Source organism: Ranitomeya variabilis, chromosome 1, assembly GCF_051348905.1.
Source record: "Ranitomeya variabilis isolate aRanVar5 chromosome 1, aRanVar5.hap1, whole genome shotgun sequence".
Taxonomy (NCBI): Eukaryota; Metazoa; Chordata; class Amphibia; order Anura; family Dendrobatidae; genus Ranitomeya; species Ranitomeya variabilis.
In genome coordinates, this window is record NC_135232.1 from 502,214,310 (window position 1) to 502,358,488 (window position 144,179).

Sequence of the window (144,179 nt, forward strand, 5' to 3'; positions counted from 1 at the left end):
GAAATTGTCCAACAAATTTAAGGATACATTTTATCCTGTTGTCCATGTCAAAATGAAAAAATTGAGGCTAAAATAATTTTTTTGTGAAAAAAAAAGTACTGTTTCATTTTTACGGATCAATTTGTGAAGCACCTGGGGGTTTAAAGTGCTCACTATGCTTCTAGATAAGTTCCTTGGGGGGTCTAGTTTCCAAAATGGGGTCACTTGTGGGGGAGCTCCAATGTTTAGGCACACGGGGGCTCTCCAAACGCGACATGGTGTCCGCTAAAGATTGGAGCCAATTTTTAATTCAAAAAGTCAAATGGCGCTCCTTCCCTTCCGAGCCCTGCCGTGCGCCCAAACAGTGGTTTACCCCCACATATGAGGTATCAGCGTACTAAGGACAAAAAGGACAACAACGTTCGTGGTCTAGTTTCTCCTTTTACCCTTGGGAAAATAAAAAAATTGTTGCTAAAAGATCATTTTTGTGACTAAAAAGTTAAATGTTCATTTTTTACTTCCATGTTGCTTCTGCTGCTGTGAAACACCTGAAGGGTTAATAAACTTCTTGAATGTGGTTTTGAGCACCTTGAGGGGTGCAGTTTTTAGAATGGTGTCACTTTTGGGTATTTTCAGCCATATAGAACCCTCAAACTGACTTCAAATGTGAGGTGGTCCCTAAAAAAATGGTTTTGTAAATTTTGTTGTAAAAATGAGAAATCACTGGTCAAACTTTAACCCTTATAACTTCCTAGCAAAAAAAAAATTTGTTTCCAAAATTGTGCTGATGTAAAGTAGACATGTGGGAAATGTTATTTATTAACTATTTTGTGTCACATAACTCTCTGGTTTAACAGAATAAAAATTCAAAATGTGAAAATTGCGAAATTTTCAAAATTTTTGCCAAATTTCCATTTTTTTCACAAATAAACTCAGAAATTATCGACCTAAATTTACCACTAACATGAAGCCCAATATGTCACGAAAAAACAATCTCAGAATCGCTAGGATCCGTTGAAGCGTTCCTGAGTTATTACCTCATAAAGGGACACTGGTCAGAATTGCAAAAAAACGGCAAGGTCATTAAGGCCAAAATAGGCTGGGTCATGAAGGGGTTAAAAAATAATAACATTGTTTAGGCAGCAAATAGTTTGATCACTAATATCGTCACAATGGAGAGGTGAAATTTAAAAACAAAACAAAAAGGTTTTCTTCTGTTCTGCAGTGTATTACATTATATGTCCAGTTCAGCATGAAAAATTAGGTGAAATGTCCTCTTTAATGTGTACATTGCTGGTCATGAAAGCAGTTGGACAATGGCATGCGTTGGCAGGAAAACGTTATCGTGGGGGGGAAAAAACTTTGGGTGTCCAACCTAGATGGCAGGTGATTCTTCAATTCACAGCCTACTGTCCTTCTGATTTTGTTCGGTTTCATATCTTAATAAATACTTACCTTGTAATGTCTTCAAATCCTTTTCCGTCCAGATGTGTCCGGATCCCAGAATTCCAAGCGGCGGAAATTCACCGATCGCCATATTGGGACACCCAAGTGATGGGTGTCTAAATATGGAATCTGCTGGTGGCATCGGCCTCTTGCGCTGTACCACCAGCGGAGCAAGGTCGCAACACACACACACACACACACACACACACACAGTATATGCCGTGCGCAGCCTCTTGCACGGTACCACAAGCGGAACACCGTCACGAACATACCGCCACCGGGATCATCCGAATTATTCACTGACCGCTGCCATCTTTGTACAGGAGGAGCGCATGCACAGTTTTAATGTAATCGCCGTTATCTGTCTGCACAAAGATGGCGGTGTTCTGATTTACTGACCTGCGCGAATTCAGCGCAGGCGAAGTGAATCGTTTAGCTGATCCCGGCGGCAGATGCGTGACATGTTTACAGGCAGAGGAAGCCGGTCACATTAAAGGGGTTTTCCCATGAACGAAAGTACATTTTAAAAATTGTCTGTATGTGACCGTGTACGAGAGCACATGGGGTACACAGGTCAAAGAGATGACATGAGAAGACAGCAGATGGGGAGAAAGCGCACAGGGGGGAGAGACAGCTCAAATGGGGACAGCACATGAGGGGGGAACACAGCACAGGAAGGAGAGCGACAAGGGGGATAGAACATGGGGTAGACAGGTCAAAGAAGAGAGCACAGATGGGAGAAGTCAGCACATGGGGAAAGAGAGAGTGGATAGGTGGGTGAGCACATGGGGGGAGAGATTCTCAACGGTGCAAAGCCTGCCCCCATCGTGACATTACCGCCCTCCTGATGCGATAACATTGGGCCTCCATCTAGTTGCAATATAAACAGATTTTTTTTTTCTACCAGCTCACAATTCTTATACTACTTTCACATTTGCGTTGTTTTGGAGAAAAAAACGCATCCTGCAAAGTTGCCCGCAGGATGCATGTTTTCTCAATAGACTTGTATTACCGACGCATCACGACGTATGGACACACGTTCCATACGTTGTGCACTGGATGCGTCGGTATTTGGCGGACCGTCGTAGTGAAAAAACGTTCAAGGGAACGTTTTTTCGTACGTCGGGTCCTGCATTTTGAACTGCGCAGTCGCGGCCATAACTCCGCCCCCTCCTCCCTGGAACTTCACAGTGGGTAGCGGACGCGTTGAAACACTGCATCCACTGCCCACGTTGTGCTAAAAAATCACCACTGTCCGTCGGTACGTTGTGCCGACTTTTTGTGACGGCCCCGTACCGACGGAAGTGTGAAAGAAGCCTTAAATGCACAAGGGACCTTTCCCAACTGCTACCATGAACAATAAGCCATTTATACTAAAATGGTATGTTCTTTATCTCACCACCCAGTCTGAGAGCTGGTGTGGGGAAATGCTGCAACACGGAGTGGACCTGGCAAGTATCATGCATGCATGCATCATATTTTTTTTTTTTTTTTTTTAAAGGGGTTGATCAGCATTTACTTTATTTATAGGGGTTTCCCTACTTTAAATGTTATTCTGGATGAAGTATTGGAGTATTTAAAATAATAAAAATAAAATGCTGTACTCGCCTCCTCACCCAGCCTCGAGGCATCATATGATTGCTGCAGCCATTACATTTTCTTCCAGTTGGCTTCTTTCACTCACAATGTGAAGGCTGCAGCGGTCCCATGACACCCCTGCTGAGTGTTGTTGCCCTGAGAGCCTCGGGGAACCCAGTGGCTAGTGTAGTACAGTAGCAGCAGTAGTCCGGGAAAGTACTGTCTTCCAAGTCTTGGATGAGACTCACCCATTCAAGTGAATGGGTGCAGAGAAAAAAACATCTCACATGGAACATCTGAGTGGCATCCTAACATTTCTATTATAAACCTAGGAAGCTATTTGACACTGAATATTATTTCTTGTAGTTGTATGAAAACTGATGTCACACAGACATAAAAAGATGGACGTGATTGTAAATGAAAAGCAAGTTGTCATTGTTTTGGATGACTTTGCTGTATTCTCTACAGTATATAAACTTAGAGAAAATAGACTCCCTTGCTTTAATAGCTGAGGCAGATTATTTCTAAAGAATTGTACAGTTTGAATAAGGAGTTTCTGGATATAAAACAATAATTCACAAGATGCCAAATAAAGTCTTTATTACTTCCCTTTAGAATCTTTAAGTTGCCACTCTTCAATCCCGTATCACAACTTTATGCTATTGCAGAAGGAAGTATTTACATTTGTCACAAGGGCATTGTTCTTGGTAGCAAGGTAGCTCTTAGGGTAGGTGCACACGTTGCGGATTTGCTGCGGATCCGCAGCGTTTTTTGAGGTGCAGAAACGCTGCAGATCCGCAATTGATTTACAGTACAATGTAAATCAATGAGAAAAAAAAAATGCTGTGCACACTTTGCGGAAAATCCGCTGCGGAAACGCTGCGGTTTAAAAGAAATAGCATGTCAATTATTTTTTGCGAATCTGCAGCGTTTTTGAACCCACTCCATTATAGATATCCGCAGGCGTAAAAACCACAGCAAATCCGCAAGAAAACCGCAGCAAAAACGCACAAAAAACCACAGGTGCGTTTTCTGCCAGGAGAGACAGAATCCGCACCAGAAATTCCTAAGCCGAATCTGCAACGTGTGCACATAACTTTAATAGGGCTTCTACAGACAGACTTGGTTCTAGTTGCACTCAGCCTTCACCCTTTAAACCCCATATAACTATCTTTATTTACATATGGCCCCCTGGGTTGTGGCCACAGAGTAGTAGTAGAGCAAGCTTCACAGTGTTGAGGTGAAATAGCCTGAACTGCAGTATCAGGTACATCCACACTCGTATGTGAGGCGTTGTACCTATGCAAACAATGAAACGATGACACTTATTGAAGCATTGCAGCCATAGAAGTGATTTGGGTCCCCTCCCTCATATTGAATACAGATGTTCTATTGGCTTTAATATAGCCCGGTAAAAAAAAAAAAAAAAATTGTGGCAAACTCCGTCAGATTCTGGATGCTCTGAGCTTTTCTTCCATACTAGAATTTCCCTGTACAAGGAGCTGCACGAGACTCCGGTTGTCACAGCACAGTGTGTGATGCGCACAGTGCCATAGGGTGTGCTCGCACAGTGCCATAAGGTGTGCTTGCACGTTTGCAGTGGTTTTTTCCTGCAGCCAATACCCTGACTCTGGGCAGCAAAAATGCTGCATATAACACTCAGCTTTTTTCTGGATCTTTTATGTGTGGCCTGCATGTGTAATTTGTCTGTTTACATCTTAATAACATTAGTTTTATTCACCAAAAAAGCAAGGCAAATGTTACTGTGTTTTATCAGCATTTTTGCAGGTTTTCGTTACTTTCAATGGGTACAAAAAGGCTGCATAAATGTTGAAAGTACTGAAATGCTGCAGGTCTTCAAAAACACTCAAGAAAAAAAAAAAAAAAAAAGCTTGTGCATGAGATATCTGAAATTCTCCCCTTTGCTGGTACTGTCAAACGCAACTTTTTTTCTCTGTCTCATAGGGATCCAAAAAGTATTGTTTCTCCTTGCGGAGAGTGACATGTTAAGCATATCGAGGTGAGGAGACATAGAGCCGCAATTCTCCTCTGGGAAATATGCAAATTGTCTCTTCAGAGAGGAAGAGGACTAGAACTCTAGTGCCACCTATTGGAAGGTAGCAATCCTACAAGTCAATGTTGACTCTTTAACGATCCTTGCTCTCTGTCTGATAAAAACGCTGCAAGAACTCTTTCATATAACAAAGATCCGGCTCTGGAACCTGGAGCACTGATCTGTAGCTAAGGAAGGGGTTGCGTAATTTAAAAAAAATAAAAAAAATATTCGTATACAATTTCTATTATTTTGGACAAAAATGAAACTTCATGGCAGAATCTGGGTCAGGTCAGGAGTCCTGTGTATGTCTGCAGGGTAGGAGATAAGAACGGGCAGAGTCCAGGCACAACTCCCCAGCATTGTGACACTGTGCCATTCAGTAGCCACGGGGCTAAAGTCCGTAACAAGGAAAGCTTTCCACACGGAATCTGACGTGGCTTTTTATTGCCAGAGGGATGACCTCATCCATAACCAGTTACTAAGCTGATGATAAAACCTTTATTCTAGCTTTGTTATGTGATTATCTTGGTTGAGTCCGTAAATGGGAGACTCTCACAATTTGGATTCTTTTAAAAAAAAATTTTTTAAAAATTCACAACTTTCGAATGAAGCACAAACTGCAGCACTAGGGGGTCCTGGCATAGTGACCTCTGGTGGTCACTGCAAGATGCAACTCACAGGGTTTTAAACTGGCATTTGTTTGGAAACGTTCTGCACTTCTGTCAATGGCTGAATCGGATGTCCATTTTTTCCCTGCAGACAAACTATCTGAATCGTTCATTATGGCATATATGCTACCAACATATTTGCCGCACTATACAATAATTGTCATCAGTGGCTGCTGTGTTGCCCTGATCCAACATTGTCAGATTGTAGAACATGTCCACGTTTGCAGTACGTGGGGTTATCTGTTTTGTTTTTTTTAATGGTGGCTACAAACATAGTGTGGACCTTCCCTTACTCCCTTATTCCTGAGCATACAAGTGTTTGGCTGACGGCTGCTGAAGATGTCTGGACATTTGTACTTCTAGAGACCAACAGAGACTTGGAGGTGCAGACATGCTGTCACTTGAGGCTCGTCCAGACGTTCAGAATTCTCATAATGTTTCATCTGTGACTTTTCCCATTGAGAGTTTGTCCCCATTACAGTCCATGAAAAACAAAAAGGTACAGAGGTTTTTCAAAGCTTCTATCAACAGCTCAGAGAAAAAGTGGCACTCAGGTGGCATCCAAATGCTATCCATACTGTTCATGGACATATTCACTAGAATGGTCGGGTTCAACGTGCAAATCAGATAAATGGACATTTCTCCTTGTTTTTCATGCAGTTTGCAAAAAAACCCATATTAAATAGGGATACATTTGGTATCGGAAAGAGCCGACTGATTTTGGTGAGCATAGCCAAATGATCAAGCTTGCCGAAAACAGCCGGACTCCCATCATTAGCACATACCATAGACGCATGACTTCTGCTAGATAAAATGGGAAAGACTTGGGGCAATCTGTATATGGGTATGGCGGGGTCACATTACAGTTTTGCCCGTCAGTGGCTCTGTTGGACCTTCTATCTGAAAGCCCTGAATCCACGGGTGTCCACTGACTGCACCATTGACTTCAATGAAGCAGTTGGAGTCACTGTCTAACCTCATTTCTGGCCATGGCTGCCATTTTGAGACGGGAGTAAAAGCGTTGTCAACTACTTTTGTGCCTGCCTCCAAAAGATGGCCACTGCCAAAAATTAGGTCAGATGTAGCACAAAATAACTCCCGTCTGCCTCCTTTCAGTCAATGGCCCTGTTAGGGCTTCTGCCTGGATCCTGGATTTCATGGTTGCAGACTGATGCCCAAGGCCCTGTTCACACTGCGGTTCCTACAGTGCGGTCCGGAGATCCGCCATAGGCCTCATTCACACATCAGTGTTTTTCACAATGGTTCCAGTGAGTCTCACATCTGAAGAAGTCACAAAGCTTCTCCTATCTATTACGATGGCACCGGCTGGGGGCTGCGTTGTTTATGCACCCATAGATTTGAAGTCACTATTCCTTCTTGATACTGTAAAAACTAATGTCTCTGTGGGTTTTCAAGGACACGCTGTGTGGGAAAACACGGGCATGTGCACAGCGACATAGGCTATAATGGGTACGTGCTGTAGCAGTGGGCAACACGAAATCCTCCTAAGAATGGGATTTCGCCGGACCCCTAATGGGGCCAGAGACTGCAGTGACGGGTTCAGTTTCTGACTGTGCCCATCCGAATAAGCGCATGTGTTCAGAAACATACAACTGCGGTTTGTCTGCACCTGCTTGTGTCATTGCAGTCTATGGCTTCTTCAGGGGATTCAGGCAGATTCTCCTGCCGCACTCCGCAAATGCAGTGTGAACAGGACCTGAAGCTGAGCCCATATGTCTGCCATAAGAAATGGATGATGGGCTCTTCCCTATAATGTCCTCTCACCAGAATCCCCTCCATCCCTCTCACAAGGCGCTGTTATCAGAGGCTGCTAATCAGGGCCGGTTTTAGACAAAGTGGGGCCCCAAATTCTGAAACATTGCACTAACCACACTACAGTCAATTCAGTGCATTGAAGTGAGTTTTTAACTAGTAGCAACATCTTTAACCCCCAAGAAGCCACTAAATAGCAAAGACAAAATTTCTGTCCAAGGAGTAAAACATGGTGCGGGCCCGAACAGCGATAGAGTAACTGAACCTGCGTCTCAGAGGCAGGTTCAGTTACTGCACAGGCAGAAACCTGCCACTGGGGCCGGGAGCAGAAGAGATGGGGCCCAATATGGTGTCATTAGGATAATCATCGCAATTATCTTGCATGAGAGAATATACACTAGTGTGAGCGACCCCTATAAGGATACGTGCACACGTTGTGGATTTGGCTGCGGATCTGCAGCAGACTTGGCCCTGCGGATTCGCAGCAGTTTTCCATGTGATGTACAGTACTATGTAAACCTATGGAAAACCAAATCCGCTGTGCCCATGCTGTGGAAAATTCCACACGGAAACGCTGCGGTTTATTTTCCGCAGCATGTCAATTCTTTGTGCGGATTCTGCAGCGTTTTACATGTATTCCATAATAGGAATACAAAGGTGTAAAAACGCAGGTGGAATCCAAACAAAATCTGCATAAAATCCGCAGATAATCCGCGGTGAATCTGCAGATAAAACGCAGGGGTTTTACCTGCTGATTCTTCAGAATCCACGCGGAAAAATCCGCAATGGAATCCGCAAAGTGTGCACATATAGCCTCACAGAACAAAGTGGTCCCGTGGCTAGCGATCAGTGACATCATCACTCCTGGTGCCAGCGCACACTGCAGAGCGGCCTGTGCAGGATGCTGACAAGTGACAGTAGGTATCATTCATTTTTTTTATATCACTTTTTTTTTTCATTTCTTTTTTACGTTAATTACATTGTAGTTTTGGTTGTGTTGCTGACTGCGCAGACTGTGTGACTGGTGTGGTAGTGCAGACAGTTGAAAAAAACTCACCAGTAAGCAGTGAAGTGTCTTCTGATATGGGAACACTTGTCTTCTGGGTGGCAGCACAGCTCCTGCATTTTTGTGTCCCTGACAGGGGCTGCTGAATGCTGTGCAGCCTCAGGACAACGTCAGTGGTCAGGTTACCGTGTCACATAGGAAGGTCCTGCCGCTGAACAGCAGCTGCAGTGCCAGCCCAGGACACAGTATAAAGTATAACCTGAAGCCTGCTGCACAGTGAGGATGGACGGCCACAGAGGAAGAACAGGAGAACATGCAGAGCGCAGGTCAGGTCAGTATAACACGCCTGACTGCTCCTGCCTCAGGGATTGCAGCCACTGAGCCGACATAGATAACACAGACAAGGCAGTGCAGCGCCGCCGCCCGCCAGGAAACAACTCACAATTGCAGAACAGATAAGAGACAGATGCACTTATGTCTGCCTCTTCTGCAAAGCAAAGCACTGCCTTGTGCTATTTTAATTGTAAGCAAGCTCCATTGTGGTCATGGAACCAGCAGGGGGCCCTTGGAGGAGCGGGGGCCCCAGGCAGCTGCCTGGTCTGCCTGTGCTAAACGCCGGCCCTGCTGCTAATGTCGCAATATCTGAGCAGAGACCTGTGAACTTTGTCTATCCAGGAACTAGACCAGACGAGCTGCCGCCCTCCGCCCGCAGCAGTCACTCCTGTCCCGGGCTGCGCCTCCTGTATGCCGGGAAGCACCCGCAGCACAGCACACTGGCAGCCATGGCTGCTCTCCCGGAGCCCAGCGGGCCCTTGGTGCTCTCCCTCACCGCTATCCCCGTCTCCTACATGGTGAACTCCATGGCCGCCGTGTCAGAGTGAGTACACCGCACACAGTGCGCCGGGCCGAGGCCAGTCTCCTAGCCTGGGTCATATACGGCAGTAGCTGTGTGTCAGTCGGGGGTCCCCAGCCCCCTGCTGCTCGAAGTCCTTTCTATCCATGCCCCTCCTAGAATGTACCGAACCCCAGTGCTACTCTAGGCTGACTTCACACGGTATTTGCGTTTTTTCCTGTTATTTATTGTATTTATAAATATTATTGTTTTACTACTTTGAGGATATTTGCCAATTTTTCAGCAACAGAGTTTTTGTAGATCAGCTGTGAATTAGCTCTTCATCTCATACGTTTGCATTGGAGCTGCACTATAAATTGTGGTGTGGTGGATTGCAAAGTCGCGCAGCAATTTACGCTGTAGAACGAGGAGGGGCTTTTGTGGAATCTCATATGCCACCACCACTACTAGGGTATGTGTCCACGTTCAGGTTTGCTTCAGGCTTTGGTCAGGATTTTATGCAAGTAAAATCCTGACCAAAACTGCACCTGAGGTCACTGGCAGGTCACCTGCGGTGTGCCTGCGTGTTTTGCTCATAGTAGCAACATGCTGCGTTTTGGAAAAACGCACAACGCATGCGTTTTCGCGGCAAAAACGCATGCGTTTTTAAACGCATAGTGGAGTCTGGATTTCATAAAATCCCATCCACTATGCTGTAACATCTGGACGCTGCGTTTTTGACGCAGCAGAAAAACGCAGCGTCAAAAACGCAGCGTTTCCTGAACGTGGAAACATACCCTTACTGTGCCACTACTACTGCTGTGCCACCACCACTACTGTGCCGCCACCAATACTGTGCCACCACTACTATTACTGTGCCACCACTACTATTACTGTGCCACTACCACTACTGTGCCACCACTACTATTACTGTGCCACTACTGCTACTGTGCCACCACTACTATTACTGTGCCACTACTGCTGCTGTGCCACCACCAATACTGTGCCACCACTACTATTACTGTGCCACTACTGCTACTGTGCCACCACTACTATTACTGTGCCACCACCACTACTGTGCCACTACCACTACTGTGCCACCACTACTATTACTGTGCCACTACTGCTACTGTGCCACCACTACTATTACTGTGCCACTACTGCTGCTGTGCCACCACCAATACTGTGCCACCACTACTATTACTGTGCCACCACTACTATTACTGTGCCACTACTGCTGCTGTGCCACTACCAATACTGTGCCACCACTGCTATTACTGTGCCACTACTACTATTACTGTGAATAGCTTAATGGCTTGTGAAATCTATGAAAAAACACATGAGATGCTTAGCACAAGATTTGGCCAAAAAATGTGAGCCCATCCACCAAATGTCAAGGTAATCTCAGATCGGATGGGTACCTGACCTGACTGCCTAGTGTGAACACTTACCTATGGCTAATAACGTGGTAAAGCCTGCATTTATAGGAAGGTCAGAACCAACTGTGTTTGGATGTAATTAAAATCACAGCATGGTGAAGGGCAGTCAGTTGGTTCTGACCTTCCTATAAATGCAGACTTTACCATGTTATTAGCCATAGGTAAGTGTTCACACTAGGCTGACAGGTCAGGTACCCATCCGTTCTGAGATTACCTTGACGTTTGGTGGATGGGCTCACATTTTTTGGCCAAATCTTGTGCTAAGCATCTTGTGTTTTTTCATAGATTTCACAAGCCATTAAGCTATTCACATTTCATGTATTCCACATTTCCTTGCTTTAGTACAGTTGAGTGCAGCCATTGATCTATTTGCTATGTTAGACTTTTTTGGTTATGCACCAGTTCAGACTAGATTGCTGTTCAGTCAGTTTACTTATATTTACTACTATAACTGTGCCACCACTACTATTAGTGTGCCACTACCAATACTGTGCCACCACTACTATTACTGTGCCACCACTACTGCTGTGCCGCCACCACTACTATTACTGTGCCACTACTGATGCCACCACCACTACTGTGCCACTACCAATACTGTGCCACCACTACTATTACTGTGCCACTACTACTGCTGTGCCACTACCACTACTGTGCCACCACTACTATTACTGTGCCACTACTGCTGTGCCACCACCACTACTGTGCCACCACTACTATTACTGTGCCACTACTACTGCTGTGCCACCACCACTACTGTGCCACCACTACTATTACTGTGCCACTACCAATACTGTGCCACCACTACTATTACTGTGCCACTACTACTGCTGTGCCACCACCACTACTGTGCCACCACCACTATTACTGTGTCACTACTACTGCTGTGCCACCAATACTGTGCCACCACTACTATTACTGTGCTCCCACTACTATTACTGTGCCACTACTACTGCTGTGCCACCACTACTATTACTGTGCCACTACTACTGCTGTGCCACCACTACTATTACTGTGCCACCACTACTATTACTGTGCCATTACTACTGATGTGCCACTACCAATACTGTGCCATCACTACTACTGCTGTGCCACCACTACTATTACCATGCCACTACTACTGCTGTGCCACCACAACTGTGCCACTACCAATACTGTGCTACCACTACTATTACTTTGCAACTGCTACTGCTGTGCCACCACTACTATTACTGTGCACCTAGTACTGTGTCACTGCTAATAGTACTGTACCACTACTACTAGTACTGTGCCACTGCTACTGCTGTTCCACCACCACTACTATTACTGTGCACCTAGTACTGTGCCACTGCTACTAGTACTGTGCCACCACTGCTATTACTGTGCCACTACTAAAAAAAAAAAAACCTGAAATATCACACGGTCATAAGTATTCAGGAAGAATGGCAGGGAATCCCCAAATCCAGGTGTGAAAAACTTGTTGCATCATTCCCAAGAAAACTCATGACTGTACTAGCTCAAAAGGGTGCTTCTACTCAATACTGAGCAAAGGGTCTGAATACATATGACCCTGTCATATTTCAGATTTTCTTTTTTAATAAATTAGCAAAAATTCCTACATTTCTGGGGGGGCGGGGGGTTTCAGTCAAGTTGGGGTGGAGAATGAACATTAATAAGAAAAAAATTAACTTTTTTGAATTTACCAAATGGCTGCAATGAGACAATGAGTGAAAAAGTAACCCGACCCAAAGAATAAAGTCATCTAATCACTTATATCGCACGAGGAACGATGTGAAAAATAAATAGAACCAATTCTTCACCTGCTGTTGATTTGTTCATTCTGCCTCTCAAAGATTGCAGTAAGGCTCGGCTCACATTTATCCTGCGCTGAGCATTTACATTGGGTTTCTGTGTAAATCTCTGAAATACGTGATTCAGACAGAACCACTGGGGGAAGATTCTCTATAATGAGGCAGATGGATACACTGTGGATGCCTTCTGACCTGTGATCCGGCGGTGTCCTTGTTAGGCGTGCATAAAATCATGGTCTTCCACAATTTTATGCACTTCTGAAAAGAAGGATAATGCTGAACAGAAGCCAGACGAAGTCCAGAATAACTCTTCTGCCCCCCCATCACCCCCCATTTACATGGGTCAATTAAGACTGAGTAGTCACTGAGTGATATTGTTAAAGGGGTTGTCCGGTCTCAGGGTACAAGTCACTTGTGAATCCTTACATTGCTGTGAGGATTCGCTGGTGCCAGAGTGGGAACAGCGGGCGCGTGACTGCAAGTATGTGATTGGCATACATGTGGTCATGTGCCGACTAGCTGTGCGGCCTCACTCAAAGCAAGTGTATTGAGCGAGAATAGACAAGTTTAGTCGGAATGTGGCTGAAGTATGTAAATAGCATACTTGCGGTCACATGTTGTGCAATTTTCCATAAGTACGCCAATACCCCATATGTGGTGAAAAAACACTGGTTGTGCTCATGACAGGGATCGGAAGCGAAGGAGAGACTTTTTGGAGTGCAGACTTTGATGGAATGGTCTGCTCGCACCATGTCGTGTTTGGAGAGCCCCTGATATGCCTAAACAGTGGAAACCCCCCACAAGTGACCCTATTTTGGAAACTAGACCCCTGAAGGAATTTATCTAGAGACATAGTTTTATAATAATGATAATAATGCTTTTGGTTTTACTGGTGTATGAATTTATAACGTGATGGTATGTATAAATTGTGCGGAGGACATCAGATTATAAAAGTGTGTTGTGTCAATAGGGTATTAACAAATGTTATTAATTTGTGGATGAGTGGTACTCTTTGAAGCAATCCTTAATGCAAAGGCCAGGTTTCACAATGGTAAATTGTGTCTTTTCAAGCATACTCTGCAACTTTTTTGTGATCTTCCATTGTTCGCTGTTTGGGGAACTTCTGCCTGAAAGTATTGACCAGGTACGATACAGGCACCATAAGTTTCATAAGTCCTCTTCCTGAGTGACAAACATTAGGGGCTTGATGACTACCTATTGAAACTGAAGGAAGGTTCCTGTATTGCCTGCAAATTGAACATTGTATAGTGCCATCTGTACATTGCGCGCGGCCAATTTTTTTGTACCATACTTTAGCTTTTCACATGGCACGGTATGGTTTCAGGACCTGATATGAGAGATCCACCCATGTATTTATTATAATCCAAGATACAATCTGGCTTTGGGACTTGTGTTGTGGTACCTCGGACAGTTACATGGGAATTGTTGTCACAGTGTATGGTGGTCAAGATAAGTTTTGTCCTTATACTTGACCACCAGCATGTTGTCGCTGCATTGGGCTCTGATTTCGCCTTTTCTCAGCATTGTCCAATTAACCCCTTCACCCCCAAGGGTGGTTTGCACGTTAATGACCGGGCCAATTTTTACAATTCTGACCACTGTCCCTTTATGAGGTTATAACTCTGGAACGCTTCAACGGATCTTGGCGATTCTGACATTGTTTTCTCGTGACATATTGTACTTCATGATAGTGGTAAAATTTCTTCGATATAAGTTGCGTTTATTTGTGAAAAAAACAAATATTTGGCGAAAATTTTGAAAATTTCGCAATTTTCCAACTTTTAATTTTTATGCCTTTAAATCACAGACATATGTCACGCAAAATACTTAATAAGTAACATTTCCCACATGTCTACTTTACATCAGCACAATTTTGGAACCAAAATTTTTTTTTGTGACGGAGTTATAAGGGTTAAAAGTTGACCAGCAATTTCTCATTTTTACAACATCATTTTTTTTTAGGGACCACATCTCATTTGAAGTCATTTTGAGGGGTCTATATGATAGAAAATACCCAAGTGTGACACCATTCTAAAAACTGCACCCCTCAAGGTACTCAAAACCACTTTCAAGAAGTTTATTAACCCTTCAGGTGTTTCACAGGAATTTTTGGAATGTTTAAATAAAAATGAACAGTTAACTTTTTTTCACACAAAATTTATTTCAGATCCAATTTGTTTTATTTTACCAAGGGTAACAGGAGAAAATAGACCCCAAAATTTGTTGTACAATTTGTCCTGAGTATGCTGATACCCCATATGTGGGGGTAATCCACTGTTTGGGCGCATGGCAGAGCTCGGAAGGAAAGGAGCGCCATTTGACTTTTCAATGCAAAATTGACTGGAATTGAGATGGGACGCCATGTTGCATTTGGAGAGCCCCTGATGTGCCTAAACATTGAAACCCCCCACAAGTGACACCATTTTGGAAAGTAGACCCCCTAAGGAACTTATCTAGATGTGTGGTGAGCACTTTGACCCAACAAGTGCTTCACAGAAGTTTATAATGCAGAGCGGTAAAAATAAAAAATCATATTTTTTCACAAAAATGATCTTTTCGCCCCCAATTTTTTATTTTCCCAAGGGTAAGAGAAGAAATTGGACCCCATAAATTGTTGTGCAATTTGTCCTGAGTACGCTGATACCCCATATGTGGGTGTAAACCATTGTTTGGGCGCAGGGCAGAGCTCGGAAGGGAAGGAGCGCCATTTGACTTTTCAATGCAAAATTGACTGGAATTGAGATGGGACGCCATGTTGCATTTGGAGAGCCCCTGATGTGCCTAAACATTGAAACCCCCCACAAGTGACACCATTTTGGAAAGTAGACCCCCTAAGGAACTTATCTAGATGTGTGGTGAGCACTTTGACCCAACAAGTGCTTCACAGAAGTTTATAATGCAGAGCCGTAAAAATAAAAAATCATATTTTTTCACAAAAATGATCTTTTCGCCCCCAATTTTTTATTTTCCCAAGGGTAAGAGAAGAAATTGGACCCCAAAAATTGTTGTGCAATTTGTCCTGAGTACGCTGATACCCCATATGTGGGTGTAAACCATTGTTTGGGCGCAGGGCAGAGCTCGGAAGGGAAGGAGCGCCATTTCACTTTTCAATGCAAAATTGACTGGAATTAAGATGGGATTGCATGTTGCGTTTGCAGAGCCCCTGATGTGCCTAAACATTAAAAACCCCCACAAGTGACACCATTTTGGAAAGTAGACCCCCTAAGGAACTTATCTAGATGTGTTTTGAGAGCTTTGAACCCCCAAGTGTTTCACTACAGTTTATAACGCAGAGCCGTGAAAATAAATTCTTTTTTTTTTTTCACAAAAATGATTTTTTAGCCCCGAGTTTTGTATTTTCACAAGGGTAACAGGATAAATTGGACCCCAAAATTTGTTGTCCAATTTGTCCTGAGTATGCTGATACCCGATATGTGGGGGGGAACCACTGTTTGGGCGCATGACAGAGCTCGGAAGGGAAGGAGCGCCATTTGGAATGCAGACTTAAATGGATTGGTCTGCAGGCGTCACGTTGCATTTGCAGAGCCCCTGATGTACCCAAACAGTACAAACCCCCCACAAGTGACCCCATATCGGAAATTAGACCCCCCAAGGAACTTATCTAGATGTGTTGTGAGAACTTTGAACCCCCAAGTGTTTCACTACAGTTTACAACGCAGAGCCGTGAAAATAAAAAATCTTTTTTTTCCCACAAAACTTATTTTTTGGCCCCCAGTTTTGTATTTTCCCAAGGGTAGCAGGAGAAATTGGACCCCAAAAGATGATGTCCAATTTGTCCTGAGTACGCTGATACCCCATATGTTGGGGTAAACCCCTGTTTGGGCACACGGGAGAGCTCGGAAGGGAAGGAGCACTGTTTTCCTTTTTCAACGCAGAATTGGCTGGAATTCAGATCGGATGCCATATCCCGTTTGGAAAGCCCCTGATGTGCCCGAACAGTGGAAACCCCCCAATTATAACTGAAACCCTAATCCAAACACACCCCTTACCCTAATCCCAACAGTAACCCTAACCACTCCTCTAACCCAGACACACCCAACCCTATTCCCAACCGTAAATGTAATCCAAACCCTAACCCTATCTTTAGCCCCAACCCTAACTGTAGCCCCAACCCTAGCCCCAACCCTAGCCCTAACCCTAGCAATAACCCTAGCCCTAACTCTAGTCCTAACTCTAGCCCTAACCCTAACCCTAATGGGAAAATGGAAATAAATACATTTTTTAATTTTTTTATTTTTCCCTAACTAAGGGGGTGATGAAGGGGGGTTTGATTTACTTTTATAGCGGGTTTTTTAGCTGATTTTTATGATTGGCAGCCGTCACACACTGAAAGACGCTTTTCATTGCAAAAAATATTTTTTGCGTTACCACATTTTGAGAGCTGTAATTTTTCCATATTTGAGTCCACAGAGTCATGTGAGATCTTGTTTTTTGCGGGATGCGTTGACGTTTTTATTGGTAACATTTTCGGACACGTGACATTTTTTGATCGCTTTTTATTCCGATTTTTGTGAGGCAGAGTGATAAAAAACCAGCTATTCATGAATTTCTTTTTGGGGAGGCGTTTATACCGTTCCGCGTTTGGTAAAATTGATAAAGCAGTTTTATTCGTCGGGTCAGTACGATTACAGCGATATCTCATTTATATCATTTTTTTTATGTTTTGGCGCTTTTATACGATAAAAACTATTTTATAGAAAAAATAATTATTTTGGTATCGCTTTATTCTCAGGACTATAACTTTTTTATTTTTTTGCTGATGATGCTGTATGGCGGCTCGTTTTTTGCGGGACAAGATGACGTTTTCAGCGGTACCATGGTTATTTATATCAGTCTTTTTGATCGCGTGTTATTCCACTTTTTGTTCGGCGGTATGATAATAAAGCGTTGTTTTTTGCCTCGTTTTTTTTTTTTTTTCTTACGGTGTTTACTGAAAGGGTTAACTAGTGGGCCAGTTTTATAGGTCGGGTCGTTACGGACGCGGCGATACTAAATATGTGTACTTTTATTGTTTTTTTTATTTTATTTAGATAAAGAAATGTATTTATGGGAATAATATATTTTTATTTTTTTCATTATTTTGGAATATTTTTTTTTTTTTTTTTTTTTTTTTTACACATTTGGAAAAAATTTTTTTTACTTTGCCCCAGGGGGGGACAGTACAGATCGGTGATCTGTCAGTTTGCATAGCACTCTGACAGATCACCGATCTGCGAGAAGTGCAGGCTGCTTCACAGTGCCTGCTCTGAGCAGGCTTCTGTGAAGCCACCTCCCTCCCTGCAGGACCCGGATCCGCGGCCATCTTGGATCCGGGTCTGGAGCAGGCAGGGAGGGAGGTAAGACCCTCGCAGCAACGCGATCACATCGCGTTGCTGCGGGGGGCTCAGGGAAGCCCGCAGGGAGCCCCCTCCCTGCGCGATGCTTCCCTGCACCGCCGGCACATCGCGATCATGTTTGATCGCGGTGTGCCGGGGGTTAATGTGCCGGGGGCGGTCCGTGACCGCTCCTGGCACATAGTGCCGGATGTCAGCTGCGATATGCAGCTGACACCCGGCCGCGATCGGCCGCGCTCCCCCCGTGAGCGCGGCCGATCGCGTATGACGTACTATTCCGTCCTTGGGAAGTAGGGCCCACCCCACATGGACGGAATAGTACGTCTAATGACAGAAAGGGGTTAAAGGCTTAGGGAGGCCTCTCTGTTTTATTTCACAGGGTGCTGCATGCAACTGTTCCTCTGACAGATAAGGTCTTGAAGAGTGGGATGCTGGTTTAAAAGTTTTCTATTTAGAGGTGATAACCCTTATCCGGCAGTGGGTGCAGCAGTTCCCACACAATTTCCCTACTCACCCCCAGGATTCGTTGACCCTAAATCTATGGGTGTACCCTGAGGTACTCTCGCACAGTTTGTACAGTTTAATTCTGTATCTGGCCCTCTTACTGGGCAGGTATTGTCGGAATTTAGCCTCCCTTTGGAATGAACCAGAGATTCATCTATAGCGATGTCCTTTTGGGGTGTGTACGCCTCAGCAAATTTTCAGCTGAAGTGGTCAACTACTAGCCGAATTTTATATAGACGATCAAAGTTAGGATTGTCTCGGGAAGGACACTGCACATTATCACTATAATGCAAACATTTTTTTGGATTGATTAAAATCGTGTCCTTGTCATAGCCAAAAGGAGTATCATTGTGCTGTAGAGTATATCAGTACTCCAGTATTGCCAAATCTCTGGTTTTCTGACGATTCCTATATGCAGCACAATTCCCCAAAATGTCATAATCTCTGCTGCATTTACAGGAGTCCATCTGATGACGTGGGATTTTCTGTGAAAAATTGATGTTCATACAAATTTGTCTGGGCCACCATAAAATTTATTTCCTTGCCGTAAAAGAATTTGAAAAAGTCAATTTCAGTGAGGCCTGTAACATCAAATTGGATTCCTGAACTGCCCATAAAATCCAGAATAACAGGCTGATAATTTTCGCTGGGTGAAATCCATATATGATATGCTGAAGGGGTTTCCTGGTTCCTAGGGTGCCTTGATATGGGTCCCTCCTCACTAGATGAGGAGGAGGAAGAGAAATAGAGTAATATGGGATCTTCCTCGCTGTCGGAATCCGTGTCGGAGGCAAGGAAAGTGTAATAGCATCTTGTTGACGAATGGGCCGTTTTTATTTTCTTCTTAAAAACACTGGGGATGTGTGTGAAAGTGGTGCTTTTACAGGTTTATTGTGTGGGGTTTGTGTAAAGGGTACTATTTATTATAAAAAAAGAGATAAAAAAAAGTAAAAATAAAAAATTTAAGAAACACTAAGAAGATCAAAATAAAAAGAAAAATCAGTAGATGAAAAGAAAAAAGTTTGTATAAAAAAATTACAGTGACGTTCACTACACTAATGCACTACCTATAAAGTTACTCAATGATAACTCTTCTTTTTTTTGCAAAAGAAAAATGGATGTCACTAACTCTGGGACATACTCTCCCCTAACTTACTACTTATAAATTTACTCTGAGCTAACTATTCTTTTTTTTTTTTTTGCAAAAGAAAAATGGACAACACTAACACTGCAACGTACTCTCCTCTAATGCACTAGCTAAGAAGTTACCCTGCGATAACTAACAATTCTTTTTATGTCGATCACCCATGACTGCATCACGAGAGAGGCAATCCGCCCACCAAGGACAGGAAGCCTACTGGCTAAAAAGGCGGCACCTCTCCCTCGCATCAGTTGGTTTCCTGTCCTTAATGAGGAACCTGTGCAGGCTTACCTGTGAAGATATCGAGGATAAAAGTTCCCTTCCCAGACAGGAGCCAAGCGTCCCGTAAATGCCGGGGGGTACCAGTGAATGCAGGTGCCAGTATAAAGGTAAGCTGGCACCTTTGCCTTCGGCTTCCTAGCTCACCAGTTTTAATTAGCATGTAGACTGATTTTGAGCAGCAGCAAGGGAAACCCCTGAGCAACTGGAACATCGTCGTCCCCGTCACAGTAGAGGGGGAAGCCGGACCACGGAGAAACCGTATCGGCTAGAGAGAGCAGATCCAGTCAGTGAAGCTCCAGCAAGGTGGACAAATCTGCAGTCTCCAGGAATGATCTCCCACCTAACACGTGTCCGTTTTTTAAACCGCTACTACTTGATTGCGACCAGGTGGTAAGTGATCTTTGTGAAAGTTTCACTTTGTAATGTGGTTCCCCTTCTTTCTTGTCATTTATTGCCAGGGAAAGAAGTGTGCAGTGTGAAGGTGGACAGGCTGGTGATATCGGTCATATCCACCATGGGCATTATGGACACTAGGTCTGAGAAGTCACCTCAGCATATAATGTTCTGAGGCCTAGACCAGAGGAAGTGAAGGTCCTTTCCATTAAATGAAAAAATCAGGGCCTTAGTGCAAAAAGAATGGAAGAAGCCGGTAAATACCCCTCTGACGAGCCGTCTTCATCTTTATGAGACAAAGCCCCTAAGGATACGTGCCCTCGAACTGGAACTAGCAGCGCTTTGGACGCAGTGTATGTTCACTGTGTCCAAAAAGCTTCCTTTTATTGAGTGCAGGTAAATCCACATGTGTTCACTTGAAAGACGTGCCGCATGTCCGTGGGTGTTCCGCAGGCGACTATGCACGCAAAGTGAACATAGGATTTCTAGAAATCCTATCCACTATTCTGTCACAGCTGGCTTCTGCATGTTTGACGCTGCAAAAATACGCAGTGTCAAACCCGCAGCAGTTATTGACTGCTCCCATTTGGCACTAGAAACGGAGGTCCTGGACTTGGTTCAGAAAGCTGTCATCTTGGCGGTCCCGGGGTCTTAAAGATGGGGAAGAGGTTCTATTCCCTCTCTTTATAGTATCCAAGCCAGACAACTACTTTAGAACTATAGTTAATCTCAAGGCTCTAAACAAGTTTCTGAAGGTCCAGTCCTTCGAAATGGAATCCGTTAAGTCAGCAATAAAGTTGCTTTTTCCCGGTTGTTTCATAGCAGTCTTGGATTTGAAGGATGTGTGTTATCATGTGCTCATACATATGGAACAACAGAGATACCTTAGAGTTGCATTTACCATTGACTGGGTGGTTAGGCGTTTTCAGTTTAGGCTCTTCCCATTTTGGCTGGCGGCAGCCCCTAATGTCTTCACAAAGGTGGTCGCGGAGGTACTGGCTCTTATCCGGGAGAAAGATGTCTTAATCATGCCATATCTAAATGATTTCCTGCTGCTAGGTAAATCAGTCCACCAGTGTATTAAAGGGTTAGATGTGGTGATGGCTACCTTAGGAGGCTTGGGCTGGTTACTGATTTAAAAAAAATCTAGATTAGTCCCACTGAAGACTGAAGAGTATCTTGGGGCTCATATTGAACACGGAAATGCAGGAGTGTCACCTCCCAGTGTCCAAGATAAAAAAAGATCCAGTGCTAGGTGGAGAAAGCCATAGAAGTCCCTTAGGAGGGCAATGTCCCTCTTGGGTACTTTGACCTCATGATTTCCGGCAGTTCTGTGGGCCTAATTCCATTCCAGAATTCTGCTGTGGGTTGTGTTACATAGCGAATCTTCCCTTAGGGGGCACCTGGAAGGCAGGATGACACTATCCCTGCATACAGTACAATCCCTTCGGTGGCAACCAAAGCCCTCATTACGGGTATAATGATAACCAAAGCTTTTCTACACAAATCACCCCGTAGCAGTATACCAAGATCCAGGGGTTCCCACCACACCCCACCACATTCAGCATTCTACCATCACGCACTTCAAACACAGTCACATCCATCTTCAAGCACCTCCTCTGAACGGTAGTATCATCCTGTCTCTAGCGTACCATACTTAACCCCTTTACCCCCAAGGGTGGTTTGCACGTTAAAGGGACTCTGTCACCTGAATTTGGAGGGAACAATTTTCAGCCATAGGGGCGGGGTTTTCGGGTGTTTGATTCACCCTTTCCTTACCCGCTGGCTGCATGCTGGCTGCAATATTGGATTGAAGTTCACTCTCTGTCCTCCATAGTACACGCCTGCGTAAGGCAAGATTGCCTTGTGCAGGCATGTACTACGGAGGACAGAGAATGAACTTCAATCCAATATTGCAGCCAGCATGCAGCCAGCGGGTAAGGAAAGGGTGAATCAAACACCCGAAAACCCCGCCCCTATGGCTGAAAATTGTTCCCTCCAAATTCAGGTGACAGAGTCCCTTTAATAACCGGGCCAATTTTTACAATTCTGACCACTGTCCCTTTATGAGGTTATAACTCTGGAACGCTTCAACGGATCCCAGTGATTCTGACAATGTTTTCTCGTGACATATTGTACTTCATGATAGTGGTAAAATTTCTTTGATATTACCTGCGTTTATTTGTGAGAAAAACGGTAATTTGGCAAAAATTTTGCAATTTTCCAACTTTAAATTTTTATACAATTAAATCACAGAGATATGTCGCACAAAATACTTAATAAGTAACGTTTCCCATATGTCTACTTTACATCAGCACAATTTTGGAACCAATTTTTTTTTTTGTTAGGGAGTTATAAGGGTTAAAAGTTGACCAGCAATTTCTCATTTTTACAACACCATTTTTTTTTAGGGACCACATCTCATTTGAAGTCATTTTGAGGGGTCTATATGATAGAAAATAACCAAGTGTGACACCATTCTAAAAACTGCACCCCTCAAGGTGCTCAAAACCACATTCAAGAAGTTTATTAACCCTTCAGGTGTTTCACAGGAATATTTAAGTAAAAATAAACATTTAACTTTTTTACACAAAAAATTTACTTCAGCTCCAATTTGTTTTATTTTACCAAGGGTAACTGGAGAAAATGGACCCCAAAAGTTGTTGTACAATTTGTCCTGAGTACGCCAATACCCCATATGTGGGGATAAACCACTGTTTGGGCGCATGGCAGAGCTCGGAAGCGAAGGAGCGCCATTTGACTTTTCAATGCAAAATTGACTGGAATTCAGATGGGACGCCATGTTGCGTTTGGTGAGCCCCTGATGTGCCTAAACATTGAAACCCCCCACAAGTGACACCATTTTGAAAAGTAGACCCCCTATGGAACTTATCTAGATGGGTGGTAAGCACTTTGATCCATTAAGTGATTCACAGAAGTTTATAATGCAGAGCCGTAAAAATAAAAAATCATATTTTTTCACAAAAATGATATTTTCGCCCCCAATTTTTTTATTTTCCCAAGGGTAAGAGAAGAAATTGGACCCCAAAGGTTGTTGTCAAATTTGTCCTGAGTACGCTGATACCTCATATGTGGGGGTAAACCACTGTTTGGACGCATGGCAGAGCTTGGAAGGGAAGGAGCGCCATTTGACTTTTCAATGCAAAATTGACTGGAATTGAGATGGAACGCCATGTTGCGTTTGGAGAGCCACTGGTGTGCCTAAACATTGAAACCCCCCACAAGTGACACCATTTTGGAAAGTAGACCCCCTAAGGAACTCATCTAGATGTGTTGTGAGAGCTTTGAACCCCCAAGTGTTTCACTACAGTTTATAACGCAGAGCCATGAAAATAAAAATTATTTTTTTCCCACAAATATTATTTTTTAGCCCCCAGTTTTGTATTTTCCCAAGGGTAACAGGAGAAATTGGACCCAAAAGTTGTTGTCCAATTTTTCCTGAGTACGCTGATACCCCATATGTGGGGGGGAACCACCGTTTGGGCTCATGGGAGAGCTCGGAAGGGAAGGAGCGCCATTTGGAATGCAGACTTAGATGGAATGGTCTGCAGGCGTCACGTTGCATTTGCAGAGCCCCTAATGTATCTAAACCGTAGAAACCCCCCACGAGTGACCCCATATTGGAAACTAGACCCCCCAAGGAACTTATCTAGATGTGTTGTGAGAACTTTGAACCCCCAAGTGTTTCACTACAGTTTATAACGCAGAGCCGTGAAAATAAAAAATATTTTTTTTTACACAAAAATTATTTTTAAGCCCCCAGTTTTGTATTTTCCCAAGGGTAACAGGAAAAATTGGACCCCAAAACTTGTTGTCCAATGTGTCCTGAGTATGCTGATACCCCATATGTTGGGGTAAACCCCTGTTTGTGCGCACGGGAGAGCTCGGAAGGGAAGGAGCACTGTTTTACTTTTTCAACGCAGAATTGGCTGGAATTGAGATCGGACCCAATGTTGCGTTTGGAGAGCCCCTGATGTGCCTAAACAGTGGAAACCCCCAATTATAACTGAAACCCTAATCTAAACACAACCCTAACCCTAATCTCAACTGTAACCCTAACCACACCTCTAACCCTAATCCCAACCCTATTCCCAACCGTAAATGTTAGCCAAACCCTAACCCTAACTTTAGCCCCAACCCTAACTTTAGACCCTAACTGTAGCCCTAACCCTAGCCCCAACCCTAACCCTAGCCCTAACCCTAATGGGAAAATGGAAATACATTTTTTTAATTTTTTGTAACTAAGGGGGTGATGAAGGGGGGTTTGATTTACTATTTATAGCGAGTTTTCTAGCGGATTTTTGATTGGCAGCTGTCACACACTAAAAGACGCTTTTTATTGCAAAAAATGTTTTTTGCGTTACCACATTTTGAGTGCTATAATTTTTCCATATTTTAGTCCACCATGTTTTGAGTCATGTGAGGTCTTGTTTTTTGCGGGACGAGTTGACGTTTTTATTGGTAACATTTTCGGGCACGTGACATTTTTTGATCGCTTTTTATTCCGATTTTTGTGAGGCAGAATGACCAAAAACCAGCTATTCATGAATTTCTTTTTTGGGGGGCGTTTATACCATTCCGCGTTTGGTAAAATAGATAAAGCAGTTTTATTCTTCGGGTCAGTACGATTACAGCGATATCTCATTTATATCATTTTTTTATGTTTTGGCGCTTTTATACGATAAAAACTATTTTATAGAAAAAATAATTATTTTTGCATTGCTTTATTCTGAGGACTATAACTTTTTTTATTTTTTCGCTGATGATGCTGAATGGCGGCTCGTTTTTTGCGGGACAAGATGACGTTTTCAGCGGTACCATGGTTATTTATTTCTGTCTTTTTGATCGCATGTTATTCCACTTTTTGTTCGGCGGTATGATAATAAAGCGTTGTTTTTTTGCCTCGTTTTTTTTTTTTTTCTTTTTTATGGTGTTCACTGAAGGGGTTAACTAATGGGACAGTTTTATAGGTCGGGTCGTTACGGACGCGGTGATACTAAATATGTGTACTTTTATTGTTTTTTTTTTATTTAGCTAAAGGAATGTATTTATTGGAACAATATTTTTTTTATTATTATTTATTTAGGAATTTTTTTTTTTATTTTTTTTTTACACATGTAATTTTTTTTCTACATTTTTACTTTGCCCCGGGGGGGGGCATCACAGTAAAGTGATAGATTGCCGATCTGACACTTTGCTGTGCACTGTGTCAGATCGGCGATCTGACGTGCACAGCTCCAGGCTTCCCAGCACCTGCTCTGCGCAGGCGCTGTGAAGCCACCTCCCTGCAGGACCCAGATGCAGCCCCGTGGCCATTTTGGATCCGGGGCCTGCAAGGAGGAGACGCTCGGTACAAGGTGAGCAACATCGCCTTGTACCGATCGTCTGAGGGAAGCACGCAGGGAGCCCCCTCCCTGCGCGATGCTTCCCTATACCGCCGGAACACTGCGATCATGTTTGATCGCAGTGTGCCGGGGGTTAATGTGCGGGGGCCGGTCCGTGACCGCTCCTGGCACATAGTGCCGGATGTCAGCTGTGATAGTCAGCTGACACCTGGCCGCGATCCGCCGCGCTCCCACTGTGAGCGCGTCCGATCTCGCTGGACGTTCTATTCCGTCCTTTGGGAAGTAGGGCCCACCCCACATGGACGGAATAGTACGTCCAATGACAGAAAGGGGTTAAATTATCTCTTAACCCCCAAGACCAGTAGAAGTGTACCCAAATCTGCTCTTCTGTGCAGGGCTACTCACAAAGTTCACCATTTTGAAATGTGCTCTTCATACCAGTTTACTAAATCTGGAGCTAATGCACCAAGCTGGCAGACAGCCACGAGCCACCATTCATGGGACTGCGAGCCACATGTGGCTCCCGAGCTACAGGTTGGGAACCCCTGCTTTAAGGCAAGGAGAATGGGAGCTAAATCAGGACATCTTCAGTCAGACAGTTCGAATGTGGGGTCTTCTGGTCATAGACCTATTTGCAAGCAGGCTAAACAGAACAGTAAAGGTGTTTTGTTCCCTGGACTCCATGGAGGATCCCCTAGTAGTAGATGCATTCCTGGCCTGGCCTTCCCTCCAATAGCCCTGATTCTGCTAGTCATAAGAAAAATGAGGGAGGACAGGGAGAGGATTGTATTGATTGCCCCCTTCTGGCCCAAAAGACCATGGTTTTTGTGCCTAAGGCCAGGGTCACACTTGCGAGTGTGATGCTAGAAACTCGCGCATCAATACCCGGCACTGCCGCTGGCACTCGGACCGCAGCGTGTGGCTGCATAGAAATACATGCAGCCGTACTCTCTGGTCCCGAGTGCCGGCGGCAGTGCCGGTTATTGATGCGAGAGACTCGCATGAGTTTCTTGCATCACATTCACAAGTGTGACCCCGGCCTAAGAAGGATGTCTGTGTCCGATCCGTGGGTTCTGCCAGAAGTGCCGAATCTGCTTTCTCAGGGGCCAGTGTTCCTTCTGCAAGCAGCCAGCCTCCACTTGACGGCATGGAATTTGAAAGGGCGGTATTAAGGGAGAGAGCTGTTATTCTCCAAATCTCAAATCCACTCTGCTTCAGAGTAGGAAAACAGTCACGAGCAGGATATACAGGTCCTTCTCAAAAAATTAGCATATAGTGTTAAATTTCATTATTTACCATAATGTAATGATTACAATTAAACTTTCATATATTATAGATTCATTATCCACCAACTGAAATTTGTCAGGTCTTTTATTGTTTTAATACTGATGATTTTGGCATACAACTCCTGATAACCCAAAAAACCTGTCTCAATAAATTAGCATATTTCACCCGTCCAATCAAATAAAAGTGTTTTTTAATAACAAACAAAAAAAACATCAAATAATAATGTTCAGTTATGCACTCAATACTTTGTCGGGAATCCTTTGGCAGAAATGACTGCTTCAATGCGGCGTGGCATGGAGGCAATCAGCCTGTGACACTGCTGAGATGTTATGGAGGCCCAGGATGCTTCAATAGCGGCCTTAAGCTCATCCAGAGTGTTGGGTCTTGCGTCTCTCAACTTTCTCTTCACAATATCCCACAGATTCTCTATGGGGTTCAGGTCAGGAGAGTTGGCAGGCCAATTGAGCACAGTAATACCATGGTCAGTAAACCATTTACCAGTGGTTTTGGCACTGTGAGCAGGTGCCAGGTCGTGCTGAAAAATGAAATCTTCATCTCCATAAAGCATTTCAGCCGATGGAAGCATGAAGTGCTCCAAAATCTCCTGATAGCTAGCTGCATTGACCCTGCCCTTGATGAAACACAGTGGACCAACACCAGCAGCTGACATGGCACCCCACACCATCACTGACTGTGGGTACTTGACACTGGACTTCAGGCATTTTGGCATTTCCTTCTCCCCAGTCTTCCTCCAGACTCTGGCACCTTGATTTCCGAATGACATGCAAAATTTGCTTTCATCAGAAAAAAGTACTTGGGACCACTTAGCAACAGTCCAGTGCTGCTTCTCTGTAGCCCAGGTCAGGCGCTTCTGCCGCTGTTTATGGTTCAAAAGTGGCTTTACCTGGGGAATGCGGCACCTGTAGCCCATTTCCTGCACACGCCTTTCCACACCAGACTCAGTCCACTGCTTCCTCAGGTTCCCCAAGGTCTGGAATCGGTCCTTCTCCACAATCTTCCTCAGGGTCCGGTCACCTCTTCTCGTTGTACAGCGTTTTCTGCCACATTGTTTCCTTCCAACAGACTTACCATTGAGGTGCCTTGATACAGCACTCTGGGAACAGCCTATTTGTTGAGAAATTTCTTTCTGGGTCTTACCCTCTTGCTTGAGGGTGTCAATGATGGCCTTCTTGACCTCTGTCAGGTCGCTAGTCTTACCCATGATGGGGGTTTTGAGTAATGAACCAGGCAGGGAGTTTTTAAAAGCCTCAGGTATCTTTTGCATGTGTTTAGAGTTAATTAGTTGATTCAGAAGATTAGGGTAATAGGTCATTTAGAGAACCTTTTCTTGATATGCTAATTTATTGAGACAGGTTTTTTGGGTTATCAGGAGTTGTAGGCCAAAATCATCAGTATTAAAACAATAAAAGACCTGACAAATTTCAGTTGGTGGATAATGAATCTATAATATATGAAAGTTTAATTGTAATCATTACATTATGGTAAATAATGAAATTTAACACTATATGCTAATTTTTTGAGAAGGACCTGTATACTCTTCAGGTTCTAAGGTCAAAGAGGGGGCACCAGTGGTGAAGATCTTGTAATTTTTGCAGAAAGGCCTTGAGTTAGGGTTGTCCACCAGTACCCTAAAAGTACAGGTGGTGGCTCTTGGGGCGCTGTACAGCTGTGATCTGGCCGGTGATTATTGGTAACGCAGCTCCCGCAGTGCTGTATATATACAGCGCATGTCTTGAAGGGGTTAATATTGCAATGAATAGAAACTTGCAATTTCTTTACTTATCACTGATGGTAAAACTGACACACTGACCAAACACTGAAGAAAATTGGATCAGAAACAATGATGAACAGAAGTATGTGTTATTACATACGTGAAAAATCACAGATGTCTAAATGAGGCTTAGGGCTCATTTCCACATGCGAGGCACACGTCCGTATCTCGCATGTGGAAACCAAGCTGTGGAGCCGGCACTCCAGAGCGTGCGGCCGCATAGGAACACATGGAGCTGCACAGCTCCGCTCCAAAGTGTCGGCGCCAGAGCTTGGTTTCCACATGCGAGATACGGACGTGTGCCTCGCATGTGGAAATGAGCCCTTAGGGTAAGTTCACACAGGACGTTTTTGCTGCTTTTTTACTCTAATTTTCAGCTGCTTTTTACAGTACCAGCGAAGCCTATGAGATTTCAGAAATCTCATGCACACACATTGGTTTTTTGTGTGATCAGTATTTTGTGCTTTGCTGCGTTTTTTGGACATAGAGCATGTCGCTTCTTTCAGCGTTTTTGCGGCGTTTTTTCACCCATTGACTTGAATGGGTGTTGAAAAAACGCAGCAAAAACGCAGGTATCATTATTTGCTGCGTTTTTGCTGCTGAAAATTTAAGGATGTTAGCATGGACAAAGAGAAAAAAAAACGCACCAAAAACGCACCTAAACCTGCGTTTTTGACGCAGCTTCTTTCCTGCCAAGAAGATCAGGTTTTGCTGCAGGAAAACAAAGCAAAACCGCCCTGTGTGAACCTACCCTTAAGGCCACATTCACACGTTCAGTATTTGGTCAGTATTTTACATAGGTATCTGTAAGCTAAAACCAGGAGAGGAACAAACAGAGGAAAAGCATAATAGAAACACGTCACCACTACTGTATTTATCGCCCACTATTGGGTTGTTATTATGATTTAAAAAAGGGAAAATACAGTAGTTTGCAATAAATGGCTTCACCCAACCACTAACCATGAGTGGACAAATAGTTTTGGTGTCATCATTCATATTCTCTGAAATAAGGCCAAGAAAGCAAAAATTCTGCCTGGGAATGTAAACTTTTGAGCACAACTGTAATTTATTTTAGGCTGTCATATAATATATAGTTCTATTCTGGTTTTATAAATAAAACATGACTATAAAATACCCATCTTATTCCAGTTATAGTATCTGATTCCAGGCAGAAGAATCAAATAATTAAATTCTTGCAAAATGAATATTATATAGTAGCTTGTAAAAATGGTTATTAACCGATGGCAATTATTCAGAGGAGTATTTCATTGTTTGGAAATCCATATTCTTTTTATAAAGAGATCAGATTCAATGTTCATGCCAAGAAAACCTGCAGTATGAGGTTGAGTGTACAAGTGGATTCGTTTTATTACCCCGGTAATGTGGAGCAGTTCACATGTGACCTTTGCCTCTCAGGTATTAGATAAATTAAATCATGTGGCACATACAGAATGGAGCAATATTTCTAAATGCACCTACAACACACAGCATCAGTACACTACAAGTCATTATTTTATTTCTTTTAGTATCTTTAAGTGGTCTCTGCTGTTTCAATTGACTTTTCATAAATCAGTATTACAATTGAATATATGAAACTTCGCAGCAGAGAAATTACGGTAGCTTTTTCTCCATTTTAAGTCACTTTTTCTCTCCCTTGCCTTCTGAACATATCATCCACTCTGGAAAAAATTAATACTCAAAAATTGATCAAATGAGGGGAGGAGGTGTAGCGTAGCTACCGGGGAGGCAGAGGGGGCGGTGGCCCTGGGCCCCACGCTCTGAGGAGCCCCACCCAGAGCTACGCTATGTAACTGAATCGGCGAGCACATTGTGCCAATACAGTTACATTCTGCAGGAGAGCAGGGAGAATCGATCTCCCTGCTCTGCCACCCGGCCGCTATGGGGCCCCTGAGGAGGTGGTGGGGGGCCCGGTGCCAGCAGTGGGCCCCCCGCTCGTCATCGCAGGGTTAACTGTATCGGCTGGATGCCGATACAGCTGACCGCATAGATGAGAGAAGGAGCGTTACACTCCCTCTCTCATCATCCCCTTGTCAGTGTCTGACGTCATAGACGCCGACACTGACAGGGGGTCGCGATGACGTCAGTACTCGGCGCCTGTGGTCTGGAGACGTGCAGGCGCTCAGAGCAGCGGAGCAACCAGGAGAAGAGGTGAGTATTGGATTTTTTTTATTTATCGGGGTGCATTATACTGTACTGGCTGCCTAATGGGGATGCATTATACTGTACTGTCTGCCTAATGGGGGTGCATTATACTGTACTGGCTGCCTAATGGGGGTGCATTATACTGTACTGGCTGTCAATGGGGAATGCATTATACTATACAGGCCTATGGGAAGTGGATTATACTATACAGGCCTATGGGGAGTGCATTATACTATACAGGCCTATGGGGAGTGCATTATACTACACAGGCCTATGGGCAGTGCATTATACTGTACTGGCTGCCTAATGGGGGTGCATTATACTGTACTGGCTGCCTAATGCGGGTGCATTATACTATACTGGCTGTCTATGGGGAATGAATTATACTATACAGGCCTATGGGGAGTGCATTATACTATACAGGCCTATGGGGAGTGCATTATACTGTACAGGCCTATGGGGCGTGCATTATACTATACAGGCCTATGGGGGGTGCATTATAATATATTGAGGACTGTCTGGCACATTATACTATATGGAGGGGGGCCATCATACAGTGTGGAGATTACAGTGACAGGGCAGTCACACAGTGTTGGGGCCATCAAGCTGTTTTGGGGCTACTAAGGGGTCAGTATACTGTGTGGGTGGTACTTTACAGTGAGGAGGCATTATACTGTGTATAAGAGAGCATCATGCTGTGTATAGGGGAGCTGAAAAGGGGGAGACTCTGGACATTATTCAATGTAAAGTGGGCACTTATTGTTATATGGGAACTCAGGTTACTGTGACTAACAAATATGCAAATTGCCTCTGCTGAAAAAAAGAGGACTTAAATCTATAGCGCCACCTATTGGAAGTAGCGATCCTACAAGTCACAATCAACCCTTTAACGAGTCGTGCAATATGACTTAGGATAAAAGCCAAATCAGTATCTCAATTTGCGAATTGAGATACTGATTTGGCTTTTATCCTAAGTCATATTGCACGACTCGTTAAAGGGTTGATTGTGGCTTGTAGGATCGCTACTTCCAATAGGTGGCGCTATAGAGTTAAGTCCTCTTTTTTTCAGCAGAGGCAATTTGCATATTTAAATTCCCAGAGGAGCATTGCACGGCGAATAAGCCTCCTTACCTTGACAAGCCAGCTGGTATGTCACTCTCCATAAGGAGAAACGTTACCCCTTAGACCCCTGTGACTAACAAAGGGACACACAGGGCACTATTACTTTCTAGGAAGCAAAATGTGGGCACTGTTTTCTAGGGCACTTGCACCCAGCATTACTATATTCTAGAGGGTTGTTTTAGAATTTAGAGGGCACAGAGAACAACACAGCAGGTGCAGTAATAGGGACACATATGGCAGCATCATTGGGGTACCAGTAGGATGATGAGTTTGTGCAGGTTGGGAATAGATGGTGACAGTGCTGAAAATATGAGAAGTGAAATGTGTCTTTGTTGTAATCTCTGCAGACGAGTCCTGGGTGGAAGAAGTTGTTTGGGTCTGGGCCAGATGGAAAAGACCGGAAAAGTGAACAACTCCATCAGAAAGAACGTCAGCGGTAAGTCACCATCTGTAACTGTACTTTGATCCGTTATATGTTCTGTTTGACTGGTATTATTTACCACTGACCATATGGTGGTAATATCCATGTTGGTCTTTATATAGAGATTATTTTCAGCAACAGCGCGGTCATCTGCTGAGGTTCTCCTCCACTATTAGGGTGCGTCACCCAGTTGTAATCAAGGTTACCTGGTTAGGGGCCCACTCAGAAGCTTAGCCCCCCCTGAAACCAAACCCTAGCTACGCCTTTGGGAGGAGGGGTTGCAGATTGAGACTAAGAGGCTGAGAAATGGTACTGCTGTTTTCTACTAAGTGTTTTATCTAACCCCAGTTTAGATTCATAGCCATACTGTCACATGGATACTGTGACAGAGAGTGTTTTTCTCTATTTCAGGGGTCAGAAGATCGCTGCGTTTGTCTACACGCACACCTGAAGTGGTTTGATCTGCTTTTCTTTCCAGTTACCTATGCAGATTTCCCTTGTTTGTTGGTTTCAAGGATTAAACTGTTCTTTTTGTCTCCTAGAGCTCTCCATGCTGAGTTATCTCAGCTGTTCTGATTTCTCCACTCCCCTCTGATATAAGTACTCACCTTTTAGCTTGGGTAGTTGCCAGTGATAGTTTGCTATATATTGGAATTGGTTTGGAGCTTCGACCCATGGAAAGAGAAGTCATCTCTGGAGATTTCTATTTGGAATATGTCTGGTGTTTTCCCTCTCTTTATCTCCCTTTTGGTTTGCCTCTCCCTTCCTTTCCTTTTATATACCATTCCATTGTCTGGGTGCGCTTAGAGTGATTGCTGTTTTCTGTATCCTTGTCTGTTTCCCTTTGTCTCTGTATTACAAAGCAGGACTAGCTGAACTGAAACTTAGAAATGCTGCCTCAAGAGGGGAAAATTGGTAAAAACATGCAGAATACAGGCCATCTCATAGTCATGCACAAGACAGCTTATTCCAAAAAGCCACCTGAAACAACAAAAAATAAAATTTTTTGATTAGAATGCTTAAAAAACAAAATTTTTAAGGCTGTGTGTGGAGAAGAGACAGAGAAGCAGTATAGGGTCAGGTCAGGAGGTGAAAAGGGGCAGAGGGGCGGTGCATATGAAACACTAGCTGTTTCCAGCCAGCTAACGCTCGGCACGCTCATTGCTATCTAATTAACGCTGCTGGTGATTAAACTAAAGTAAATAATGACAACATTCAATAGCGCTTACGCAGGTGGTAAATTAATTTAAAAGGAAGTTAATAATAATCATTAAAAATCTGAATAATACTAATAATACATTTTATTCACAGTGTAAACTAAAAAATAAACTGGATTCAGTAAGATGTGCGGCAGGATTATGTGTGGTGGGGGGTGGGATTATGTGTGGTGGTGTGGTGGCGGGGCGGGATTATGTGTGGTAATGGGTTGGGGGGGCAGGATTATGTGTAGTGATGTGTTGGGGGGCGGGATTATGTGTGGTGATGTGGTGGGGGGGCGGGATTATGTGTGGTGATGTGGTGGGTGGGATTAAGTGTGGTAATGTGGTGGGGGCGGGATTATGCGTGGTGATGTGGTGGATTGTGTGTGGTAATATGGTGGGGGCGGGATTATGTGTGGTGATGTGGTGGGGGGCAGAGCTACTGTGCAGGGGGCTGGATTAGCGAGTAATCATGATGCCTCTTATATATATATATATAGATGAGGGGACACGGGATGCTGCAGTCGGAGGAGGTCAGGGGAGAGCAGATGGGGTTGTATGGGAGAAGAAAGAGGGGTAGAAGTAGGACCTGAAGGATCACCAGAGATGCAGGTGAGCAGGAGGGGGAAGGCAGTTATGGAGTCGTGGGGCTGGAGAGGAAGGGGACACAAGTAAATGTGGGGCTAAGGCAGGGGGCAGAGCAAAGAGAGAGCGTGAGCACTGCTCTCACCAGATATTTAAAGCCGGCGAGGTGTGCTCTTGCCCCTCTGCATGTGCGCTCGCAGGGCACAAGTGCCAGCGCGGTGATACGACGTCACCGCCCAGTGCGCATGTCCCTGCTCGCACCCAGCAAGTAGTGCACTTTGAAGTGTCGCGTGCTCACAGCGATGTTATTACATGGTGTTATTGCCAGGACAAATGGTCACTTTGATCCTTTGTTCTAGCAGTCTGTGGCTATGGGGCACTTCCCTTTTCAGTTCCACTTCTGATTTTGGTTTACAAATACTGATGTAAAAAAAGTGACCAAATACTGAACGTAGCGTCACAGTATCTTTGCAATCTGTTGTGTTTAAAAGATACTTAGATCTTAGACATTTATATGCACAGTATATGCCACAAATATCTGATAAATGCGGGTTCTACTTCTGGGCCTTGATCAGAACAGGGTTCCTTGACCCCCATTCTGCTTGGTAAGCCTCTCTCCATTTACTTCAATGGAAGTTATCTGATATAGAGGTGTACAAATGCCTCTCCATTCTTTCTCCACTTGGCACTAGCACCGATCTTTCCTGGGACCTCTGTCAGTGGAACACTGTTTCTGCCAAAAGCTGTATCACAAATGCAAAATATGTTCTTATGTGGGACTCCAAAAAGGCACAAGAAAGAAGAGATGAGAAATTATGTCAATTTTAGCAAAAAATCAATTTTAAGATCCCATTGATATCCATTTGTTGCACAGCCTGTACATTTTCTAAGCTCATTGCACTACTGGCTTTGTAAATGGACTGTCAAAAGATATTGGAATGTAGAGATGCACCTTAACCAGGTTTTAGTATCAAAGAAGGATTTATTGAATGCAATCAGAATAGCATATATTTATGTAATTTAAAGTTAGAAAGTACATTTGCAAATGGATGACTATTTATTACTAGATGGTGGCCCGATTCTAACGCATCGGGTATTCTAGAATATATATGCGTAGTGTATAGCACAGCCCACGTAGTATATTGCACAGCCACGCAGTACATTGCGCAGCCCAGGCAGTACATTGCGCAGCCCAGGCAGTACATTGCGCAGCCCAGGCAGTACATTGCGCAGCCCACGCAGTACATTGCGCAGCCCACGCAGTACATTGCGCAGCCCACGCAGTACATTGCGCAGCCCACGCAGTACATTGCGCAGCCCACGCAGTACATTGCGCAGCCCACGCAGTACATTGCGCAGCCCACGCAGTACATTGCGCAGCCCACCCAGTACATTGCGCAGCCCACGCAGTACATTGCGCAGCCCACGCAGTACATTGCGCAGCCTACGTAGTACATTGCGCAGCCTACGTAGTACATTGCGCAGCCCACTTAGTACATTGCGCGGCCCACGTAGTACATTGCGCGGCCCACGTAGTACATTGCGCGGCCCACGTAGTACATTGCGCGGCCCACGTAGTACATTGCGCAGCCCACGTAGTATATTGCGCAGCCCACGTTGTATATTGCGCAGCCCACCTTGTATATTGCGTAGCCCACGTAGTATATTACGCAGTCCACGTAGTATATTGCGCAGCCCACGTAGTATATTGCGCAGCCCACGTAGTATATTGCGCAGCCCACGTAGTATATTGCGCAGCCCACATTGTATATTGCGCAGCCCACGTAGTATATTGCGCAGCCCACGTTGTACATTGCGCAGCCCACGTTGTATAGCATAGGCAGCATCAATACTAAAAAAATTGGGGACACACAGGGTTAATAGCAGCGGTTACGGAGTGCGTTACCCGCGGCATAACGCGGTCCGTTACCGCCGGCATTAACCCTGTGTGAGCGGTGACCGGAGGGGAGTATGCGGGCGCCGGGCACTGAGTGCGGGGAGTAAGGAGCGGCCATTTTCTTCCGGACTGTGCGCATCACTGATTGGTCGTGGGCGTTTTGCCACGACCAATCAGCAACTTGGATTCCATGACAGACAGAGGCCGCGACCAATGAATATCCGTGACAGACAGACAGAAGGACAGAAAGACGGAAGTACCCCTTAGACAATTATATAGTAGATCCCTCTGTACAGGGGAAAGCTGTTCCTATATCCTTCAAACATGTAAGGTCTACCCTCACACACAAAACAGTGTATAAGGTATAAAATACATCAGTATGTAGGGCACACATACATAGGAATAAAGTAATGTGAACAATTAGTCCTGGTCAATAATGAATTGCAATATGTCTTCATGAGAGATTGTCACGATTCCACCATTCACGGTGTCTTATGGGCGCTGTGAGTGACAGGTCTGCTGCCCTATGGTGTCTACTGTCTAGGGCTTGCTGAGCTGTCACGATTGTGAGTGACAACCCAACCGCCCAATCTGAGGCAGAGGTGTGAGTATTGTGAATGGAAGCTCAGCTGTCCTATCTGGCAATTGTCAGACAATTGCCAATTGTTGCTTTGCTTAAGTGGTGCGTGTTTTCTCTGTGCTCCGAGTTATATTCTGATCTCCGTAGCGGACCTTTGATTTTTCTTTGACCATCCATTTTACTTACCCCTTTGTCTTGTTCTGCTACCTTCCTGATACTCTGACCTCGGACTGTGACCTAACTACGCTTTTGTCTTTTCCCTTTGTCTATTACCAGCCCTCTTGGTACTGACCCCGGGTCTCTCGACTGTCTTGCATCACATTGAATAGTGACTAGTCACAGAGATTACGTAAAGGAAATTCCAATGTTCATTTTCAGGATTAAAGCGTTAAATTGTGCATGAGATTGGGGGCTTTGAATATTACAAACCCATGATGTCCATACCTAATGAAAGAGCTCCGTAGTGTCAGCCAGGGAAGCATTAAGGTTTTTGTTGAGCACCTTATTGGTGACCTCCACCTAGCAGCAACATGTATTATAGCTGCTATAAGAATGTATAACAAAAGCTTATATAAAGTAGGTATAAAATCCTGTGGTTATTTGCTATTTCAAAAATGATTGCAAACATGGGTATTTTGGCTTTAAAGGGGTTTACCAAGAATTATTTATTTAGGCCCACATGCTCCTTGAACATAAACTCAGAGGAGGCCTGTAGGCAGTCAAAATCTTGGGGCTCCTCCAGCAAATTATATCTTAATGTATTTTAAAATTTACTGACAACATTTTTAAAACAAAAAGATTAATTGTATTAAACAGAACAAAACTTAAATAATCAAGCTTCAGTATAACCCAGAAAATGTAATTAATGTCCACTTCGGATGTAGGCCTATATATTCCCATCTGTGTTTCTAAAGCTTTTACTCATGAATGCTCTATTTTGACCTAGAGTCAGCGAGAATTTGCGGTCACAATTGCCATGTCTGATTGCATAGATGCGCCTTCCTCTGCTACTCTTGAATTCTCGAATATACCCAACAACAATTAAAACATCACTGCTGCTTTCTGTAATGTTCACATCGGAGGTTCCTTGGTCCAGCTGACTGGACCGGCACCCTGATTATAAATTTTACTATGAAATTATGTAGGGCTCATAGGCCTGTGTCTACTATGCCTAATTGGTAAGGAAATTAGTACGTTGGCCCAGTGTTCGCCTAGTGGCAGTGATCCTGATGTAGATAGCACAAGCCTGGTGATTGGTTGCAGCAGTTACATGTGCTATAGTTGTGACCTCACCACAGCATCCTGTGAACAAGGACGTGGCTGTGATGGAGCAGGGGAGGATGAATAACTGCTGAGTTTGTTACTTTCAAAGAGTGCAAGCCAATGGCCTTTAAAAAATTATTACCGGAAAACCCCTCTAAAGGGAACCTAACATGTAAGACATGCTACCCTATCCATGGGCTGCATGTATCAGACCGTGGCTGTATGATTTCAATCATGGATGTGTAACTCTGAAAGTCTGTAGTGTTTAGAGAAAACATAATTTAAAGACTAGATGGACAGGCTGGTTCGTGGCAGCTTTTCACACATACAAGGAGAGACCTGTCACTCTAGGGGAGTGGGTGGGGAGAAGCTGCCGTGGACCCGTCTATCCGACTAGTGGATCGGGCAGCAATTCTCATCTGTCAGGTTTCCTTTTAGATACTGTATGTAGTTGGAGTACCAAAACTTTTTTATCCTCTGGTTGGTCCACAAGGTCCGAAACGTATTTGAATTTCCTGACAGCTTTGAAAAGAAAGTGGTAAATTATCGGGGTAGATTTGAAGGTACTATATTTATTCTGGAGAAAAAAAAATGAGGTTTCGATGAACGCAACTGTCTTTGTGGATCATGGTGCAAAACTCATGCTTCAGTGTCTGATCATACATTTTGTCCTTGTTTCAGTCCACTTGTCATAGCTGGCATGGGAGTGCTGGTGCTGCTATCCTTGTTGGTCGTGTTATTTTTCTTTGCACAAGGAAACCCACCCAAAGATCCTTTATTTTATGGTAAGCAAAACACCAACGTTAGTTTCCCAATGATAAGAACACCTGGGGATGCTTTGGTTACCATATTGTTCTTTGCATTAAACTTTAGATTAATCCTGAGTGACTAGTGTTTCATACAGAAAACAAAAAAACAACCAACACCAGTAGCAATGAAAACTTTTTTTTACACTCCTGCTTTAATTTCGGATAATATGCATATAGAAGTCCCCTGCTGATTGGTGTACTGGGGTGTTAATTGCCCGCTATAACACTTCCTAGGCAGGGACTAACCTCTGCGTAGGCAGCTTGCGGTGTCGCTCATCCCTGTGATGGGTACTTTCCAGTAACCCAGCAGCCCTTCCCCTGAAGTGAGCACACTGGTGACACTAGTGGAGTTTAGGCATCACTGACGTCTGTAACATTTGCCCCATCCCTTCCACACAGCGCAGCGCCAACCCATGGCTACAGATCAGCCTCAGTCACAATAATAGAGGTCATTATTTCAGCGCAGATCAGTTATTGACAGGACGGAGCAGTTCTCGCTGGTGTTCAGTGGTCCCTGTGACAGCTGCATTTTTGGGCAGCACATTAGCAGTTTATCAGTGGCCTCAGGAAGACTATAAAAGCTGTCCATCTGGATGAATCTTTTATTCTGAGCTGCTATCTGCTAGCAAGCACTGAAGTGGGAAGACTTGTTTCATCTTAGTTTCCTTTATATGGGTTTAATGTGCCTTAAAATGCTCTATTTCATTTGATGTTGTGACTGTGAAAATATTTCATTTGTTTAATACCTCTGTCCTCCTGCTCGTCTGTTAAACATTGCCGTACTACTTATTACCATTTATGATTTTTTATTTCCTTCCTTTCCTTTCTTCAAACATATTTAGTCTTCGCAATCTTCTCCTTCACAAGTGTTATCGACTTAATAATCTGGATGGAAGAAGACGGCTACATCAGCGGATTTATGGCGTTCTACATGAAAGAGGTGAGCATTACAGTCAAGTGCACAGTCACTGCAGATGTGTCCTGCTCTCCAGGGTTCTCCGAGTATGGCTAATGAATTTCCACAAGAATTGCTCCTAAGAAATGACCACCTGCTTTGAGTTTTTGCCAGTTTCAGCAAGATCCATATTGACTTTCTGCTTAAGCACTTTGCCTTCCTTTAAAAAAAAAACTGCAGGGATTGTTGGCCTAAAGTCTCTACTATAAGTAAGTGATATTAATAAAACAGCATGGCACCTAGAAACATGAAACTAAAAGAATTGATTGATTTTGACATATGGAAAAATGTTCCATTTATGGCACGGCGTGTGTCAGCTGCGCTCTTTTTGATTAGTCGTGTTTGGAGGAACAGCATTTATTTGGAGTATCCTCTCTCCGAAGATGCGAGCTGACAATCCTTTTCTGCTGTCTCCTGTTGTTCCCCACAATGGACTTGCTGTTGTAAATCATTACAAATTCCCTTGTATCTTTCGGAATAATTTCTAAACTTGATAGTCCAATGCAGGAAGAAAGGGATAGCACTCACTGGTCAAATGAAAAGCATCGTTCTCTCCAAACAATAATGCAAAAGCAGGTGGAGTAGAAAGCACAAAAGCCACGGCCATTTCATGCTGGTCTCCGCTTCTTCTGGCCCAGCACCATCCTTTTAACACTGTTTTATTTGGCTCCCATTTGAAGCTAGCTAGCCTATCCACATATACAGTGGGGCAAAAAAGTATTTAGTCAGTCAGCAATAGTGCGAGTTCCACCACTTAAAAAGATGAGAGGCGTCTGTAATTTACATCATAGGTAGACCTCAACTATGGGAGACAAACTGAGAAAAAAAAATCCAGAAAATCACATTGTCTGTTTTTTTATCATTTTATTTGCATTTTATGGTGGAAAATAAGTATTTGGTCAGAAACAAACAATCACGATTTCTGGCTCTCACAGACCTGTAACTTCTTCTTTAAGAGTCTCCTCTTTCCTCCACTCATTACCTGTAGTAATGGCACCTGTTTAAACTTGTTATCAGTATAAAAAGACACCTGTGCACACCCTCAAACAGTCTGACTCCAAACTCCACTATGGTGAAGACCAAAGAGCTGTCAAAGGACACCAGAAACAAAATTGTAGCCCTGCACCAGGCTGGGAAGACTGAATCTGCAATAGCCAACCAGCTTGGAGTGAAGAAATCAACAGTGGGAGCAATAATTAGAAAATGGAAGACATACAAGACCACTGATAATCTCCCTCGATCTGGGGCTCCACGCAAAATCCCACCCCGTGGGGTCAGAATGATCACAAGAACGGTGAGCAAAAATCCCAGAACCACGCGGGGGGACCTAGTGAATGAACTGCAGAGAGCTGGGACCAATGTAACAAGGCCTACCATAAGTAACACACTACGCCACCATGGACTCAGATCCTGCAGTGCCAGACGTGTCCCACTGCTTAAGCCAGTACATGTCCGGGCCCGTCTGAAGTTTGCTAGAGAGCATTTGGATGATCCAGAGGAGTTTTGGGAGAATGTCCTATGGTCTGATGAAACCAAACTGGAACTGTTTGGTAGAAACACAACTTGTCGTGTTTGGAGGAAAAAGAATACTGAGTTGCATCCATCAAACACCATACCTACTGTAAAGCATGGTGGTGGAAACATCATGCTTTGGGGCTGTTTCTCTGCAAAGGGGCCAGGACGACTGATCCGGGTACATGAAAGAATGAATGGGGCCATGTTTCGTGAGATTTTGAGTGCAAACCTCCTTCCATCAGCAAGGGCATTGAAGATGAAACGTGGCTAGGTCTCTCAACATGACAATGATCCAAAGCACACCGCCAGGGCAACGAAGGAGTGGCTTCGTAAGAAGCATTTCAAGGTCCTGGAGTGGCCTAGCCAGTCTCCAGATCTCAACCCTATAGAAAACCTTTGGAGGGAGTTGAAAGTCCGTGTTGCCAAGCGAAAAGCCAAAAACATCACTGCTCTAGAGGAGATCTGCATGGAGGAATGGGCCAACATACCAACAACAGTGTGTGGCAACCTTGTGAAGACTTACAGAAAACGTTTGACCTCTGTCATTGCCAACAAAGGATAGATTACAAAGTATTGAGATGAAATTTTGTTTCTGACCAAATACTTATTTTCCACCATAAAATGCAAATAAAATGATAAAAAAACAGACAATGTGATTTTCTGGATTTTTTTTTCTCAGTTTGTCTCCCATAGTTGAGGTCTACCTATGATGTAAATTACAGACGCCTCTCATCTTTTTAAGTGGTGGAACTTGCGCTATTCCTGACTGACTAAATACTTTTTTGCCCCACTGTACGTTTTTTAAAGCTAATCGCTACATAGTGCCGACTGTTTCTATGCTCAGTTTATATCAGCTGATTAGATTCACGCAAGTCTCTAATAATTGCTCCATGAAGCATTTTAAAATAGAGACTTTTTCGGCCTGACTAGTCAAGAAAATACAATGTGATTGCTTTCCTGACACCATTAAAATAAATGAGGACCTATAAAAAAGTCAGTGTCACGTCTATCTGACTATCCTTTTTGAGCCTGTGGCCTCTGACGGGATGTAAAAAGGGAGAAGCGCAAAGACACTGAAGCTGGCTGGATCTAATAAATCGGCCAACTTCAGAGTAGTGCTTGGAGGCTAAAGTAGTGGTCCCCAACCTTTTTTATACCTCCAGAGCCATATTCAGCTATGAGTGAGGGTGGCGAGCCACATCCAGAGCCCCCTTGAATAGTGACCAGCAGCTCCTGCCGCTCCCACTGTAATTACGTCTAGAGCCCCCATGAACAGTATAATGACAGCCAGAGCTTCTACCCTAGAAATCACACCAAAACAGTATACCTAGATCCCATGTTACCCCCATTTGGTATTCTTGCATCAAGCACTCCCACCACACTGTGTCATCCTATGTCCAGCTTAAAATTTACTTAATTTATCTCTCCAACTCCAATACCAGTATGAGTGCATCCAGATTGACTCTTTTGTGAGGTGCAACTCTCAAAGTCATCATCTGATAGCACTTTGCTAGATCTGGTAATGGTGCACAAAGCTGGCAGACAGCCGCAGCTGCGAGCCATATGTGGCTCCTGAGCCACAGGTTGGGGATCTCTGCTCTAAAACATTGAGCCTACTCATGCTACGTGTTCCTCACCTATTTAACTCAACAAAGTGTGCGTAATATAATTAAAAATCTCTCTTGTCTTCAGAATGGAGAGGATTTTTAATAGGTAAATAGCAAAAGTTGCTTCTTTTTAGAAGCACTTGGCAATTTTAATTTAAGAACACAAGACAACCACTTTAAAGGTAGCCAAGCAGTCAGTGTGGAAAAATGAAACACCCAAAACATCCTGATTTACATAATTAAGACGAAGATTTACATTTTAAGATGAAAGCTACATTACCACTTCAAGGAGAAAAAAAGGAATTGGGTAATAACAGCATGAACATGCACTTAGCACACTGTGCTCATGTTGCTGGAATCCCTCAGTCTGTGTTATAACCAGCAGGCTAATCATTTTAGAAGAACTGTGAAGAGCTACAGTATCTAGTGTGAGCATTTTATGTCTTCTCTAGATTTGTGGAATGATCCTAAAGCTGACAGCCCTCTTCTATCACTATATTAAATATGAATTTAAAAAAATGGAAGCGGCACACCAATAGAGAGGTGAAAAACTTGTCATTTTTAATAGCCCATAACGGCATCGTTTTGGTTTTAAATGAGAACCTTTCTTAAGCAATACAAGTGTGTATTTGCATTCTTTTTATAGGTGCTTCAATTATACAAGTGGTTAATAAATATTATATAAGAAAGACATCACAATAGTAATAACATGATGTAGAAACTGAACAAGTGTAAAACATACAAGTATCATGTTCAAGTGCATAATAATCACAAAAATCAGTTCATAAAGCATAAAATCCATGTGTATAATTATGTACAGCTATTACTCCCCCAATCATGTATTCAGAAAATCGCCATCTCTGGCATCCTTACTAATCAATTGTGCATTTCTATGACATAAGAATAAGGAGAGAGAAAGGAAAAAAGGTCACTGTGCAACTGCAAAAGTTCTCTGAAGTCCCCTGCGCCATCTTAGGTAAGTAATCTCAGTAATTGGCAGCGCTTTGGACCCAGCACACGTCCGCTGCACCTAAAGCGCTGACGGCTATTGAACTCAGGTGATTCCGCATGTGTTCATTGAACTGTGCGGAATCATCGCGTCCTATACATTGTACGGGTGAGATTTATTTTGCGGAGCCTCGCGTCTCTGCAAGATAAATTGACATGCTGTCGTCTGGAAAGACTCGCCACATGTCCGTCTCTGCGGGTGAGCTGCGGGCATCGGTGCACGAATAGTGGGCATGGGATTTCTTGAAATCCCATCCACTATGCTGTAACATCTGAACGCAGCGGGTTGGACTCTGTGCAAGTACTCCGCCTCCAACCGTCAGCGTTTACTAACTGTGTTCACCTACCCTAAGATATATATCTGGCAATGCGCTGGAGTCGATAGTAGCATATTAATACTAACAAAAGCTCGAGCAGAGGGCCCATAAGACACGCATGCACTTTAGGCTATTGGAACCCACAAACACCATATTTGAAAGAGGAAGAGACCTTCGTTGACTGGAAATGACATTAAGGTCATGGAGTGGCCTAGCCAGTCTCCACTCCTTAATCCCATAGAAAACTTATGGAGGGAGTTGATGCTCCCAGCTGCCAAGCGACAGCCTCAAAATCGTAATGATTTAGAGATGATCTGCCAAGAGGAGTGGACCAAAATTCCTCCTGACATGTGCGCAAATCTCATCATCAACTGCCACCAAGTATTAATTATACTTATTTCTCACTGCAAAATGCAAATAAAGTTATGTGATTTTCTGGATTTTATTTTTGATATTCTATCTCTCAATGTTAAAATTAACCTACCCTTAAAATTATACACTGGTCATGTCTTTATCAGTGGGCAAACTTATAAAATCAGCAAAGGATCAAATAATTATTCCCCCCACAGTAAATCTTCTGTTATTGTTAGCAGCAAAGTTGGAATTGTAGCTTTAGAACAACTGTAGTGTAGGTTACTTATTCCTGGTCTATGCAATAATTTCAGGGACATGGTATCTTAGTCACGTTGCAATGATGTGCTGACACAGCAGGCATCTGCGAGATTTAAACTATTCAATATTGATTTGCTAATATCACTTTCTACCTGCAGGGGGAGCCATACCTCCGTACTGCGCATGGAATGCTTATTTGCCTGTGGGATGGTACTGTGCATTACCTGCTCTACTTGATAATGTTGGGAGCAATTGCTCGTCAGTAAGTAATGGAATTATTTGCTCTGGGATTTGCATATGTTGTCTTTACATTTCTAAGCTTACTAGGCAAGTCTAAAATGAATGAAAAAATATTAGCTTTAACTTGTGAGGCGTACTTTTCTTCTATGTATTCAGAATCGTGGAAAAGGCCATTGTTGAAAAATATAAATTATATTTATATTATAACTATAAGAATCACCATGGATTAGATAATAGAAAATAGGAAAAAATGTCTCTGGTCATCTAAGGAAGTATAGGGGCACCTTAGTTAAATTCATTTTAATATTTTTTCTTTTGTGTTTCTCTGTTACTCTTTTAAAACAACTCGGGACAAAGCGTGGGGCTGAGGGGTTGGAGGAGCAAAGGATTGCTAAGAACTTTTGCAAAATTGACCCAGCAAAAACTCAATTAAAGAGAGTCACTGTGGAAGAGCATACAGGAGAAAGCAGTACCTATTATAAAGACGAGTTCTCTTACAACAATGCTGACATGCTAAAGACTAATTGCCATCACAGACAAATGTTGGTGTTAGCCAGGAGGTGGATGGGGCTGTTCTTGGGGGCTTTAAAAGTGTGCACAGATCTCTCCATGCCAGCTATATGTGTTTAGCTTCTGCTTCCCTGTACTAATCTGACCAGCATCCCTGGTCAGCACTGTGTAGTGGGAGGAAGAACACTGGAGCCACCCAGCTCTCTCAATAATCAAACTGAGAACTTTTATTAGTGACCGATCATTAAGAAATCAATCATGGGGATGAGGCTTGCCCTTTGTTTATGGACAATAAGACTTTTTATGAAGATTATTTTTCTTGATAAAACTATCTAGTAGTGCAAAAATACTGTATAATTGGTGGAGAAAGGTTGAACTTGATGGACCCAGGTTTTTTTTCAACCTACGTAACTATGTTATCAAGCATGATTAGTTTGAGATAACCTAATAGTCCACACATGGGACAGTGCTGTATTGGGGCAATATGACAGTCATAGTATGTGGGCTCCCTCTTTGCTGGCTGATGAACTTTATTTCAAACCTTAATGCCTCCATACACATTAGACTCAAGTTGTCCGAATATTATTTGGAATTCCAACTGCAAACCTTTTTGTTTGGCGCCAAGATGACCTGCTCTCTTGTAGAGAACACTGGTGCGCTCGGAAAAGCCAATTATTCTTGTCTATGGTGTAGTCGGGACAGGTGGCTGCCGGTCGAACCATCCAGACGACAGCCGTCTAATGTATATTTGGCCTTTATAACATGTTTGAAAAGATATTTCCAATAATGTGAATAATTTTCCCTCCCCATAGAGAATAATCTGTTACCATTTCCTTGCTGTGCGATTCAAAAAGTTTTCCTTGGGTGAATGTGAGATAACTGCTAGAGCAGCAAAAATATCTAAACCGTGACAAGAAATGTGAATAATTGAGTGTGTTTTATTGGTCAGAATTAGTTATATGGGTAACATATAGATAATAATAGCAGTCTATGGTCGCCATGTCAGATAGATTGCTCATGGCTAGGCGTGGGACCTTGGAGGCTGCAGAATGTTTTTGGTACTGTCCTGTAACTGCAGCCTACTTTCTGATAAGAAATGTTGTACTTTCATGTCTTTCTGACAGGAAGAACTACAAGACAGTGGGTCTTTTCTGGCTGGGATCACTCATTATGAGCATGCTGGTGTTTTTGCCTGGCAATGTGGTTGGTAAGTCATGATCAGTACCTATTGTTCACCAGCTTACTAGTTTCAAGTATCCACAGCTTGTTCATAAGGCACAGCTCCCCTTCTTTATTTACATGGCACAACTCACTCACTAGATAAGTGCCGGCCCTTCAGTCAGTTGATTGGAATGGAAGGGTTACCAGGTGTCAAACCTGCACAAATCTATTATTGATGGCCTATCCTAAAGCTAGATGACCACCAGTGTATATGCTCTCCTTTGAGAGAATCGGGCAATTATGAAAATCACACACTGATCAATCTCTGGTCAGAGCGTGATCTGATTCTCTTGTATGAGAAGAAAATGGAGAGAAAAATGTCTCCATCCTATCCAATCTGTCAGTCCATGGAAATCTGACTACACTCAGATGTCATCAGAGTGCAATCCGATTCCAGGGACACATTGACTTGCATGGTCGAGTGCAATCTGAAAATCTGGAGCCGGTCCGAGAAGAAAATCTGACGTGTATAGCCTCATAGAATAACATTGGACCGTGACAGCCAGGGCCGGCTCCAGGTTTTTGAGGGCCCCGGGCGAAAGAGTCTCAGTGGGCCCCCTCTTTAACACATACCACGATTCATGATGCACAGATACAGCACAGAAATATAGCACAGCCACGTAGCATATAACACAGCCATGTAGTATATTGCACAGGCCACATAGCATCTAACACATCCCACGTAGCATATAGCACAGCCACGTAGAATGTAACACAGCCACGTAGAATGTAACACAGCCACGTAGAATGTAACACAGCCACGTAGAATGTAACACAGCCACGTAGTATGTAACACAGCCACGTAGTATGTAACACAGCCACGTAGTATATAGCACAGCCACGTAGTATATAGCACAGCCACGTATTATATTGCACAGCCACGTAGTATATTGCACAGCCCATGCAGTATACTGCACAGCCCATGCAGTATACAGCACAGCCCATGCAGTATACAGCACAGCCCATGCAGTATACAGCACAGCACATGTAATATACAGCACAGCACATGTAGTATAGCACAGCCCCATGATGTAGTATATAACATTACACCGCCCACATAGTATAACACAGCCAGCCATTTAGAATATACAGTAGTCTATGACAAGTCCCAGCCAGCATAGCTAACATACCATATTGTAGCTGGCTGCACACAAGTCCCAGAGGACCTAGACAGTACTGTCTTGCAAGTAAGTTGCAGAGACCATCCACTCCTGCCGCCGCCTGTACGGTACGGGTCGTACTCGTACCTTGTCCTCAGGAGTCGGCTCCCAGGCAGCAGGCTGCATCCCCTCGCCCCCGCAATGCCTTGGGACCGAAGACTCACCCAGTCATTGCTTCACGTGGCGCCGCTGCCCCCTTTGTGCATGCACCAACCATGCTCCTGATTGCAGCTGCTGCTCGTCTTCTGCTTGGCGCTGCCGAGTGCCGCCGCCGGACCTGTCCTGGACGGTGGACGTGGAATGGATGATCCTCTTTTGAGCTCTTGTTGCCTCTTAGGATGACGAGCTCTAGATATTCTCACCCGCCCGGAAGTGACAGGACAGATGACCGCCGGCCTGGAAGTGACTCTATGTATCCATGGTGAAGGCGGAGGTGAGTATTGCGCAGCGCCAGCGAAACCCTCAGAGACTCTGTGCCGCCTGCTGCCGGGGCTCCGGCGCGGCGGGGATGATTGATGTGCTGTCACCTAAGAGTCACACACAGCAGGGATGTAGTCCAGCTGCGGGGCCCCAGGAGCGCATGTGTGTGTACAGTACTTGGATGTTACTGCCATAAATGGGCCCCCCTGTCTCGCCAGGGCCCCGGCACTTGCCCGGGTATGCCGGGTGCTGACGCCGGCCCTGGTGACAGCTCATATGTGATTTACATATTATGGTCACAGAATAAAACTAGGAGGAAAAGACAGCGCAATAGGGTTTTATCCAAGTGAGATAAAGGAGTTTAAAGGGAACCTGTCAGCAGGATTGTGCACAGTAACCTACAGTGTCAAGTTGTCGCCGTTATGCTGATTACAATGATACCTTGGTTGATGACATCCATCTTGTGGTTGTTGTTTAATCTTTGTTTTCAGTTTTGAGTTAATGATATGCCCGTACTTCGGGTGGCCTGTGGTAAAAAATGGTGGTACCCCTCTTTTAATGATAGGAAAACCTATAATGGCGACATAAATCACTTGAATCTGACAAAAGTAATAATAAATAAAAAATCTATGAAAATGAACAAATGAAAGTCACACATGGCTTTTCAACCATGCTTCCACAGAATTAAAAAGAAAAGTAAAACTCATGAAATAGGCCTGGACATAAATGACCCTTAAATTAATATTTTGTTGCACAACCTTTTGAGGCAGACACTGCAATCAAATGATTCCTGTAACTGTCAATGAGACTTCTGCACCTCTCGACAGGTATTTTGGCCACTCCTAAAGAGCAAACTGCTCCAGTTGCCTCGTGTTCGAAGGATGCCTTTTCAAGACTGCATGTTTCAGCTCTTTCAAAAGAGGCTCAATAGGATTTAGGTCAGGGCTCATAGAAGGCCACTTCAGAATAGTTATTTCATTGTACCCTGCAAAGATTGTAGACACCCTGTGCCAGATTCAGCAAAGCAGCCCCCGAACATAACAGAGCCTCCATGTTTCACAGTAGGGACAATGTTCTCTTTTTCATATGCTTTATTTTTCCATCTGTGAACATAGAGCTGATGTGCCTTGCCAAAAGGTTCCATTTTTGTCTCATCTGTCCATAGGACATTCTACCAGAAGCTTTGTGGCTTGTCAACATGAAGTTTGGCAAATTCCAGTCTGGCTTTTTTAAGATTTTTTCAACAATGGTGTCTTCCTTGGTTGTCTCCCATGATGTCCACTTTGGCTCATACAACGACGGATGGTGCGATCTGACAGTGATGTTCCTTGAGCTTGAAGTTCACCTTTAATCTGTTTAGAAGTTTTTCTGGGTTCCTTTGTTACCATTCGTATTATCCGTCTCTTTGATTTGTCATCAAATTTCCTCCTGCGGCCACGTCCAGGAAGGTTGGCTACAGTCCCATGGATCTTAAATTTCTGAATAATATGTGCAACTGTAGGCACAGGAACATCAAGCTGCTTGGAGATGGTCTTATAACTTTTACCTTTAACATGTTTGTCTATAATTTTCTTTCTAATCTCCTGAGACAACTCTTTTCTTCGCTTCCTCTGGTCCATGTTGAGTGTGATACACACCATGTCAGTGCAGCACCCCAGAGTCCTGGTTGTTGCAGTGCTGTGGCTCCGCCACTACGGGGAGCTATGGTGCGTCTGATTGCACTAGGGAGTTTCTCTGATCAGGTACACTCACACCACACTTCACACTCCGGCCACCAGGGGGGGTGGTCCTATCTAGTAGGCCACTCCTCACAACTCTGGTAAAACTGGGGGTTGGACAGGAAGACAGGGAGAAGTAGCTGGGAAGAGCTAGTGAGAGGACCTGTCAGGGATGGGATCCTGGCAGACTCCTCAGAGCAGAACTAACCAGTAAACAACGGGAATACAGAAAAGGAGAAATACCAGAAGGGGTCTTGCTGTTAGACCGAGGCAACATCCTTCTGAGGCGCAAACAGTCGGTGGCCGGAACGCCGAGCAAGTAAGAGACTTTAAGTACATTGCAAACCACGGCAGGGCAGCTAACTACAGGTTGGCTGTCTCACTTAACACCTAAGCAGACAACGGAGGCAGCTGTGGGAGAGGGGCGACTCTAGGGTCCCGGAAGAACTCCAGGCCTACCCCGTCATACGGGTGCGTCCTACCATATCAACTGGAGGACGGAGAAGGAACAGTAGAGACAGAAAGAAACAGTTGTGAGGACTATCCCGGGAGCTCAGCAGGGAAGAACTACAACACACAGCGCTAGAAGGTAGATACTGATTCCCACCTGTAAAGAGAGCTCCTGATGTGTCGTTGGACCGGCCGGTCTCTGAAAACCCAGTTAACAGCGCTCTGGACTGAGGTCTCCCACATCTTCAGTAAAGAGGTAAAAAGACTGCAACCTGGTGTCCTCGTTATTTACCGCGACCTGCACCGTTAACAGCACCTATTTGCAACGGACGTCCCCCACTGACAGACAGGGCCACGGACCGGGTCTAGCCACTGTGACAACCCCAGGACTGAGACCCCAGAGGCCCGGCTCCGGGTACCCCTCGGCCCTGCGGCGGTGTGGGGGCGCTCCAAACCTTGGTGTCACGAACAGGATCTACTTAAGCCTGAAGAATCAGGTCATGTGTGCCTAGAGACTGTGATTTGTTGTGCATGAACTGTAGCTTTATTGAGAGACTGTGTGCTACTGCTTGCCGCGGAAAGTTACCGCCAAAATTCGCCATTGCCGCGCGCGGAGGGAGGAGCCTTAGCTACGTGGGCGGGATCGGCCAAAAGAAGCGCGGAACGGAAAGCGCGGTGAGACGCCAATCCCGGAAGAGGAACTCCGACCTCCAGCAGGTTAGTGGGAGGAAGGGACGGCCATGTCCGAGTCGGGAGAAGAGGAGGTGGCGGTCGCAGCCGCGGACGCAGGGGCAGCTCCGGTCCCCGCAGCGGGCGAAGCCGCGGCCCTAATACCGCCACTGGCTGCCGCAGAGCCCGCTGCCCCCATCAGCCAGTCGGACACCGCCGCTAACGCAAAAGCCATAATGCCCTTCTCCATGCCCTACCTGCCCGGAGCGACCTGGCTCCCACGATACTCTGGGGAGGCGCATACATTCACTTTCTTTAAAGAAGGGCTCTGCAGCCTACTCGAGTTCTATCCCCTAACCGAGCCTCAGAAGGTCCATATGATAACCGGTCAACTCTTTGGGGCGGCTCTGAGAGAAGTGAAATCCTGGCCCGCTGAGGATAAAGGAACTGCACAACAGATTTTTGCCAAGCTTAAAGCCACCTTTGATACTCGCACTGCCACAGAGATTAAACTGACTTTCTATGGATGCAAACAGAGGTCGCAGGATAGCTTACGGGACTATGCCCTTAATCTCCAGGAAGCGATGCGGGCCATTAAGCAGAGTGACCCCGGCAGCATGCAGGATGAGGATAAAATCCTGAAGGAGCGGTTCATCGAGGGGCTCCTGTGCAGTCACCAGCGGGGCCAATTGCACTTCCTGGCCATGCAAAATCCAGACTTGACTTTTGCGCAGTTTAAAGATAAAGCTATCCAGGCATTGCAGGAGCGGCAGCCCAGCCGCGCAGTGCCACCCAGGCGCCCCGCTCTCACCTACCACCAGGAGGTGGCATCGGATACCCCAGTTGCCGCGGAGGCCGACGCCCAGAGCTTCGAGGACGACTCCCCTGCAGGACTCCGTCTCCAGATGCAAGAGCTAACCAAGAGCGTTGCTGCCCTGGCCCGGACGGTGCAGTCCCTACAGGAGGCCCCCAAAGAGAAGATCCAGTTGGCTTCCAGCCCGGAGGATGTCCCTTGGATGCGACGGAGGAGGACTCCGCCGACCAGGAGCCGGCCCGACGATCGCTTCCACCAGGATGGACGACCCATCTGCCGCCGCTGTCATCAGGTGGGCCATCTTGCAAGGTACTGTCCTTTAAACGAGCAACCCCTGGGGCAAAGGGCCAACCCCCAGGAGTAGGACGGTCAGGCCCGCAGCATTGGAGAACCAAGTATATTGGAGGACGACCAGTTCTCCCTGTAGTGATTGATGGAATCCCCTTGAATGCTTTGCTGGACACCGGTTCTCAGGTGACGACTATACCTTACGTGCTCTACAAACGGTATTGGGAGGACGCTGATATTACTCGTGGCCCTGACGATGATTTCACCATAATCGCCAGTAATGGTCAGCCGTTGCCACAAGTGGGGTATAAGGAGGTCACCATCAAAGTGGGGCGGGTGGAATTGAAAGCCCAAGGGATTGTGATTGTAGATATTGATCGTCGAGAATGTAATCCCATGATGACTCTTGGTACTAATGTTATAGAAAATTGTCTTGCAGAAGTGATTGTTTTGTTGCAACAGGTGGCAGAAAACGCTGGCCACAGTGAGCAACGTGCCCTGCAGAAGGAAATCAGAGCTCTGATGCAGAGACAGCAGGTAGAGCTGACTGGTGGTGAGATTGGTCGTGTCACTGTAAGTGATTCAAACCCCATCGCGATACCTCCCAAGAGTGAAATGTTAATATGGTGTCGAGCAGCCATAGGCCTCAGGGGTAAGGACTACCAGGCCTTGGTGGAACCTGTATATTCAGACAATAGGCCTACTGTTCTGACAGCCCGGGGGGTGGTTGACGTCCGACAGGGGAGAGTGCCCGTACGTGTCCTCAATTGTGGGGAGGAAGAGGTCCACCTAACCAAGTATACCACGCTCGCCAAATTGTTCACTGTCAATAATAGTGTAATACAGACACCTGAACCCTTGGTCCCGTCAAACGTGGCGGAGAACAAAGGTTCTGCAGAGCACTCGAAAGACTGGTGTCGGGAACTGCATGTGGGCACTGACTCCACCCCGTCTCATCAAATACAGGGGGCTTACAGGGTGGTACACGAGTACGAGCAGGTATTCAGCAAACACCCCTCAGATTTTGGGCAGGTGAAAGGGATCCAACATCACATCCCCACGGGAGATCATCGACCCATAAAAGAGAGATATCGCCCTGTACCCCCAGCTCATTACCAGTGTGCCAAGGACATGTTGCGGGAAATGAAGGAGGCTGGGGTGGTGAGAGACAGCTGTAGCCCCTGGGCAGCTCCGTTAGTCCTCGTTAAAAAGAAAGATGGTACAATGAGGATGTGTGTTGATTACAGGCAGTTGAATCGCATTACACATAAGGACGCATACCCACTGCCCAGGATAGAGGAATCTCTGGCTGCTTTAAAATCTGCTAACTACTTCTCTACCTTAGATCTCACCAGTGGGTACTGGCAGGTTCCTGTAGCGGAGGCGGACAAGGAGAAGACGGCCTTCACGACACCAATGGGTCTCTGCGAGTTCAACTACATGCCCTTCGGACTGTGCAATGCTCCAGGAACGTTCCAGAGGATGATGGAGTGCTGCCTAGGACACATGAACTTTGAAACTGTGCTGCTGTATTTGGATGATGTCATTGTCTTCTCTAAGACCTACGAAGACCATCTGAAGCACCTGGCCGAGGTGTTCGAAGCCCTGTCCAAATTCGGCTTAAAGGTGAAACCGTCCAAGTGTCATCTGCTCAAACCTAAAGTGCAGTACCTGGGCCATGTGGTGAGCGCTGAAGGAGTGGCCCCAGACCCCGACAAGGTCACAGTGATCAAGGACTGGCCAAAGCCTAGTGACCTCCACGAAGTCCGGCAGTTCCTCGGGTTGGTAGGTTACTATCGGAGATTCATTAAGGATTTCACCAAGAAGGCCGCACCCTTGCAAAATCTGCTGGTGGGCCAACCAAAGAAGACCAAGGGGAGGAAAACCCCCTTTGATTGGAACGAAGAGCTGGAGGAATCCTTCACCTGTTTGAAGTCGGCACTGACGGGAGAAGAGATACTGGCTTACCCCGAATACGATCAACCGTTTGTGCTGTACACAGATGCCAGTAATGTGGGATTAGGAGCCGTGCTGTCCCAGGTTCAGAACGGCAAAGAAAGGGTGATCGCTTACGCCAGCAGGAAACTCCGTCCCACGGAAAGGAACCCTGACACTATAGTTCCTTTAAGCTGGAATTCCTGGCCCTCGTCTGGGCAGTGACAGAGAGGTTTAAGCACTACCTGGCCTCCGCGAAATTCACTGTCTTCACGGACAACAATCCGCTAACGCATCTGGGTACTGCCAAACTCGGGGCTTTGGAACAGCGGTGGATGGCCCGGCTGTCCAACTATGATTTCACCATCAAATATCGGGCAGGACACCAGAATGCCAATGCCGATGCTCTGTCCCGAATGCCCAATCTACCAGAAGTGGGAGAAGACCCGGAGGCACTTGAAGAGGTGGAGCTGCCTGCCTTCCATCGCCCCAAAGCCACTCAGAACTCTCACCATGTGAAGAACAGGCACAAGAACCAACCGGATGCCACGCTGAATCCCCTGCCCCACCACGGATGGGCAGAAACCCAGGATAGTGACCCCGCGGTCCGTCAGGTGAAGGAACTCTTGACGCAGGCTGGGTTGCACCCTGGCCCAGATGATCCACAAGAAACTCAACAGCTGTGGAAGGGGAGAAGCAAACTGTTTATCCATGATGGCAAGTTGTGCAGGAGGAGCATCGACCCACGTACTCATGAATTGGTGTGGCAGATAGTGGTGCCAAGGCGAGATGCGCCCATGGTTCTGGGAGCCTACCATGATGGAGCCGGACACTTCGGATGGAGGAAGCTGGAGAAGCTGCTCCGAGGGAGGTTCTATTGGATTGGCATGAAGAGAACCATTGAGAAGTGGTGTCGAGAGTGCGGTCCGTGTAGTCTGCGAAGGAAGGACCGTGACAGTCAACGGGCTCCCCTGCGGCCTATCATCACCAAACGGCCGCTCGAACTGGTCGCGCTGGATCATGTGAAGCTGACGCCTAGCCGGTCGGGCTATATCTACGCCCTTACCATCGTGGACCACTACTCCAGGTTTTTGGTGGTTGTGCCTGTCAAGGATCTAACAGCTAGGACTGCCGCCAGGGCCTTCCAGCAGCACTTTTGTAGACCCCATGGCTACCCAGAGAAAGTACTGACCGATCAGGGGCCTGCATTCGAAGCGGAAGTGTTCCAAGAATTCTGCCAGTTGTACGGGTGTAAGAAGATCAGAACTACACCGTACCACCCCCAAACCAACGGGATGTGCGAGAAGATGAACCAGGTAGTAATCGATTTATTGAAGACCTTGCCTGTGGAGGAACGGAACCTGTGGCCGACAAAGTTGCCTGACTTGGTGGATATGTACAACCACATCCCAGTAAGTTCCACCAACTGTACTCCAGCGTACCTGATGCGAGGAAGGTCTAGTCGGTTACCCGTTGATCTGGACATGGGGGTCCTAGTACCCGAAGATACCTCGCCGGAGGCAGATTGGGATACAGAAAGGCAGCGAAGATACCGCGAAGTACAGGAGTGTGTGGAGAGAAGTCTCGCCCAGGCTAGGCAGAAACAAGAAAGGGACTACAATCAACACGCTCCTGCGATGCCCCTGTCACCTGGTGAGCAAGTGCTTAAACGAAAGAGGAGGTTACACAAGCTTGATGACCAATGGGAAGCGGAACCGTATACCATCTTGCCATCCGACTTCGACAACACTAAGGTCTGTCTCATCAGCAAGGACAGAGGGGAGACCTCGACAGCGGTATCCAGGGATCACCTTAAGGTCTGCCCCGATAAGTTGAAAAAGAGGGGCACGGCCCCAGAAATCTCCCCGCCGGTGGAAAAGGAGAAGATGTTCCATACTGTCCTTGGTGACTTTCCCCAGTCCTGGACTCAGATAAATCAGGCCATCGCGGTACCTGTTCTAACGTTTCCACAGCCGGACCCACCAGAAACAATGGTGGTACCAGATCATCCGGTCCCGCAACCTCAACAAGCCTTGCCTGAAGAAGCCATGCCAACCGTTGAACCGGCAAATCCTCCCTCTGCTATCAGTGAGCCTGCCGTACCCACTGTTGATAGCAGCAGCTCTGAGAGCCCCAACCTGCCAGTGCTACCCAGACTCACTAGAAGTGTAGTTAGAAAACAGCGCACTACACCAGCGGTAGCAAGCATAGCGGGCCCTGTTAGACCAATAGCAACCCCTGCGCTGCGAAGGTCCACACGCAGCACTCAAAATCAAACTCCCCTCCGCTACAAAACTTGGAGGTATTGATAGGGCTGCTATGTAATTGAAAATGTTTGTATGCATATCCTTTTGTTACAGGTTTTTAAATGGACACTAGAGTAATGGACGGTGAATTGCTCAAAAAAAAAAAACTTCCACAAGGGGGGCCCCTTTGTTTACCCGGGGTCCCCGCTGTTTCAACCACTGAACTGAGAGTCATAAACTGTGCATGACCAAACTTTCGCAACGTTCAAGAATCCTCACCTCCCGTAAAGGGAAGCTCTGTTATGTTCAATTGTTATGCTATTTCAAAAATTTGTGTGTTTTCTGTTAACATGTATTATTGTTCTTGTTTTCCCAGTCCCGGAGTACTGGATTTAACCGGGGGGGAGTGCAGCACCCCAGAGTCCTGGTTGTTGCAGTGCTGTGGCTCCGCCACTACGGGGAGCTATGGTGCGTCTGATTGCACTAGGGAGTTTCTCTGATCAGGTACACTCACACCACACTTCACACTCCGGCCACCAGGGGGGGTGGTCCTATCTAGTAGGCCACTCCTCACAACTCTGGTAAAACTGGGGGTTGGACAGGAAGACAGGGAGAAGTAGCTGGGAAGAGCTAGTGAGAGGACCTGTCAGGGATGGGATCCTGGCAGACTCCTCAGAGCAGAACTAACCAGTAAACAACGGGAATACAGAAAAGGAGAAATACCAGAAGGGGTCTTGCTGTTAGACCGAGGCAACATCCTTCTGAGGCGCAAACAGTCGGTGGCCGGAACGCCGAGCAAGTAAGAGACTTTAAGTACATTGCAAACCACGGCAGGGCAGCTAACTACAGGTTGGCTGTCTCACTTAACACCTAAGCAGACAACGGAGGCAGCTGTGGGAGAGGGGCGACTCTAGGGTCCCGGAAGAACTCCAGGCCTACCCCGTCATACGGGTGCGTCCTACCATATCAACTGGAGGACGGAGAAGGAACAGTAGAGACAGAAAGAAACAGTTGTGAGGACTATCCCGGGAGCTCAGCAGGGAAGAACTACAACACACAGCGCTAGAAGGTAGATACTGATTCCCACCTGTAAAGAGAGCTCCTGATGTGTCGTTGGACCGGCCGGTCTCTGAAAACCCAGTTAACAGCGCTCTGGACTGAGGTCTCCCACATCTTCAGTAAAGAGGTAAAAAGACTGCAACCTGGTGTCCTCGTTATTTACCGCGACCTGCACCGTTAACAGCACCTATTTGCAACGGACGTCCCCCACTGACAGACAGGGCCACGGACCGGGTCTAGCCACTGTGACAACCCCAGGACTGAGACCCCAGAGGCCCGGCTCCGGGTACCCCTCGGCCCTGCGGCGGTGTGGGGGCGCTCCATCACCAAACAGCACAGTGAGTATCTGTAGCTCTATATACAGGCCCACTCACTGATTCCAAGATTGTAGACACCTGGGATGCTAGTTAGTGGACACACCTTGATTTAACATGTCCCTTTTGTCGCATTATTTTCAGGGGTACCATCATTTCTGTCCAGGCCGATTTCATGAATTTTATTTATTTTTTTTAATTCTGTGGATGCATGGTTTTAAAGAAATATCTGACTTTCATTTGTTCATTTTCATAGATCTTTTATTTATTATTACTTTTGTCAGATTCAAGTTATTTCTGTGACCATTGTGGATTTTTCTGTCATTAGACGAGGGGTACCAACAATTTTGACCACGTGTATAAGTCCGTTACTTTGCTACAGAAGCAGTGTGGGGCAGATCACTTCAGCCAAGAGAATTACTCTGCTCCTATAATGCTGATGTTTGCAGTCTGCCTGTGTATTGACATGGCAGTGCTTCATTCTACATGCACTTCTTCCATAGCGTCTGCTTGGTATGAAGGGATACATTGGGGGAGATACAGTGATAAATGCAACTGCATTCTGGTTCAATTTATACCAAAAAACTAGGGTCCATGTCTTGCTTTACAATTTCTATTTTTTTTTTAAAGATTTGTTTTTCACCATACCTGACATTGGGGCATAGCTTTGAGTGGGAAGGTGCATGGCTTAAACATAGCCAGTTGCACCCAAATTGTGGTGTTAAATATTTAGACTAATTTAATCAGTGGTGTAAAATTGGAAAACAAAATGTCTAATTTTGTGATCCAGCATGATCCAGCATGAGCCACAGTAATAAATGTGGCCCATTTTTGGACTGTTTAATCTGAAGATTAAACAATATTAGTAGAGTTGTATTTGGCTCACCGTTAGGATTGTAGGCAGAAATAATGTTATCAAGACTGGTACCTTAAACATTTCATCTTTCTTCATCCTTTGCAGATGTTGAAAATAACAATCACAGCACTACTCACCTTCCCCTGTAGAGGGCGCCCTCCCCAACACTGCTCCCAGTTTTTATTGTGTACCACAGTTTATTGTGTACCACAATGGTACACGACAGCTGCAGCCGATCACCAGACTCTGTGGCTATGCCAATGTAGACAGCTGCTGAGCCTAGTGATTGCCTGCAGCGGTCATGTGTGTTGTATTCATGACCTCATTGCTGAAGCCTGTAAGCAATCACCAAAAGCAATGCCGGAGAGGCAGTGGTGGAACAGGGGAGGGTCTCATCCACAAGTCCTATGTGCTGAAGAAAGTTGAAAGAGAAAAACCCCTTTAAAGCTATGTAACAGAAAACCTATGCTACATTTCTTTAACTATTAGATGGTTTTGATTAAATAAAATTGGGTAATCAGTATATCTTTTATATATCAGTATGTCTTTTCTGCACACTAACACAAGTAACATGATTAACCCTCCAGCATTTTCAACCTCCGATTTCTGCTACTTTTCTATATGGTAGATTTTTTTTCGGAACTTAGGGTATTTAGTGGAGAATTCCTTTAAGAAGCACACAAAGTTCATACCATTTTTATACCCTCACATCCATTACCGATGAAAGATATATCATTCAGTCTTGCAGGGATTCTATAAGATTATATGAAATCTCATGAGACCAAGTCCAGACGAGTGCACAACTATAACTGATTCACTGGCCAACAGTGAAAATGTTTCTGAAATGAAAATAGCTGGTTTGTAATAATTTTAGCATCCTAAAAACGAATATGTTACTTAAAAATCATTATTAGCTCTTGTTGCTGAGATACAGGTCATTTAAGATTATTATGCAGGAAAATAGGGAAATTTTGAATTTTCAACAAATGTGTATTGGTAAACCTGATTACAGACCTGTTGAACCAATGTCAGCCATTTTATAAATTGTGTCTGCATAGTTTGTACTAATTGAAGTCTCTTTCTCTTGTTGCAGTAATTTTGTGGAGAGAATTTACACTTTGAAAATGCCTCGTAAATGTGCAAATATTGTTAACAATTTTTGTTACGTGTGTGGTTATGTGACATTTGCCAACCAAAGAAGACCAATTACTCCACTTGTGAAGACTGCTTACCATCATTACTTTGCTTATACGTGGCACTTAAATACGTGGCACTTATACGTGGCACTTAAATACGTGGCACTTATATACGTGGCATTTTGAGACCTATAATTTTTCCACATTTTGGTCCACAGAGTCATGTGAGGTCTTGTTTTTTGCGGGACGAGTTGACGTTTTTATTGGTAACATTTTCGGACACGTGACCATTTTTTATCACTTTTTATTCCGTTTTTTGTGAGGCAGAATAACCAAAAACCAGCTATTCATGAATTTCTTTATACCGTTCTGCGTTTGGTAAAATTGATAAAGCAGTTTTATTCGTCGGGTCAGTACGATTACAGCGATACCTCATTTATATCATTTTTTAATGTTTTGGCGCTTTTATACGATAAAAACTATTTTATAGAAAAAATAATTATTTTGGCATCGCTTTATTCTGAGGACTATAACTTTTTTATTTTTTTGCTGATGATGCTGTATGGCGGCTTGTTTTTTGCGGGACAAGATGACGTTTTCAGCGGTACCATGGTTATTTATATCCATCTTTTTGATCGCGTGTTATTCCACTTTTTGTTCGGCGGTATGGTAATAAAGCGTTGTTTTTTGCCTCGTTTTTTTTTTTTTTTTCTTACGGTGTTTACTGAAGGGGTTAACTAGTGGGACAGTTTTATAGGTTGGGTCGTTACGGACGCGGCGATACTAAATATGTGTACTGTACTGTGCAATTTATACTCTTGTAATGAATTCTTCTCGCTACCTACAGCACATACTTCCATGGCGTGTATCTAAAAAACGAGAGCTAATTAAACAATTCTGTGGGTATATTTGAGTTTCTCGACCCAAAATTAGTAATATTTGCCTATTTTCATCAAAGAAACATAAAAAAAGTTGTTTTTTGTTGGCCTGTGTTATGAGAGACTCAAAGTCTTGAGAGTGGCATGTTTCATGTTGTCATTTTATTCTGAGCATATTTCCGAAACAATCACTTATAACTGTGTGAAAATGGACATGGAACGTATTCATGATGTTAAGCTACGATTGAAAATGTACACTAAGAGCGTTTGTTTATTTGGTAGTGATAAACCTCTTAAAAACCTCACTAGAGTTTGCTCTTTCAGTTCCGTCAGGATGAACTGGTAAAACTAATGTTTGATTTCATAAGACTTGGGAATAAGACTTGTCTCCTGTATCCCACGGTGTCACAGTGATTTATGTGTTGATGTGTCATAGTGGCTTGGGAGACAGACATACGCTTCTGATGGTGGATCTGGGGGCGTACATGCCTTACAGTACAGCGATGAAATCTCACTAGGGGCCCATGACTCAGTCACTTCTATCGTACTGTAACATAAGAGGGATGTTTGGTCTCATTCGTATGTGATGACATTTTTATCTTTCTGCTGCAGTGAATTTTAGCAAAGTCATATGATTATATTTCAGGGAAGTATGGGACAGAAGTCCGTCCTGCCTTCATTCTTAATGTCCCCTACCTGTTTCTTCCTGTCTGGGCAGGAATGAGAATATTCAGAGAAAAGAATGTCCTTACCAAAATACCAGCTGAACAGGTAACAGTGGCTGAAACATCCTTACTCCTCAGTGTCCTGTACAATATAAACCTTCTATTTTTATGTTGCCTATAAATTTATTTTTTTCAGATAACATTGGCTCACAAAGAAGGAATTTTTCAACGCCCAGTAGATATTGCACTGATTTTGTATCTGTTGGGCGCTATTACATTTACTCTTTTCAGGGGCCTGGTAAGTATAAATATAATGATGATCCACTGTTGCCCATTGTGGGCACAGTAACATCCCACTATATTGGTGTGATAGCTAAATGCTTATTTAATGAACATTGCGATAGAATGTGTGATCTAGAAAGCAATGTAATAATGAATAAATTCCAAAACACATTTAATTAGCAAATCATGTTTATTTTGTCAATAGCACATTAAAATGGATTCCATCTTGCTACACTAATAGAAACCTGTCACAAAAAATAGGACAGATGAGCACGTGAAGCAAGTATGTGAAGTTGAAGGCTATGCTAGATTTAATATTAGAAAGACCGGGAACAGCAGTGTGATCAGTCTTTTCTTATCTCTGCACCCCTGGTATCTCTAGTATTAGATCAGAAAGACAAGGATGATAGCAGCACGAACAGTCTCTTCTTACCTTAACACTCCAGGTTTCTCCAGTATTAGATCAGAAAGCCAGGGTTGACAGCAGTGAGAGCAGCTTCTTTCCAAATTGATCTTGCTATAAGGTGTACAGCAGTGTGAGCAGCCTCTTCTTACGTCAGCACCCCTGGTAGCTCCAATATTAGATCAGATAGATATGGTTGACAGCAGTGTGAGCAGCCTCTTCTAACCTTAGCACCCCTGTTAACTCCAGCATTAGATCAGAAAGACAGGGTGGATTCCAATGAGAGCAACATCTTCCTACCTCAGCATCCCTGGTATCTCCAATATCAGATTAGATACACATTATGAACAGTAGTGTGAGCAGCCTCTTCTTGCCTCAGCACCCCTGATAGCTCCAATATTAGATCAGATAGATATGGAGGACAGCAGTGTGAGGAGCCTCTTCTTACCTCAGCACCCCTGATAGCTCGAGTATTAGATCAGATAGATATGGTGGACAGCAGTGTGAGCAGCCTCTTCTTACTTCAGCTCACCTGGTATGTCCAGTATATCAGATAGATATGGTGGACAGTAGTGTGAGCAGCCTCTCCTTACTTCAGCACACCTAGTATGTCCAGTATTAGATCAGATAGATATGGTGGACTGCAGTGTGAGCAGCCTCTTCTTAATTCAGCACACCTGGTATGTCCAGTATTAGATCAGATAGATATGGTGGACAGCAGTGTGACCAGCCTCTTGCCTCAGCACCCCTGATAGCTCCAGTATTAGATCAGATAGATATGGTGGACAGCAGCGTGAGCAGCCGCTTCTTACTTCAGCATCCCTGGTATGTCCAGTATTAGATTAGATATGGTGGACAGCTGTGTGAGCAGCCTCTTGCCTCAGCTCCCCTGATAGCTCCCGTATTAGATCAGATACAGTAGATATGGTGGACAGCAGCTTGAGCAGCCTCTTCTTACTTCAGCACCACACCTGGTATGTCCAGTATTAGATCAGATAGATATGGTGGACAGCAGTGTGAGCAGCCTCTTCTTGCCTCAGCACCCCTGATAGCTCCAGTATTAGATCAGATAGGTATGGTGGACAGCAGCGTGAGCAGCCTCTTCTTACTTCAGTACACCTGGTATGTCCAGTATTAGATCAGATAGATATGGTGGACAGCAGTGTGAGCAGCCTCTTCTTGCCTCAGCACCCCTGATAGCTCCAGTATTAGATCGGTTAGATATGGTGGACAGCAGTGTGAGCAGCCTCTTCTTGCCTCAGCACCCCTGATAGCTCCAGTATTAGATCAGATAGATATGGTGCACAGTGGTGTGAGCAGCCTCTTCTTACTTCAGCACACCTGGTATGTCCAGTATTAGATCAGATAAATATGGTGGACAGTAGTGTGAGCAGCATCTTCTAGCCTCAGCACCCCTGATAGCTCCAGTATTAGATCAGATACATATGGTGGGCAGCAGTGTGAGCAGCCTCTTCTTACTTCAGCAGACCTGGTATGTCCAGTATTAGATCAGATAGATATGGTGGACAGCTGTGTGAGCAGCCTCTTCTAGCCTAAGCACCCCTGATAGCTCCAGTATTAGATCAGATAGATATGGTGGGCAGCAGTGTGAGCAGCCTCTTCTTACTCTAGCATCCCTGGTATGTCCAGTGTTAGATCAGGTAGACAGCTAAAGAACAGCATTGTGAGCTGTGTCTTTCTATCTTAGCACTTCTGTTATCTCCAGTATTAGATCACTAAGGCAGGATTGACAGTAGTGTGAGGCAGCGTGAGCACCACAATTATCGCCACCATATCTATAGACAGTGAATGGAGCAGAGGGCACAAATGCTTACTTTTCCTCCATTCACACAGTTCTACAGTATGTCAGTATCAGTGTGGGTCCCAGGATCAGACGCCTGTCGATTTATACATTTATCACCAATCGTGGGAATGGTGATATATGTCTCCTATTGACTTTAAATTGCTTAAATGCATGCGGTCTTAGGGTGTTTAATGTAAATATGTTTAAACCCAACTACTGAATCAGGTGTAATATTTTATATTCTGCCTTCATTTGCATTTATAGTTAGCACTGGACTGTCCTTCCGACTCTTGCTTTACCTATATCTACCAGTATGAACCATATATACGGGACCCTGTGGCTTACCCTAAAGTGCTGGTAAATATGCAGTTTTTGATGTTTACTTTTGAAAAGCTTGAGAAAAGTATCATTAAATGAGCCATACTTTAACCAGAACTATGAAATGTTTTTAAGAATAAATAAACTATTTGTCATTCCCTTAACTCCTTAGTGGAAAATTATGTATGTGTACTTCAATTTTGGGGCCACCATGTGCAGAGTGGCTCAGCAGCTGATATCTCTCCACACATGGAAGATGCCGGGTAAGTTACATAGCCGGCATCTGTCTCCAACATCAATGGCTATAGTTGAGCTGTGATTTCTGATGTTAACTATTTAGATGCCTGTCTTTCAAATGGCATTTAAAGTGAACCTGTCACATTGTACATGCAGTTCCATATGTGGACAGCTTGGTATAGGGAAGTAGAAGCTGCGCAAAATGATATATATATATAGATTTCTTGCAAAATATTCAGTGTTTATTGCATTTTATTCATTGAAATCAGTGGACGGTTTAAGTCAATGATTTATTGCTATCCACAGTCATACAGGGAAGACTGTCAGTCACTGCATAGAACTGCCCACTAGACTCATGCATACCAGCATCAAGGATTTCAATGAATAGAATGCAAGATTTACTGAATATTTTCCAACACAATGTGTATTAATCTGGCCAGTTGCTCATGCTGTATATCGTGCTGGGTGCATATCATATATCATTTTCAACAGGACAAGTTCCTTTTAAATGGAGCAGTGAACCATTTTCATGTGGTTGCTGGCTACTGATGAGTTACTATGACAACCAAGGGTCTGCTTAAGGCTCTCCGTCGCTGCCATCTTGGTACTTCACAGGTTGAGCTTCATAGGAGACTGCGATTTTCACTACATACTGTGATAGTCTGATATTACAGTATAGTAGAAAAAAGCGATCAAAGGATCACGGGTTTAAGTCCCCCTTACTAAAAAAAAAAGTAAAATATTAAAAAAGTAAAAAACAAAAATTAAAAATGAGAATCTCTCCTTCTATCCCCCATTAAAAATAAAGAAATTGAAAAAAATAAACATATTTGGTATTGTTACATCCGTAAAAGCCCAGTCTATCAAAATATTAAACTAATTATCCTCAACGGTAAACACCATAAAAAGAAAAAAAAAAACACCAGAAAAACTAATCAAAATGTCGTAGGTACCTAACTTGATATGGAAATCTGTCTTTCGTAGCAAAACATCTGGTCTTCACAGGTGAGTTGAATAAAAAGGGGCTAGATAAAGACAAGATATATAAAAATAAGTACACAGCTGCGCTATTATGAAAAAGTCTGACTTGCCCCCTAAAGAATGCAATAATTAAGTAAAAATTCTGGCATACTGTCATTGGTCTCCTGCACAAGCACAAATAAAAATATAGACCATCAGCAATAGTTACACAGCATAGAAACAAAATGTTTAACAATTATTAGTTTTCAAGGACCTTCTTTCATCTGAATCTCAAACATGTCAAGAGATCTGTTTTCTGTGGTACATTTTAGCTAGCAAACAATATCTTACAGATAATTCCAAGGATGTCTGCAGCACTAACTGGTTTATTTATTTACTTGAAGTTCTAAAAACATGATTTTATAAAACTGGCATATGGCAATTAATGTAACATTGACAAATTATAGATTTTAGCTGTGTTGATTATTTTCTTTATCAGTTCTCCCCTTTTGTTTATTTATAAACAATTTAAGAAACGCTAAAAGAAATCAAGAACAAAAAATGTGGTAGTCAGTAATGGTTACTTTTTTAACCAAGCATAGGGAAAAATTATGGAATCACTCAATTCTGAGGAAAAAATTATTGAATCACCCTGATAAATTTCATACCCAAAAATAACACCTGCATCAAATTAGTGCTCGTTAGTCTGCATCTAAAAAGGAGTGATCACACCTTGGAGAGCTGTTGCACCAAGTGGACCGACAGGAATCATGGGTCCAACACGAGAGATGTTAATTGAAACAAATGTGTGGATTATCAAACTCTTAAAAGAGGGTAAATCATCATGCAATGTTGGAAAAGATGTTGGTTGTTCACAGTCAGCTATGTATAAAATCTGGACCAAATACAAACAACATGGGAAGGTTGTTAAAGGCAAACATACTGGTAGACGAAGGAAGACATCAAAGCGTCAAGACTGGAAACTTAAAGCAATATGTCTCCAAAACAGGAAATGCACAACAAAACAAATGATTAACGAATGGGTGGAAACTGGAGTCAACGTCTGTGACCGAACTGTAAGAAACCGCCTAAAGGAAATGGGATTTACATACAGAAAAGCCATCATTAACATCATGATTCCATAATTTTTTCCTCAAAGTTGAGTGATTCCATAATTTTTCCCCTATGCTTGGTTAAAAAAAAGTAACCATTACTGACTACCACATTTTTGTTCTTGATTTCTTTTAGTGTTTCTTAAAGTCAGAAAGTTGCCATTTGAAATGACTTCAGTTTTGTGCCATGCCTGTGATCTGCTTTTTGTCTACAAAATTAAACTTCTGAATGAACATCCTCCAAGACCAGTGATTCCATAATTTTTGCCAGGGGTTGTAACCAAGCTCCCATGGACACCATATATGAGAACGAGTCTTAAGGAATTCCCATCTTCAAGATCCTATCACAATATGTAGTAGGTGTTCTAATAATATTAGCAAATACCTCCAATTAGAAATGTATAGTTTTTCATATTCATTATGTCTCTTTCATCATGTGCAGGCATTGCAGGACCTTAGGAATCCATGGTTATGAGCACTAGCTAACTAACTGTCACTATATCAGTGGCATTTAACCCCTTCATGACCTATGACGTCCAGCAGTGGCTGTTAACATATTAAATGCTGCTGTCAATCTCTGACAGTGGCATTTAACTCGCGCAAACCAGATGCGCGTCACTAGCTCTGCTCATTGGCGCTCGTGTCAAATGATCGCGGAATGCCAATGGGTTGGCATTACAACCCATGATCTGCAAGAGACTCCTGTGGTTGTCATTGCTGATCTACTATGAACTGTGGCCGGCGTTCATAGCAGATGATCAATTCTGCTACACATGGCAGAGCTAATGCCCTGCTACGTGAAGCACAAATGATGCTGCGTCAAGTCTCCTGAGGAGACCATTGAAATAAGTGAAAAGCAAAAAAAGATGTTTTTTAAAAATATAAAAAAAATATAAAAGTTCGAATCACCCCCTTTTCCCCCATTCAAAATAAAACAATAGAAAAAATAAAAATACACGAATTTGGTATTGCTGTGTTCAGAAATGTCTGATATATCAAAATATAAAAAGAATTGATCTGATCGGTAAATGGCGTAACGAGAAAAAGAAATCAAAACACCAGAATTATGTTTTTTTGGTTGCCGCAACATTACAATAACAGGTGATCAAAACATCGTATCTACCCCAAAATGGTATAAATAAAAATGCCAGCTCGGCGCACAAAAAATAAGCCTTGCTCCGGCCCCAGATCCAGAAAAATGGAACCGCTATGAGTTTTGGAAAATGGAGCCATTTTTTTTTTTTTTACAAACTTTGGAGAATCATAATGACAGTTCAGTTTTTGCAGTTGGTGAACATGGTAAAAGGAAAAAGAAACCTCAAAAAGCAATTGTTGTCTTGCACTTTTTTGCAATTGGAATTTTTTCCCATTTTCCAATGCACTGTATGATTAAACCAATGGAGTTGTCCAAAAGTACAACTCGTCCCGCAAAAAACAAGCCCTCACATGCCCATATTAATGGAAAAATAAAAAAGTTATGTCTCTGGGAAGAAGGGGATCACAAAATGAAAACGCAAAAATCGAAAATCCCAAGGTCATGAAGGGTTAGCAATTGGGGGGCAGCACTTTGTACCATGCACGATTGTTAGAGGCAGGTCCTAGCTGTAACACCTAGTTATCCCCTGCCGAGTGCCACTCCGTACACCCATTTCCGAGTTGCGCCATATATGTATGGCAAATATCATGAATGGTTAAAGCACCATCCCAGTGTTTGATTTTTTTCGTTGCAGCGCTGGAGTGGTGATACTAATGTGTGTTTCATGTACTTGTAACATATCACTATGGAAATAGCTGACAGATATTCCTTCTTTCCAGATGTTGGTAAATATGTTCTACCTACTTCCATTTCTGTGTGTTTCCATCTATGCTCTGCTGGTTCCTGGCTGCACATGGATGTTGAGCTGGGCAGTTGTATGTGCTGGTGCAATGGCACAGGTAGGTTTAGGCCTTTTAGTTTAGTTTTCCAATTGGTTGCTATTAACTGCTTAATTTTTTGTACTCTAGGTTTTTTACATGTGTCTCTAGAAATTATTTCCGTTCATTTCTCTTTGTAGGCTCAGTTTGCTCACATAGGATCTTCAATCTACCATCGAACACCATATACTTATCGTGTTCCTCGAGAAGCATGGTGGGAGTTCATGATAATGAATGTTCTGTATATGCTGGGAATGCAGCTACTGGCTTATCGATGTGTTCAAAACCCTGCCTACTTTCTTAGAGACACAAAGCAAACTGTGGAGGAAGGCAAAAAACAAGATTAATAGGATATGTTATTGGACTAATGTGCTTCTTGAGTAAGCCGTGAATATGAAATGGGCACTTCATGTTGTTGATAAAGTAAAAAAAGGACATGTTAACTGTAGGAGGAACTCTGGAACAATGTGTTTTTGTGTGTTTTGCACTGGATTTCTGCTAATAAATATGATTTGTCTAGTTCTAGTTTTCACTGTTTATTTATATATGTAACACTTGAATTTTAAAAGTATCTTTTCCTAAAAGGGTTATCTAGTTCTTTTCAATTGAAAAACATGTTAATATTAGCTGGAATGGGATCTGATTCTGTCCTCTCCCTGCCAATCCGCTATACGAAGCAATATGAATAATAAAGAGGCAGGTACCCCAGTCCCGCAGCCCTTCCAAACAGCTGATCGGCAGTGAATCAGACCACTAATCAAATATTGATGGCCTGTTCTAAAGATAAATTATGAATTTTTTAAAAATCAATTTTTTTTAAAACTTAATATACAATATGTGATTATAAACCGCAACACACCATATTGTCACTCATCACCATTCAAGTCCATGAATGGAATTCCTATACAGAGCCAATAAATGAGCCTGGTTCTGTTTTTAGAAGACAGGAAAAGTGTTTTTCAACCCCATCACAGGAATGCTAAATGGAGAAAAACAGCATGAGAGTAATTTCCCTGTACCCTCCATAATCTTTTCATTCATGGTATTTGGTTCAAAGTTAAAATGTACAGTACAGACCAAAAGTTTGGACACACCTTCTCATTTAAAGATTTTTCTGTATTTTCATGACTGAAAATTGTACATTCATACTGAAGGCATCAAAACTATGAATTAACACATGTGGAATTATATACTTAACAAAAAAGTGTGAAACAACTGAAATTGTGTCTTATATTCTCGGTTCTTCAAAGTAGCCACCTTTAGCTTTGATGACTGCTTTGCACACTCTTGGCATTCTCTTGATGAGCTTCAAGAGGTAGTCACCGGGAATGGTCTTCCAACAATCTTGAAGGAGTTCCCAGAGATGCTTAGCACTTGTTGGCCCTTTTGCCTTCACTCTGCGGTACAGTTCACCCCAAACCATCTCGATTGGGTTCAGGTCTGGTGACTGTGGAGGCCAGGTCATCTGGCGTAGCACCCCATCACTCTCCTTGTTGGTCAAATAGCCCTTACACAGCCTGGAGGTGTGTTTGGGGTCATTGTCCTGTTGAAAAAGAAATGATGGTCCAACTAAACGCAAACCGAATGGAATAGCATGCCACTGCAAGATGCTGTGGTAGCCATGCTGGTTCAGTATGCCTTCAATTTTGAATAAATCCCCAACAGTGTCACCAGCAAATCACCCCACACCATCACACCTCCTCTTCCATGCTTCACGGTGGGAACCAGGCATGTCTGCATGCCTTCTGTCTCTTTGAATTGTGCCCTTTGGAATTCTCGCTCTGTGTGTAATAAACTCTCCTTCACCCATGACTTCTTCCTTTCTAACTCTCTTAATCTCCTGGCTCTTACTGAAACCTGGATCCAGCAGTCAGACACCACCGCTGCTGCTGCTCTCTCATTTGGTGGACTACACTTTTCTCATACCCCAAGATCAGACAACAGAGCAGGTGGAGGCGTTGGTCTGCTCTTTTCACCCAAATGTACCTTCCAAGTTATCCCCCAAGTACCCTCACTTGTATTCCCTTCCTTTGAGGTCCATGCTGTCAGACTCTACGTCCCCTTCTCCATGCGAGTGGCGGTGGTGTATCGTCCTCCCGGCCCCTCTCACCAGTTCCTGGATCATTTTGCCACCTGGCTTCCACACTTTCTCTCTTATGACACCCCCACCCTCATCATGGGTGATTTCAATATCCCAATTGCTTCTCCCCTCTCCCCATCTGCTTCTCACCTTTTATCTCTAACCTCCTCTTTCGGCCTCTCGCAGCATACTAACTCTCCAACACATGATGATGGAAACTCCCTTGATTTGGTCTTCTCCCGGCTTTGCTCACTGGATGATTTCACAAACTCCCCTCTCCCGCTCTCTGACCACAACCTTCTTTCATTCTCTATCAAGAACTGCCATCCCGCTCAGGTCACCCCCACTTTCCACACTTATAGAAACATACAGGCCATTAACACCCAGAAACTTATGAAGAACTTGCAGTCTTCATTGGCCCCAATCTCCTCCATCTCTTGTCCTGATTCTGCTCTGAAGCATTACAATGAAACCCTGCAAAGTGCCCTGGAAGAAACTGCACCTCCTATACATAGAACAACTCGGCACAGACGGCGACAACCGTGGCACACGCTGCAAACACGTTTCCTGCAGCGGTGCTCCAGGTGCGCCGAACGTCTGTGGAGAAAATCTAATCTGCCCGAAGATTTCATCCATTATAAGTTCATGTTAAAAACATACAACTCTGCCCTTCACCTCTCCAAACAAACCTATTTCAACACCCTCATCACCTCGCTGTCCAATAACCCTAAACGTCTCTTTGACACTTTCCGGTCCCTACTCAACCCAAGAGAGCAGGCCCCAACCACAGATCTCCGCGCTGACGATCTGGCCAATTACTTCAAAGAAAAAATTGACCACATTCGACAGGAAATCATTTCCCAATCTCTTCATACCAAGCACTGTCCTCCCTCCCCCACTGCATCTAGTTCACTCTCTGACTTTGAACCAGTTACAGAAGAAGAAGTAAGCAGGCTCCTTGCATCTTCTCGCCCGACCACTTGCACCAGCGACCCCATTCCGTCGCATCTCCTCCAGTCCCTTTCCCCGGCTGTCACCTCTCACCTAACAAAAATATTCAACCTTTCCCTCACTTCCGGTATTTTTCCCTCCTCATTTAAGCATGCCATCATACATCCACTACTTAAAAAGCCCTCCCTCGATCAAAATTGTGCCGCTAATTATAGACCTGTCTCTAATCTTCCCTTCATCTCTAAACTCCTGGAACGCCTGGTCCACTCCCGTCTTACCCGCTATCTCTCAGATAATTCTCTTCTCGACCCTCTTCAATCTGGTTTCCGCTCTTTACACTCTACTGAAACTGCCCTCACTAAAGTCTCTAATGACCTACTAACAGCTAAATCTAATGGTCACTATTCCATGCTAATTCTCTTGGATCTCTCCGCAGCATTCGACACTGTGGATCATCAGCTCCTCCTCACTATGCTCCGCTCCATCGGCCTCAAGGACACCGTTCTCTCTTGGTTCTCCTCCTATCTCTCTGGCCGATCCTTCACTGTTTGTTTTGCTGGTTCCTCCTCCTCTCACCTTCCCCTTACTGTTGGGGTTCCTGAAGGATCAGTCCTAGGCCCCCTCCTCTTCTCTTTGTATACTGCCCCTATTGGACAAACAATCAGTAGATTTGGTTTCCAGTACCATCTCTATGCTGACGACACCCAATTATATACCTCTTCTCCTGTTATCACGCCGACCTTTTTAGAAAACACCAGTGATTGTCTTACCGCTGTCTCTAACATCATGTCCTCCCTCTATCTGAAACTGAACCTGTCAAAAACTGAACTCCTCATGTTCTCTCCCTCTACAAACCTACCTTTGCCCGACATTGCCATCTCTGTGTGCGGTTCCACCATTACTCCAAAGCAACATGCCCGCTGCCTTGGAGTCATCCTTGATTCCGAGCTTTCATTCACCCCCCACATCCGATCACTGGCTCGCTCTTCTTATCTGCATCTCAAAAACATTTCCAGAATTCGCCCTTTTCTTACTTTCGACTCTGCAAAAACTCTTACTGTCTCACTTATTCATTCTCGTCTGGACTATTGTAACTCTCTACTAATTGGCCTACCTTTTACCAGACTCTCCCCGCTCCAATCTGTCCTGAATGCTGCTGCCAGGATCATATTCCTCGCCAACCGTTACACCGATGCCTCTACCTTGTGCCAGTCATTACACTGGCTACCCATCCACTCCAGAATCCAGTACAAAACTACTACCCTCATTCACAAAGCACTCCATGGCTCAGCACCACCCTACATCTCCTCTCTGGTCTCAGTCTACCAACCTACCCGTGCCCTCCGCTCTGCTAATGACCTCAGGTTAGCATCCTCAATAATCAGAACCTCCCACTCCCGTCTCCAAGACTTTACACGTGCGGCGCCGATTCTTTGGAATGCACTACCTAGGTTAATACAATTAATCCCCAATCCCCACAGTTTTAAGCGTGTCCTAAAAACTCATTTGTTCAGATTGGCCTACCGCCTCAACGCATTAACCTAATTATCCCTGTGTGGCCTATTAATAAAAATACAACAACATAATCACGTTCCTCCATCATGTTCTCATACACTTTATGCAGTTAATAGCCTCTGTGTCTGTACTGTTACATACTTAGGCAGTTAACTGGTTCATGCAGCTTTACATGAACACCCGAGCCTTACACTATGGCTGGTCCAAATAACTAAAGCAATTGTTACCATCCACCTCTCGTGTCTCCCCTTTTCCTCATAGATTGTAAGCTTGCGAGCAGGGCCCTCATTCCTACTGGTATCTGTTTTGAACTGTGATTTCTGTTATGCTGTAATGTCTATTGTCTGTATAAGTCCCCTCTATAAGTTGTAAAGCGCTGCGGAATATGTTGGCGCTATATAAATAAAATTATTATTATTATTATTATGTAGAGTCCATCCGTTCACCTTTTCTGCATCACACAAAGACACGGTGGTTGGAACCAAAGATCTCAAATTTGGACACATCAGACCAAAGCACAGATTTCCAGTTGTCTAATGTCCATTCCTTGTGTTCTTTAGCCCAAACAAGTCTCTTCTGCTTGTTGCCTGTCCTTAGCATTGGTTTCCTAGCAGCTATTTTACCATGAAGGCCTGCTGCACAAAGTCTCCTCTTAACAGTTGTTGTAGAGATGTGTCTGCTGCTAGAACTCTGTGTGGCATTGACCTGGTCTCTAATCTGAGCTGCTGTTAACCTGCGATTTCTGAGGCTGGTGACTCGGATAAACTTATCCTCAGAAGCGGAGGTGACTCTTGGTCTTCCTTTCCTGGGGTGGTCCTCATGTGAGCCAGTTTCTTTGTAGCGCTTGATGGTTTTTGCCACTGCACTTGGGGACACTTTCAAAGTTTGGCCAATTTTTCGGACTGACTTACCTTCATTTTTTAAAGTAATGATGGCCACTCGTTTTTCTTTACTTAGCTGCTTTTTTCTTGCTATAATACAAATTCTAACAGTCTATTCAGTAGGACTATCCGGTGTAAAGAAAGACATAGCTGAACTGGAGCGGGTGCAGAGAAGAGCGACCAAGGTTATTAGAGGACTGGGGGGTCTGCAATACCAAGATAGGTTATTACACTTGGGGCTATTTATTTTGGAAAAATGAAGACTAAGGGGTGATCTTATTTTAATGTATAAATATATGAGGGGACAGTACAAAGACCTTTCTGATGATCTTTTTGATCATAGACCTGAGACAGGGACAAGTGGGTATCCTCTACGTCTGGAGGAAAGAAGGTTTAAGCATAATAACAGACGCGGGTTCTTTACTGTAAGAGCAGTGAGACTTTGGAACTCTCTGCCGTATGATGTTGTAATGAGTGATTCATTACTTAAATTTAAGAGGGGACTGGATACCTTTCTGGAAAAGTATAATGTTACAGGGTATACATACTAGATTCCTTGATAGGGCGTTGATCCAGGGAACTAGTCTGATTGCCGTATGTGGAGTCGGGAAGGAATTTTTCTCCCCAAAGTGGAGCTTACTATTTGCCACATGGTTTTTTTTTGCCTTCCTCTGGATCAACATGTTAGGGCATGTTAGGTTAGGCTATGGGTTGAACTAGATGGACTTAATGTCTTCTTTCAACCTTAATAACTATGTAACTATGTAACTATCAGCCGTATATCCACCAGACTTCTGCTCAACACAACTGATGGTCCCAACCCCATTTATAAGGCAAGAAATCCCACTTCTTAAACCTGACAGGGCACACCTGTGAATTGAAAACCATTCCCAGTGACTACCTCTTGAAGCTCATCAAGAGAATGCCAAGAGTGTGCAAAGCAGTCATCAAAGCAAAAGGTGGCTATTTTGAAGAACCTAGAATATAAGACACAATTTCAGTTTTTTCACACTTTTTTGTTAAGTATATAATTCCACATGTGTTAATTCATAGTTTTGAAGCCTTCAGTGTGAATGTACAATTTTCATAGCCATGAAAATGCAGAAAAATCTATAATTGAGAAGGTGCGTCCAAACTTTTGGTCTGTACTATATATGGAATCTTCTCTGTGAATTTGAGGAGCTTAGCCATGTTCCCCCTCCTCTTCCTCTGTGTTCTGTGTCTAGCTCTAAGACAACTGGTTGCAGCTGAAGCCTCGCCACTGTACTATTTTTACAATAAGATAAACATTTGAAAATCTTTCTTCCAAGTTAAGGGGACAGAGGGTAAAAAGGCCACTAGGCAAAGAAGGAACTAAAACGGAAGGGTTAAATAATATTTGTGTTTCCTGCAGTATTTCTACAAGACTCACTAGTTCAAGATTGCGCAGAAAATGCTGTACATTAGGATGGCAACTATATTTCCTGTTTAAAGGGGTAGTCCGGTCCAAATTGATCAGTCTGTGTAACTGCAGACTTATGAATTCCCCCAGCGCACACACTGTGCGCCTCAGGGATTTACCGGATTCTGACCTGGGACCAGAGGGTATGTATGAGCTATACTTCTGGCGCTGCCTCTCTTCCATACACTTGTATTGAATTATTTGTGCTATAACTTGTTCATAACTAAGCACAATGTGTTTGCAAAACCTCATCCATTCTCCTTATGAATTCCCCCAGCGCACACACTGTGCGCCTCAGGGATTTACCGGATTCTGACCTGGGACCAGAGGGTATGTATGAGCTATACTTCTGGCGCTGCCTCTCTTCCATACACTTGTATTGAATTATTTGTGCTATAACTTGTTCATAACTAAGCACAATGTGTTTGCAAAACCTCATCCATTCTCCTTATATGTTTTTTGCAAAATAATGTCTCCTTTATCGATCACCCATGACAGGACCAAGAGAAAGGGGATCCACCCTTTAAGGACAGGAAACCTACAGGCATAAAATGGCGGCACCTCTCCCATACATCAGTTGGTTTCCTGTCCTTGATGGGTAAATCTCTTGCAGGCATATCTGAAGATCAAAAGATGGATGACCGTTTTCCCAGGCCTAGATGACCAGTTCAGGCAGCGGTATTTTCCCTGCCTCTGCCAATGCGGGGCCTATGGAAGCGCTACAGTGGGTCTAGAGAGACTTTCACGTTTGTGTGCGGGCACAGGCGAGCAGTATCCTGGGTAGGGATAGCTGGCTCTGGCACGGCATGCATCAGGAAAAAATACAGCGGCATGTGCAATGCTCTGGAGCGCCACCGGTGTGTTCGGGCCGTGCAAGGAAGTCAGGGGAGGCATGTTGGAAGAGGTACTAAGGTGTCCGGGAGACTTGCGGCCAGGGCGTGCTTTGATGACGCGGATGGCGCGAGCCCTGAAGGGGCATGCCTTGCTGACGCGCAGGCCATGTGATCAACCTGCCGACCTCAAACTTCTGTGGGGTTCCGGAATCGGTAGGGGCGGTCAGTAGCGCTACTGCAGCATTTAAGATACTACAGGAGCATGGATCTACGCTTCTTTGCTCGTTGTCCCTTCCAGGAGAATGGATGCAGCTGCATTAGCAGCAACAGCTCTTTGGGAAGCCCCAGCAACAATTTTAATGGTGGCATTCCCTTAGCAATACTGGAGGCTGTGTGGGTGAGAGACGGATATCTGCAGGAAGTGGCAGATCCAGTCAGAGGAGCTCCAGCAGAGTGGACAAGTCTTCAGCCTCTCCAGATGGTCATTTGGTTGAGATGTGTCTTCCTCATGATCTAGTATCACTTGATTGCGTCACACTGGTAAGTGATCTTTGTGAAAGTTCACTCTGTGGTTTAGCCTTTCCCTTTTTGACATTTTTATTGCCAGGGAAAGAAGTGTACAGTTTAAGCACAAGGAGTGTGTGACCAAGCCATCAACCTACATGGCCTGACAAAAGGTGAAATCCAGAAGATCGTACACAAAGTCAAAGAAGAAATATCTCAGCATCTGGAGAACCGACATAAATCCCAGAAACTGATGATATACCAGAACCTACAGAGGGAGTACAAATTGGCCCCATATCTAGAGAAACTAGAAAACCCCAAAGAGCGACAGATCCTGAGCCAATACAGACTGACCGCCCACAGCCTACTCATCGAATCCGGTTGGCACTGACAGAACTACAAGCCCCAAGAGAGCAGACTCTGCCAGCAGTGCCCCAAGGAGGCCGTGGAGGATGAGGCCCACTTCCTGCTGAGGTGCCCCAAATACTCTGCAGTGAGGGACACTCACCTCAAGAGACTTTCTGATCTCCAAGACTTCGCCTCCATGGAGGAGGAAGAGAAACTACCAATAATACTGTGGGAAGAGGAAAGTGCAGCGGCCATAGCAGCGGAATATATCAGTGCCTGCCCCAGACTAAGAGTAGCTTGATATGTCATGGACTCCTATACCCCACCCTGGAAACGTCCCTATCCCCCGACTAAAGAGCCTGATATGACATGGACTCCTATACCCCACCCTAGACATGTCCCCTATCCTCTAGAAGGAGCCTGATATATTCTGGACCTCTTTTTTTTACCATATGCTTTGGCAATGCTAACAAGTACGTAGTCCTGCCAATAAAGCTAATTTGAGTTGAATTTGGGTGCTTTGGAGAAATCTACTGCCTGACTGCAACTTAAGATCAATCATCATCATGGTGGAAGTTAGAGAGTCCCTAAAATCCATTTCCCAGGAAGAGGTTCATAAGGGGAAGGATAAAAGGGCTAGGATCGGATGTGTCTAGTGTTTCAGATAAAGATGATGACTCCTAATCCTCCTCGTCAACCTCCTGCTCTTCAGACAATAACAAAGGTTGTCTCTGTTTCCCTATAGAACAGATGGACAGACTTTTAAAGGCAGTTAGGACCACGATGGGGATAGTAGAGTCCAAGCCCAAAAATCTGTTCAGGATATTATACTTGGTAGCTTGAACCAAAAGAGGCATAAGTCATTTCATTTAAACGAAAAGATCTGCACCTTGATATAGGGGGAATGGAAAGAAAAGAGAGCCCCCCCTGTTATTTAAGAGAATATATCCTTTTGATAAGCCTTCCTTCTCAAGCTGGTCAAAGCCCCAAAACTGGGCTGTAGCAAAGGCTTATAGAAAAACCTCTCTCCCATTTGAAGACATGGGGAATTTAAGTCTCCCTTGACAAGAAAGCAGATACCTTCCTTAAAGGTACATGGGAGGCGTCAGCGGGAGCCCTAAAACTGTGGCTGCTACATACAGTGGGGAAAATTAGTATTTGATCCCTGGCTGATTTTGTAAGTTTGCCCACTGACAAAGACATGAACAGTCTATAATTTTAAGGGTAGGTTAATTTTAACATTGAGAGATAGACTATCAAAAATAAGATCCAGAAAATCACATTGTATACATTTATATAATTTTATTTGCATTTTGCAGTGAGAAATAAGAATTTGATCCCCTACCAAGCATTAAGTGTTCTACAGACCAGTTAGACGCTCCTAATCAACTCGTTACCTGCATTAAAGACAGCTGTCTTACATAGTCACCTTTATAAAATACTCCTGTCCACAGAATCAATTAATCAGTCAGACTCTAATTCTACAACATGGGCAAGACCAAAGAGCTTTCTATAGATGTCAGGGGCAAGATCATAGACCTGCACAAAGCAGGAATGGGCTGCAAAACCATACGTAAGATGCTGGGTGAGAAGGAGACAACTGTTTGTGCAATAGTAAGAAAATGGAAGAAATAGAAAATGACTGTCAATCAACATCGATCTGGGGCTCCATGCAAAATCTCACCTCGTGGGGTATCCTTGATCATGAGGAAGAGGAGAGATCAGCCTAAAACTACATGGGGGAACTTGTTAATGATCTCAAGGCAGCTGGGACCACAGTCACCAAGAAAACCATTGGTAACACATTACGCTGTCAAGGTTTAAAATCCTGCAATGCCCGCAAGGTCCCCCTGCTCAGGAAGGCACATGCGCAGACCCATCTGAAGTTTGTCAATGAACACCAGGATGATTCTATGAGTGATTGGTAGAAGGTGCTGTGGTCAGATGAGACAAAAATTGAGGTCTTTGGCTTTAACTCAACTCGCCGTCTTTCGAGAAAGATAAATATTGCCTATGACCCAAAGTGCACCATCCCCACTGTCAAGCATGGAGTTGGAAACATTATGTTTTGGGGGTGTTTCTCTGCTAAGGGCACAGGACTACTTCACCGCATCAATGGGAGAATGTATGGAGCCATGTACCATAAGATCCTGAGTGACAACCTCCTTCCCTCCGCCAGGACATTAAAAATGGGTTGTGGCTGGGTCTTCCAGCAAGACAATGACCCAAAGCATACAGCCAAGGCAACAAAGGAGTGGCTCAAAAAAGCACATTAAGGTGGAGTGACCTAGCCAGTCTCCAGACCTTAATCCCATAGAAAATTTATGGAGGGAGTTGAAGCTCCGAGTTGCCAAGTTATAGCCTCAAAATCTTAATGATTTAGAGATGATCGGCTAAGAGGTGTGGACCAAAATTCCTCCTGACGTGCACAAACCTCATCATCAACTACAAAAAAAGTCTGACTAGGTTTTGCCTCCCAAGTATTAAGTCTTGTTTGCCAGAGGGATCAAATACTTATTTCTCACTGCAAAATGCAAATACATTTATATAATTTATATAATGTCATTTTCTGGATTTTATTTTTGATATTCTATCTCTCAATGTTAAAATTAACCTACCCTTAAAATTATAGACTGTTCATGTCTTTGTCAGTGGGTAAAACTTACTAAATCAGCGAAGGATCAAATACTTATTTCCCCTACTGTATACAGCTAGATTCTTAATAGTTTGGTTGGACCGTCTGGAGACCCATTGTCACACTGGTTTACCGTGACAGAGAGGAGCCAGAAAACCACAGCATATTCTTTCTCCTACTCCTGTACTGGTTAGAAGCACTTCACCATCTTATTAAACGGTGTAAATTTCTTTGGGCAGTGCAGGGGTTAAGCTCCTCTGTTGAGGGCTCCTAGAGCTAAGGCTCTCAGCTTTGCATTGTTAGCCACTCCCATCTCCTATATAATCTGGGTCCTGGCTAGCACTCATTGTCAGAACTTGCTTTTGCTGCATGGCTGGAGGTTGTTGTTGGTGAATATTTGAGTTGGTGGATTTATCTGTGACTGCTGCTAGGTTTTGAGTGTGTGATAATTCCCTTTTTCCTCCTACTTTGGTTTATCCCCATTCTCCACTCCCGGCACATACCTGTTATATGTGTGTGTATGTTTGGTATTTTTACAGACTGAGGGCAAATTCAGAATCTAAGGCAAGGTACGTGGCCCCGGCATCTTCACTATCAAAAGTAATATGGGGAACAAGGTGAGGTAGGGCGCCCCTAGCATTAGGGACAGGTAAAAAAAACCCTGGTCCCGGGACACCTGACATCAGAGTCGTCACATTAGCTCTGACTGAAACCGTCTTTTAACCCCTTCACGCCGCGGCCTTTTTTCGTTTTTGTGTTTTCGTTTTTCGCTCCCCTCCTTCCCAGAGCCATAACTTTTTTATTTTTCCGTCAATATGGTCATGTAGGGGCTTATTTTTTGCGGGACGAGTTGTACTTTTGAATGACACCATTGGTTTTACCATGTCCTGTACTAGAAAACAGGAAAAAAATTCCAAGTGTGGTGAAATTGCAAAAAAAGTGCAATCCCACACTTGTTTTTTGTTTGGCTTTTTTGCTAGGTTCACTAAATGCTAAAACTGACCTGATATTATGATTCTTCATTACGAGTTCATAGACACCTAACATGTCTAGGTTATTTTTTATCTAAGTGGTAAAAAAAATTCAAAACTTTGCTAAAAAAACTCCAAAAAAACGCCATATTCCGATACCCGTAGCGTGTCCATTTTTTGTGCTCTGGGATCGGGTGAGGGCTTATTTTTTGTGTGCTGAGCTGACGTTTTTAATGATACCACTTTTGTGCAGATACGTTCTTTTGATCGCCCTTTATTGCATTTTAATGCAATGTCGCCGCGACCAAAAAAAGTAATTCTAGCGTTTCAATTTATTTTCTCGCTAAGCTGTTTAGCGATCAGGTGAATGAATTTTTTTATTGATAGATCGGGCGATTCTGAACGCGGCAATACCAAATATGTGTAGGTTTGATTTTTTTCATTGTTTTATTTTAGATGTGGCGAAAGGGGGATGATTTAAACTTTTATATTTTTTTATTTTTTTCATATTTTTAAAAACTTTTTTTTAACTTTTGCCATGCTTCAATAGCCTCCATGGGAGGCAAGAAGCTGGCACCAATCGATCGGCTCAGCTACATAGCAGCGATCATCAGATTGCTGCTATGTAGCTGAAATGCAGGCTTGCTATGAGCGCCGACCACAGGGTGGCGCTCACAGCAGGCTGGCATCAGTAACCATAGAGGTCTCAAGGACCTCTATGGTTACCATCCTGACGCATCGCTGAGCCCCGATCCTGTGACGGGGGTCGGCGATACACTCATTTCCGGCCGCGCGGCCGGAAGCGGTAGTTGAATGTCGCTGTCAGCGTTTGACAGCGGCATTTAACAGGTTAATAGCGGCGGGTGAATCGCTATTGCGCGCACATGTCAGCTGTGCAAAACAGCTGACATGTCGTGACTTTGATGTGGGCTCACCGCCGGAGCCCACATCAAAGGGGGAGACACGACATGTGCAGTACTAGTACGGCGCATGTCGTGAAGGGTTTAATCCATTATGGATTTTATCACTGCTCTGACAGGCCAACTGCAGCAGCTCAACCTGGAGGTGGCAGAACTATGCACTGTCGTTTTGTAGCACCTTAGCACATCAGGTTTGGGGACCATGACTCCCAGGCAACCTAAGTGGAGCCCAAGATCGTTTTGCCTGACATGTTCTCTGGAGGGGTGAGAAGTTTGTTGTTTTCAGGGAGGTCTGTAAAGTATACTTCAGGTTACATCCTTGTTCCTCAGGAACCAAGGAGCAATGGATGGAAAGGATCTCACTCCTTCAGGGTGACCCCGAGACTGGGATTTTTTACTCGAGCCTTACGAGAGTTACATCTACAGGTAGGGGGCATGCACTCAGAAGGTATTGACAGTTACATGCTAGAGCAGGGGTCCCCAACCTGTAGCTCGGGAGCCACATGTGGCTCGCGGTCCTATGAATTGTGGCTTGCGGCTGTCCGCCAGCTTGGTGCATTAGCTCCAGTTCTAGCAAACAGGTATGAAGAGCACATCTAAAAATGGTGAATTTTGTGAGCAGCCCTGCTCAGAAGAGCAGATTTGGATGCACATATACTGGTGTTAGGGGTTTTGAGATGAATTATGTATGGTACGCTGGAGACAAGATGAGATGACACCATCTGTCAGAGGAGGTGTTTGAAGCTGGATGTGACAGTGACTTGGGAGTGGAGAGAATACTGAATTGGGGGTATTGTAGGAACCCCTGGATCTTTGTATACTGCTTTGGAGTGATTGATTTTTGTGGAAAAGCTTTGGTTACCTTTATGCCTATAATGGGGCTTTGGTTGCCACTATTGTTAGGGGGGCGGGAGCTGAATGTGGCTCGCGACCCTCTCGCAAAGCTGGATGTGGCTCGCGACCCTCTCCCAGAGCTGAATGTGGCTCTCAAGGTCAGAAACGTTGGGGACCTCTGTGGTAGAGGGTCTGCCCTCTCCTGTGGTTCTTGGACTTTCTTGGCTCACTCTGCGCAACCCTGTGGTAGATTGGCATACTTGGGAAGTGGTAAAGTGGAGTATTTTCAAGGACACTGCTTGGGAACCTGGCTTGCAAGGGTGGATACCCAGTCTGTGCCTAAATACCTGTCTGCCTTTGGAGATGTGTTCTTGGAGCAGGGGTGCCAAGTACTTCCTCCCCATCTTCTTTATGACTGCACCGTTAATCTTGTCCCTGGGGCCAAGCTGCCGAAGAGCAGACTATATAATATCTCTGGTCCAGAGGGGCAGGCCATGAAGGACTATATCGCTGAAAGTTTGGAAAAGGGGCATATCGGACCATCATCATCCCCCATTGCTGTTGGGTTTTTCTTTGTAAAGAAGAAAGACTAGTGGTTACGCCCCTGCCTAGATTTCTGCAAACTCTATCAGATCATGGTCCGGGATCCGTATCATCCCTCTCATCCTGGACCTCTTTAATCAGATTGTAGAAGCAAAATCGTTTTCTAAACCGGATCTCAGTGGGGCTTATAATCTCATTTGTATTAAGGAGGGATATGAGTGGAAAACCGCTTTTAATACACCTGAGGGACACTATTAGAACCTTGTGATGCCAATTGAGTTGACGAATGCTCCTGCCGTCTTTCAGCACTTTGTAAATTACACCTTTAGTCATTTGGTAGGTAGATTTGTAGTAATCTAATTGATGATATATTATTTTATTCACCAGACCTTGACTCACATCAGGTACATGTCAGGCAGGTCTTACAGATACTCAGAGAAAATAAATAATTTGTCAAACCAGAAAAATGTATGTTCTCGGTTTAGGAGATCCCTTTTCTTGGATATGTTTTATCATCCACCGGTTTTTGCATGGATCCAGCGAAAGTCCGTGCGACACTGGGTTGGATTCATCTTGAGGATTTGAAGGCATTACAAAAGTTTTTGGATTTTGCCAACTACTACTGTAAGTTCATCAAAAACTTTTCGGTAGTGGCCAAACCTCTGACAGATATGACCAGGAAAGGGACAAACTTTTCCAAGTGGTCCAGTCCTGCTAGGGAGGCATCCAATACCTTGAAGGAGTGTTTTGCATTTGTGCCGATTCTCATACAACCCGACATCACTCAAACTTTTAGCGTAGAAGTTGACATGTCTGATGTGGGGGTGCAGGCTGTATTGCTGCAGGGTGCACCTCCCGGTAAATGGTGTCCATGTTCATACTTTTCTATAAAAAAAAACTGTCATCTGCGGAGATAAATTATGACATTGGTAACAGGGAACTCTTGGCAATCAAGTGGGCCTTTGAAAAGTGATGTCATTTTTTTGGAGGGGGCAGTTCATCCAGTTATGGTAATCATTGATCATAAAAATTTCATATATCTAGAGTCTGCAAAACGTCTAACGCCTCGACAGGCAAGATGAGCATTGTTCTTCACCAGGTTTAACTTTTTGTCACATGTAGGCCAGGGAACAAGATCATTAAGGCGGATGCCTTATCTCGTTGTTTTCCTGGGGATGGAGATAATTGTGAACTGGTTCCTATGCTACAAAAAGGGGTGGTTATTGCGTCTATATGCTCCGATCTTGAAAAGGAGGTTGTGGACGTTTAGGGGGAACGCCCCTGCTGCTTGTCCATTAGGTAAACTGTTTGTGCATGTGAATCTCCGTCTAAGTGTTCTTAGTGAACAGGTGTTTAGGGCTCTGAAGTTCCTCCACCACTCTTAGAAGTGCTATGTCAATTCCAGGTTTTCTGACATCTTGCATCCCGATATTCCTTCCTGTGAGCCCAGTTTCATACTAGAGCCTTACAATGGGATGTGTTAAGAAATTACATTTCCCTTAGTGGGCACCTGGGAGGAAAGTTGACACTATTCCCATCATCAATACAGTCCCTCCCTTGGTGGCTGGATATTGCTAATCTGTCCAGAGAGGTTCCCATTTGCATGAGATCTCACTGGTTGCAGTTGAGTTGCCAATAAGAAGACTCCTTGTGTCCTTTCAGCGCCATCAAGTCAGAATCGTCTCCAACAATCAGGTGACGGTGGTCTACATAAACCACAGGGGGAGGACCTGATCCAGACCCTTAATGGAGGCGACAGATCCCTTATTCCAACTAGCAGAAAATCATCTCCTGTCATTGACAGCTCTTCACATAAGAGGAAAATAGAACATCAGAGCGGACTTTTTAAGCCGCAATCAACTAAGGCAAGGAGAGTTAGATCAGTCCATCTTCAGCCAGACAGTGCACATGTGGGCCATCCAGACATAGACCTCTTTGCCACCAGGTTGAACAGGAAGGTAAAAAAATTCTGTTCTCTAATTCCCAGAGAAGGTTCCCAGGGGGTAGATGCCTTCTTAGTCCCATGGAAGTTCAATCTGGCATACAATTTTCCTCCAATTGCCCTGATCCCACTGGTAGTAATTAAGATCAGAGAAGATAAAGCAAGGATTATCTTAATCGCCCCCTTCAGGCAAGAAGGCCATGGTTCCCATGGTTGAGGACAATGTCGGTCACCAACCCGTGGATCCTCCCAGAGGTTCCGAATCTCCTCTCTCAGGGACCAATCTACCACCCACAAGTAGCCAATCTTCATCTGAGCGTGGAATTTGAGAGGGAGCTGTTAAAGGAAAGGGGTTTCTCTCCCAATCTTGTCTCCACCCTGCTTCAGAGTAAGAAGGTATCCACAAACAGAATTTATGCCAGAACATGGAGAAAATTTCTAACTGCCTCGGGATCCGGGATTAAGGAGGGAGCTCCCGTGCATCGTGTTCTGGAGTTTCTGCAGAAAGGCCTCCAACTAGGGCTATCCACTAGGACTCTCAAAGTGCAGGTGTTAGCTCTGGGGGCCCTGTCTTATTTTAAAAGAAAGAGTAGTGCTGTGGGATTTAAACGTAGTCTTAGGGTACCGTCACACAGTGCCATTTTCATCGCTACGACGGCACGATTCGTGACGTTGCAGCGTCGTATAAGTATCGCTCCAGCGTCGTATACTGCGGTCACACGTTGCAATACACGGCGCTGGAGCGATAATTTCATGACGTATTTGCGATGTAGAAGCCGTTGGTTACTGTGCGCACATCGTATACAACCTGTGTCACACAATGCAATCATGCCGCCACAGCGGGACACTAGACGACGAAAGAAAGTTTCAAACGATCTGCTACGACGTACGATTCTCAGCGGGGATCCGGATCGCAGTAGCGTGTCAGACACAGCGATATCGTAAATGCATCGCTGGAACGTCACGAATCGTGCCGTCGTAGCGATCAAAATTGCACTGTGTGACGGTACCCTTAGCAGCCATGACAGAGATACCATTTGAGCCCATTGATTTAGCATCTGTCAAATTTCTTTCCATTAAAACAAACATTCTGGTAACATTTGCCCGAAATGTCAGTGATATTCAGGCCCTTTCCAGAGGTCCACCATGCACTCTGGGAGTTTCTGTAAGACAGGGTAATTTGGAAACCTGATCCATCATACCTTCCTAAAGTAGCGTCCCAGTTTCATAGATTACAGGAGATAGTTCTTCCTTCTTGCTGCTGTAGCCCAAAGAATCAAAAGGAAGAAAATATTCATACACTAGATGTTATAAGATGTCTACTAAAGTACCTGTCTGTTACTTACTCCTGGAAGAATGATAGTTTTTTATTCATGTTTTTACAAGGACCCAGGAAGGGGCTTAAAGCTTCAAAACTCACAATTGTTAGGTGGATTAGGGAGGCTGTTTCTTTAGCTTATTCTGCAAGTGGCAAGGTAGTTCCAGAAGGTCTGAAGGCTCACTCTTCAAGGGCAATGCAACATCCTGGGTAGCACTGCTGCTATAAAAGATTCGCATGGCCGCTCGGCCATTCGCTAGTGTATACTTGATAACGTGTGTGTGTTGATGTGTGACTGTCGCTCATTAATCATCCCCTTCCTAGCGTTGTTGACTGCTCGCGAATGGTGGATGCTATCTGGCGCCCGACAGTGCTAACTACACACCTAGCACACGATACAGCATCTCATTGTAGTGACCGCCAGTGCGGTGCCATGCGCTAATAGAGCGCTTTCCTGGCCCAAGTCTGGGTGGTTAGTGGCGTCCGTCAGAGCGGCACTGCATGCACTCTTGTGCACTAAATTATTATTTCTGTTAAACTCTGACACCCCAGTAGCGGTGTCGAGCGCAAGAGGTCTAGAGGAACTCTTTCCCTGAGTCTTGGGACAGAGTTCTGTGACTCCTTGCTTGCGCTCTTTGTGTGGTACCACGGCCCTGTGATGCGACAGGGTTCGCTTCCTTCATACCGGGTGAAGCTAACCCATGTGTGTATCCATATTATACCGCCATATAGTCCGTCATTACTCAGCAGCAGGTTCCATCTCTGCACGGTGGACCCCGGGCTGTGAACGCACCTTATACCATCTTTCTAATTATTTGGTGCGTTCCGCTAGCCCTAACACTAGGACTCAATTTAACACCTGGATTTATGAGTCTCTACATGGATACAATTCACACCTCCACCAGATGGGCTCCTGATAACTAAGAACATTATTCCCACTGCCTCTCCAATTGAAAGAAAATGCCTAATTTGACAGAATATTGAAACGGCAACCATCCAGCTAGTGGGATTCAGTGAAACGGCAGCCATCCAACTAGTGGGATTCAAGTCACCGGCTACACAGAGACTAAATACAGCTACAGCAATCTCTGCACAGCTAGGCACTTTCCCAAGACACCATGTCTAAAAAAATCACACAGGACAAGATCTGTTACTTCCGTCTCCTCAAAGACAACATCAATCAGCAGCTCGGTTGCACTTCCCCGTGCAAATGCTGAAGCTGACAAAATGCGAGCGAGCTTTGCTGACCAAGAGATGCAACTTAAATTAGAGAAAGCACGCCTAGATGACCAAGAGAGACGTTAACGCTTAGAGAGAGCAGACCAAGAGAGAAGGACACTGTCATGTTGGACACTGTCCAGCCGCACTTTACAATATTTGGTACACTGGCATGGTTATGGCCCTGAGGAGAGGTCCTGGGTACCAGCCTCGGACATTCATGCGGATCGGCTGGTCAGGTGTTTTCATCGTCGCCATCCGGACAAGACGGGCCCTATAAGCCATGAGGGCCCTGGGGTCCCTCGTAGAAGGCGGGGTACTGTCATGTCGGACACTGTCCAGACCAGGTCGTCTGATAGACAGCGGTAATTCCGCGTTTGACCACTGTTTGCTCATTGGCGTCGGCTAGTTTTCGTCTGGCTGCTCCAGGGTTAATTTATCTGATCCTCGGATTGGAAGCTGGGCCATGCCCATTTCCTTTAAATGGTTCTCCTGATCTTTGGACGTCGCCGATTATAGCTTCTGTCTTATCCGTAGTTATCTCGGTCCGGAGTGGAGAGCTGGTTGTTGGAGAATCGTTGCTGGTGGTGTATTTTCCTTTGTCTTATTTACTCCTTCCTATATTTGTATTTATTTTGCCCTGCACCTTTATAGTGTATTCCTGATTGACTGCGGCGTGGTGTATATTTTCCTTTATCCTTGTTTGTTATAACTGTGGGTATTGGTCTATTGCATTCACTGGGTGGTGGTCGGTGGTGTTCAGTCTAGGGCTGAATCAGGAGTCAGGGTGAGGGTGGAGGCCTGAACATGCACACCTTCAGTGTAAACTTCAAGTAGAGGGTCAGACAGGGTTTCCTGTTGTGAAATTGGATTCTGGGCTCCCCCGGTGGCCACTGGTGGAATTGAACTTGTGTGCATCATCCCCTCTGTTCACCTGCTCCCATCAGGATGTGGGAGTCGCTATATAACCTTGCTCCTCTGTCAGTTTCATGCCGGTCAACAATGTAATCAGAAGCCTTTCTGTGCATGTTCCTGCTACCAGACAACTCTCAGCTAAGTTGGACTTTTGTCCTTGTTTGTTTTTGCTTTTTGTTCCAGTTCACAGCTGCTGTTTCGTTACTGTGTCTGGAAAGCTTTTGTGATCGGAAATTGCCACTCTGGTGTTATGAGTTAATGCTAGAGTCTTAAAGTAATTTCTGGATGGTGTTTTGATAGGGTTTTCAGCTGACCATGAAAGTGCCCTTTCTGTCTTTCTGCTATCTAGTAAGCGGACCTCGATTTTGCTAAACCTATTTTCATACTACGTTTGTCATTTCGTCTTAAATCACCGCCAATATATGTGGGGGCCTCTGTCTGCCTTTTGGGGAAATTTCTCTAGAGGTGAGCCAGGACTGTATTTTCCTTTGCCAGGATTAGTTAGTTCTCCGGCTGGCGCTGGGCATCTAGGGATAAAAAAAACGTAGGCATGCTACCCGGCTACTTCTAGTTGTGCGGCAGGTTTTAGTTCATGGTCAGTATAGTTTCCATCTTCCAAGAGCTAGTTCTCATATATGCTGGGCTATGTTCTCTCGCCATTGAGAATCATGACAGTTTGACCGGCCCAAAAAGGGTTAAATTACTGCTGAGAAAGGAGAGAAAAAAAGAAGTCTGCTACAATTTTTTTTTTTTTTTTTTTCCTCTAGTTCTGAGTGTGCTCATAATTGAATCACTTGCTAGTCTGCCTATACTGCAGCCTCCCTCTCTTTCTCTCCTTCTAATCCTTGAATGGCTCTGTGTTCACCTGTTTGAAATGGATCTTCAGAGTGTAGCTACAGGTTTGAATAATCTTGCCACAAAGGTACAAAATTTGCAAGATTTTGTTGTTTATGCACCTATGTCTGAGCCTAGAATTCCTTTGCCCGAATTCTTCTCAGGGAATAGATCTCACTTTCAAAATTTTAAAAATAATTGCAAATTGTTTTTGTCCCTGAGGTCTCGCTCTGCCGGAGACCCTGCACAGCAGGTCAGGATTGTAATTTCCTTGCTCCGGGGCGACCCTCAAGACTGGGCTTTTGCATTGGCACCAGGGGATCCTGCGTTGCTCAATGTGGATGCGTTTTTTCTGGCCTTGGGGTTGCTTTATGAGGAACCTCATTTAGAGCTCCAGGCGGAAAAGGCCTTGATGTCCCTATCTCAGGGGCAAGATGAAGCTGAAATATACTGCCAAAAATTCCGCAAATGGTCTGTGCTTACTCAGTGGAATGAGTGCGCCCTGGCGGCGATTTTCAGAGAAGGTCTCTCTGATGCCATTAAGGATGTTATGGTGGGGTTCCCTGTGCCTGCGGGTCTGAATGAGTCCATGACGATGGCTATTCAGATCGATAGGCGTCTGCGGGAGCGCAAACCTGTGCACCATTTGGTGGTGTCTACTGAGAAAACGCCAGAAAATATGCAATGTGATAGAATTCTGTCCAGAAGCGAGCGGCAGAATTTTAGACGAAAAAATGGGTTGTGCTTCTATTGTGGTGATTCAACTCATGTTATATCAGCATGCTCTAAGCGTACTAAGAAGCCTGACAAGTCTGTTTCAATTAGCACTTTACAGTCTAAGTTTATTCTATCTGTGACCCTGATTTGTTCTTTATCATCTATTACCGCGGACGCCTATGTCGACTCTGGCGCCGCTTTGAGTCTTATGGATTGGTCCTTTGCCAAACGCTGTGGGTATGATTTGGAGCCATTGGAGGCTCCGATACCTCTGAAAGGGATTGACTCCACCCCATTGGCTAGTAATAAACCACAATACTGGACACAAGTGACTATGCGTGTTAATCCGGATCACCAGGAGATTATTCGCTTTCTGGTGCTGTATAATCAACATGATGTTTTGGTGCTAGGATTGCCATGGCTGCAATCTCATAACCCAGTCCTCGACTGGAAAGCTATGTCTGTGTTAAGCTGGGGATGTAAAGGGACTCATGGGGACGTACCTTTGGTTTCCATTTCATCATCTATTCCCTCTGAGATTCCTGAATTCTTGTCTGACTTTCGTGACGTTTTTGAAGAACCCAAGCTTGGTTCACTACCTCCGCACCGGGAGTGCGATTGTGCCATAGACTTGATTCCAGGTAGTAAATACCCTAAGGGTCGTTTATTTAATCTGTCTGTGCCTGAACACGCTGCTATGCGAGAATATATAAAGGAGTCCTTGGAAAAGGGACATATTCGTCCTTCGTCATCTCCCTTAGGAGCCGGTTTTTTCTTTGTGTCTAAGAAAGACGGCTCTTTGAGGCCGTGTATTGATTATCGACTTTTGAATAAAATCACGGTTAAATATCAATATCCGTTACCACTGCTTACTGATTTGTTTGCTCGTATAAAGGGGGCCAAGTGGTTCTCTAAGATTGATCTCCGTGGGGCGTATAATTTGGTGCGAATCAAGCAAGGGGATGAGTGGAAAACCGCATTTAATACGCCCGAGGGCCATTTTGAGTATTTGGTGATGCCTTTTGGTCTTTCAAATGCCCCTTCAGTCTTCCAGTCCTTTATGCATGACATTTTCCGCGATTATTTGGATAAATTTATGATTGTGTATCTGGATGATATTCTGATTTTTTCGGATGACTGGGACTCTCATGTCCAGCAGGTCAGGAGGGTTTTTCAGGTTTTGCGGTCTAATTCCTTGTGTGTGAAGGGTTCTAAATGCGTTTTTGGGGTTCAAAAGATTTCCTTCTTGGGATACATTTTTTCCCCCTCTTCCATCGAGATGGATCCTGTCAAGGTTCAGGCTATTTGTGATTGGACGCAACCCTCTTCTCTTAAGAGTCTGCAGAAATTTTTGGGCTTTGCTAACTTTTATCGCCGATTTATTGCTGGTTTTTCTGATGTTGTTAAACCATTGACTGATTTGACTAAGAAGGGTGCTGATGTTGCTGATTGGTCCCCTGATGCTGTGGAGGCCTTTCGGGAGCTTAAGCGCCGCTTTTCTTCCGCCCCAGTGTTACGTCAGCCTGATGTTGCTCTTCCTTTTCAGGTTGAGGTCGACGCTTCTGAAATCGGAGCTGGGGCGGTGTTGTCGCAGAGAAGTTCCGACTGCTCCGTGATGAGACCTTGTGCTTTTTTTTCCCGTAAATTTTCGCCCGCCGAGCGGAATTATGATATTGGGAATCGGGAGCTTTTGGCCATGAAGTAGGCTTTTGAGGAGTGGCGTCACTGGTTTGAGGGGGCCAGACATCAGGTGGTGGTATTGACTGACCACAAAAATTTAATTTACCTTGAGTCTGCCAGGCGCCTGAATCCTAGACAGGCGCGCTGGTCGTTGTTTTTCTCTCGGTTTAATTTTGTGGTGTCATACCTACCGGGTTCTAAGAATGTTAAGGCGGATGCCCTTTCTAGGAGTTTTGAGCCTGACTCCGCTGGTAATTCTGAGCCCACAGGTATCCTTAAGGATGGAGTGATATTGTCTGCCGTTTCTCCAGACCTGCGGCGGGCCTTGCAGGAGTTTCAGGCGGATAGACCTGATCGTTGCCCACCTGGTAGACTGTTTGTTCCTGATGATTGGACCAGTAGAGTCATCTCTGAGGTTCATTCTTCTGCGTTGGCAGGTCATCCTGGAATTTTTGGTACCAGGGATTTGGTGGCAAGGTCCTTCTGGTGGCCTTCCCTGTCACGAGATGTGCGAGGCTTTGTGCAGTCTTGTGACGTTTGTGCTCGGGCCAAGCCTTGTTGTTCTCGGGCTAGTGGATTGTTGTTACCCTTGCCTATCCCGAAGAGACCTTGGACGCACATCTCGATGGATTTTATTTCGGATCTGCCTGTTTCTCAGAAGATGTCTGTCATCTGGGTGGTGTGTGACCGTTTCTCTAAGATGGTCCATCTGGTTCCCTTGCCTAAGTTGCCTTCTTCTTCCGAGTTGGTTCCTCTGTTTTTTCAAAATGTTGTTCGTTTGCATGGTATTCCGGAGAATATCGTTTCTGACAGAGGGACCCAATTCGTGTCTAGATTTTGGCGGGCATTCTGTGCTTGGATGGGCATAGATTTGTCTTTTTCGTCTGCTTTCCATCCTCAGACTAATGGCCAGACCGAGCGGACTAATCAGACCTTGGAGACATATTTGAGGTGTTTTGTGTCTGCGGATCAGGATGATTGGGTTGCTTTTTTGCCTTTGGCGGAGTTCGCCCTCAATAATCGGGCCAGCTCTGCCACCTTGGTGTCCCCGTTTTTCTGTAATTCGGGGTTTCATCCTCGATTTTCCTCCGGTCAAGTGGAATCTTCGGATTGTCCTGGAGTGGATGCTGTGGTGGAGAGGTTGCATCAGATTTGGGGGCAGGTGGTGGACAATTTGAAGTTGTCCCAGGAGAAGAGTCAGCTTTTTGCCAACCGCCGTCGTCGTGTTGGTCCTCGGCTCTGTGTTGGGGACTTGGTGTGGTTGTCTTCTCGTTTTGTCCCTATGAGGGTCTCTTCTCCTAAGTTTAAGCCTCGGTTCATCGGCCCGTACAAGATATTGGAGATTCTTAACCCTGTGTCCTTCCGTTTGGACCTCCCTGCATCCTTTTCTATTCATAATGTTTTTCATCGGTCATTATTGCGCAGGTATGAGGTACCGGTTGTGCCTTCCGTTGAGCCTCCTGCTCCGGTGTTGGTTGAGGGTGAGTTGGAGTACGTTGTGGAAAAGATCTTAGACTCTCGTGTTTCCAGACGGAAACTCCAGTATCTGGTCAAATGGAAGGGATACGGTCAGGAGGATAATTCTTGGGTCACTGCCTCTGATGTTCATGCCTCCGATCTTGTCCGTGCCTTTCATAGGGCTCATTCTGATCGCCCTGGTGGTTCTGGTGAGGGTTCGGTGCCCCCTCCTTGAGGGGGGGGTACTGTTGTGAAATTGGATTCTGGGCTCCCCCGGTGGCCACTGGTGGAATTGAACTTGTGTGCATCATCCCCTCTGTTCACCTGCTCCCATCAGGATGTGGGAGTCGCTATATAACCTTGCTCCTCTGTCAGTTTCATGCCGGTCAACAATGTAATCAGAAGCCTTTCTGTGCATGTTCCTGCTACCAGACAACTCTCAGCTAAGTTGGACTTTTGTCCTTGTTTGTTTTTGCTTTTTGTTCCAGTTCACAGCTGCTGTTTCGTTACTGTGTCTGGAAAGCTTTTGTGATCGGAAATTGCCACTCTGGTGTTATGAGTTAATGCTAGAGTCTTAAAGTAATTTCTGGATGGTGTTTTGATAGGGTTTTCAGCTGACCATGAAAGTGCCCTTTCTGTCTTTCTGCTATCTAGTAAGCGGACCTCGATTTTGCTAAACCTATTTTCATACTACGTTTGTCATTTCGTCTTAAATCACCGCCAATATATGTGGGGGCCTCTGTCTGCCTTTTGGGGAAATTTCTCTAGAGGTGAGCCAGGACTGTATTTTCCTTTGCCAGGATTAGTTAGTTCTCCGGCTGGCGCTGGGCATCTAGGGATAAAAAAAACGTAGGCATGCTACCCGGCTACTTCTAGTTGTGCGGCAGGTTTTAGTTCATGGTCAGTATAGTTTCCATCTTCCAAGAGCTAGTTCTCATATATGCTGGGCTATGTTCTCTCGCCATTGAGAATCATGACAGTTTCCCTAGTCTGAGGGAATTTGCAGGGGCCCGGGTTATTAGCTCTCGCCCTCCTTGTATCCCCGTGACAGACACAGTTAGAGAAGGCACGCGTGGATGCCGCCTGAGAAAGCCTAGCAGCAAAAAGGGCAGCTGCGTCAGCCCTCGCCGAAGCAGAATCACTAGAAGCCGCACAAAACCCCAAGCTGCATAGCCAAAGCAGTATGTTGAGTCTGGGGTTTCCACTGCAAGACTCACCATAACGCACATCTCAGTATGTTAATGAACTTCCTGATCCAAACTATAACCATGAACCAGTACCAAAACAAGAATATGACGTCTCCAGCGAAGCGAGCGAGAGTCGTCATGAGGCTCTGCTCCAGGACAGAAACGAACTCGAAAACGTGATTCAAAACAACTCTGCTAATGTCTACCTTGCCCCTCACCAGGTAACCAATGTGGATCGCCCTGCTGACACACCGTACGTCAGACCGAAACAATACGACACCGGCTGGTGCCACCCTGAGGACACTAACAGTTACGAACGTATCTCACATCACTACCAGGGCAACCCATCACCCGTATACTCTGCTGCCAACCGGTTCACAACAGAGTTTGCTAAGTTCTTCACACGACGTGAACTGGTTGCCAAGGGACTCATGAAATTCACTGACCAAGCTGAAGGTTACCAAGCTTGGAAAACTTCCTTCCAAAATGTCACTAGAGACTTGGGCTACAACACAGGGAAGAGATAGACCTCTTAGTCAAATACCTGGGAGAAGAGTCGGTCAAACACGCAGTAAGGATCAGAGACATTACTATAAAACGCCCTGAGACTGGCCTCAAAGAGATCTGGAAGAGGCTGGATGAGTGTAATGGCTCAGCAGAGGTAATAGAAAGAGCCTTGTTCAAAAGAATCGATGCCTTCACTAAAATATCTAACAAAGGTCTCCAGAAACTTAGAGAACTAAGCGACCTGCTAATGGAAGTCCAAGTTGCCAAATACGAAGATGACCTACAGGGACTTACATTCCTCGACACAGCCAGAGGTGTTAACACTATAGTCCGAAAGTTGCCCTACAATCTACAGGAGAGGTGGCTCACACATGGTTCCATGTACAAATACAAACACAGTGTTCCATTCCCTCCCTTCTCCGTTTTTGCAGACTTTATACACCAACAAGCGAGAATTAGAAACGATCCCAGCTTTGACTTTGCAATACCATATGCCACACCGTCACCACCTGGAAATCCAAGAAATCATAAACAGAAATTAATATAAAAGGGAATTAAATTAAATCTAGTGAACATGAATTCCCAATAAAACTAAATTTTATTTAAATATTTAAAAAATCACCTACCCAGTGTAGAAAAAAACAGGTAAATACCATAAATATATTAATGACCCACCAAATTTGCCTACACCTCCCTGCAATAGGCCTAACTGATAACCTACCTGCCTGTGGGGGTTGGCACCCTAAAGAGCGATTTGGCGCCCCCACTCACTGTAGTCTATCCCTATCTTCCCTACCACAACCCTTGCAATAAGGTTGGAAAACAATGTGTGAACAGAATAGGGATGAAGAGAGTCTTTCAGATACACACACTCGGTGGACCTAATTCAGCAGGGATATTGTGTAGCAAAAAAAAAAATAGCAGCAAAAAATACATCCGTGATCAGACGTTTATAATACTCCCAACAACAAAAATACATGAGATGAGATAAATGCTGGATAAAACTGGGAGTACACTTATCTGATCCAGATACACCCCACTTACATTCCTCGACACAGCCAGAGGTGTTAACACTATAGTCCGAAAGTTGCCCTACAATCTACAGGAGAGGTGGCTCACACATGGTTCCATGTACAAATACAAACACAGTGTTCCATTCCCTCCCTTCTCCGTTTTTGCAGACTTTATACACCAACAAGCGAGATTTAGAAACGATCCCAGCTTTGACTTTGCAATACCATATGCCACACCATCACCACCTGCAAATCCACGCAGAACATCTGTGGCAGTACACAAGACTTATGTTTCTTCTCCAGGTTCTAATTACAGGTCTGCTGGCTGCTCCCAATCAGAGACAAAGGTGCAGGACCCTGACAAGCAGTGCCCACTTCATCAGAAGCCTCATCCTCTCCTGAAATGCAGAGCCTTCAGAGGAAAATCTATGCCAGATCGCAGAAGCTTCCTGAAAGAAAACGGTATCTGCTACAAGTGCTGCTCGTCCACAACTCATCTCGCCAAGGATTGCAAGGTCAGTGTAAAATGCACAGAATGTGGCACCACAGACCATAAGGCTGCTTTCACACTAGCGTCGGTACGGGCCCGTCGCAGTGCGTCGGGCCGACGTACCGACGCATGCTGTGAAATAAATGCCCGACGTGGGCAGCGGAAGCAGTCTTACGACGCTTCCGCTGCCCCATTGTAAGGTTCAGGGAGGAGGGGGGGAGTTTCGGCCGTGCATGCGCGGTCAAAAATGGCGGACACGACGCGCAAAAAAAGTTACATGTAACTTTTTTTGTGCCGACGGTCCGCCAAAACGACGCAACCGTCGCACAACAGTTGCGACGTGTGGCGATACGTCGCAATGCGTCGGTAATGTAAGTCTATGGGGAAAAAACGCATCCTGCAGACAACTTTGCAGGATGCGTTTTTTCTCCTGAACTACGCATTGCGACGTATGCAAAACGACGCTAGGGTGAAAGTAGCCTAACACTGCTCTACACCCTGTCCCAGCTCCATGGAGTACACAAAACAGGCCAGCTGACAGTGAGCATGGCAAGGAGGAAAGGAACACTGATACAGCTGCGCCAGAGATCACTTCACAATGTACAGAAGTCTGCAAAGGGACAATAGATAATAGGTCCTGTTCAAAAATATGCCTCCTTTTCGCCACTTCCTATCAATCAACTCTTTCCATGTCTCTCCAAGAAACCCATTTTAAGGTGATCTCGCGGTGGTACTACACCCCAAGCAGGTTAGCACACATAAGATCAACAAACTCCTCTCAATGTTGGAGAGGATGCGGTCAAAAAGGAGACATGATGCACGTATTCTGGAGCTGCCCAATGGTAAACCCTCTCTGGAAAAAACTTTCTAGGCTAGAGAAGTCATCAGTAAACTTACCAACGCTCCTTTCACTTTACAACCTCAAAATGCTCTGCTGTCTATTGGACTTGATCAGCTCGATCATAACTTAAAATCAACTATAATTCATATATGTCTAGTGGTGAAAAACTATATTGCTTTTCATTGGAAGAGTCAACAATTACCATCATTAAAAGATATCATACTAAGAGTCACTCAGCACAGATCTCATGAGTTCCATTTTTCAATAGCAAATAACCAGTGTTCAAAATTCATGGAAAAATGGTCCAGATGGGACAAAATATTTCCTACCCCGATTCCTTGAAATGTTAGACAAGTTTAGGCTCCATTTACCATTCATTAAGAGATTATCTTGATTCCTGTTTTATATGGTTCTAATTTTCATTCTTGGTTTCATTCCAAGACGTTTATTAACATGCTTGAAAGAATCTGTATATAGCTCTTGTTATCATATTTGTTCTATACAATATCACTGTATGATCATCAATATACCCCATTGTTAGGGGTTTTGTTTCTCCTTACCTCCATACTCCTCCCCCTCCCCTCCTCCCCTTCCTGATTTATCCTTCCCGGTTAAAGTTTAAAATTTAATAAAATATTTTGAAAGCAAAAATATGCCTCCTCAGAGTGTACCCAAAAGGCCATAGAGACCAAGCTGTAAGACTGTATGCTATCTTGGATGATCAAAGTAATCGATCCTTGGCTAGATCAACATTCTTTGACCTATTCAACATCAAAGGGCCAAGCACTCCCTACTCATTAAAGACGTGTGCAGGTACTGTGACAACAGCAGGCAGGAAAGCTACTGACTACCAAATCGAGTCCTTAGACGGACAATTCTGCCTACCACTACCTACGATCATCGAATGTAACCAGATCCCAGACAACAGATCTGAAATCCCTACGCCATCATCTTGCACTGTTAAACCTCTTGCATACTTCCGCTACATTGATGATCTGCTAATAATATGGACAGGCTCAAAAGATGATCTACTCACCTTCCACAATAACTTCAACAAGTACCACCCAACTATCAAGCTCACCCTCACCTTTTCAAAGACCCAAATACATTTTCTGGACATGACTATATACATCAAGGACAATGCCATACAAACATCAATTTACCATAAGCCCACAGGACGTCCGGCTTATCTTAGATGGAACAGCTTTCATCCAAGGCACACAAAAAATCCATCATCTACAGTCAAGCTCTGAGGTATATTCGGATCTGTTCAGACAGTAAAGACAGGGAACTACAGCTATGATCACTGAGGAATACATTCATACATTCCTACAACAAGGATACCATCCACTGGTAATAGATGAACAGATCCACAGTGCTACAAGGATCCCAAGAAAGAGCCTCTTGGATTACAAACTGAGAGAGGATAACAACAAGGTACCTCTTATGGTCACATACAACCCCCACATGAGCATCCTAAGGAAAATTGGTGCTGATCTCCAACCTATATTCCACAGAGACCACAAATTGAAAGACATATTCCCAGAACTACAACTTCTCGCCTACAAACAGCCCCCTAACTTAAGAAATCTCCTGGTCAGAAGTGTCCTCTCATCACCATCAGTGACGGGCATATTCCCTTGTAACAATAAAAAATGCTAAACTTGTACCCACATATTACTAACAAATATAGTCCGTGTACCAAACACAAATCAAGACTATAAGGTCACGGGCTCCTTTTCATGTACATCCTCCAACGTGGTGTACATGATACAATGTACGAGGTGCCCTGGGAGTATCTATATTGGGGAAACCATGCAAAAACTACAAACTAGGATGAATCTACACAGACACACAGACACACATCAGAAATGAAATGGACACGCCTGTGGGAAAACATTTCTCTGGACTTGGACACAGTCTGACAGATTTTAACCCCTTAATCCCATATGACGTACTATCCCGTCGAGGTGACCTGGGACTTAATTCCCAGTGATGGGATAGTACGTTATAGTGGATCGGCCGCGCTCGCGGGGGAAGCGCGGCCGATCACGGCCGGGTGTCAGCTAACTATCGCAGCTGACATCTGGCACTATGTGCCAAAAGTGGTCACGGACCGCCCCCGGCACATTAACCCCCGTAACACTGCGATCAAACATGATCGCAGCGTTCTGGCGGTACAGGGAAGCATCGCTGCTGCTGCTGCTGCTGCTGCTGCTGTAAGTGAACTTGTCAGATAACAAGATTGGATACTGTCCTTTGTGAAATCGTTTTTCCAGCATCTAACTAGACTGTGCTAAAACTGTAAACCTCAAAAAGTATTATAAGCCTAGATCAGGGAGGGGGTTCCCTGCGGGCTTCCCTGAGACCCTCGGTACAAGGCAATGTGCTCACCTTGTACCGAGCGTCTCCTCCCTGCAGGCCCCGGATCCAAAGTGGCCGCGGGGCTACCTCTGGGTCCTGCAGGGAGGTGGCTTACAAGTGCCTGCTCAGAGCAGTTGCCTGTAAGCCTGCAGCCCTGTTTTTCAGATTGCTGATCTGACACAGTGTTCTGCAAAGTGTCAGATCAGCGATATGACCCTATAATATGATGCCCAACCCCCCCCCCCCCCCCATCCCCGGGGCAATGTTATAAAGTAAAGAAAAAAATATTCACGTGTGTAAAAAAAAAAAAATAAATCCTGAATATAGAAAAAAAAATATTGTTCCCATAAATAAATTTCTTTATCTAAATAATAAAAAAAAAACAGTAAAAGTACACATATTTAGTATCGCCGCATCCGTAGGGGGTCTACTTTCCAAAATTGTGTCACTTTTGGGGGGTTTCAATGTTTAGGCACATCAGTGGCTCTCCAAATGCAACATGGCGTCCCATCTCAATTCCAGTCAATTTTGCATTGAAAAGTCAAACGGCGCTCCTTCCCTTCCACGCTCTGCCATGCGCCCAAACAGTGGTTTACCCCCACATATGGGGTATCAGCGTACTCAGGACAAATTGCACAACAACTTTTGGGGTCCAATTTCTTCTGTTACTCTTGGAAAAATACAAAACTGTGGGCTAAAAAATAATTTTTGTGGGAAAAAAATAATTTTTATTTTCACGGCTCTGCGTTATAAACTGTAGTGAAACACTTGAGGGTTCAAAGCTCTCACAACACATCTAGATAAGTTCCTTAGGGAGTCTACTTTCTAAAATTGTGTCACTTTTGGGGGGTTTCAATGTTTAGGCACATCAGTAACTAAACGGCGCTCCTTCCCTTCCGAGCTCTGCCCTGCGCCCAAACAATGGTTTACACCCACATATGGGGTATCAGCGTACTCAGGACAAATTGCACAACAATTTTTGGGGTCTAATTTCTTCTCTTACCCTTGGGAAAATAAAAAATTGGGAGCGAAAAGATCATTTTTGTGAAAAAATATGATTTTTTATTTTTACGGCACTGCATTATAAACTTCTGTGAAGCACTTGGTGGGTCAAAGTGCTCACCACACATCTATATAAGTTCCTTAGGGGGCCTACTTTCCAAAATGGTGACACTTGTGGGGGGTTTCAATGTTTAGGCACATGAGGGGCTCTCCAAACGCAACATGTGTCCCATCTCAATTCCAGTCAATTTTGCATTGAAAAGTCAAATAGCGCTCCTTCCCTTCCGAGCTCTGCCATGCGCCCAAACAGTGGTTTACCCCCACATATGGGGTAACGGCGTACTCATGACAAATTGTACAACAACTTTTGGGGTCCATTTTCTCCTGTTACCCTTGGTAACATAAAACAAATTGGAGCTGAAGTAAATTTTGTGCGAAAAAAAGTTAAATGTTCATTTTTACTTAAACATTCCAAAAATTCCTGTGAAACACCTGAAGGGTTAATAAACTTCTTGAATGCGGTTTTGAGCACCTTGAGGGGTGCAGTTTTTAGAATGGTGTCACACTTGGTTCTTTTTTATCATATAGACCCCTCAAAATGACTTCAAATGAGATGTGTTCCCTAATAAAATGGTGTTGAAAAAATGAGAAATCGCTGGTCAACTTTTAACCCTTAACTCCCTAGCAAAAAAAAATTTTGGTTCCAAAATTGTGCTGATGTAAAGTAGACATGTGGGAAATGTTACTTATTAAGTATTTTGTGTGACATATCTCTGTGATTTAAGGGCATAAAAATTCAAAGTTGGAAAATTGCGAAATTTTCAAAATTTTTGCCAAATTTCCATTTTTTCACAAATAAACGCAAGTCTTATTGAATAAATTTTACCACTATCATGAAGTACAATATGTCACGAGAAAACATTGTCAGAATCATCAGGATCCTTTGAAGCGTTCCGGAGTTATAACCTCATAAAGGGACAGTGGTCAGAATTGTAAAAATTGGTCATTAACGTGCAAACCACCCTTGGGGCTTAAGGGGTTAAAGTCTTAATACTAAAAGGTATTTTTAAGGATGACAGGTAAAGAAAAATTTGGGAATTCAAACTGATGAAGATGTTCAATTCTTTAACATTAGGACTCAATTTAACACCTGGATTTATGAGTCACTACATGGATACCATTCACACCTCCACCAGATGGACTCCAGATAACTAAAGGTACCTTCACACTAAATGATATCGCTAGTGATCCGTGACGTTGCAGCGTCCTGGCTAGCGATATCGTTGTGTTTGACAGGCAGCAGCGATCAGGATCCTGCTGTGATATCGCTGGTCGTTGCTGAAAGTTCAGAACTTTATTTGGTTGTCAGATCGGCGTGTATCGTCGTGTTTGACAGCCAAAGCAACGATGCCAGCGATGTTTTACAGTGGTAACCAGGGTAAATATCGGGTTACTAAGCGCAGGGCCGCGCTTAGTAACCCGATGTTTACCCTGGTTACCATTGTAAAAGTAAAAAAACCAAACAGTACATACTCACCCTCTGATGTCTGTCACACGTCCCTCGCCGTCTGCTTCCCACACTGACTGTGAGCGCCGGCCGTAAAGTGAAAGCAGAGCACAGCAGTGACGTCACCGCTGTGCTGAACTTTACGGCCGGCAATCACAGTCAGTGCAGGAAGCAGACGGCAAGGGACGTGTGACAGACAGCAGAAGGTGAGTATGTAGTGTTTGTTTTTTTTACTTTTACAATGGTAACCAGGGTAAACATCGGGTTACTAAGCGCAGCCCTGCGCTTAGTAACCCGATGTTTACCCTGGTTACCCGGGGACCTCGGCATCGTTGGTCGCTGGAGAGCTGTCTGTGTGACAGCTCCCCAGCGACCACACAACGACTTACCAACGATCATGGCCAGGTCGTATCGCTGGTCGTGATCGTTGGTAAATCGTTTAGTGTGAAGGTACCTTAAGAAAATTATTCCCACTGCTTTTCTATTTGCAAGAAAATGCCTAATTTGATTTCCTTGGCTCATCACACCTCCCACCCCCCTGAACAAATGTTCTACTGTAGTATCATTTAAATGTTGTGCTCTTTTCTTATTAATCTATTTGGAATTTTGCCTGAAGAAGGAGCCTTTGTGCTCTGAAAGCTTGCAATGATATTATTTTCTGGTTAGCCAATAAAGGTATCACTCCTAGAATACTTTTGTCATCATTGGGCAGAAAAGTATTCACATCGATTTTTCTGGCTAACACGGTACTAATATATAATTTGTTATTGTACATTATATCTGAACATGAGGTTTTCAGTTTAACATTCTGATCAGACTGTATGAAGCCCACTGCCACGCCACAGCAAACCTCGTAGTGGGTCCTACAGCCCTAATGGAGTGGAGCCGTGCAGTGACCACCGCCACAGCGGCAATGCACCAGCAGGGCAGACGGCCTGTTGCCCTACAGCACCCATGCTGCCAGACTGAGTCCCCATGACTCCAGACTGCGCCGCTCCACCAGCACAAAACAGCTGGAGGAGTCCAATGCCACGTCACGGCAAACCTCGTTGTGGGTCCCACAGCTCTAATGGAGCGGCCAACACTGGATTGAAAGTGGTTGTTGCACCTGTGTTTCAGCCATCATTAATCGGTTCCTCTGCACCCTTCCAGTGCATTTGTTTTGGAGGCCTGAGCAGGTAATCATCTCTGCTTTTTTCTCTGTGACTTTTTTCAAATTTTTGGAGGATCTTCTAAGTTCTCTTTTTGTGTCTGTGAGCTTCGCATTGCCGCTGTGGCGGTGGTCACCGCACATCTCCGCTCCGTTAGAGTGGTAGGACCCACTATGAGGTTTGCCGTGACGTGGCAGGGGGCTTCGTACAGTCTGATCAGAATGTTAAACTGAAAACCTCATGTTCAGTTATATAAATTTTTGCCTAGCGGCTTTAGATCAACGTATGATTTTTGGAGGTGCGGTTCATGCTCTTTTTGTTTTCTTTTTGTACGAAGTATAAACAAAGTTTATCCCTGCTCTGCAGAATTTGTATTACTGCATCCCAGCGCCTGTTTATTACACTGTCATGTTCCTGAAAAGGTATGGGTCCATTGCTGGAGACCGCTCCAAACAGGGGGAGGCATCCTATGATGGACACTGTACGACATTGGGTGTTAAGGGGTTAACTCACTACTGTGAGCCATGGGCAGGGCTCCCATCTATATAAACCCCAACAGACTAGCTCTTGCTGCCAGTTATTAGTGTTTATGTAGCACTAGGCTCTCTATGACCTTGCTCTGACTTGACTCTTGTGATCTGTTTTGTCTTTCCAATGTTCTGACTTGGTCTTGTACTCTGACTTCTCAGTTGCCTCCTGCTTTTGTCCTTGATGCAACTTCTTGGCTTTGACTCTACTTCTCTTCTGAATATTTATTTGACCGTTTTTTCAGGAGGTTTCCATAGTGGAATCCACCTGAAAAAGATGTTGTGTTCACATACTGAAGTAAAAAAATAAAAAAGGAGAATTTCCTGAAGCAGTTGAATGATTAAAAAAACTGTGTGAACATAGCCTTCATAGGCTGGTGCGGTGGTCCGGCTCTGAAAGCTCTGCTTTTGCATCTGTAGTATGCAATACATTTAAGCTCCACACATCAAACAATACAGTAGAGTGATTGAAGCTGTTTGTGTCAGATGCAGACAAAACAATTTCTCTTCACTTATTTTACAAACCTTGTGAAATCATTGTATTGTAGACATCATTATGTATTTTTAATGCACCTTACTGTAGCTGTGAGAAAACAGATGTACTTTCCACCGACAACTGAGTGATAACAAACATAATCCTTGTATAGCATCCATGTTTTGCAATAGTTGAAAAATTTAGTAAAAAATGATATTGCCATGGGAACCGCTCTCATCATTGAGACACCTCAGTGCTACAAGGTATGACAGAGATATTTATAACACTTCTTCTGATGTTGCGGGAACAATGGAAACCTGTAACACTACTCATTGTACATGTGATGAATGTGAAGCGTTTTCATTTATTTTTTTTATTTATTTTAATACACATGTTTTATGTTGGTTGCTATTTTGTTACATGTGGTTTGTTTTTCCCCTGTTGAATGAACATAGGAAATTGTTTTAATCAAATCACAACAACTACTCAGAAGCGGAATAAACCCATGCAACATCATTATATTCTGAACAATGGAGATGACTGTTTTTAGGTTTCCATGGTAACCTCACATGTCTTGCCAATTAGTATTAAAATGTAGATCCTGCCTAGACATATTTTGTTTGCATATATCTTAGAGCAAGATTGTGAAACACATAGGGATTTATAAATTGCTTTCTGACAGATTTGGCATAAACTGCGCCAATAAAAATGTCCTGAATCAATGTCACAAAAGTCTACAAATAAAATGATATAGATTTAATTTGCAGTCTCAAAGTAGTTTTCTGAATTTTGTATACCATAGACTTGCCCACTGTTAAAATAATATAAAAAACTATTCTCACCTTAGCAGGCGCAGCACTGCCTTTCTGCTAATATCATAGGTCTTTGTTGACAGGCTTCAGCAACGACGATACGACAGAGCCTCTCTTAGATAGGAGTTCCATTTCCCATGGCCCCATAATATAGAATTAACCTTTGCGGTTCTACTATGTTCACTATTGGCTGACATCGAGCTGATCAGCGGGGGTGCCAATTTTCAGACCCTCACCAATCTGATATTAATAACTTATTTTAAGGGATTTTTACCAATTCGGTGCATCCCCTAAGCCAGTGGTGGCGAACCTATGACACAAGGGCCAGATGGGTCACGCAGAGCCCTACCGGTGGACAAGTACAGCATCTCCTCAGCTGTAGTGCTGTTCTCCACCAGTGGACTGTGCCGGTGAGGGTGAAGGGCCTGCCAACACTATCTCCTACTTTAGCTGAATGTGCAGCCTCATCATAGCACTGCTCTCCACCCTAAATCTAGTCCTTGATGAACCCCTTATTCTACATGCAGGGCGGAAATGTGTCGGGATGGAGTATTCTACTGAAAGATAAGTCTATCCAGTATATCTTATGGCTATAGACGATTGGTCTGCATATCTGTACTGATGTTGTATGAATCCTATTATGGACATGCTGACAATTATCAGAATCTGGTGTTTTTTACTGATGGTCATGGTTATTTGACAAGCACAATTATCTGGAATTGCAGCTATTGAACATTAAACAACCTTACATATAGAAAATATTTAGTTTAGGTATTTATTTATCTATTTATTTACTGGGTTTAATTCACTTGGCATAATGTTTATGTGCATAGACTTAATTGATCTAACCTGAATTCAGTACTCAAATAGACTAACATCTGGGATATATACGCACTTTAGCACCTTTAATATCCAAATTCACAGGAATGATACACATAAAATATGTTAGAAGCATATTGTTAATCAAAACATATAGTCCCTCATTTATTAGCTTTTCTAGTGAAATTTTCCCATTGATAATAGGAAACTCCTATAGCAGTCACACCCAAAAAAATCAGAGTACTTTACTATCAGTTTTAGTGAAAAGAATCAAGATTAAAATACACAAATTCATCACAATAATGATTACAAAGGTTAAAAAGAAAAACCAAAATTCATCCCAGTTTCATGCAGAAAATTATTATTGTAAAGTATCACTGTAATTATGTAAGTGAAGGGCAAACATATGTATGTTTCTGTTTGTTTTCACTCTCACCCCTATAATCCTTCACTTTCTACAAACCCCCTTAATCTCTACACCTAGGAATGAACTGGACATCTCTTTTTCAATCCTCCCCATCCATCTCCCACCTCCTCTGAACTGTTCCTCAACATACAATCCTCTGTCTCCAAGCACAGACAGTCCCCTCATGCTCTCTCCTGCTCCCATCTGCTAGCACTTTCCCTGCTCCTCTTCACTGATGGTGATATTGCTCCAAATCTTGGTCTTCCTCACCACATCCCCACAGTCATTTCTACCTCCCATCCACACTCTATCACAACTTTCCATAACCTTTCTAACCTTATACCCATTGGCCCAGTCCCCGCTTCCCCAGTCCCACTAACAAGAGCACTATGGAATGCTCGCTCTGTCTGCAACAAACTTTCCTACATTCATGATCTTTTCATTACTCACAAACTTTCCCTCCTCGCCATCACTGAAACCTGGCTCGCCCCCTCTGACACAGCCTCTCCTGCTGCACTCTCGTATGGTGGATTCCACCTTTCCCACACCCCCTGCTCCAGCAGCAAGCATGGTGGAAGAGTTGGTTTTCTCCTGTCAGATAACTGCTCCTTCACCCCAATCCCACTGCCACCCTCTGATACCCTCCCTTCCTTTGAGGTGCACTCTGTGCGCATCTATTCCCCCTTCAACTGGCTGTCATTTAACACCCCCAGGGCCAGCCACCACATTTTTTGACCACTTCACCCCCTGGCTACATCATTTCTTTTCAGCGGACATCCCCACTATCATCATGGGCGACTTCAACATTCCCATTGACACTTTCCTCTCAGCTGCCACTAAGCTTTTATCTCTCACTTGCTCCTTCTGCCTCACTCAATGGTCTTCTGCAGCCACTTACAAAGATGTTCACACATTGGATCTCATCTACTGAGGAGATTCTTCGATGTTTTTGTAATTACTATAAGTCATTGTACAAATCTGGTAGTGGTCTTGGTGTCCCTGAATGTGTGGACTATTTATCGGACATAGCGTTCCCCTCACTGAGTCCAACCCAGCAAGCTTTTATGGAGGCCGAGTTTACTCTGGAGGAAGTGGAGCACGCTATAATGGACATGGCCACCGGGAAGGCCCCTGGACTCGACGGGTTTCCCGCTGAGTTCTATAAAAAATATCGGAGCCACCTGGCACCACTTTTATTGAAGGTACTCCGGAGTATATGGGAAGGAGAATTTATGCCTGAAACATTTTACGCTGCAAATATTATTCTACTTAAGAAAGAGGGAAAGGATCCCTTGGAGTGTGGGTCGTATCGCCCCATATCATTGGTGAATGTAGATTATAAAATCTTCACTAAAATCTTGCCTACTAGACTAAATATGATCATACTAGACCTTATACACCCAGATCAAACTGGCTTTATGCCCGGGAAAAGTACCTCCATCAATATTAGACGGGTCCAATCAGTGATTCAATATAGTTCTCTAGAATTGGATAATAATTGGGCAATGGCGTCACTAGACACAGCCAAAGCGTTCGACTCTCTTGAATGGCCTTTCCTCTCCGCATGCCTACGGAAATACGGTTTTGGGGACAAATTTATTAGAGGGATAGATACACTATATAGGAATCCTAGGGCAAGGGTAATTGTGAATAACTCTATCTCTGATTCTTTTACCTTGCACAGGGGAACCCGTCAAGGATGTCCTTTGTCCCCGGCTCTCTTTGCCCTCGCGATAGAAGCTTTAGCAATACGCATAAGGTCCTCCACGGATATTAAGGGAATTAATATTGCGGATCGTGTGGATACCATCGGTCTTTATACCGATGACATGATCATATTTATGGATAAAATAGAAGAAACACTACCGCAAGTAATAACGACCATTGACAAATTTAGTAAATTCTCCGGTCTCTATATAAATTGGGACAAGTCTGCCCTGATGCCTCTGTCTCATGCTCCGATGCCCTGTCTCAAAAATCTCTCGTCACTACCTGTAGTCTCCAGTTTCAAATATTTGGGTATTCATATGTCTCAATATAGTCGGCTGGACCTACAACTTAACATCTACCCACTATTGGACCTGGTCAAATCTAAATTTATAACCTGGAGCAAACTCCCTCTCTGCGTTGCAGGCCGCATCAATTTAATTAAAATGATATTGCTCCCCAAACTTAATTATTGTCTCCAACATAGTGCTATGCCAATACCCAAGTCTTTCTTGCAAATTTAAACTCCCTAACCACATCCTTTATATGGGGGAAGACCAGACCAAACTTAAACTATCTACTCTGCAGAGACCGAAAAGGGGGGGTGGGGCGGCTCTACCAGACTTTTATCTGTACTATCTTGCCGGACAGGCTAAAGGTACCGTCACACTAAGCGACGCTGCAGCAATACAGACAACGATGCCGATTGCTGCAGCGTCACTGTTTGGTCGCTGGAGAGCTGTCACACAGACAGCTCTCCAGCGACCAACGATGCCGAGGTCCCTGGGTAACCAGGGTAAACATCGGGTTGCTAAGCGCAGGGCCGCGCTTAGTAACCCGATGTTTACCCTGGTTACCAGTGTAAAATGTAAAAAAAAAAAACAGTACATACTCACCTTCGCGTCCCCTGGCGTCCGCTTCCTGCACTGACTGAGCGCCGGCCCTAACAGCAGAGCGGTGACGTCACCGCTGTGCTGTGCTTTCACTTTACGGCCAGCGCTCAGTCAGTGCAGGAAGCGGACGCCGGGGGACGCGAAGGTGAGTATGTACTGTTTGTTTTTTTACATTTTACACTGGTAAACAGGGTAAACATCGGGTTACTAAGCGCGGCCCTGCGCTTAGTAACCCGATATTTACCCTGGTTACCATTGTAAAACATCGCTGGCATCGTTGCTTTTGCTGTCAAACACAACGATACACGGCGATCTGACGACCAAATAAAGTTCTGAACTTTAATCAATGACCAGCGATATCACAGCAGGATCCTGATCGCTGCTGCGTGTCAAACACAACGATATCGCTATCCAGGACGCTGCAACGTCACGGATCGCTAGCGATATCGTTTAGTGTGACGGTACCTTAAGGCATTGAGCAAATGGATGCCTAATAACTCTTTACCTAATTCAGAGAGTCATCTACTCCATTCTGCCCGGATTGATTGTCCATTGGGATTTTTGGAAACGGAGAAAGTCAGTGCTCCCCGTTTGCTGCCTTTACTTCGACTGGCGAGATTAATATGGAGACAAATCAAAAAAGTTATTAAATTTGCAGATATAATAGCTGAAATGCCACTATGGCAAAATAGTTGTTTCCCAGAATTACTGAATCACCCATCTACTGAGTTCTGGATCTCATGTGGTGTTCTTTCGGTGGGCAATGTACATGACCAGGGTTTTTTTGTATCCATCGAACAATTACGGGATACCTACAATATCCCAAGATCTCAATTCTTCCGTTATTTACAGCTAAGGTCAGCTTTCCAATCGTATATGCGAAATGTGGGTGCAGGTCGAGCGATCTCATCTCTACCTCTGATAGGCATTCTCAAATCACAGGGTCCTCAGGGACTCATTTCCTCTTTATATACATATCTATTATCCGTGGGAGATGGGTCTACTATTAACTCTCTTAAAAAGAAGTGGGAGGGACGTCTTCCTGATACAGTGGGAGAGGAATGGGAAGATATTCTAGAGTCTCCAACTAAAGTTTCTCCTTCAGTTAATAACAGGATGACCCAGCTGTATATTATATATCAGACCTATTTGACCCCAACACGACTCTTTAAAATGGGTCACCTCCACTCGTCAGATTGCTTACGATGTCATGCACGTGATGCAGATTTTATCCATATGATTTGGAGGTGCCCGGTAATTTCTCACTATTGGAAAGACGTCACGACATTACTAACGTCTTTATTGTCAATCCCTGTTCCACTTGAGCCATTGTCCTGCTTATTTGGGGTGTGGGATACAGAGGCCTGGGATCACCATACTGGGATCTTTCTTCGAGAGACGCTCTTCTTAGCACGGAAGGTACTGGCGTTAAGGTGGATGGGTGGTTCCTCCCCGTCTCTCAGAGTTTGGATTGACTTGGTGAACTCGGTCATTCCATATGAAAGAACACTATACCAAAATAGAGGATGCCCAGGTAAATTCGAAAAAATCTGGGGTAGATGGAACTCCTCTTATCATACTCTGTAGTCTGCGCTGATTAGATACATGCACGGGAGAATGGGCTTGTGGTTTTGGGACATCGCTTGTGGAGTAGGATTCAAATCTGTTTTTCCTTTTGGCGACTTACTGTTAACGGTTAAAGTTGTATAGTAGATATTTTATAGGTATTAGTGATTTAACATGCACAGTTTATTACCCCTGTAAATTCTGGATATGATGATATTCTGTAATTATTTGTATCCGGTGGTATAATTGATAATGATAAATGCTAATGTGTGCATTATTTGTTTATTCTGGAATTAATAAACGATTTAAAAAAAAAAGAAATCACTATGGCAAATTTACGGAACAGGACTTTCCAGCTGCATAAAGACTCCTGAACATTCCAACTCTGGACTGCTTGTGGGGTTTATTATAATGAGCTTGTCTCAATTGTTTCTTTTCTTTTTCCTTCCCTAAATGATCCCTTTCATTCTGTTACAATATAGATAATGGTTGTAGATAGTGAATTGATGAGATATAGATGAGACTGGACTAAAGACTGATGCTAATAATTCTTATTAAATAATATTCACTATATTTATTATACCTATCAATTAGGCTCAAATTAATAATATTTGTTTTTATTGCAGTATGGATGTCTTGTTGACAGAGTGAGTAGCAAGAATATAGATGGGATTGAATTAAATATATACACTGGCAATTATTATTAGATGACTTTCACTGTTTTTATCATATTTTATATATTTTCAGATTTTTGGCTCACTATGTTTGTACAAGAACAATAACTTTTAACTGCCCCACTTGATATTTGTTTCTCTTTGGTAATAATTGTAATTTTTTGTATTCACTTGTAATTGTATGTTTCCCACCCTTCTCCATATGAAGCTTTTTCCATTGAATGCATACTTACCAATATCCTTTTTTTATGTTGATCAGAACATGGCTGTGAGTATAGTGTAGTGATTTCTGATCTGACTCCATAAAAATAGCCATCGTACCGCTCATGTGCTCTGTGACTTACGCCCTTGGTGAAAGGGAATTTGGATATATTAATATCTTTGCATGACTTTGTAACCTATGTATATATTTTGAAGTCTATTGTGGTGATCAGGTATAGTGCTTTATTCCCTATGAATGCTTGCCCATAACTTACATAATTACAGTGATACTTTATAATAACAATATTGTGCACGATACTGAGACACATTTTTGTCGTTCTTTTAACTTTGTAATTATTATTGTTATGAATTTGTGTATTTTAATCTTGACTGTTTTCACTAAAATTGATAGTAAAGTACTCAGATTTTTCTTGTTTGTGTTATGCACTTTAGCACCTTAACTGACAGAGCATGGTGTTTACGTATATATTTCCTTTATTGATGAGCTAGACACAGAAATATTTTTATTTAGCACTTCAGCACTTTATTTGGATCATGGTGGTGGCCTTATAGGGAGGTCTTAGTAGAGTCATTTAGGGAGAGTCTACGTTGAGCTGGGGCACCTTATTCGAATTCTTAGGATGCCAACCAGGAAGTTTTAGTAAGGGTAAAGACACTCACCTTTTTTTTTCTTGTGTCTTTCCATACTTAATATATCTTTGTTCATATTGCTAATGTTTTCTTGTCAAGAGTTAAGGCTAGTTTTCTGTCGGGGGCCAGTGAACACTACTAAGTGCCTGAGTGATGCTAAGGAAGTTTTTTCTGAGACAAACATTACAAGTGTCTTCGCAGATAAGCTAACACGGAAATCGATTTTTGTTGAATTATTAGCTTAACATAAAAACAACATAAAGTTGTAGGGGGACTTACAGTCCCTTGAACGCTATATTAAACAAAACATTGTACCTAGAGGACTGAGGATCCCAATAGTCCCTTCTTTGAGATCTAGATCAACAGACTTGTTACTGAAGTGGGAAAAAGAATTCATTCAATTGTCTATTCGTTTTATAAACATTCTCCTAGAGGAAGAAAGAGTCACATTGGAGAATACCTTAAAAAACAAACAAACAAACAAAAAAAACCTACAAGAATCAATAGAGGACGCACTAAAGTACAAGTCAGATCCTGGTTTTACTTTAAGGCCCCGTCTCACTAAGCGATTTACCAACGATCACGACCAGCGATACGACCTGGCCGTGATCGTTGGTAAGTCGCTGTGTGGTCGCTGGGGAGCTGTCACACAGACCGCTCTCTCCAGCGACCAACGATCAGGGGAACGACTTCGGCATCGTTGAAACTGTCTTCAACGATGCCGAAGTCCCCCTGCAGCACCCGGGTAACCAGGGTAAACATCGGGTTACTAAGCGCAGGGCCGCGCTTAGTAACCCGATGTTTACCCTGGTTACCAAAAAAAACAAACAGTACATACTCGCCTTTCGGTGTCCAGGTCCCTTGCCGTCTGCTTCCTGCTCTGACTGAGCCGCCGTACACTGAGAGAAGAGCGCAGCGGTGACGTCACTGCTGTGCTCTCACTTCTCACTGTACGGCCGGGAGTCAGTGAGAGCAGGAAGCAGACGGCAAGGGACCTGACGGACATCAGAAGGCGAGTATGTACTGTTTGTTTTTTTTTACATTTACGCTGGTAACCAGGGTAAACATCGGGTTACTAAGCGCGGCCCTGCGCTTAGTAACCCGATGTTTACCCTGGTTACCAGTGAAGACATCGCTGGATCGGTGTCACACACACCGATTCAGCAATGTCAGCGGGGCCTCAACGACCAAAAAAAGGTCCAGGCCATTCCGACACGACCAGCGATCTCGCAGCAGGGGCCTGATCGCTGGTACGTGTCACACATAGCGAGATCGCTATGGAGGTCGCTGTTGCGTCACAAAACTTGTGACTCAGCAGCGATCTCGCTAGCGATCTCGCTATGTGAGACGGGGCCTTTAGAGTAGCCACACTTACAACAACAATTGAAAGACATTGAATTGGTTTAAAAGATAGAACACATAAATATTTTGTTAGGGATCTGCTTTAATTCAAAGAAAAGAGAGCATATTAATTTCTAGGAGACAAGTTCAACCTTCCAGGTGACATCTCTTCCTCAGACATTGATATATCGTATATGGAATAAAAAACAACGGGTACTAGACAAAAAGAGCCTGGAAGAGGTAGGGGGTGTTCAAGAAGGGGTTCCTTGAAATGATGACAGGGAAATGGCTACAAGGGAAGACAAAGTCAGCATAAATACAATACAGCCACTTTATCTGTTCCATCTGCATCTTTCTCGTCAACCCTCTACAGAAATTTCAGTGTTGATCTCTGTGTTATCTATAATACCTACTACCAAGTTTGACCCATTTTTATGAGTCATAGATATTCATTTATTTTTGACAAAGCTGAAATGGAAAAACATTTTTGGGAATAATGATAAAATCAAATGCCAACTGCTCGTTATACCCCTGGACTCTTTAGCAGATGTGAGACTTCAGCCTGAACTCTCTGATGAGGGCAGTAGATGGGTGGGTGCAGGCCCTTTCTCTTATCTCAAATCCCACAAAACATGGATGCCTCCATCGGGAAAATACAGTAGCATAGATTTTTTTCAAAATTAGTGACCAAAGAAATATGCAAGATTAACCCCTAGACAAAAGTAATTTGAGCCTAATGTGTCAGCAACTGAGGTGGAAGCTTTACGCTCTCGAGACAATAACTCAAATATTGTCATAAAATCGTCAGATAAGGGAGGGATCGTGGTCATTCCGGATACAAAGAAGTATCTAGAAATATGCTACTCTATTCTGTCTAATATAACTACATATTAGATTTTGAGAAGGGACCTTACATCAGAATATTCATCTGCCCTGCTGCACATCCTCACAAAAGCCCTTAATGGCATTTTGATTTCAAAAGATGAATTCTATTTCATGTATCCCAAGAAAACAACAATCACAACATTCTATTCTTTATCCAATGTACACAAAGGGTTTAACTCTTTAAAAGGCTGTCACATTGTATCTGGCACAGATGTCCTTTGCCAAAATTTGAGTGTTTATCTAGATCAAATACTCTGCCCCTTTGTGACAACCCTACTCTCTTAAGGTACCGTCACATTAAGCGACACTGCAGCGATATCGACAATGATGCCGATCGCTGCAGCGTCGCTGTGTGGTCGCTGGAGAGCTGTCACACAGACAGCTCTCCAGCGACCAACGATGCCGAAGTCCCCGGGTAACCAGGGTAAACATCGGGTTACTAAGCGCAGGGCCACGCTTAGTAACCCGATGTTTACCCTGGTTACCACTGTAAATGTAAAAAAAAAACAGTACATACTCACCTTCCGATGTCCGTCAGGTCCCTGGCCGTCTGCTTCCTGCACTGACTGTGAGCTCCGGCCGGCCGTAAAGTAAAAGCAGAGCACAGCGGTGACGTCACCGCTGTGCTGTGCTTTACGGCCGGCCGGTGCTCACAGTCAGTGCGGGAAGCAGACGGCCAGGGACCTGACGAACATCAGAAGGTGAGTATGTACTGTTTTTTTTTTACATTTACAATAAGAGGCCATAAAATGGCCGCAGGATGCCGCGCGTGCGCAGATGGAGATCGCGGTGGCCATTTTCCTGAAGCAGAGTTCGCATCTCGGCTTCAGGAAAATGGCCGCCGCGATCTCCATCTGCGCACGCGCGGCATCCAGCAGCCATTTTCCTGAAGCCCCGGGCAGCAGAGCACTCGATCTGCGCATGCGCGGCCACAGGAAGATGGCCGCCCCCACCGATCACCAGGGGAATAGCGCAGATCGCGCTCTTTTCCCTCCCCTGTGCAGTGGATTCTGGACTTGGGCATGCGCACACCACTACGCCACCAACGGAAAACTAAGCAAGATCTGGGGGAAGACACCACGCCCATCTGACCAGACCAGCCTGATTGACAGGCGAAAACGACTACTTTGGTAACGTATTTCGGCAGCATAGGTGGGGAATCGGAGTCCACAAAATACACTATTGTAATGCACAGCTCAGGCCCTATTTAACAGTATTTTTATTTCATACGGAAAAAACGGGGTGACAGGTTCCCTTTAAGAAAAACAGAAAACATGTTGGGCTTTATTCTTGAAATGGACTACAGGATAGTAGTGGGGCAGTCTGTTTCCTCCCCTCCGGCCCGGCTATTCCATGTGGCCCATGGCCACAGATTCAAGTTAAAAACCCTGCAGTAAAGGGTTTGGGTGTGTCAGTTTTGACCTGGCAAACAGGCAGAGCAGAAGGCTCAGCAGAGCTCAACCTGTGTGAGGCAACACAGGGCCAAGTGGAGCCAAAAGGCCTGGCACCCTCAGTGCACATGGCAGTGCAGTCGCCCACGGCAACCGGTCACGGACTGTCTTTGTTTTCCTGGCTGCGATCCGGAGGATCCGATTTATTTTCTGTTCGTGAGTACGCTGTTTTATAAAAGAGACTTTACTTTGAACTTTTCCTGGGTTACTGCCTCATCACTGCACAGTGTGGACACCGCTGCACTACATGCCGGAGAATGCAGGGAGTGGAAGTACCAATGACTTGCCAACATCTGCACAGTAGAAACGTTAAGCCAATGCCGGGAGAAGGGTGGAACACTGAAGAGGAACGAGACATAGCGGGAGGACTCTTTTCAGCAGTCTATAACCTGTATGCCCATATTAATGGTTTACATGTTGGTATTCAATATGACAGGACTTAACATGTGGGGTTTATGTTTGTGTTGTCAAATCTTATTAGCCCACCTCTCTCCCTTTTAGTTTTTTTGTTTGTACTAGTTATGATAACATACTGTAATATTAAATATATACAGTATATATATATATATATATATATATATATATATATATATATATATATATATATATATATATATATATATATTAACAGGAACTGGCCTCTATTTTGCCTTTCTTGCTGTAGGTACTGTAAATAATACTGATATTGAAGAAGGTCTGGCTCACAAGCAGGGTTTCAGTTCAACCCTAAGGGGTTTGTGCAAGACTCTAGTTTTCTCATATCAAACTAAACCATTGGCATTCAACAAACCCAGCCACTTATGACATGTCAGACCCACTTTAAGGATCTTAAATGGATAAAACTTTAAAATAGTTGTAAAAACAACTTAAAGAGGTGTCCACTACTTTTACATTGATGACCTATCTTTAGGATCTGATCGGCAGGGGTCCGCAGGCCGGGAGTACTCGCTTGCGGAGCTGACCGTCTTCTTCTAGTGGCAGCCACAGGGTATTGCATATATGCCTCCTATTGCTTTGAATAGGAGGCATATGTGCAGTACCAAGCCTTGGCCAATACCAGAAGACAAAGCAGCTTGGCGAGTGAGTATTTCCAGCATGTGGTTGCCGCAGACAATGAGAGCAGCTGATTGCCAGGGGTGCCGAGTGTCAGACCCCGGCTGATCAGACATTGACCATCTATCCTGAGGCTAGGTCATCAATGTAAAAGTTGTGGACAACCTTTTAAGGTTCCTTGTTTAGAAAGGAGATTACGTGGCTGTGTTTTCAATGAACCTCAAACTCCAGTGTAACGACTATACCAAAGTGACGTTGTGCCAATAGTGGCCAATGGCTGTGCTGTAAGCTGTGATAACATTTTGTTATATTTCTATAAATACGATGTTTATTTTATTAAAAAATATTACTTTATTACTATTTTATTTTTGTTAATAAACATTATTTTTTATAAAAAAAAGAAAGTATTTAGATTCAAATTAGCCTTCTTCAGAAGTGGTTCAGCAGAAACACTTATCATTGACTACAGCTTCCTTTATTATTGTCATTCACTATTCCATAGGTGCACAGTAGAAGTTTACAGAAAGTTTTTCATGTCTGCAGTACATAGAATAGACAGCATAATTCTAATAACAGAATTTTTCAGTATTCCAATACTCTTAAAGAACAATGAGCTATTTCATTTCAGGATTCCTTGCTTGTTTTAAGTCCTGAGATGCTCCCTAATGCTTACTCCTTATGAGCAGGTGAGCTGTCCTGGGCTGTATTGGGGCACTTTGGTGCAGTCTGCCCCTGCAGTCCAGCAATGCAGGATGTGAGAGGTACAGTACTGCAGTACAGAGCTATGGGACATGGAGCTGCAAGCTCCCTATCTCTCCCCCCTCCATCCCAGCACAGGCTCTGCAGGAAGGAGGGGAAGGGGGTGTCTCTGTTTTGGTGCAGTTCACCTTATGCTGGATGCAGGAACAGGCTGAAATATATCTTGGACTCCTAAATTCCCAAGGTCAATGTTAACAGGAGCCTTAAGGTAATTTTAGATGATTTCTTCCATGATGTTTTCCTGTACACATTTATAGTTCTCAGCACTTTTCATCAGGATTGCTTTATTCTTTTTTCCCCGCTCTTAACCTCTTGTGCATCATCACTAAGTAACTGCATCCTGTTATATCTTCCTTTTTATAGATTTGTTACATAATAATTCCATAAAATTAAATCTTTGCAAAATATCTTCAACTTGTTTGGCTAAATAGATTTTAACTATCCATTTACTGCAATCCTGTATAGGATGTAGACCTGCAGTGTACATGAAGCCTTCCAACTTGCTGACCCTTACCTACTTGGTGGCCTTTCTGTTTCTCTCTTTTCCCTAGATGGCCCTAGGATATATATCATTCTCTCATGTCTTCTGTGGTCTATACCTGGCTGTCCTCCATTCAGCATTTCCTGCAGACAGTAACAGGGGCCAGAGAAAAATAGTCCATGTTCAAGGTTAGTGACTACCTCAAGTTTGTACTTCTTCGTTCAAGAGTCGAAAGCAGACGGTCTTATATATTATTGATTCCATATATTGTTTGGATACATACATGGGTTTTTATATATGAAATAGCAAAATAGCCATTTCTCAAGCAAATGTTCTCAATCAAATAACCATTTGCATACCAAGCTGGAAAGATCATGCTGGCATACAAGGACATTCTCTGGTGGGTCACTGGGCATCCCCAGTTTGGGAATGGTGACAACGGTAAAGTGCCAAGAGTGGCTAATGTCAAATGGAGAGGGACTTCTTTCAGTAATTATATAGTTTGGTTATTTTACATGCAATGTATATTAGTAGTTATTAAGTCTTATCTTTGCCATGTTACATTTGGTTAACCTGACAACATATATAGACTATGCTGTCTCTCTTTCTCATTTAACCAATGCGCATAAATATAACGAAAATCTACTATATATGAAAATAATTAAACATGAATGACCACAATGGCACTCCTGACTAGACTCCTAACCCAGCTACAGGTAATCAAACCAATCCACTTATCGCTAAAATTGGAATTAAATATGAAATTGTGAACCTGCGCGTATTAGGAGGTATTGGAATTATCTAAGTGCTTCCTCTGACAGGGATTCCAGTGTAATACATATAAAAACCCCTCAACCTACAGTGATAGTGTGCACAGAATAGGTTAGTAGCCTTATAGTGCCTTCATACCAGAATACAATTAGGCATGTATATTTATTGAAAGTGTTGGGCTTTAAAGCACACCCAAAGCTAGGGTTCCAATGCAGGTGGAGATATTATCCAATATGTAAATTCAAGAGGTGCTAATTTACTTATGATATGGCCTCAAAATCAGACTCCAGGTTGAATAGTATTCCCCACTAAAATCAATTAGTAGCAGACTATATACTATCAGTAGGGGCGTATATCCCTTGTAGATTGTGAGCCCTCGCGGGCAGGGTCCTCTCTCCTTAGGTACCAGTTGTGACTTGTATTGTTCAAGATTATTGTACTTGTTTTTATTATGTATACCCCTCCTCACATGTAAAGCGCCATGGAATAAATGGTGCTATAATAATAAATAATAATAATAATAGTATATGCTTAACAATACTTGGACTACAGCGTGTATCAGATCAACACGTGGGGGTCCAACTATTTCCTGTAGGTCAGTGGAGTGACAGCAGGGGTATATTTGCTCAGCAGTATCTCTTTAATCCCTTAGTGACCAAGTCAATTTTCACCTTAATGACCAGGCCAAATTTTTGAAATGTGACCAGTGTTACTTTATGTTATAACACAAAAGAAAATTATCAGGAGCACTACTGATACCAAAAAAATAGTCAAAATATGGACCAGGGTGCTACACAATGCATGGAAATGCAAATACTGAACACAAAAAGAAACCACCCTCCCTGACGAGGCTGCCCAGCTGCAGCGATACGCGTGGGATTCTCCCACACCCTCTCCTCCCACCTACCAGCCAGCATGGTGTTTTCTCTATGGCGGCCGTTCTCACGTAATTATCGGGTTCTCATGTGAGCATATTTTATATACGGCTCTGCCATACTTGTAGTGGGGTTTCCTAACAGGCTGTGTTGTCACAGTGGTTATATACAGCATTTTGCTGGGCACCTTCTTACATTTTGTGCTGCTGCACATTGATCTTTCATTATAGGGATCTGTCCAGTCATTAACCCCTAGCACTGGGTCTGGCATGGTTGTGTGGTGACAATTTTGGGGATGCCCTTTTATTGTCATCCCGTGTGGTTACTTTACACACATGTATGGTACCAGGTTTTTTACCTCAGGCAAAAGGTTACACTGTGCTTTGCATTTAATCTTTTCTTATATGTACATATATCTGTGATTGCACCAGTATTATACTTTTTGTCTCTTTCTGGTATAACATCATATGAGGGGAATGGTGTGTTTGCTTCTGATCCTGTCTGTTATGGATCAAGTTTTAAATGGTTTTACAATTTGTATGTCCTTTGTTTCTAGACAATAAAGTTGGATTTCACATTTATATATCGCAGGTGTACACACTTTATGTTATAACTCTGGAATGCTTCAATGCATATCACTGTTTTTGAGATTTTTTTGTGACATATCATACTTCATAATACCTGCAACATTTGTTTAATATGACGTTTGATGAAAATTGATTTGGCGAAAATTTAAAAAATGTTGCAATTTTCAAACTTTGAATTCTTATGCTAAACAGAAAGTTATGTCACTCAAAATAGTTAATAAATAATATTTCCCACATGTCTACTTTACATCTTCATAATTTTTGAAACATATTATTATTATTATTTTTATTAGGAAGTTAGAGGGGTTAAAAGTTGATCAGCAGTTTCTAATTTTTCCAACAAAATTTACAAAACCATTTTTGTAGGGACCACCTCACATTTGGAGTGACTTTGAGGGGTCTATATGACAAAATACCCAAAAGTGACTTCAATCTAAAAACTGCACCCCTCAAGGTGCTCAAAACCATATTCATGAAGTTTATTAACACTCCGTCGCTTCACCGGAACTAAAGCAATGTGGAAGGAAAAAATTAACATTTAATAGTGGTTCTTTCTAGGTTTTGTCTGAAGACCCAACGTAAGCGATCAGTGGAGAGCGCAGAATAAATGTGATCTGAGCCTTATTCTGATTTTTGAGAGGTAGAATGAACAAATAGACAGCAGAACAAGCAGAAAAGGTCTTATTTTTGCTTTTGGGAGGTTCACGGTGCAGTACAAGTGATAAGGCTAATTTATTCTTCCAGTTGGTGCGACTAGAGAGATGCCAGATTTATATAGTTTTTTTTTAGGTTTTGCTGCCATCACAGTAAAAATGCTTTTTTATAAAAAAGTAGTTTTTTTTTGTTATATTCAGATAACTGTAACTTTTTTTTATTTCTTGGGAAGCAGAGCTGTATGAAGGCTTATTTTTTGCGGGATGAGTTGCAGATTTTTTTGGCACCATTTTGGAGTACATCATATTTTTGATTGCTTTTTAATCAGATTTTTCAGACACAGAATGACCAAAACCCAGCAATTCAGTTATTGTGTTTATTTTTTATTTTTGCACTGTTCACCGTGAGGTAAAAGTGATAAGACTGATTTGTTAGTTGGGTCGGTATGATTATGACACCAGATTTATATAGTTTTTTTATGCTTTGCTCTTTTTACAGACTGAATGCAATATTTTACAAAAATGAGTTTGTATTGGCATAGTCATATTCTGAGAGCTGTCACACTCAGGACTAGCGGTGGATACCGCGTCCGGACACGAGAACTATAGTGCCACATAGGCACGCAGGTTGTACTCACCTATACCAGTTGATCCATTGGGTTAAATCTCCTAAAAAATCCGCTCACCAGTTATCTCTCTGAGAGAGGTACATTGAAGAAGGTCTATGACCGAAACGTCTATATTGTATGTACTCTCTTGTATTAAAACCACTCTTGCATCTCATCACGTGTGTGCCAAGTTGATCTATAACGACATATGGTTTGGGCACCTACTTGCGCACCACCCCTAATAGTAGTGCCTACGGCTATCTTTCATACCCTGGGGTCATCACATGACCTCAGGGTACCATGGTAACCATTGAGACCAACGATTCGCAGGGGTCCGATGGTTACTAAGGGAGTCTTATGACTCCCTTGCAACAACTTAAATAACGCTGTCACGATTGACAGCAGTATATAAGGGGTTAATTGGCCCCGATCGGTAGCAAAACCGTCCGGGTCCAATACTGCAGGGTGTCAGCTATCATGTAGAGGTGATATCACGGGCAATTCCCTTATTCCCCATCGATGTTTTAAAATGTCAATGAGGGGATAAGTACCCCTAACGACCGCCATTTTCATGCATTAAGGGGTTAAAGTCCTGCGTGCATGGAATCAACACATGATATCTAAGGACAGTCAAAGTTCAATAGTTCATCAACACTATACATGTGGAGTGCCATATATGTCCATCATATTGTTCGTGTCGCTTCCAATTGACCACAGTGCATTTAAGGCTGGGGTCACACTTGCGAGTTCAATGTGAGAAACTCGCGTGAGTCTCTCGCATCAAGTCCCGGCACTGCCGCCGGCACTCGGGAACAGAGTGTACAGCTGCATGTTTTTCTATGCAGCCGCACTATCCAGTCTCGAGTGCCGGCGGCAGTGTCGGGACTTGATGCGAGAGACTCACGCGAGTTTCTCACATTGAACTTGCAAGTGTGACCCCGGCCTAATAGTGATACACTGAAAGCGAAGGAGTTTAATCCCTTCCCAACATGTGCCGTACATATACTGCTCTGCACATCTGTACCTCCCCCCCGCATTGGCGATCACTGTGATTGGCTGGTCAACGCTGACCAGCCAATCACAGCAGTATGTCAATAAAAAACAAAAAACGTGATTTGCTGTGATCGGTGCTATGAGGCACAGCACCAATCACAGCCTCACAATGAGTGGGGTGATCTCGACGTCACCTCACCTGATTAACCCCTTTGGCACTGATTGGCTGAAAAATAGTTTCTGGCCAATCAGCGCCATCATATTGTTCCATCATATTGATGTCCATCATATTGTTCGTGTCGCTTCTAATTGACCACAGTGCATTTAAGACCGGGGTCACACTTGCGAGTTCAATATGAGAAACTCGCGTGAGTCTCTCGCATCAAGTCCCGGCACTGCCGCCAGCACTCGGGAACAGAGCGTGCAGCTGCATGTATTTCTATGCAGCCACACGATCCAGTCCCGAGTGCCGGCAGCAGCGTCGGGACTTGATGCGAGAGACTTGCGCGAGTTTCTTGCATTGAACTTGCAAGTGTGACCCCAGCCTAATAGTGATACACTGAAAGCAAAGGAGTTTAATCCCTTCACAACATGTGCCGTACATATACTGCTCTGCACATCTGTACCTCCCCTCCGCATTGGCGATCGCTGTGATTGGCTGGTCAACGCTGACCAGCCAATCACAGCAGTATGTCAATAAAAACAAAAAACGTGATTTGCTGTGACCGGTGCTATGAGGCACAGCACCAATCACAGCCTCACAATGAGTGGGGTGATCTCGACGTCACCTCACCTGATTAACCCCTTTGGCACTGATTGGCTGAAAAATAGTTTCTGGCCAATCAGCTCCATCATATTGTTCCATCATATTGATGTCCATCATATTGTTCGTGTCGCTTCTAATTGACCACAGTGCATTTAAGACCGGGGTCACACTTGCGAGTTCAATATGAGAAACTCGCGTGAGTCTCTCGCATCAAGTCCCGGCACTGCCGCCAGCACTCGGGAACAGAGCGTGCAGCTGCATGTATTTCTATGCAGCCACACGATCCAGTCCCGAGTGCCGGCAGCAGCGTCGGGACTTGATGCGAGAGACTTGCGCGAGTTTCTTGCATTGAACTTGCAAGTGTGACCCCAGCCTAATAGTGATACACTGAAAGCAAAGGAGTTTAATCCCTTCCCAACATGTGCCGTACATATACTGCTCTGCACATCTGTACCTCCCCTCCGCATTGGCGATCGCTGTGATTGGCTGGTCAACGCTGACCAGCCAATCACAGCAGTATGTCAATAAAAACAAAAAACGTGATTTGCTGTGACCGGTGCTATGAGGCACAGCACCAATCACAGCCATCACAATGAGTGGGGTGATCGCGACGTCACCTCACCTGATTAACCCCTTTGGCACTGATTGTCTGAAAAATAGTTTCTGGCCAATCAGCACCAAAGGGGTTAATTTAAAATAGCAATCGCTGCTCTGCGCACCAAATCTGAGACAACGATGGCATGCAGAGCGGTGTATAGCCCCTCTGTGTCACCTGAGTTAAAGTTTATTGGTGGCCAGCGCGATCCCCCTGTGATCTCCTGCCTCCAAGTGCTGCTGCTCTGAAATGATCTTCCTGCGATCTGCCTGCTGTGCTGTTTGCTGTCTGCTGTGTGACTCATTAGTGATCACAGCAGCAGCATCAACTTTTCCATTCCTGTCCCAGGTCCCCCATCCCTGTTCCAGTACCCCCAGCCCCCTCCCCTTCTCCTCCAATTGAATTTTTAGCGCACTTTTTTTGCGCTTTTTTTCCATGTGCGTGACGTCCTGCACAGAGCATTCATACTCTTCCTGTGTCTGCAGCTTTCTGATCAGTATTGCTGCTGATCAGAGACTGCGCCACGGGAGTTTTAATTTTTTTTAGTTAGTGTAGCGGACATCGCAATGGAAGTGACGTCCGATTTTGTTTTTGTTAGAAAAAAATAATAGTAGTTAGTATAGCGTAGTTTTAGAGGTAGCAAGGTAAAGTAGCCGGCGTCACAGTGTTATTGACGACCAATCTTGTTTTAGAAAAAAAAAATGTACAGAGTAGTTTTACAGGTAGCGTGGTAGCACGTTAGTGTGGCCAGCGTCACAGTGTTTGGTGACAACTGATCTTGTTTTAGAGAAAAAAAAATGTATAGCATAGTTTTACAGGTAGCGTGTTAGTATAGCCGGCATCAGTGTTTGGTGATGACTCTGATCTTGTTTTAGAGAAAAAAAATCGTACATAGATTTATAGGTAGCGTGTTAGTATAGCAGGCATCAGTGTTTGGTGACGTCCGATCTTGTTTTAGAGAAAAAAGAAAAACGTATAGAATAGTTTTATAGGTAGGGAGGTGGCGTCTTTTTTTTGCATTAAAAAACACATTGCCTTAAAACAGCCAGGAACCCCGAACCTAAGCAATAATTTTTAGATCAAATTTTCTTTTAGGAACATGCTAAAGTCAATATTTGGCAATACTTTTCTCTACATTCTAAGTTTAGATTTAGAATCCTTGGTATTCAGCCAAAAATATTATTCTTCAATTATCTGTGACATTGGTACTCATCTGTAAATTATTTTTCCATTCAGAAGCTATTAGTTATATTAACATTTGAAGATATGATGAATCACAAAAACCAACAAATGCAATCCACTGCTGCCGCTTGGCGTATGGTGAGAGGGATTGCCTGTTGCCCCCAAATCTTTTGGGCCTTTCAAAAAAGCTTCTCGATTACATTCAGTTTAGGCATAGGCTCCTACTTATATTTCACACTTTGCAAAACAGCAAGTACACTGGAAATGACATAAATGTTCGCCTTTCCATTTTATAAACATATTTTAATCTTTTTCTCTCTCTCCACAACTACTAATTTTAGAGGGTGAGACTGGTGAAGTAATTGTGCAGACAGCTCCAGGTATAGTGACCACACACAGGGGTGGCTCCATTATTCTTCCATGTCGTTACCACTATGAACATACTGGAGAAGATCCCGCACCAGTGCGTATCAAGTGGTCCAAGATCAGTGATCCATCATCCTTTATTGATGTGTTTGTGGCTCTGGGAAAAGAAAGTAGAGGATTTGGATCCTATAAGAACCGAGTGTCTCTTCAAGAACATGATCCAGGCGATGCTTCACTAATTGTTCACAATATTACACTAGATGACTATGGAAAGTATGAGTGTGAAGTGACCAATGAGTTAGAAGATGACACAGGGACAGTAAAACTGGATTTAGAAGGTAAAGTAATTCTCAACAACATATCTACTTTCTAAGATTACATGTGTAATGTGTTCAATATTCCAAATGTATTCTTCCTTTGGACGCCTAGCTCTTTTGTCCTTCATTTCAGGTGTGATCTTCCCTTACTATCCACGACTGGGGCGATATAAAATGAACTTCCATGACGCAGAACAAGCTTGTAAGCTGCAGGATGGAATTCTCGCTTCCTATGACCAGCTTCATGAGGCCTGGCTTAATGGACTTGACTGGTGCAATGCAGGATGGCTACACGATGGCTCAGTGCAGTATCCAATCTCCAAACCCCGTGAAGAATGTGGAAAAAGAGACACCCCAACTGGAGTTAGGAACTATGGCTACAGGCACAAAGATGATGAGCGCTATGATGCCTTCTGCTTCACATCCAATCTTAATGGTACAATTTTCATTTAGATCTATATTATCTTCTGCAAACTATAGAAATATTAGAAATAACATGACTTTTACTAATCTTTGAAATCAATCCGTCTAAAGGCCAAAATATTTTGTATAGATAACAGAATTTCAATATAACCTCTAGTAATAGGGCACACATAACTCAAAGACAGGCAATGCCCTGATTCAGGGATGGACAACCTATTTTGGTCTTAGGCCGGGGTCAGACGAGCGTATGGCAACCGATGCGAGAGCATCGGATGCAATATGCTAATGACCCTCGGCTCCTGCTCTGCTGTGAGAGGGAGCCGAGTATCATGCGTCTGTGCTCCGAGCCTCTCCCACAGAGAGAATTGGAGCACAGCTGCGGAGGAGGCAGAGAAATTAATTTCTCCATCTCCTCCATTGCCGGGGTCAGCGTGTATCGCACTGCACTCGGATGATATTTGAGTGATATGCGATGTGTCACTCGCACCCATAGGTTTATATGGGTGCAAGTGAGCCGAGATTCGGCCGAGTGTCGGTGACAATTTCAGCATGCTGTGATTTCACTTGAACATATAATACAGCCGAGCAAAAAAAATGATGATGTGAGCTGCCCTATAGATGAATACTGGTCCGAGTGCTATGCGATGTTTTATCGCGTAGCACTCTTCCATATTCATCGCTAGTGTGATCCCGGCCTGAGGGAAACATTATCAGACTGATCTGCCTGAGATGATAATATTGCAAAGGAATATATGGCATATCCAAAAAATGTACTATAAGTCTTCTCCCTTGCTCACACTCTAGAAGATTAGAGACCATGCATGTTACTCTTTCCATTGTAGTTTGTGAGTTGCTGAAAATGTCAAGTGTATCAATACTCTGATTAAACTACAATGAAGATAGCCACATACATGAGCGGCCATCTTTTCATCTACTATTTGCTGGTATAGTACACAGGAAACCCACATTTTTCTAATAGTGCCACACTGTGCACAATTTGTACTTGCCTGTCCCACACTATGCACCATATGCTTTGAGACAGAATTTAAATGTAGTATACAGTATATCAATGATCTTAATTCGGTTTCTTGTGAGCCCAATTTATGTACCTCACTATATTTGTGTCTTATTTCTCCATCTTTAATGTCTTTCTTTAAGGACCTACATAAGGGCCTACAATGTAACAACCTATTACAAAATGATCTGTAGTCCAGCTTTTACAGTTTTATGTATATCATGCTTAGTATATTGAATGACTGTAAATCAAAAGGATATTAGATTATTTGTGCAATGTACTGCATATGATGATCAATATCCTTTTATTTATACTATGTTATTGCTATACCAAGCATTTCCATGCCACTGCCTGCATCTGTCTTATGATCGTGCATTAATAGTTTGGAGAATAATGTATCTAAGAAGTTTTGTAAAATGTCAAGTCATGAAACTTTGGAGTACCAATAACTCAGATAATGCTGAATGGTCATTATGCCATAGCACTGTTCATACTGCAGCATTTGCAGGTCTGATTATCTGTACTATATACTGTATATATTTATTCATGCTTAGTGTACAAATTATTACAATCTTCCAAACCACTGAAATTTAGACTGTTCTATTTATAAGAGAATAATGAAATGTGTATGTATTCTACAAACATTTATCACAAATAATCTACAGAATATTCTGAAATCCAATATGTCATGATACGACAAAATGATGAAAACATTATATTATTTCATTGATGAATGTATATATTATTTTTATTGTAGGAAAAGTTTATTTCCTGAAGACATTTCACAAGATGAGTTTTGCAGAGGCAGCTAAAGCCTGTGAGAAGAATGGCGATATATTGGCAAAAGTTGGTCAACTTTATGCTGCCTGGAAACTGCAGCTTTTAGACAGATGTGAAGCCGGGTGGCTTGGCGATGGCAGTGTTCGATACCCGATTGTAAATCCTCGGCAAAGGTGTGGAGGAACGGAGCCTGGGGTGAGGAACCTAGGGTTTCCTAGTAAAAAGTATAAATTATTCGGGGTCTACTGTTTTAAAGGAAAAGTCGGAGCAGAAGAAAACAAAGAAAAAGAAAAGATTAAGGATGGAATCATGCAATGGAAATCCAACCATGTGTAGAGTATGTGATGATGGAGTTTCTTGGACACTGATGATCAGAATTGACCACCCACATACATACTTTTACATCAACGCACACTGCAAGCTTGTGTCTTATCAATGTGGAGCAACCTTAAAGTGCTTGCAAATGTGTCAGTATATATACCACATCTAATCTCGTAAGAACAATATCAGACTGAGAAGGAAACGATGCAAGATGGACTGAAGAGAAAAACATAAAAAGGTTTCAATTTCAAATCTTTTGGAATTCAAGTGAAGAACTCAAGAAAATGTATTGTTTGGATCATATACATATGCTAAATTCCATTTACTGGAGGAATGGCAATGTCCATAGTGCAACCATGCCGCATTGTATCTGAATAAACCCTTCATTTTAATGAAAATGAGCATGAAATGCATCTAATCGATTGTGAGAACTGCAGGCATTACATGGGAATAATAAAGAATATGAAGTTGTGTATTAGTTAGAAAGTAATATGGTATAAATGGGTGGTAAGAGCAATGACTGGAAGTTCTTCTCATTCATCAAGGTACTCTGCACTATTTCAGACCGTATTAGTAATATGTTGGACCATACCAATATATATGGTTATTGGTGGCAGAACGGGTAGAAGGTGACCTTGTATTTTTACTAAGAATACTATTATAGTGTTTTTATCTCAACAAACCCTGCATTTACTTCACATGATCTCAGTGAGTCAGGGAAAGGGCTGTAGAGGAAATGATCAGATTCGCTGCCAGCTTTTCCTTTTTGATATATGGCAGCACTATGTTGAAATGGTAGCAAACCGAAGCAAACTTTATACTGCCTCCACCTACCGTACACCACGGGGCTGATGTGCAACTTCATGTATGCATGCACTATGTCGCTAATGATTTGAAAGATTACATACATCAGTTTAAGGAACTTTTGAAGTTACAGTATATAGTTATCATTTCATTTTAATTGCATTCTGGTTATCACAGATGGATTTTAAAATGGTTTTCTGTTGTCTTAGGGAAATCAGGTTATATATCAGGTTTTTCACTGTAGTAATGAAAGTGTATGATACTATCTAATACACTTTCAAGTGTTTCCAGTATATGTGAAATTGGGCAGCTGTGTGATTCTCAAAACTTGTAATAATTTAAAGGGAATCTGTCACCAGGTTTCTGCTACCCCATCTAAGAGCAGCATTATATAGAGACAGGGACCCTGATTCCAGGGATGTATCACTTATTTGGCTGCTTTCTGCATTTTTTTCAAATAAAATCACAGTTTTATCTTGTGCAGCTCTAATAGTCCTCCATATTCGTGAGCTCTGTATAACTTTTCCCCCACCACTAATTGGCTGGTTTTTGTGTGCACTGTACAGAAAGCTAATGAGGGCCGGGGGCGGGTTATGACAATAGGTTTACTAGTCCTCTTGTGGTAATCTCATCTTGAGAAAACTGTGACTTTATCAAAACTACTGTAAACAACCCAGTAAGTGACACATCGCTGGAATTAGGCTCTCTGTTTCTAAATTATGTCATTCCTTGATTTAGCAGCAAAAACCTGGTGACAGATTCCCCTTAAAGATTAGGTATTGTTGATATTTGCAATATCATGTAACCTGCTTGTCATTTATCCCATAGCAATAACCTAAAAACTACCACAATTTTGGTGACAGAGTGGTGGTATAATTTCTTTAAAATAAAAATAAATAAATGGAAAGGTGCCTTTTCATGTATGCCTGTCCACAGCCCCCACTATATCAGTGTAAAGTAGCGAAGAGCGGTAGTCATGACCGAACTTATAAATTACTGACCGAACTGTCCAGTTACTCTCTTTCACTTTACAGGAAAACAGTGTCCCAGAACCATTGTACTGTCAGGTGTGTGGTGCGTCACACTAACTTGTAGGCCGCAGGCCTCTGCTGTGTCAAGGCATCCAACTTCCGGAGCTGCCGCACACAACTCAGGGGACACCAAGTTCATTTCAACAAGCAATCTTTTACTGGTCAGTTCAACTTCATCAGGTTGTAACATGTTGGATAGGGCACAACACTTTGTGTTTCTTACTTCCTTAGTACGAAACATCTTCAGCTCTACCATTCGTTTCTCCTGGACTATCTCTAAGCCCACTGACTCCGTCAGCTCCAGGGTTTTACTGTACTGTTCCGCAGTACCACCCAATACAAATTTTCTAAAACCAAGGATTCCACTTTCAATTGTACTTCTCCAGTGTCTCTTTTTCAGTAGGATACTGTACATTGATTTGAAAAGTTTTCCACATTTCTATAGATCTTGGATTCTTGCTCATCCATCCAATATACATTTCTACACCACCACCGGTATCCAGCAACGAGGTATCTCTTCGGACACACATTATGGGTTGTAGTATGATATTAACCTTACCAAATCATGTATTCATAGAGACTACCTCACTCCAAAGCGGCTTCAGATCCAGACAGTCCTAAAAAAGAATCATCAACCCTTTGGATTCTGCACTTTTATAGCAGATTACGTCTCTATCTGTGAAGATCCTATTAAACCTATAGTACAGTCTATCTATTATATAGAATTGTAAGACCCTCAAAAATCTTCTAAGGATAGACTGGCATTGTCTAGGTCTGATTTGATGAATTCTACTTTCCCAATCCTCAAACTAAACTGTTACCACTTAGACTAGTGGTGAGATATTTTAATTCCAGTATTAATTTATACAACTTGTATGTTATACACTTAAAAAGAGTTACTTTCATTATCACAATAAGCATCATTATCAATATAGTCTCTGCAAGGCAGAGTTGAAAATAACAATGGAGGGTCTAGGGCCCAACTCATCTCTAAGGTCAAGGTCCTTCAAGCTCAGAAAGAAGTCTCCTTCTAAAAATGTTTCAGCCTTTCCACTCCTATTAGATATTACTAGTAATCTTATGGAACTCCCTTAAGCAGCAGTTACCCCATAACAGTGTAAAAGTAAAGCATCCTTGGACTGCCCACATCTTTTTAATAAATAAAACACTCGTTACTGTCCAATTTGATATACTATTTAGCAAAGTCCTGGAAAAAAAACTACTATCAAATATGTATTATATTTTGAGCTACATATATTTACATTTTCTATGATGAATGGAGAGCTCCCCCAAAATATCAAGTGCCTTTATTGTAGCACTGCGGAATATATGGAGATGTCTAAGGCTAGGGTCACGCGAGCGTATTTTCTCTCATCCGAGAGCATTATTACCCAAATCACACTCTGCTGATCAGAGTGTGAGCATAGTGTGATCCGATTCTCTCGGATGAGGAAAAGATGGAGAAAAAAAATGTCTCCATCTTCATCATTCTGTCAGTCCGTGGAAATCAGACTGCACTCAGATGACTCATTGACTTGCATGGCTGAGTGAGATCTGTATAACCCGGGCATGCCTCAATTTTTTTTTCCTTGGACAGTCCCTGTCTGAGGAGAAAATTGGCCCCATAATGTGCATGGCCCTATAGACTAACATTGGTCCAGGTGCGATCCGATGGTTTGTCAAATTGCACTCGGACCAAAAATACGGTCATCTACACGAGCCCTTCTACTGCACAATGTCTGTAAACCTTGATGATGTTTGCAACATAGTATCAGTTGGCCATCACTTGTTCCACTGCCACAATTTTGCAATCATGGTTGGGGTATTTAGTTGTTTGCTCAGCAGCAAGTTAGAAACAAATAGCAGAATTGTAAATAGCAATTTTTAGCGAGAATTAATCTGCAACATGCAAATTTTTGACTCTCTTGTAATGACTTAATTATCTGATTTGAACAGATGGATTCATTTAAAATAGATAAAGAACAAGGCTTTCTCCAGAAACAATTAAGTGCTGATTATATATTATTAAACCACCCAATATTTCTCCTTGTATGTATACACACCTAGCAACACAGGGATTCCATTTTTCTCATCTACTGCACAGTAATTTTGAAAAATAAATGGAGGGAAAGGCTTTTCTAAAAGAATAGAAATTAATTGTACAAGAAATGCAGGCAGTGAGCCCGACATCCATTAGAGTTGAACCATGCTGACTTCTCATAGATAATCTACATTTAATAGACATAATTATCCTGTTTGACATCTTTCATTTGAATTGCAGCTTTCTAGCATTCTTTTGCGAATCAAGTTAGGTGTGTTTTATAGTTTTTTTTTCCATGTTCAGCAATGCCTAGAATTGTACACATTCTAAACTATGGAATACACAAGTGTTGACAAGCCCCATCAAAATGACTACTAGGCTACGTTCACACGATCGTAATTTAGTTGCTGTCCATGAAAAAAACTGCCAATTCTCGGACTTATGCTATTCAATGTGGCAGTGCAGATTACGGGGAACTAACATCCACATAAAAAATATTGCCGCATGCACTAGTGTCTTCCATATCTCGAACTCGCCTATTCAAGTCTATCGGGACACAAAAAATAGGATCCCATTAGGATCATCCGTATAGGATCCGATTTTTATGGATACATATATGTTCTTGTAAATTTTGATAACTACTGCTGTATAAAAACCGATGCCATACGGATTGCTTACGGATAACAGTACAGTTGAAAAATACATCATTTTTCTCTAGATGAAAATCTGACAATTTTATATACGCTCCTGTGAACTTAGCCTTACTATATGAGTTTACGTGAACTGCAGATTAAAGTATCTGTCTTTCTTAATGTTATGTATCAATCACAAGCTAGTCACAAAAATCTGTACTCGCCAATTTATCATTATCATTAATTTTTTAATTGTAATTTTTATTGAAAGATTTTCATGTTTCACAAAATCTAGACTTGAAACAAATAAAAAAAGTATATGCTAACAGATTACAATGAAAACAGATTAAACCGGATAAGTAGTAGATATGCAGTAAATTATGATAACATTCGAATTTCTAATAATCTGAAAAGGAGGGAGGACATTACATAACTTACAATAGACAGGGGGGGAAGGATAAGTGTAGGTATTGGGGAATGGAGAAGAAGGGAAACAAGGTTCTTAGTTATTCAGGAGTATCCAAAAAGCATCCCAAGGAGAGCAGATGAGATTAAATCTCTCAACCGTTTCATCATTCAAAACGATATAACATTCAACATTTCTAATATCTCGGATCCTAGTGAATTATTAACATTCTAGCCATTGCTGGTCAAAAGAAGAAAAGCCAAAAAAACCTTTTATATATATTACAATAGTTTAGTGATAGCTGAAGTAAGATGGTCTCCTTATAAGCACAGCTGGATAAAAAAATCGACCATGGGGTGCTGCTGCCAGCTCCTTGCCCATTAAACATATTTTGGTCAAGGTACCTTCATTTATAGTGAGATTGCAGTGTCCCCAAACTGTCATAAAAACACCAGGTCCGGATCTTGTGGAGAAAGACATTACTGACATTGGGCTTGTGTCCTAAGTTTGTCATATATGCCTGGAAAGTCCCCTGCATATCTGCCAAACGTCTCTGGGACTATATGCTCTTTCGAAGGCCAAAATAAAGCATGTTGTCATATGACAAGCCGATATTATATTTCCACAATTATCAGAGGCGTAGCTGTGGGCTCAGCAAAGAAGGAATGAAAAACTGTTGAGTGGGCCCCTACCCAGGCAAAACATGTTTACAACTTAGAGGTGCATCCTAATTATAGTGTTTTTTTCTGTGAGTCAGTTCGATTATGGTTAATCCCAGTTTGTATTTTTCTTAAGCTTTGCTAATTAAATAAACTGCTAATATACCAAGTATTCAGATTTAGGCTAGGGTTACACACTGACGATGGATACAGTATGCCAGTATGCATAGCTGAATATCACAGTATAGCAATACTACATCAGAAATAATGATAGTGTGTGGTCAGATTTCAACTCATAAATTGGGGCACTAGCAGTATGCACCCTCGCTGATTTGTTACTTTTCTTTAGAGCCGACAAGGGATGATACTGCTAACGAGCATTGAAAGGGGAGAGTGTGGCAAGCAGAGAGAACATACTGAGCATGTGTTGGAATTGACAACCTGCACATGCTCAGTACAAAAGAGAACAGACTAGGCCTTGAAACAGAGGTCACTGATGAAGTTTAGTTTCAGGGCAGGGTTAGAATCAGATGAATGATCGCAGCCGCCTGATGATGTTTTGTTTGAGGTTCCACAGTGCTTGCTGGTAGACATAAATAAAACAGAAAGTACATAGGTACTGAATGCTTTGCTGACTGGGGAAAGGATGCACTAGGCTGCAAGCCAAAGAAGAAGCAGAGCTCAGAGGAGTAGGCCTGGGACACCCTCCCCCTGCTTTCCCTGCTGTCTCCATCTCCACCTCTGTCGACTATGTTCAACACAGAGGCAGCCAAAAATGCCCCAAAAATGTATACCGCACACTAAATATTTTTAACATGGGAGTCTATAGGTGGCATATGCCACTGTTTGGCAAATGTTGACACCTTCTGTCAGACTGTGATGTGAACAACGCCTTCAAGAGATCAGTCCTTTATCTAGTGATCATTCACCTCTATGTAAATATTTACATGGTCCTGAAGTGACAATTTAACGCTTCTTCTGAATTATCATCAGTAGCAGTTCCTGACTATGAATTCAGTTGCCTCTAAATCTCTTAAAATATACATGTATGTATGTATGTGGCATGTGAATGACCGTAATGAGGCAATTTTTTACTATGTATAGCTGAAATTTGAGCTTTGTCATTTGTCACCATTCTGTAGGTGTTTCTGAAGACATATTTAAAAAATAAAGAAACCTACGGTATAAACTCTTGTTTGAGGACATTTTTTTATTTTGAAAAACCTTTTTCTGGATGCACAGATCAATCTTAATATTGCAGTATGAAATGCTTGTTTTGTAAAAGTATTCAATGAATAATTTGTTTATGTGAGGGTCACATGGGAGGTGTACCTGAAAAAGTATTTCCCCATGTATACTTCTAAGAGAACTCCTCCCTAGAGATATGTCCATTAACCTGTTTCACTATCTTTGATCAACCAAGATGTTTTACTTAATGAAATTACTATACTAGCCCATCATAGATATTAACCCCTTCATGACCCAGCCTATTTTGGCCTTAATGACCTTGCCGTTTTTTGCAATTCTGACCAGTGTCCCTTTATGAGGTAATAACTCGGGAACGCTTCAACGGATCCTAGCGATTCTGAGATTGTTTTTTCGTGACATATTGGGCTTCATGTTAGTGGTAAATTTAGGTCGATAATTTCTGCGTTTATTTGTGAAAAAAATGGAAATTTGGCGAAAATTTCGAAAATTTTGCAATTTTCACATTTTGAATTTTTATTCTGTTAAACCAGAGAGTTATGTGACACAAAATAGTTAATAAATAACATTTCCCACATGTCTACTTTACATCAGCACAATTTTGGAAACAACATTTTTTTTTGCTAGGAACTACTGTTTGGGCGCACGGCAGAACTCGGAAGGGAAGGAGCGCCATTTGACTTTTTGAATGAAAAATTGGCTCCAATCTTTAGCGGACACCATGTCGCGTTTGGAGAGCCCCTGTGTGCCTAAACATTGGAGCTTCCCCACAAGTGACCCCATTTTGGAAAGGAGACCCCCCAAGGAACTTATCTAGATGCATAGTGAGCACTTTAAACCCTCAGGTGCTTCACAAATTGATCCGTAAAAATGAAAAAGTACTTTTTTTCACTCAAAAATTCTTTTAGCCTCAATTTTTTAATTTTCACATGGGCGACAGGATAAAATGGATCCTAAAATTTGTTGGGCAATTTCTCCTGAGTACGCCGATACCTCATATGTGGGGGTAAACCACTGTTTGGGCGCATGGCAAGGCTCGGAAGGGAAGGTGCGCCATTTGACTTTTTGAATGGAAAAGTAGCTCCAATCGTTAGCGGACACCATGTCGCGTTTGGAGAGCCCCTGTGTGCCTAAACATTGGAGCTTTAAACCAACAAGTGCTTCACAGAAGTTTATAACGCAGAGCCGTGAAAATAAAAAATAATTTTTCTTTCCTCAAAAATGATTTTTAGCCCAGAATTTTTTATTTTCCCAAGGGTAACAGGAGAAATTGGACCCCAAATGTTGTTGTCCAGTTTGTCCTGAGTACGATGATACCCCATATGTGGGGGTAAACCACTGTTTGGGTGCACGGCAGGGCTTGGAAGGGAAGGCACGCCATTTGGCTTTTTGAATGGAAAATTAGCTCCAATCATTAGCGGACACCATGTCGCGTTTGGAGAGCCCCTGTGTGCCTAAACATTGGAGCTTTCCCATAAGTGACCCCATTTTGGAAACTAGACCCCCCAAGGAACTTATCTAGAAGCATAGTGAGCACTTTAAACCCCCAGGTGCTTCACAAATTGATCCGTAAAAATGAAAAAGTACTTTTTTTTCACAAAAAAAATATTTTAGCCTCAATTTTTTTAATTTTCACATGGGCAACAGGATAAAATGGATCCTAAAATTTGTTGGGCAATTTCTCCTGAGTACACTGATACCTCACATGTGGGGGTAAACCACTGTTTGGGCACATGGTAAGTCTCGGAAGGGAAGGAGCGCCATTTGACTTTTTGAATGAAAAATTATCTCCATCGTTAGCGGACACCATGTCGCGTTTGGAGAGCCCCTGTGTGACTAAACATTGGAGCTTCCCCACAAGTGACCCCATTTTGGAAAGGAGACCCCCCAAGGAACTTATCTAGATGCATAGTGAGCACTTTAAACCCTCAGGTGCTTCACAAATTGATCCGTAAAAATGAAAAAGTACTTTTTTTTCACAAAAAAATTCTTTTAGCCTCAATTTTTTAATTTTCACATGGGCAACAGGATAAAATGGATCCTAAAATTTGTTGGGCAATTTCTCCTGAGTACACCGATACCTCATATGTGGGGGTAAACCACTGTTTGGGCGCATGGCAAGGCTCGGAAGGGAAGGCGCGCCATTTGACTTTTTGAATGGAAAAGTAGCTCCAATCGTTAGCGGACACCATGTCGCGTTTGGAGAGCCCCTGTGTGCCTAAACATTGGAGCTCCCCCACAAGTGACCCCATTTTGGAAACTAGACCCCCCAAGGAACTTATCTAGATGCATAGTGAGCACTTTAAACCAACAAGTGCTTCACAGAAGTTTATAACGCAGAGCCGTGAAAATAAAAAATAATTTTTCTTTCCTCAAAAATGATTTTTAGCCCAGAATTTTTTATTTTCCCAAGGGTAACAGGAGAAATTGGACCCCAAATGTTGTTTTCCAGTTTGTCCTGAGTACGATGATACCCCATATGTGGGGGTAAACCACTGTTTGGGTGCATGGCAGGGCTTGGAAGGGAAGGCACGCCATTTGGCTTTTTGAATGGAAAATTAGCTCCAATCATTAGCGGACACCATGTCGCGTTTGGAGAGCCCCTGTGTGCCTAAACATTGGAGCTTCCCCATAAGTGACCCCATTTTGGAAACTAGACCTCCCAAGGAACTAATCTAGATGTGTGGTGAGCACTTTGAACCCCCAAGTGCTTCACAGAAGTTTATAACGCAGAGCCATGAAAATAAAAAATATTTTTTCTTTTCTCAAAAAATTTTTTTTAGCCCTGAATTTTTTATTTTCCCAAGGGTAACAGGGGAAATTTGACCCCAATAGTTGTTGTCCAGTTTCTCCTGAGTACGCTGATACCCCATATGTGGGGGTAAACCACTGCTTGGGCACACGTCGGGGTTCGGAAGGGAAGTAGTGACGTTTTGAAATGCAGACTTTGATGGAATGCTCTGCGGGCGTCACGTTGCGTTTGCAGAGCCCCTGATGTGCCTAAACAGTAGAAACCCCCCACAAGTGACCCCATTTTGGAAACTAAACCCCCAAGGGAACTTATCTAGATGTGTGGTGAGCACTTTGAACCTCTAAGTGCTTCACAGAAGTTTATAACGCAGAGCCGTGAAAATAATAAATACGTTTTCTTTCCTCAAAAAAATTTTTTTAGCCCTGATTTTTTTATTTTCCCAAGGGTAACAGGAGAAATTTGACCCCAAGAGTTGTTGTCCAGTTTCTCCTGAGTACGGTGATACCCCATATGTGGGGGTAAACCACTGTTTGGGCACTTGCCGGAGCTCGGAAGTGAAGTAGTGACGTTTTGAAATGCAGACTTTGATGGAATGCTCTGCGGGCATCACGTTGCGTTTGCAGAGCCCCTGATGTGCCTAAACAGTAGAAACTCCCCACAAGTGACCCCATTTTGGAAACTAAACCCCCAAGGGAACTTATCTAGATGTGTGGTGAGCACTTTGAACCCCCAAGTGCTTCACAGAAGTTTATAACGCAGAGCCGTGAAAATAAAAAATCATTTTTCTTTCCTCAAAAATAATTTTTTAGCCCGCAATTTTTTATTTTCCCAAGGGTTACAGGAGAAATTGGACCCCAAAAGTTGTTGATCAGTTTCTCCTGAGTACGCTGGTACCCCATATGTGGGGGTAAAGCACTGTTTGGGCACACGTCGGGGCTCGGAAGGGAGAGAGCACCATTTTACTTTTTCAACGCAAGATTGGCTGGAATCAATGGTGGCGCCGTGTCGCGTTTGGAGACCCCCTGATGTGCCTAAAAAGTGGAAACCCCTCAATTCTAACTCCAACACTAACCCCAACACACCCCTAACTCTAATCCCAACCCTAACCACAACCCTAACCCCAACACACCCCTAACCCTAGTCTTACCCCTAATTCCAACCCTAAGGCTATGTGCTCACGTTGCGGATTTGTGTGGATTTTTCCGCAGTTTTTGAAAAATCTGCAGGTAAAACGCACTGCGCTTTACCTGCGGATTTACCGCGGATTTCCAGTGTTTTTTGTGTGGATTTCACTTGCGGATTCCTATTATGGAGCAGGTGTAAAACGCTGCGGAATTGCACAAAGAATTGACATGCTGCGGAAAATACAACGCAGCGTTTCCGCGCTGTATTTTCTGCACCACGGGCACAGCGGATTTGGTTTTCCATAGGTTTACGTGGTACTGTAAACGTGATGGAAAACTGATACGAATCCGCAGCGACCAATCCGCTGCGGATCCGCAGCCAAATCCGCACCGTGTGCACATAGCCTAATTCTAACCCTAATTCTAACCCTAATTCTAGCCCTAAGTGCAACCCTAGCCCTAAGTGCAACCCTAAGTGCAACCCTAGCCCTAAGTGCAACCCTAAGTGCAACCCTAGCCCTAAGTGCAACCCTAAGTGCAACCCTAAGTGCAACCCTAGCCCTAAGTGCAACCCTAGCCCTAAGTGCAACCCTAAGTGCAACCCTAAGTGCAACCCTAGCCCTAAGTGCAACCCTAAGTGCAACCCTAGCCCTAAGTGCAACCCTAAGTGCAACCCTAAGTGCAACCCTAGCCCTAAGTGCAACCCTAAGTGCAACCCTAAGTGCAACCCTAGCCCTAAGTGCAACCCTAAGTGCAACCCTAAGTGCAACCCTAGCCCTAAGTGCAACCCTAAGTGCAACCCTAAGTGCAACCCTAAGTGCAACCCTAGCCCTAAGTGCAACCCTAAGTGCAACCCTAAGTGCAACCCTAGCCCTAAGTGCAACCCTAAGTGCAACCCTAAGTGCAACCCTAGCCCTAAGTGCAACCCTAAGTGCAACCCTAAGTGCAACCCTAGCCCTAAGTGCAACCCTAAGTGCAACCCTAGCCCTAAGTGCAACCCTAAGTGCAACCCTAAGTGCAACCCTAGCCCTAAGTGCAACCCTAAGTGCAACCCTAAGTGCAACCCTAAGTGCAACCCTAAGTGCAACCCTAGCCCTAAGTGTAACCCTAAGTGCAACCCTAAGTGCAACCCTAAGTGCAACCCTAGCCCTAAGTGCAACCCTAAGTGCAACCCTAAGTGCAACCCTAAGTGCAACCCTAAGTGCAACCCTAAGTGCAACCCTAGCCCTAAGTGCAACCCTAAGTGCAACCCTAAGTGCAACCCTAGCCCTAAGTGCAACCCTAAGTGCAACCCTAAGTGCAACCCTACCCCTAACCCTACCCCTAACCCTACCCCTAATGGAAAAACAAAAATAATTATATTTTCTGTATTTTATTATTATCCCTACCTATGGGGGTGATAAAGGGGGTGATTTATTTACTATTTTTTTTTATTTTGATCGCTGTGATAGAACTTATCACAGCGACCAAAATGTGCAGGAACGAATCTGCCGGCTTGCAGATTCGGCGGGTGTACTGCGCATGCGCCCGCCATTTTCCAAGATGGCGGCGCCCATGAAGCAGACGGCCGGACACCGGGAGGGACATCGGAGCTAGGTAAGTATGGGGGGGTGGGACCGGAACACGGGGGGGGGGATCGGAGGACCTGGGGAGCGGACAGGAGGACCGGGGGAGCCGACAGGAGGGAGGAGGGGAGCGGAACGGAGATCGGGGCAAAAAGGACAACTGGGGGGGCGATCGGTGGGCTGGGGTGGGGGCAGATCGGGGTCTCCAGCCATGGCAGATGCTATTGCAGCATCGGCCATGGCTGGATTGTAATATTTCACCATTTTCATAGGTGAAATATTACAAATCGCTCTGATTGGCAGTTTCACTTTCAACAGCCAATCAGAGCGATCGTAGCCACGGGGGGTGAAGCCACCCCCCCTGGGCTGAAGTACCACTCCCCCTCTCCCTGCAGATCGGGTAAAATAGGAGTTAACCCCTTCACCCGATCTGCAGGGACGCGATCATTCTGTGACACAGCATATGCGTCACAGGTCGGGAAGGCACTGATTTTCATGACGCATACGCTGTGTCACAGGTCGGGAAGGGGTTAATATTGACTTTTTCCACCATGGTGCTATTATTATCCTTGCCACTTTTCCAAATACAAGGGATATTTGTAGCATAGTGGGTCAGTGGATAGCACTGTAGCCTTGCAGCATTGGGGTCCTTGGTTCAAATCCCACCGAGGACAACATCAACAAGGAGTTTGTATGTTCTCCCCATGTTTGTGTGGGCTTCCTCCGGGTTCTCTGGTTTCCTCCCACATTCCATACTTATAGGGTATATAGATTGTGAGCCCCAATGGGAACAGTACCAATATTGTCTCTAAAGTGCTGTGGAATTAATAGTGCTATATTAGTGAGTAAATCAAATAAATATTAAAGGGACTCTGTCACCTCAAATTGGCGGGATATGTAAATGCCTTTTTTCCGGTCCGATCGGCAGCGTTTCTTCTTCATTTCTCCACCCCATCCATCCCTGTTGTCCGCAATATGTTCGAGAATTAGAGCACTTGACCTCCATAGTTCGTGCGTGCGCAATGCAATCTTTGCTCACGCACGCGCAGTATGCTTTGGCCAACTGCGGGCAAAGCCGAAAAGCATTACTGCGCATGTGCCCGCGCACCATGTCCCAGAACACAGCAAAATACTTCTGGGACATAGTGCACGGGCGCATGCACAGTAATGCTTTTTGGCTTTGCCCGCAGTTGGGCAAAGCATACTGCGCGAGCAAAGATTGCATTGCACACGCACGAACTATGGAGGTTAAGTACTCTAATTCTCAAACATATTGCGGACAACAGGGACGGATAGGGTGGAGAAATGAAGGCAAAACGTCACCCATAAGACCGGAAAGAAGGCATTTACGGTACATATCTCGCCATTTTGAGGTGACAGATTCCCTTTAACATTAACCTCCTCACTGTTGTATATCACCACCAGGAATGTTATCATTAACATCTTTGCTGACCTAGATAAACAGAGGTGGTATAATTACCAAATATACTACTGTTTTACCATTAAAGGAAGATTGGAAGGAACCCTTTTGACTATACAGTTGGGAACTCCTCCCCTCATCATTATTAGAAATTATCTATCTATATAATCGTCTAAGGGGTACTTCGTCTGTCTGTCTGTAACGGAAATCCCGCGTTGCTGATTGGTCATGGCCAGCCGGCCACGACCAATCAGCGACAGGCTTAGTCCGGCCGCGAATTGGCCCCTCCCTACTCTCCTCCATTCGGTGCCCCTTCCCTACTCCCCTCCATGTCAGCGCCAGTGTGTCGCCCCATCCCAGACCAACTTTTTACTATTGATGCTGCCTATGCAGCATCAATAGTAAAAAGATGTAATGTTAAAAATAATAAAAAATAATAAAAAATTGTGCTATTCTCACCTTCCGATGTCCACCGATGCGCGTGATGCTGCCACCACCTTCTGTTCCCAGTGATGCATTGCGAAATTACCCAGGTGACTTAGCGGTCTCACGAGACCGCTAAGTCATCTGGGTAATTTTGCAATGCATCACTGGGAACAGAAGCTGGCGGCAGCATCACGTGCATCGGCACAGCTTCGCTGGATGCCGGAGGGTGAGTACATAACTATTTTTTATTTTATTTTTTTAACAGGAATATGGTGCCCACACTGCTACTGTATATACTACATGGGCTGTGTTATATACTGCATGGGCTGTGTTATATACTATGTGGCCTGTGTTGTATACTGCGTGGGCTGTGCTATATATTACATGGGCAGTGTTATATACTACGTGGCTGCTATATACTACATGGCTGTGCTATATACTACGTGGCTGTCTGTGTTACGTGGGCTGTGCTATATACTATGTGGCTGTGCTATATACTATGTGGCTGTGGTATATACTATGTGGCTGTGCTATATACTACGTGGCTGTGTTATATACTACATGGCTGTGTTATATACTACGTGGCTGTGCTATATACTACGTGGCTGTGCTAAGCGCTACGTACATACATATTCTAGAATACCCGATGCGTTAGAATTGGGCCACCATCTAGTCTTTTACATAAATGATTTAAAAATTGCAATCTACTATAGGAAAACTAATGTTCAAATGTTAAAGGAGATAATTGATTTAAAAGGGATCCTGTCAAGTCATCAAATGCTATGAAACTACATTTGAGGTTAATCTGCAGGATAGTCGTATTGCAGTGCTGTCCGCTTTAATGAATGTGTAGCTACTGGGAGAAAATTAACTTTTTTCCTCCCAGGTGCCACTGGCTTTCAATCTTATAGGTGTGACCAGAGCAGATAAAGTCACTGCTCCCAGCTGTGAGAGCTGTAACTGAAAGCTCACCTCAGCGCTTTGATTTTTAACTCACTTTGCACAGATTCACTGCAAATCAATCTGTCAAAGCTTTGTGTACTGAGTGGTGCTTGTAGCCTTTATGGTTGAAAGCCAGCAGCTCCCAGGGGGAATAGATTTTCTCGTGGTAACCGCACTTTCAGTAAGGTGGACAGACAGCATTGTAGGTGTTTGAATAATGCCTATCATTGTATTTATTGCATCAACTACTATTTACTACTATCTATTAGTGCATGAGTTTCTGTCTCCCGCAATATTGTTATATTGCCAATGATGCATTGTTTAAAAAACAAACAAACCAAGAAGTTCCTGTTCACTGTGTGTGTAGCTGAAACACACTTTACTTTCACTGGCGACATACAACGTGCTAAGATCTTAAGCTATAAAGAAATACCAGTTGTAAGCTATGTTATATTTGTTCCCGAATAAATATATATACACGGAACGGATTGGCAGTACAAAGATTAATCCGTTGCCAACAGGTTATGGGCCCAGAGACCCACAGACCCAATTCTGAATCAGTTTGGAATGTCAGCCAAAGGTATGTCAACCCCAATGGAACCATCCTACTTAAATTGGAGTGAGAAGATGATCTGTTACCTAACAATGAGAAATACAGACAGGCAGTGGGGTCACTTCTATACATAGCAACTGTGACTTGACCAGATATTATAGCAAAAATTGGAATTCTCTGCAGATGTGTGGCAAAACCGTGCCAAAAAGAGTGGAATGCCGTTAAGAGACTTCTTTGAAATTTGAAAGAGACTCAAAACATAAATTTAAGGATATCTGCAACAGGACATATAAAATGCACAGGCTATGTGGATGCAGATGGGTGACTAGAGATGATCGAACCTTTTAAGGTTCGGTTCTATTCGATTCGCCAAACGTTTAGACGTTCACCGAACATGCTCCCACAACACTTCGATGAACATACTCGGACCTCATTAACTTCAGTGGGAGGCAAAACCAAACATATACACAACACCTTAAGAGGTGACAAAAAGATTCCCAAACAGCTAAAATTAAGGGCAGACACCATGAAAAGTGGCATCAATTGACCCACAGTAGAAATTTACAAATGGCACAGCAGCAGTCAGCCATGGGCCATGCATGACGTATCAGGGTCTGGCCCAGCATTTAATGCTTTGATTTGAAGTGTCAATGAAGACCCGGTGGTTAAGGGCGCGGTGTAAGCCTTCTGAGCTGGGAG

At 43.7% G+C, this 144,179-nt stretch overlaps 2 protein-coding genes across 4 annotated transcripts; both read left to right on the forward strand.

Moving 5' to 3' along the window:
• The first annotated feature begins 8,913 nt into the window (after positions 1-8,913).
• Positions 8,914-68,885, forward strand: TM6SF2 (transmembrane 6 superfamily member 2). Of its 2 annotated transcripts, none has more exons than XM_077252497.1 (10): positions 8,914-9,383; positions 38,616-38,719; positions 39,586-39,683; positions 44,916-45,019; positions 46,632-46,714; positions 61,318-61,442; positions 61,533-61,634; positions 64,090-64,182; positions 68,268-68,387; positions 68,507-68,885. In XM_077252497.1, exons 1-10 carry the CDS (start codon positions 9,052-9,054, stop codon positions 68,711-68,713), a joined length of 1,368 nt encoding a protein of 455 aa, XP_077108612.1. In that variant the 5' UTR covers positions 8,914-9,051; the 3' UTR covers positions 68,714-68,885. The 2 variants fall into 2 exon arrangements, with proteins under 2 accessions (XP_077108612.1, XP_077108622.1); XM_077252507.1 differs by having other exon boundaries at positions 9,192-9,560.
• Positions 68,886-115,001: 46,116 nt separating this feature from the next.
• HAPLN4 (hyaluronan and proteoglycan link protein 4) lies at positions 115,002-129,624 on the forward strand. Of its 2 annotated transcripts, none has more exons than XM_077252458.1 (5): positions 115,002-115,053; positions 117,738-117,855; positions 125,039-125,401; positions 125,514-125,816; positions 127,576-129,624. In XM_077252458.1, the coding sequence occupies exons 2-5, from the start codon at positions 117,738-117,740 to the stop codon at positions 127,932-127,934; spliced, it is 1,143 nt and encodes a 380-aa protein (XP_077108573.1). In that variant the 5' UTR covers positions 115,002-115,053; the 3' UTR covers positions 127,935-129,624. The 2 variants fall into 2 exon arrangements, with proteins under 2 accessions (XP_077108573.1, XP_077108566.1); XM_077252451.1 differs by lacking the exon at positions 115,002-115,053 and adding an exon at positions 117,266-117,394.
• Positions 129,625-144,179: the final 14,555 nt, after the last annotated feature.

Bases quoted from the DNA above. Each gene is read 5' to 3' on its own strand.
- TM6SF2 (XM_077252497.1), top strand. From the start codon at position 9,052: ATGGAACCAGCAGGGGGCCCTTGGAGGAGCGGGGGCCCCAGGCAGCTG. The intron at 61,443-61,532 runs GTAACAGTGGCT...TATTTTTTTCAG, and splicing joins CCAAAATACCAGCTGAACAG to ATAACATTGGCTCACAAAGA. The intron at 61,635-64,089 runs GTAAGTATAAAT...TTGCATTTATAG, and splicing joins TTACTCTTTTCAGGGGCCTG to TTAGCACTGGACTGTCCTTC.
- HAPLN4 (XM_077252458.1), top strand. From the start codon at position 117,738: ATGGCCCTAGGATATATATCATTCTCTCATGTCTTCTGTGGTCTATAC. The intron at 117,856-125,038 runs GTTAGTGACTAC...TACTAATTTTAG, and splicing joins AAAAATAGTCCATGTTCAAG to AGGGTGAGACTGGTGAAGTA. The intron at 125,817-127,575 runs GTACAATTTTCA...TTTTTATTGTAG, and splicing joins CTTCACATCCAATCTTAATG to GAAAAGTTTATTTCCTGAAG.